Below are 144179 nucleotides of genomic sequence, written 5' to 3'. Positions count from 1 at the left end.
ACCACTGAGCCACCTGGGAATCCCAAGTGTATATTATCTTTTGGACATTACCTGATCCTGACCTTTATGAAGTTTGAAGGGGAGGGTGAATCGGAGGTTTTATTGGCTCCTTACTAGTTGGTAAGACCTATTTCTGTAAAAGAATAATAAACTGTCTGTCATTTATTGTCAATATCTTTCTCGGTCTGTTATTTGGCTTTCTTGTGGTCATTTTTCGGTCGCAGAAATGTAGTATTCTCTTGTGTTCAAATCTCAGGCACTTGGAAAGAATGACAACTGCGAATGCATAAGTAAATAAATCTTTCTAATCAGGACCTCCCTAAAAGAGTTCGGAAGCGAGGGTGGGTATGTTTGTGGACGCAGGTGGCTGCAGGCCGCCGCCAGTCCAGCCCCAGCCCTCTGACGCTGGCAGGACGGCCAGGTTACAATCGCCTTCCCCGCCACCGCTCCCCGGGAAGGCACCGGCTAGGTGCCCTTCCTGCTGCTCGGAGATGGATAACCTCGCGAAGAACCCCGTCAGGGAGCGAGTTACTTAAAATAAAATGAGAGGAAGACTTTAAAGAGGTGGAACATCTGCGATAAACTCATTTTCTGTGTGAGCACCCATGGAGACGCCTGTCTGGGTCGGTTGAACGGCGTTTCTAGAGCAGTTGAAAATTCATTTCATTTCATTATTGGAACTGTTCAAGCACCCCGGTTTGGATCAGGGAACGGCTTCTTAAACCTGCAGGAAGCTCATTTACCCCTGCTGAGGCTCCAGTTCCCTCTCTTTTGGGAAGGTAGAGAGGTCTCGCTTACAAATCCTGGCAGATACATATATGTATAGATATGTCTCTCTGTATATCTTCCTTGATCATACAGACAGATAGATTGTATTGAAGGAATGTGAACATTTCCATCTCAAGCAGCCTTAATATTATCCTTTTTCTGTTTGATTTGGGTCTGTTTCAAGACTACTTTCCCAGCCCTCTCGTCTGTTAAAAATACTGCTCTCCGTGCGTTTGTAAATGGAGACAACACCTCGGAGGTGACGCAGAGCAGAACAAAGAACAGAGCATCAATTCTCTCAACAGCCAGCCACGAAGCAAGCTGGGGTATTTTTCAAGCAACAAACACTGAGAAAACTTTGAAAGAATCCCAGATGGCATCTACAAAGTCAGAACTAAATTAATGGAAGGAGGGAAAAAAATCCATATAACTCGAAGCCTTTACAATGAGAGCCATGTTTCTACCTGTTTTGAGTGTGACACTCCTGGCCTCCAAAGCTGAAACTACAGGCGTGTTCTTTCACCCTCCACATCAGAGAAGGAGCCCAAAGCCAGCAGACAGTGGGAAGAGGCGGGCGAAGTGCCTGAGCCTGGGGGAGGGGGTGCAAGGTTAAGGATGGGGGCGCGGTGACTGGGACAACACAGGATAACAGAAGACAGGCAGCCAGTTACAGCAGCTCTGTGGCCACAGAGTGGACTGGCAAGGAGCGAGAGGCGGCCTAGAGAGTTGATTAGTGGGTGCCAACATCCCCGAGACCGAGGAGCAGGCGCTGCTGCAGGGGAATCCGACAGCTGGGGCCCGGATCAGGGTGAGAGAGTTTAGAAAGGGAGTGACTCCAAAGGGGAGTTTCCCAGGGGAACTCGGGGCAGGCCCCCATCCCTGCGGCCTTGGCAGGATTAAGCCACAGGACTTCTCTAATAATATAAGGGATGGAATAAGATCTCCATCCTTCTTGAAAGCAGAACCAGACAGGTCATTGGAGCATGGACCTAGGCTCAGGAGAAACAAGTCAGAACCCAGGAGAGATGGCTCCCAAAGATGGTAGCAGACCCACCGCTGAGCACGGGCAGGGCAGCTCCGCAGAGGGGTCCACCTGAGGCCCTCTCTGCACGTCTGGGGTTCTGGACCCTTCTCAGGTCCTTACTAAATATAGGATCGGTCTTATACCTCCAGACAGCTACATCTGCAGAAGAGAGAGGGAGAAACAGAGATGACAGAGAGAGGAGAGTGTTCAGTTGGGCTAAAGACAAATCCATATAATAGTAATGTGGTCAAGTTCAATGACTCAGATGGTAAAGAATCTGCCTGCAATGCAAGAGACCTGGGCTCGATCCCTGGGTCAGGAAGATCCCCTGGAGGAGGGCATGGCAACCCACTCCAGTATTCTTGCTTGGAGAATCCCATGGACAGAGGAGCCTGGTGGGCTACAGTCCATGGGGTTGCAAAGAATCAGATATGACTGAGTGATTAACACTTGGTAGTTAAAATTGAAAATTTACAAATATTTTACTAATTTCAATGCCAAGTAGTAGGCGTGCGTGTGTTTTTAAAACTGGACTTTCATGTCATAGTTGCTTAACCTTTCCCAATGGAAAAGACCAAACTGGGAATTCGTAGGCAAGGGAAGACGGGGAGGGTAGGAGGACTGAGAAACCCAGTGTGCCCTGGAAGAATCGTAGCACCAAGATTCTTGGTGTCAAAGGCTCTCTTAATGTTTATTTCACACCCCAAACTATTCCTTTTCTCGAAGTAGTTTATCTGTCCTGGCCCTGGGCATACAGTGGGAGCCTTTTTAATGTATATTGCTGGACTGCAGGCATCACAGGAAATAAGGGAAGCTGGTCTTGTGGCTAAGCAACCGGAACCAGTTCTGGTCCAGAGAGAGCTCGGCTCTGCTCTGTGGGATGAATGAGCGGATCATGGACTGAAGGAGGGCTGTGCCAACAGTGAAACCGAAGCCCATGCCCATTATGTGAAATGTTTCACAGGCACTGAGCCCTTTGAGATGGGTACTATTCACCATTTTAAGCTGTAGAGCTTGCACACCGATTTCTCTGGCTTGGAATCTTCTGGCACTAGATGCTGTCGAATGTCTTCTTGGTCTGGTAATATTTGTTAGATGGAGGGTCAGCCTGGTGGATTCACCATGGTACTGAAAATGCAGGATGACGGATCTTGTCAACACAGGATATTTGATCTGAATTCCCAACCTTCAACTGATTCACCTTTTGCCCGCGTGAAATTAGTAAAATGGCTACATTAACATTTCTTTTAATGCTCTTTTTTAAAGAGTACATTTTTAAGCACGGAAATAATGCACTTAAATGTGCTCTACAGAATGCACATTGTTTATAATAGACCAAGAAAATTGCAAGTGCAAAAGTACAAATTGTTTTAGACATGAGCAATTTTTGTACTTAGAGTACTTATAACAGCCTAAAATGCACATTTTAGTGTATAAGTGCTGAGAAATGTCTTTTTAAATGTTGACTTGTGATGTAGGCATATCAAACATTCTCATTAATTGCAAATACATCTCAGTTAGTCTCTATTTCTTGAATTAGAATAATGCCTACCTCATTTTGATGACCAATATAGAGCAATTCACACATATGTAATTTATGAGTAGGAAGCAAGATGGGAAATAAATGTACAAAGTGCTAAGTCCTTTACCTCAAAAGACAAACACCTTTATTTTACGTATTTGAACAACTGAGCTTGTTAGGTCTGAACCATAAAGGTGGAAACTTGGAGAAAGAAAAATAGAAAGGAAGGAAACAGAAATAGAATAATGGTGGGAGTTTAGGGAAATAACAGTTATTTATCCATATGACAAATAAAAATGAATGATTTTTTGGCAGAAATATTTCATTAAGGTAGGGTTGTGCCTTTTTTACTCATTTATATTAGGCTCAAATGCCAGAAAAATGTTATTATTTTGCCTACTCTCATTTATTAAAATCATTTTAAAATGTAGTTCCCAGACTTCCATCTGTCATATCAGGAAATAAGTTAATTTTCTCTTTCCTTTTTTTTTCTCCCAAATATACTAGAATAAATTAGATAAACTAATGTAATGTAGTTTATTATATATACTTTTTCTACTGTGTAAGAATTCACGTCCTTGTTAGAAAACTCTGAAGTAAAGAAAAATCGAGGGAAAAAATTCATTATTCTCATCACCCAGAGGAAACAAATCTTAACATTTTAGTGAATTTCCTTCCCTCCAGTCTTTTTTCCCCCCTATAACCACTTAAAGGCTTAAACCAGCAGTTTTGCAAACCACTAAAATATCCAGAGTTTAATAATGATTAGATACATTCTTGCTATTTTGTCCCAGATCGAAAAGAAGCAGCAAAACATTCATGCATCTTGCTCTGAGGCCCACAGAAATGATGCTTTAGTCTACACTGAGTTAATTTCAGCCTTGCATCCCTCACTGCTTTTGATGTATCCAACCATATGTGCCACAGAGCAGGGCCTCCCTATACTGTTCCCAAGCCTCTCTCCCCAGTGCCTCGTAACGATGATGGAACCATGAAAGCAGTGTCAACGAAGAACTCGCACCATTCAGAGTGTCAGTGCAGAATAAATCTAATGAGCCGAATGTCTCAGGAGGTATCCAAGGGTTCCAAAATTGGAACATAATACATGGTAAGAATTTTCTTCCCAGGAGACGTTAGCCAGTAATAGGTCTGCTTTAATTCCATTAGTTTAAAGTGTAAGATGCTCTTTGCATGGCTTAGTCTTTTACCAAAGATTGATGCGAAAAACAGTCAACGTCTTCCAAGTGAAGGGAGGTGTGGATCATTCCATGGGAAATTCAGGTTTTAGGAGCGGACTTTGCCTCTGACGGCGCACGTTCACACTCACCACACTTGAACGCTGTGCTGTGTCTGCCTGAGTGAGGATTCAGGAGACCTCGGAAGCTCAGCTCCGACCACCCGTCACTCAGCCGACTGACCTTTATACTGTTGTCTCCAGTGGAGGCACAAGAGAAGTTATTCTAAATTTGCAAATGCAGATTTGATATTAATGATCCCCGATGTGGTTTACAGACTTAACCGTTACAGACTCAAATTATGTATGCTTATGTGAGTGTTAGCATTGGGAGCCTTCATACATGAGTAGCCAACTCTACCTGAGAGAAAGCGATTTTCTAGCTTTGGCAACTTTACCCCGGAGTCAGTGGTTTCTTCCTCAGGAAAGGAGTTCTGGTCTGACCTTTTCTTTGACTTTTTGTCTCAGGAAGGCGCTGTTGTCTTAATCTTTCTGAAGATTAGGTAACTCAGCCCCGAACATCATCCAATTGTTATCTCTGGCAGGTGGCTACCATATTATCTTCACATACTTTCCAAGAGGTCGACACCTACTTTTACCGAATCAGAGAACTAGATTTTGGGGGAATACTCTATGTTCTATTTTCTCTGCCTAAGCTGTGTCATAGTTAGTGTCAGTACTGTTAAAGTGAACACACGCATGCCTTTTTAGGAATTGTGTACATCGCTGATTCATTTCTGTGTGTTGTTACTGCCTTGGGATACAGAACTATTCAGCATGAAGATGGTATTCCTTGTTTGCCTTGGTTGATAACATGAAACTTTATTGTCCTCTCTCTTCCTCCTTTGTTCCCTGTCCCCTCAATGCGATCCTTACTCTTGCCTGCAAATAAGCCAGCTTCTGTTTATTCCTCGAGGTTATTCTGCTGAGGTAATCAGTGCTTCGCCCATGGTTACTACTACTGTTTTGCTTGCTAATTAGTGAACCAGGGTCGTTCTCAGACAGTCTCTTCCTTTGGTATTTCTCTAAATGCTGGATTTCCTTTAGCTCCAGAACGTTCTTCCCAAATTCCTTGTATTCCCTTTTTAGTCTGGAAAAGGGAATGGTAAATTTTTTTTCTGTGGAGGGCCATGTAGTAAACATTTTAGGGTTTTCTGATGAAGCTGTCTCCATAGCAACCACTCAACTCTGCCACTGCGGCGCAAAAGGACCTCAGACAAGATTTAGACAAATGGCTGTGGCCGCGGTCTGATAATACATTATTTACAGAAAGACGCAGCAGACCGGATTTAGCCTGTGGGTCACAGTTTGCCCACCTCTGTTTCAGGCTATCACCTGTCAGGTCAGATTGGCTGGCCTCCTATCCCACTTTTGGCACATTAAGAAGTTATAAATATTTACAAGCACAGTTATGTTAATTATTAACCATTGAAAATCTAATAATCATAATAATGACAAATTTTTTGACACTCAGTATGTCTTAGGCACCATGTTAAACATAGTAGGTGAATTGCCTCATTTAATTAGCACCATGGCCTCATGCGGTCGATTCTAATGAGTCTAATTTTTTCAATGGGGAAGTTGAGGCACAGAGAGGTTGAGTATCTTGCACAAGATCACCTGTTGAAAGGATTCCAACTGGTCGACCTCCAGACCCCATGCTGGTCAGCACTGATCAGGGCTGCCTCCCGCATATCTGAACACGTGACTCCAGGCGTGAGAACTAGAAATCCAATGACATCACAGGGACAACGGCTGGTCTGGTGTGTTTGAGCCGGCTGTAACCAAAGAAGTAACAACGTCGCCATCGGTGGTCGCCCGTCCTCCGGTGATACTAAAGGCTGAGTATCATGACCTCAGAAACCACTCTGAAGTACTTGAGCCAAAGGTAACTGCTTTTTCTTATTGTCTTTTGATACTCCACAGAGAATCCGAGGGGAGAGGTATTAGTTGGTGGAGAGCCTCCTTGTTCTATGGTGCACTGACATCCCTTGGATTTCCAGTCACGTGATTAACATTGGCCTCAGGTCAGATAACTTTTAAATTTTGGCAGAAATTTGGAGCTGGAGGAACACATCCTGAAGGGTTTGCTCTGACAGAAGCCTGTAAACAGCAAGTCCTCACTCAGCTCTGTAGAGTGCACATACAAGGTGACGGGAGTTAGCCGTGTTATAACGTCTGGCTGTGTCACTTAGCCTCTGTAATGAATGAGTGCAGATATAGTTTTAAAAAATCTTTGTCTATATAAGGAAGCTACCAAAAAGCTTTCTCCTTTTTTCTTTTTAGATTTTTTTTGATGTGGACCATTTTTTAAAAGTCTCTATTGAATTTGTTCCAATATTGCTTCTATATTATGCTTAGATTATTTGGCTGGGAGGCATGTAGGTTCTTAGCTCCTTGACCAGGGATCAAACCTGTACCCTCTGCATTAGGAGGCAAAGTCTTAACCATTGGACTGCCAGAGAAGTCCCTCCAAAAGCTCTGTCTTAAGTGAAATAGTTTAAAAGCAACTTGTGTAGGGAAAGGTCCTCAGAATATTTGTGAGTGTCTTTATGTAAAAATAAATGAATGAATGAAAGTTCTCTGAGCATCTATTACATAAAAATATGTATTCCTTACCTAATATAGGTATGGTTGAGTGGGCAGTAAGTAGTTTATCTATGATACAATTTTTAAAAACCCAACAACCTTAAAAAACCTGATCACAAAAAAAATGTTCAGTGTAGAAATCTGAAGAATAAAAAAGGAAAGAGGGAAAAAAATGAAAATCCTCTTCAAATTTCCCATTCAAAGAGAACCATGGATCAATTTCTAGTGTCTCCTACTTTTCTGGGCATAGTCTACCTGTAGATCATTTTTAAAAAGCAGACCTAAAGAGCTAATCTTCCCTGTACACAGTCCATCTATAGATCATTACTGAGATAATCCAGAATATAGCTTTACCCCTTTTCTGCCATTCACCATTATAAAGTGAGCATTTACCATATCAGTGGCTCAGCTGGTAAAGAATCTGCCTGCAATGTGGAAGACCTGGGGAGACCTGGGTTCCATCCCTGGGTTGGGAAGATCCCCTGGAGAAGGGAGAGGCACTCCAGTATTCTGGCCTGGAGAATTCCATGGACTGTACAGCCCATGAGGTCGCAAAGAGTCAGACACAACTGAGAGACTTTCACTTCACTTCACCATATCAGTAAACGTCATACAAAAGTATCATTTAAATTGGACCTTCTAATTCCTCTTCACCAGGTAACAGGATTTCCTTCTCACAATTATCTGGTACTTACTTGGATTCCTCATCAGAATGATTTATTTAAGATGTGAGGAACATTGGGCCCTTTCCATTAAGATGATTAAAATAAAAACTTTATGGGTATAATGTTGGTTATCTGGAAAATTCACTTATGCCAAACTCATAGTGGTAAATGAATGAGCTGTTAATGAATGCATATCATGTCTGGTCCAAAAATGTCTATCTACATGACAGAATATAATCACTATTCCTTTAAATCAATGCAAAGCAGTAGAAGCTGTGTCTCAATACAGGTGTATTTTTAAATGAAAATCCAAGAACTATAGATACATAAGCAAAAAATAAAGTGATTACTCGGTAAGTTGAATTAATATGAATGATTATTGCAATTTAGATAGCCAAGAACTTTTTTCTCAGATGAACATTTTCAATCTTGCCACTTCCTCCCCCTTCAAAATACATACACTCTTCCGACACATACAACACATAACCCACAACACACAAGCACACACAACAAACACACACACTTGTTCACAAAAACACACTCGCATTCCTGGATTAGTCAACCACGTCTCCGTTTTGCTGTCGAGTTTAATCATAAGATTTAGTGACAGATATTTTTCATATCTTGTCATATCTAAACTTGTAGAATCACGTACATATGGTGAATTTTGGTACAGAGTCATGACCAGATTTTTTTCTAAAGCACAAATCAAAACATTTTGATCTTTCATTTAATATAAGCAACAAACCCCTTCACTTTACCTTTTTTTGTAACTTTGTAAAGCATGTGATTTGGGTGGGGGGGGCTGGGGGCTGTTTCACTGTGTCAAAAAGCATCTTGAATCCCTCTGCCTTTTTTTCCCCTCCTCTTCGAAGGCTCTTCAAGCTTGGAATTCAGCTCCAAATTGGAGTCTAACTAAAATTTAATTCGGTTGTTAATCCCATAAGGGAATACAATAACTGCTACACATGCTGGCGGATTCAAAAATCTACAAATTTTTACTTTTAATAATGTTTTCCCTGTCTCTAATTTCCTGTGTAAGAAAACATTCTCTTGGACAATTACCCCCGTAATGGCCTTGCCAGAATCAATTTCAACTTCAGCTGTCTCAAAGAGTTCAGTAGCAGTCTGAGATTTTTTTCCCTACCATTTTCGTTTTGCTGCATAAGAAACCTGTTTCCTTTTTCCTTGCCTTCTGAAATGTTCTCACATATCATTAAATACACATAGGAGGTATAAGTATTAGCGTTATGGAATAGGACAATATTCAAACTGTCTCCAGCTCCCGAATTGGTTAAGTTCTAAAAACCCCTTTAATCAATCCTTTAAAGCATGTTACACATCTTCCCCAGGTTTCCCTGGTGGCTCAGTAGTAAAAATCTGCCTGCAATGCAGGAGACACAGAAGACTGTGAGTTTGATCCTTGGGTGGGGAAGATCCCCTGGAGAAGGGAATGGCAACCCACTCCTGTATTCTTGCCTGGAAAATTCCATGGACAGAGGAGCCTGGTGGGCTACAGCCCACGGGGTCACAAACAGTCGGACACAACTGAGGTCACACACACGTGCATGCACACATCTCCCCAGAGAAACAGTGGTAGCCTTAAAGGGTAGAGTCCAAGAAAAACACACACAGAAATGATTTAAACCATAACGCATCGGTTTAAAACACTTTCAGCAATATTTTAATGGCACCTAGCCACCGTGATGATAAGAAATTCATTCTGAATTCCAGTAACACATACCAGAAACACATCACTCCCCATTCAGTGGTTTCTCTGCAGGGGACAGAAGAACTGGCATGCGGGGTTAGGACGGATTGTGTGACAGAGGCGAAAATAATCCCTATGCCAATATCTTGTTAACACTCTACAGCTTCAAAAGGAAACACATTTCTCTGGATAAATCACACCCCAGGGGGATCCAAGTGGAGGGAAAAAAGGATAAATTTATCCACGAAAAAAAAAAAAAATGGGAGCTCTAGTCTTCAATATATTCATTGGCCTGGTCTTTGTCTATCAGGTTCTTTTTTATTTTCACTGAGAAGAGGGTGAGTTTTTTGGGGGGAATAACTTTAAAATGTAATGACATGCAACTTGCATAGTATTGGGGGCTCATAAGCTAGTCTCCCATCACTGTTGCATTTGCATGTAAGGCTGTCATCAGCAGAAGTGACCAGCAAGCTGACTGCAAGGAGGCAAGTGAAAGCATCGCTTAGAGGCAACTTCATGGCTCGGAAGCAACCTTTCCACTTCCTGTGCCCAGTTCAGACATCACTCATCAATTGCTCTGTTGTGACCTGCTGAATCTGAATGAGGCTTCAGAATCTTTTCCTACAATGGTGCCATATTTTCTTCATAAAAACATTCATTAAAAAACACACACACACAATATCAATAGAATCTATCATATTATCACACCAAACCAGAAAAACCCTGTGATCACAACAAGAAATGCATATGTAAATCTAAATCTAAATGGATCATGGACTTAAATACAAAACCCAGGAGTATACAACTACTTGAAAAAAATCACAAGAGAAAACCTCTGTGACTTTAGAAATTTTTACATATGAGTCCAAAAACATAATCCATAAAGGAACAAGTTGATAAAATGGACTTCATCACACATAAAAACTTCTGCTCTAGAAAGACCCTGGTTAAGAGAATGAAAATCTAATGAGAGATTGTGACAAAATATTTGTGCATCATGTATTTGATAATGGATTTTTAAATCTAGAATATATAAAGAACTCTTAAAAATTAATTATAGGAAACAAAAACCCTCATTTTAAAAATGGGAAAAAGATTTGAACACACTTTTTACCAAAGAAGACATACCAATGGCAAATAAACTCATGGAAATATGCTCAACAGCCTAAGCCATGAAGGAAGCTCAAACTTGAACCACAGTGAGACAACACTACACATCAAACAGAGTGGCTAAAATGAAAAAGTCTCACATGCCAAGGGTAGGGAGGAGCTGGAAGTGACTTCTTGGTGGGAATATAAAACAGGGCCACTCTTTGGCAATTTCCTAAAAAGTTAAACATACACACATCATATGATTCAGCCATTTAGCTCCTAGGTATTTACCTAAAAGAAATTAAATATCCATACAAAGCCTTGTATATATGAATAGGTAAAGCAGCTTTATTTATCATAGCCAAATACTGCAAACAACGGAGATGTCTGTCAAAAGGTGTTATAAACATTCACCTGTGTTATATCCATGCAGTGGGGTGCTAGATAGCAACAAAAAGGAATGAACTACATGATGGACTTGAACGAATTTTAAAATGATTTTGCTGAGTGAAAAAAACAAGGCAAGGAGAATATAGAGTGTATGACTCCATTTACATAAAATTCTAGAAAATGCAAACCAACCTAGAGTGACAGAAACAGATCCCTGGTTGCCTGGGCTTGCAGGGCCAGGATAATAGAAAGAGGTTACAAAAAGTGTAACAAAATTTCAATATTTCACCACTGCAGTCATATTCAGGGCTTCCCTGGTGGCTCAGATGGTAAAGAATCTGCCTGCAATGTGGGAGACTTGGGTTCAATCCCTGGGTTGGGAAGATCCCCTGGAAAAGGGACCAGCTACCCACTCCAGTATTCTTGCCTGGAGAATTCTGTGGATAGAGGAGCCTGGTGGGCTACAGTCCATAGGGTCGCAAAGAGTAGGACACAACTGAGCAACTTTCACTTTCATTCATAGGTCAAGATGGAGCAAGTTTATGTTTCAAATATCTGCAGCTTACTGAATGTTAGTTGTACCTCCATAAGGTCGTTATCAATTGAGTTCAGTCGCTCAGTCACGTCCCACTCTTTTCAATCCCATGGACTGTGGCACGCCAGGCTTCCCTGTCCATCACCAACTCCCAGGGCTTACTCAAACAAGGTTGAGGTGTTACAAGGTTATAAGGCTTTGGGGGTGTTATAAGGTTGCTATAACATCCCAAAATAAAAATCATCAGCTTTATAGACTAATTTAATCCTTTGGACAGAATCCAACTGGATGGATAGTTCAGTCTCATGCAAGGAAAGAGTATTAGTATTCAAGAATGGTTTCTAAACTGATTGGAAGTTAGAGATGGACTATATGGTGACTCAGTGGTAAAGAATCTGCCTGCCAATGCAGGAGATGTAGGAGACTCGGATTTGACCCCTGGATCAGGAAGATCCCCTGGAGGAAGAAATGGCAATCCACTCCAGTATTCTTGCCAGAGAATTCCCACGGACAGAGGAGCCTGGCAGGCTACAGTCCACAGGGTCACTAAGAGTCAAACAGGACTTAGCGACCCAGCATGCACGTGTTAATCCTGTCTAACTTGGCTAAGAGATCAAACAACACTGATCATTTTTTAAATAAAAAATGCAAACGAGCTACTTATTAGCAATAGTGGAGAGAAAGGCAAATGTCCCCATCTACCTGGGCTTTTCCCACTGCTGCTCTCAGGGCTGAAGGCAATGAACTTCCTGGCATCCCAGCTCAGAATAGACGTGACTGGTGATAGCCAGTCTTGGACCTTCAAGTCTCCAGATGGAAAGAAAGCATCTCTCATTCTAGATCTTTAAAGAGATAGCACAGCCCTCTCACTTCCAGACCCAGACCCAGCTCCTTACAATGCTCCTTTTGTCCCTCTGGTCCTGCCAACACAGGACTCTTAACTGTCCCTTCTTACCCATGCTCAGGGCTTAGGTCATCGACTGACTCCCTCATAGAAAACTTACAGGTTCTAGTTGCTTACCCTGAGTTGGGAGAAAGAATTTAATCAGAATGTAGAATCCCATCATTGCTACATTCAAGTTGTGCTGACCAGCTCAGATTGATAGCTAATCCCCATTCTTTTTTTAAAAATTTTATTTATTTAGTTATGGCTGCACTGGGTCTTTGTTTCTGCACGTGGCCTTTACTTAGTTGCAGAGAGCGGCAGGCAGTACTCTTTCTTGAGAAGCGGGGCTTGTCACAGCGTTGGTCTCTCTTGCTGAGGAGCCCGAGATCAGGAGCTGTGATACACAAGCTTAGTTGCTCTGCAGCATGTGGGAAATTCCCAGATCAGGGATCGAAGCCATGTCCCCTGCATTGGCAGGTGGATTCTTAACCACTGGACCACCAAGGAAGTCTTAATTTATGTTCTAAAAAAAAAAAAAAAGCTATAACCAAGCTACACACTGTGCTTTTATTACTCCTAAATCTCCAGGTGAGGAAATCCTAAGCAAGCAATATACTCGTAACAAAGTCCCTAGAAACAGCGTCACCCATTCTTCTTCACTTTGATTCATAAATGAAAGGGAGAGAAAAGAAAAGAATCTTAAGGAGTCTTCTAAACTTGAAGGGTCTGTACGAGCTTTGGGTGAGTCACAACTTGTTAGTCTTTGATGTTCCCAGCTGTAGAAATGGAAAGATTATACAGAAAGATCTCGAAGGTCTCATTCAATGCTATGCAGACACATATGTTCGCAGGCCTTAGTGGGTTTGCAATCTGGTAAAAGTGGAAGACTAACCATCCTGAAAACACAGCAAAGATTGCTAGAAAAAAATACAATTAGGTATCCAATTACGTGGTACAAATTCTGGATATTCTAAGGATTGGGTGCACAGTCATCTCTGAGGTTGCAGAAGCAAGTCAAGGTTCATGGAGAAATGGTAGCTTCCTCTGGGTCTTAGACATGACTTGTTAGCACTGTAATTCCAAAATCCACTGGGGCAGCGGCAAATTTTCTGGGCAGGAAGTGTGTCTTCCTAATGGTTGCACTTCTCCCGAGAGCTCCCAGTCTACACCACTGGATTTAGCTCCAAATCCAGTCTATCTTGCCCTGTTTACTGTGGACTCATGCATGCTAGTCCAACTCTGTTGGGTCTTTGAGAGCCAGGTTGAGTCTCTACTTTTCTGTCTCCAGATTCATTGATTCTGGGGTTCAACACCAAAGTAAAGCCTATACTCGTTAAGTCACAGCCCTTTCCAAACTCTTCCCACAGATTTAAAATAAATTTGAAGTGTATGATAAAGGCATGTTTCAAAGGAGAAGAAATTATTCAAGGAAAACCCAGGAGCCTGGAGAGAAGGGAGTGGGGATTGTAGATGCTTGTCTGGTACATGCCTGTGGGTGAGCTATTCTCTCCAGTCGTGTCTGACTCTAGGCCACCCTGTGGACGGTAGCCCACCAGGCTCCTCTGTCCATGGGATTCTCCAAGCAAGAATCCTGGAGTGGGTTGCCATGCCCTCCTCCAGGGGATCTTCCCCCCCTCAGAGAGTGAACCTGCATCTCTTACGTCTCCTGATTGGCAGGCAGGCTCTTTATCACCAGTACCACCTGGGAAGCCGTGTCTGGTATATACATACCATGAGAAGTACATATATACACAAACATGCACCATCCTTTTGAGGCCAAACATTGAAGAATATGGGCCTCCGTTTTTTGTTTATTTGGCTTATGTTGTTTGTGTTTAGCTCTACTGTCTTCGATCCTGCTTGCTGTCTTTTAAAGTCCTTCCTCCACACTATGTAACTTGGGTACCTTATGCTGAGGTCATTAGAAAATTGTTGTCTCGTGAAAACTGTCAATATCCCTTCCCCAGCCTCCAGTACGGAGCTGGGCATGGAGTGATGCTTTAGAAGGACATCAATTTCTTCATCTATTTATTTATCCCTTATATTTGATTTTCCTTAGGTAACCGAAATGTTCCTTGCTTCATTAAATTACTGTAGAGTCACATTTCAGAGCATGGCTAATTCTGGCACAGCAGTTGGCTGAAGCTAGAGGCTCCCTTGAACCTAGACCTGCCCGAATAGCATAGAAATTTGAGGCATGATGATTTAGGGTGCTTGAGTTAAGAGTATGGCTCACGTGCAGTATCAATGTAGAGCTTGGGCCAGGAGAGGTGTGGTAGATTGTGTTCATGGCCCCAAGTTTTCTGTGATTGAAAACAAACAAACTTGGGGCCATTGACACCATCTATTACACCCCTCCTATTGAAGCTGAAACTCCAGCACTTTGGCCACCTGTTGAGAAGAGCCAACTCACTGGAAAAGACCCTGATTCTGGGACAGATGGAGGGCAGGAGGAGAAGGGGATGACCGAGGATGAGATGGCTGGATGGCATCACCGACTCGATGGATGTGAGTTTGAGCAAGCTCCGGGAGGTGGTGAAGGACAGGGAAGCCTGGTGCGCTGCAGTCCACGGGATCGCAAAGAGTCAGACACGACTGAGCGACAAACACTTTCAAATATTTCTGATTGCTTCCTGAACTTGTGCCCTCTGCCAGGTGGAGTTGCACTTGTAGCCAAGAGGTGAACTCTGTTCCCAGCTACCCACCTTGGGTTTGGGCCGAACTTGTCACCCGCTTTGGTAAACTGACCACAGGGGAAGTCACCGTGTGATGGTTCCAAGTCCAGGCCGCAGGGGCCCAGGCGTGTTTCCCCGTGTTCTGTCTTCTGTCCCTTGCGATGTTGGTGAGAACATACCTGGGGAGCCTTCTGGGACCTGTGATGTGGAATGTTTCCTCTAAAATCATACATGCAGGCCCAGAAATTCTTAAATTTCTGATTTTCTGGAAGCGTGGTGATTATTAATTTGTTTGCTTTAGTTTGACTTTTAAATTGCATTGCCATTTTATTGACCTAAACATTTGCATACACAATTTAATTATTCCTCATCAGCATAGACCCAGCTATGTTATTTCCCAATTATGAATTTTGTTTGGTTGACATAAATTACCAATAATATTAAAAAAAATAAAATCTCTAAAAGGATCCTCTATATCATTTTCAGGGCAAAGTAACAACCGAGCTGAGAAAACCAGCACACCACCAAATTGCTTATCAAGTGTTTTAATTTTAGATATACTTAAATTTATATAAAATTTAATAAATTTAGTTATTGACTTTCAGATACACCTAAATTTATTTTATGGGGCTTCCCTGGTGGCTCAGATGGTGAAGAATCTGCCTGCAATGCAGGAGGCGTGGGTTTGATTCTTGAGTCAGGAGAAGGGAATGGCAACCCACTCTAGTACTCTTGCCTGAAGAATTCCATGGACAGAGGAGCCTGGTGGGCTACAGTCCATGGGGTCGCAAAGAGTCAAGTCAGACACAACTGAGCGACCAATGGGCAAATTTATTTTATTCATACAAAAAAATGTATTAAATAAATACCAGAGGTCTGGCATTGTGCTGGATACCAGAGGAGCCTGTGTGAGGCAAAGGTGCAGGTGATGGAAATATTCATCATAACAGAGCCAAGTGCTAGAAAGAAAAGGTTCACACAAATTGCTGTGTGTTGGAGGAAAACACTGTCTCTCCTTCATTCCACATGCAAATTCCAGCCCCAGTAGGCAGACAATCCCTTGACTTTTTAGTTCTTAGATTCAAAGTTTCCTCTCTTCTACTGCAGCAAGAGGGGCTGGTGGAGCTCAGAAAAACAGGCAAAAGTGGATTAACTCGATCAAATGTTCACAGATTCTGGATTAGCTTCCCTGATAATATCTTGGCCCCTAAAAAGTGACCGCTCAGTGACTGGACAGCAGAAGTTTGAAGTCGGGAGATGCTTGCTGCAAAGGGGTGAGGAGGGTGTGGCTACAGCGATCTGACTCCAGCCCGGCCGCCTTCTCTGCTCCAGCCCAAGGAACTCACTCCTCTGGTTTTCTTTCTTGGAAGCCTAGAGCTACTCCAAGTATCATTGTTGTTGTTTTTCAGTCACTTGGTTGTGTCTGACTCTGCAACCCCACGGACTGCAGCACACCAGGCTTCCCTGTCCTTCACCATCTCCCAGAGCTGGCTCTAACTCATGCCCATTGAGACAGTGATGCCATCCACCCATCTCATCTCACTGGTGTCCCCTTCTCCTCTTCAACCTTTCCCAGCATCAGGGTCTTTTCCAATGAGTTGGCTCTTCACATCAGGTGGTCAAGGTATTGGAGCATCAGCTTCAGCATCAGTCCTTTCAGTGAATGTTCGGGGTTGATTTCCTTTAGAATTGACTGGTTTGACCTCCTTGAAGTCCCAGGGACTCTCAAGAGTTTTCTCCAGCACTACAGTTCGAAAGAGTCATATACATTCAATATAAAACATGAAGTCACCTCACCCCCAGTGCAATATTTTAGTGATGGCCATTCCCTGTCTTTTGCACAAGATAACCTGGGAGAGGGAGTGATCTCTATTCAGTTAACAGTGTGGGCTCCACGTTCAAACCTCAGCTGCACAGCTTAGGACCAAGCGACCTGGGTGAGTTACTTAATTGTCCTATGCTCTGGTTTCTTAATTTGTAAAATATGGAGTTATGTATGTCAGATGATCTCATAATTGTATAAAATAATCTAGGTAAACTTGGGACAAAGTAGATGCTCAGTAAATATTAGACGTTTCTCATTTCTGCCTTCTAGAGTTGACACTTGATTTTACAGTGCAAATGATGATGATTCTAGCACTTATGACCATCATGTGAAACCAGAGCACTGTTTAGAGCAGCGTGAAAAATTTCCCTGAGTCCTGGGTTTTATGATCCTAAGTATAATTATGACAACAGAAACCTGGATGTCTGGGCATTTTCTGAAATGTCCACTAGGTGGCGACATGTTGTCATAGTTACTGTCCTCACTGTCTAAATTTGAAGCAGGAATCCTGAGATTTGTACATTCTCAACTGATAATTAAGACTTTTGTTATTTTTTTAAAAATGCACAGACTACAGTCATCATTAAAAGAAAAAAAAGCTCAAACTAATGACTTGTTTAAAAATAATATTTTTTTATTCACGTTTGAATTTGTTATCCTTGTTTCATAAAAGCAAAACAGTGTTAACTATTACACTCTAGGATTGTCTGTTTCCTGATCTTGGGCTCTTATTTATTTAAATTTTGAATGTTCTATTTTAACTTGCTGGTTTCCTGACAAAGGATAAAGAATTTAAAAGATGTTCATATGCATGATTCAAAAAATTTCATTGCCTGCCCTTCCTTTTATTTGCCATGATATTAACAACTTAGAGTGGCAAAGGATAAAGAAGTTTCCTCTTCTCATGGATTTTATGATCTTTGATGAAAATACTGATGCAGACAAAAAAAGTCAGAAACAGCACACGGGTTTGATTGTGTGGTAAAACAAGGGTGCACTTGCCCCCAGAAATATCAAAGTAGTCTTTCTGAAGGGAACTTCTGCTTTATGTTCTTTTGCAATCCCTTGGGCGTCCCTGGTAGCTCAGCTGGTAAAGAATCCGCCTGCAATGTCAGAGACCCCGGGTCGATTCCTGGGTCAGGAAGGTCCCCTGGAGAAGGGAAAGGCTACCCTCCCCAGTATTCTGGCCTGGAGAATTCCATGGGCTGTATAGTCCATGGCGTCGCAAAGAGTCTGACACAACTCAGCAACTTTCACTTTTAGTGTGTTTATGTGGAGAGGCACGGAAAAGACACAAGGGAGAAGAAATAGATGAATCTGACACAAAGCTTTGGGAAGCAGCTATCAATATGAGAACAAAGATTAAATAAAAATGTTTGTGGATGAGATAGAAAACATTTCTAGTGATTCCAATTGGCATTAAAAATTTATATCCAGAGGAAGGGCTTAGGTTTATAGGGAAAGCATAATTATATAACAAAACCATTATAAGGAGATGATTGGAAAAGGTTTGCATGATGAAACTGGTACTTTACATAATGTACATTTGAGGACGTTGTTGAGAGTGCTTTGAGAGTGCCATGACACATTTGATGGCTTCCTTATATTTACTGTAAAGCATTAAGTGATGAGGAGTAGTTGACATTAACGAAGTTCCAGGACAAGTGCTTTCTGTAGGTATTGCTTCTGAAATCTCACAGCCTAGAACAAAATAGTAATACATTCTTGATCAATACACATGCCAATTCTTTGCTGCTGCTGCTAAGTCGCTTCAGTCGTATCTGACTCTGTGTGACCCCATAGATGGCAGCCCACCAGGCTCCTCCGTCCCTGGGATTCTCCAGGCAAGAACACTGGAGTGGGTTGCCATTTCCTTCTCTAAGTCTTTACTTTTTCATTAAAAGTCATTCATGGTCCAACTATTGCTTGAAAATGAACCTCTTGGCCTGTTTAAAATTGTCGTTCTCAACCTCAGATTTTTAAGCAGACTTTCAAAATTACTTTTGCTTTTATTACTGACAGTGCAGGGGCCATCGTGGGAAGGGAGGTTTATTGATTACAATGTGTATTATTGAGGAAGGATTAGCTAGCATACACTTCCAATTAAATTGAAAGTCATCCTGTGGTAATATATATAAATATCTGCAAATGCTGTGAGGTAGGGTTTTATCTGTTTGTTTTGTAGGGAACACCCAGTCAGTACCTGAATGGTTTACGATTATGTAAAGCCATAGTTGCTGAGAACTGGAAACGTAGCCTTGGGACAAAGTATAGCCTTGGCCAAAAAGTTCATTTGGGTTTTTTCAAAAAGCATCTATGGAAAAACCTGAATGAATTTTTTGGTCAACCCAATATGTCATTGTTGATTAAGCAAATATTGACTCTATGATATAGGTCTTAAGGTGGGAATACATGTCAGTGTCACATAGTGGGGTTTCACCCACTTGCCTCCTACTGCCAGCACTTGAGAGGTTTAGGACTATTGAGCATTGTAGTTGCTGAGAGCAGGATACAGCCTTAGCAGGAACAAAGTGTATCATTGTTCCTTCAACAAATATTTGCTGACTTTCTGACTTAGGTGAGTCCAAACAGCCACAGCCTCTGCCCTCACAATTACTCATAGATTTTAACAGGGAAACAGGCAATAAGTAAACATTTGTAATACATGTGGCAGCCGTGGGAAGTCAGCCTAGTGGAGATTTGAAATTAAAGAAGAAAGTTTCCCCAGAGTACAGACCTGTAGAGATGTGCATGGACCTGGAGACTGTCATACAGAACGAAGTAAAGAGAAAAACAAGAATCGTATATTAGCGCATGGATGTGGAATCTAGACAAACGGCATAGGTGAACCTATTTTCAAGGCAGGACTAGAGATGCAGATGTAGAGAACAAATGTGTGGACACAGGCGGAGGGGAGGTGAGGAGGGATGAATTAGACTGGGACTGACGTGTATACTCTACCACGTATAAAACAGACACTGGTGGGAAGCTGCCATTGTAACCCAGGGAGCTCGGCCTGGCCCTGCATGATGACCTAGAGGGTGGGGAGGGGGAGAGCGGGAGGGAGGGCCAAGAGGGAGGGGATGTGCGTGCACAGAGCCGGCCCACTTTGCAGTGCAGCGGAAACTAACGCAGTGTTGCTAAGCAACTATACTCCACTTCAAAAAAAAAAAAAAAAAAAAAGAACGCTTGCTCCTTGGAAGAAAAGCTATGACCAACTTAGATGGCATATTAAAAAGCAGAGACATTACTTTACCAACAAAGGTCTGTCTAGTCAGAGCTATGGTTTTTCCAGTGGTCATGTACGGATGTGAGAGTTGGACTATAAAGAAAGCTGAGCACCGAAGAATTGATGCTTTTGAACTGTGGTGTTGGAGAACTCTTGAGAGTCCCTTGGACTGCAAGGAGATCCAACCAGTCCATCCTAAAGGAGATCAGTCCTGGGTGTTCATTGGAAGGAGTGATGCTGAAGCTGAAACTCCAATGCTTCGGCCACCTGATGCGAAGAACGGACCCATTTGAAAAGACCCTGATGCTGGGAAAGGTTGAAGGCGGGAGGAGAAGGGGACGACAGAGGGTGAGATGGTTGGATGGCATCACCGACTCAATGGACATGAGTTTGAGCAAGCTCCGGGAGTTGGTGATGGACAGGGAGGCCTGGCGTGCTGCAGTCCATGGGGTCACAAAGAATCGGACCCCACTTGGCGACTGAAAGACAACAGCAAGTCTACTAAATCAATGCCTCGTGCATGTAAAACAAACAGCTCCTCATAAAACCCCGTATTGTTTAATATAATTAATGATCTTTCAAATAATCAGTAAGGATGTTACATTACCAATTTGTTGGTACCCCTCTATCCTTCAAGCTAGTAGTACATAACCTACAACTCTGCCTCTGGATACTGGCAGCTGGTAAGGTACTTCTCTAGAACCCTCAGACACTTTGATTTATACCAGTGAATCATCTGCTTACTAAGTCTCAATTACATTTTTCCCAAACCGTTTGTGCCGGTCTACACTGCATTTTATTTTTTCGATTTATTTAAATAGTGTATAAACTGATAAAATAGTGTAAAAAAAGAGTAGTTGTTTTTATGAAAACAAGTTGAAACTTTTGAAGGTTCAAAGCAGATTCATAAAAATTGTTTGCTTTTAAAATAGGTACAGGTAAGAAAATTAATGGGTTAGGAAAAATAGTAAAAATCAAGAAGAGTCCTAGACTTAGCTTGCTTCATAAGCGTGTTTAAGTCTCTGCTTTTTTTAGAGGAACTGAATTTGGACATTCTAAGACATGGCCTTTTGAGTGTATGTATTTAGAATCAGGAAGGGCTGGCAAGAGTATACAGAAGAAGTATACAAAAAAGGTCTTAATTACCCGGATAACCATGATGGTGTGGTCACTAACCTAGACTTGGACATCCTGGGGTGTGAAGTCAAGGAAGCCTTAGGAAGCATTACTATGAACAAAGCTAGTGGAAGTGATGGAATTCCAGCTGAGCTGTTAAAAATATTTTTTAAAAAATGATGCTGTTAAAGTGCTTCTCTCAATATATCATCAAATTTGGAAAATTCAGCAGGGCCACAGGACTGGAAAAAGTCAGTTTTCATTCTAATCCCAAAGAACAGCAATGCCAAAGAATGTTCAAACTGCCATACAATTGCGCTCATTTCATATACTAGCAAGGTTATGCTCAAAATCCTTCAAGCTAGGCGTCAGCAGTGTGTGAACCAAGAGCTTCCACTTGTACAAGCTGGGTTTTGAAAAGGCAGAGAAACCAGAGATCAAATTTCCAACGTTAGTTGGATCAGGGAGAAAGCAAGAGAGTTCCAGGAAAACATCTACTTGTACTTCACTGACTATGCCAAAACCTTTAAATGTGTGGATCACCACCAACTGTGGAAAACTCTTAAAGAGATGGGAATATCAGACCACTTTCCCCGTCTCCTGAGAAACCTGTATGGAGTCAACAAGCAACAGCTAGAACTAGACATGGAACAACTAACTGGTTCAAAATTAGAAAGAAGTACGACAAGGCTGTATATTGCCACCCTGCCTACTTAACTTATCTGCACAGTACATCATGGGAAATGCTGGGCTGGATGAATCACAAGCTTGAATAAGATTGCCGGGAGAAATAACGACCATCTTTAATGATGCAGATAACACCACTCTAATGGCAGAAAGTGCAGAGGAACTAAAGAGCCTCTTGATGAGAGTCAAAGAGGAGAGTGAAAAAGCTGGCTTGAAACTCAATATTGAAAAAAGACTAAAATCATGGCATCTGATCCCATCACTTTATGGCAAAGACTGGGGAAAAAGTGGAAACAGTCACAGACTTTATTTTCTTGGGCTCTAAAATCACTGTGGACGGTGACAGCTGCCATGAAATTAAAAGACGCTTGTTCCTGGAAGGAAAACTATGACAAACCTAGAGAGCGTATTAAAAAGCAGAGACATAACTTTGCCAATAAAGGTCTGTATAGTCAAAGCTATGTCTTTTCCAGGAGTTGTGTAGGGATGTGAGAACAAAAAGAAGGCTGAGTGCCTAAGAATTGACACTTTTGAAATGTGGTGCTGGAAAAGACTCTTAAGAGTCCCTTGGAGATCAAACGAGTCCATCCTAAAGAAATCAGCCCTGAACAATCATTGGAAGGACTGATCCTGAAGCTGAAACTCCAATACTTAGAGCACATGATGAGAAGAGCCAATTCATTGGAAAAGACCCTGATGCTGGGAAAGATTGAAGGCGGAAAGAGAAGGGGGCAACAGAGGATGAGGTGGTTGGATGGCATCACCGACTCAATGGACATGAGTTTGAGCAAATACTGGCTGACGGTGGAGGGCAGAGGAGCATGGTGTGCTGCAGTCCTCAGGGTGGTAAAGAGTTGGACACAACTTAGTGACTGAAGAACAACAAAATTTAGGATCAAGATACCCTGTGATGATTCAGCAGAAGTCAGTCACTTACTCAAAGACTTGGACTCTGACTCAAAATGCTCATGAATAAAGGTACACGTATGTTTTAGTTAAAATAAAATGTTTAAAGTACTTACAAATCATTTTCTATGATTCTACTTTAGCCCAGTTTTTGCATCTCACTGTAATTTTTTTCACCAAAATTCTTTAACAATAGTCCAATACCCACTGCTTCCACTTTAGAAAGCTTCTTCCTCCTTAAACCCTCAAATCAAGACTTCAGTGATGTCAAATGGTTCCCCTGACAGCCCAATACAAATCCAAGGGCCTGTGTCTTTCGTTTAATTTTTATTCACTTTCCATTCCCTGTTCATTCCATGTTCAGATTCTCACATTTTGTAGAAGGCTCCCAGCTAGCCTGCTGCCTCCAGCCTGCCCTATACATGGTGGTCAGATTAATTTCCCTAAAATACAGTTCCGTTCGGTTGCCCAAGTCCTTCTTGAAAGGTCTGTGGGGCTGGGCAGGAGTAGATTTGATACTGGGAGGCAGGCAGGGGCCGGAGAGGAGGACTGGATTAGGGGTGCATGGAAGGGGTCCAGAGGCAAGTTGAATGGACCATGTAAAGCAAATCAGAAGAGTTTACAAAAAAAAAAAAATCCAAACTGTGGTTGAGGAAGAGCCAGAAAAAAAACTGTGCCAAATGTGAGGGCTGAAGGGTTGCATTGAGGAGGAAATCCATGAAGGGAAATAGGGTTGGAGAACCGGAATGTGGAATATATATTGAATGTGGCCCAAGTAACAAGAAGGCTGTGGAATAAGGAGTGTGGGGTTGGCTTTCTTTGAGCTATTCAGTTTTTGAGTTGTTGAGCAATCCTGGGATTGGGGTTGGGTCACCTGGTAGCTCTATTTTTAGTTTTTTTAAGGAACTTCCAAACTCTTCTCCATAATGGCTATGGTTTCGTCACTGAGTCAAGTCCAACTCGATTCCATGGACTGTAGCCCACCAGGCTTCTCTGTCCATGGGATTTTCACACTCCTATCAACAGTGTAGGGAGATTCCCTTTTCTCCACACCCTCTCCAGCATTTATTGTTTGCAGATTTTTGTAGTTGTTGCTGCTGTCGTTGATGGCCTTTCTGACCCCTGTGAGGTGATACCCCATTGTAGTTTTGATTTGCATTTCCTCTAACAGTGAGTGATGTTGAGCATCGTTTCATGTGCCTCTTCAAGCCTTTTCAATTGTTTGCCTGTTTTGGGAAATTCCTTGCAAAATTATCTGTCCCCACTGCATGCATTCTTCTTGGGACTGTTGACCAGGAGGCTGTTCCTAACCTCAGCCAGACAGTGAGCGATGACTCATAGAGACCCTTAGGATTCTGTCTCGGAAGTTTGAATCTTGGGTGGAGAGAATCTTGGGTCCTGATTCATTTTAACAGTGTCTTGGAAACACTTCCTACTGGGTCCTGCTCCTTGAACTCAGGTTCAGGAGTGTCATCTGGGTTTGTCTTCTTCCTGAGACTTAGTTGCACAGCGTTTCCTTCGGTTCTGTGGCCTCTTTCCAGTGAAATAATTCAATTAATTCTGTATGGGGCACAGTTTCTGTTGCAGGCTGCCTGAGAACACCGACCGATTCTTGGGATTAAAAGACTATCCTGGGGCTTCCCTGGTGGTCCAGCGGTTAGGAATCCGCCTTGAAATTCAGGGGCCGCTGGTTTGATCCCTGGTCCGGGATGATACCACACGCCTGGGAGCAACGAAGCCCGTGTGCCACCACTACTGAGCCTGTGCTCTGGAGCCCAGAGCTGCAACTCCCGAGCCCTGAGCGCCTCGAGCCTGTGCTCTGGAGAGAAGCCACCGCAAGGAGAAGCCAGCACACTGCATCTAAGAGTCGCCCCCGCTTAGCACAACTAGGGAAAGCCTGCGTGTAGCAGCAAAGACCCACCAGAGTTAAAAAAAAAAAAAAAAAAAAGACTATCCTGGCCTGTGCCTATGGGGCTTTTCTGTCTAAACTATCTCGGATTCCCTCTGATCTGGCATATTGCATTCATTTCTGGCATATTGCATTCATTCATATTGCATGAATTTCAAGTAATGATCTATTTCTCAAGTTTTATTTCCTACTATTTTTCCTATTTATACTCTGCTCTCGAATCAATACATTATCTGACATTAGCCCTCTGGGGTAAATTGTAATAATAAAGATTGACAGTGAAACACACCCCTGGTGGCCATGCCTTTTTGGGGAGTCCCTCATACATTAACACTGGATTTGGCCATGTGACTTACTTTGCCAATGGGATGTTAGTAAACGCACAGATGCTGAGGCTTATAAAGAAAGCCCTGTGTACTGGAGTTTGTCCTCTGAGAACACTGCTGCCACCAAGTGATGAAATCTGGTCTAGCCTTTTTGAGGGTGAATGAGCAGGCAGTTCTGACCCCCATCAATCCTCCTGCTGAGGCCTCATGAGGGAGCAACTCACAGCATCCAATTCTAAGACTTGATAAATGACGGTTATTTAAAACTAACAAATGCTAGCATAGTTTTTACATAGCAACAGATAGCTATTCCCATCTCCTTAATCAGAGCCATAGTCCATTAGATACATTTAAAAATTGTTTTCTAAGTATTACTTTTTTATATTCCAGCAGAAGAGCCTGGCGGGCTACAGTCCATGGGGTCGTGAAAGAATCCACGACTTAACGACTTAGTGACTTAGTGGCTTAAAGACTGAACAACAACATCGCCCTTACCGCTGCTCCAGCCTCTGCCTGCTCTCTGGTTGGAAAGTCAAGAGCACGTGTTTTACAAGTTTTCATTTCTTTTCATGGCAGCATCTGCAGCACCAGTTTTTATCTCTTGCAAAATACTGCAGCCATGTTTTTTTAAATGTACGACAAGATTTAAAAAATGCCACTTCTGCCATAAAGCCTTTCCTCCTGGGACAGATGTGGCTTCTCCCTTTCGAGACTCTTGCAGTCTAGGTACTTGGAACCTCTTCCCTGACGCGTGGTTGTCTTCCAGGTAGCCTCCTGGGTGGCATTGACCAGATGTCAAAGCACTGGTCTCTGCGCTCTTTCTGCTCTGCTCTCAGAATGCGGTCCCCAGGAGCAGTGACATCACTTGGGAGTCTGTCAGGAAGGCCAAATCTCAGGCCCCACCCCCAAAATACTGCACCAGAATCTGTGTTTTACCAAGACCTCCAGATGACTTGAATGCATATTAAAGTTTAAAAACATTACTTTGATGTAGGAGCATGCAGCTGAGCATTAGAATAACTTGGGGTTTTAAAAAAATCTATCCCAATGCCTGCGGACCATACCAGATGAGTTAAATTAATTTACAGTCTGGGTTGATACCCACTATTTTAAAGTAGAATTGCCAGATTTAACAAATAAAATACAGAAACATCCAGTTACATTTGAATTTTAGAAGAACAGTAAAGCCAGTAAAGTTTTTTTATATTTTAGTATAAGTCTGTCTCTAATATCACATCAATCAATCAATTCAGCCACTGAGTCGTGTCTGACTCTTTGCGACCCCATGAATCACAGCACGCCAGGCCTCCTTGTCCATCACCAACTCCTGGAGTTTACTCAAACTCATGTCCATTGAGTCGGTTATGCCATCCAGCCATCTCATCCTCTGTCGTCCCCTTCTCCTCCTGCCCTCAATCTTTCCCAGCATCAGGGTCTTTTCCAATGAGCCAACTCTTCACATGAGGTGGCCAAAGTATTGGAGTTTCAGCTTCAGCATCAGTCCTTCTAATGAACACCCAGGACTGATTGCATAAGACATACTTAAAGACACTAAAAAATTCCTTTCAGTTGGTTTGATAGTCAAATGTAACGAAGCATCTAAGTTGTATCTGGCAGTCCTAGTCTAGTGTTTATTCCAGAGTGCCAAATGAATTTCAAATCATTGCTCAGTCACTCTGTTGTGTCTGACTCTTTATGACCCCCTGAACTGTAGCAAACCAGGCTTCCCTGTCTTTCTCTTTCCCCTGGAGTTTGCTCAGACTCACGTCCATTGAGTCAATGATGCCATCTAACCATCTCATCCTCTGCCGCTTCCTTCTCCTTTTGCCTGCAGTCTTTCCCAGCATCAGGGTCTTTTCCAATGAGCTGGCTCAAATATTAGACTGCAATAGAATCCCTCGGAAAGATTTATCAATAGAGTCCTAAGCTTCCATCTTCAGAGTTTCTGATTCACTGGATTTGGAATGAGGAAGAAGAATTTGTATTTCTCACAAGTTTCCTAGGGAAAACTCTTGCTCTGGAAACCATATTTAAGAGCTACCAGTCTAGGACTTCCCTGGTGGTCCAGTGGCTAAGACTCTGCACTCCCAACGCAGGGGACCCAGGTTCAATCCCTGGTCAGAGAAGTGGATCCTGCACACTGCAGCTAAAACCTGGAGCAGCCAAAAAATAATGTTTTTGCCTTTTTTTTTAAACCACATTTTTAAAAAAAGGAACCATTGGTCTAGCAGGAGATTTGTCTCAATGGATGCCTTAAATGTATACAAATCGGTGATTGTGAAAAAAAACCTCTGGATAGATATACCACAGTAACCTTCATCAGCAATGCTGAACATGAAAATATGTTTACACAGGATTATATAAAGATCAAGTGTGTGGGTAATAAAATCAGTTCCCTACTGGACACAATGAGTTTCAATGCGGACAGGATCCCTTGCTCCAGGGCTATGAGAAGCTTAGCTTATCCCCGAGAAGATAGCTCTCAACTAGAGCCGACCCACAGAAACACCATGTGAGCCACAGATACAATTTTTAAAATTCTAGTAGCTACATGAAATAATTAAAGGCACAGACGTAATTAATTTTAATAACAGATTTTATTGAACCTAGTATATCCATCATCTTAATCTGTAATCATTATCAACAATTAGTGAAATCACTGACTTTTTTTCATACTAAGTCTTTGAAATCTGGTGTATGTTTTACGCTTAACTGGTACTCAAATTAAGACCAGCCACATCCCAAATGTTCAATGGCCACACGTGGCTCGTGCCTGCCTTAACGAACAGTGCTGCTTGAAATTACTGCCTGACCCTGAACTTCAGGACGTGACTGACCTTCGACAGATCACCGGTCCTACCACTGCATTCTTCTCTGACCACAGACTTGGGCTGGTTCCCGGGCCAGTTTTATCCTGTGATTTTTCCTTTTTCCAAATTCCCACCCCTGTCCTTCCCCTCCACACTCCCATGCCTTTGCTCGAGGGGAAACTGCATAAAAGAAAATTCCAATGTCAAAAACAGCTAGTGGGGCTTAAAAGGACCTTGTTGCCCATCTCGGGTCATGTTAAATGGCTGAAACATGGCATGACTCCATTGTATCTTTGCTTTGGACAGGTTTTTGTCATCACCCCGGAGGCTTAACGAGAGTCTCAGTCCAGGAAGACCTTGTTTAATCTGGTTTTAAAAATCATAAGTGCCAGAGAGAGTAACATTTACCTGGGATAGCAGGAAAAGAGTCCTAAAGCTTTCCTTTCCAAGGAAATTGTTGCTGTTATTGTTGTTTAGTCGCTCAGTCCTGTCTGACTCTTTTGTGACCTCATGGACTGTAGCCTGCCAGGTTCCTCTGTCCTTGGGATTTCCCAGGCAAGAATACTAGAGTGGGTTGCCATTTCCTTCTCCAGGGGATCTTCCCGACCCAGGGATGGAACCTGCATCTCCTGCTTGGCAAATGGATTCTTTACCATTGAGCCGCCTACGAAACCCCTTCAAGGAAGTTGGCTCCATAGTGGCTCAGACTGTAGGGACTGCCTGCGATGTGGGAGACTCAGGCTCGATCCATGGGTCAGTAAGATCCCCTGGAGAAGGGAATGGCAACCCACTCCTTATTCCTGCCTGGGAAATCCCGTGGACAGAGGAGCCTGGCGGAATATACGTTACATGGTGTCACAAAGAGTCGGACACAACTGAAAGACTAACTCACAACACACAAGAGAAAGAGAATAAAGATCAGCAAAAGGTGATAGGCCAAAAGTCTTACGTTTCTGGGTAAAACATACATAGTGTTGTAATTGAAATGATTGTTTATATTTTTTCACAGATCGGTGACATATTGATTTCATATTCGAAACTCTTTAAGATGCAAAGTTGTCTGAGAATTTAATTTATGGTTAAAATTCAGATGAAGTTATTTATCAAACTACTGCTCTATGAGGCAGAAAAGACAAACGCCCAGATTTTCTGTGTGTTGGTTCTATTGTCATAGCCTTGGAAGGTTCAGATAAGTTTTAGTCTGAGGTTCTGTGAGATTTGGAACTTGGCTACCTTCTTGCAGAAGCAAAAAGGCACACAGGAGATTTGCAAGCTAGGATCACAGATATGATCTAGAATTACGTGTGAGGTCCTGAGACATAGGTTAAATTTAACTTAGATGATTAACCAGATGAATTTTCGGCTAGGATTTCAGCTGTAAACAATCTGACAGAGTGATTGGCAGCCTCTCATTATAGAGGCGTAGTGATTAATTAACACAGAGCTTAATTAATTTTGTAAGGCAAGGAACAGTATTGCCTTGCAGTGAAAATCAATATTTGAATACTTGGAGCCTCTTCTCTGAGTCAATTTCGCTCAGATATTTAGCTCACTTTAAATTCCCAGTTCTTAGTAAATGTTATGTGCTTCCAACTATTAAGATAATTGGGAATATTTATGATATTCTACCTCAAGCTATTTTGGGAAAGATGTAAAGTGTAGATAAATACATTTTAAAATCCTAGTTTCAATTTCAAAAGCATATTTTTATTATTGTACTCATCACTATACTAAACTACATTGTTAAATGTAAAGAAGTATATTGAAATAAATTGTGGAAAATCTTTCCCTGCTCTAGCCCTGCCTTTGGTGGGAATTATCTTAATGTGCTCAACACACATTTAAGTCATTTTGCCACTGTTAAAGTCTAGAGAATTATTTCCTTACATATTGGAGTCTCAGGGGCTCCACAGAAAGGAGACGATTCCCTTGGCATATGACTTAACAATAATCTTCATTCTGCAGAAAAACCAAGAATAGGGGATTTTCTTCAGCCTGGAAAAGTAATGTGCTGGGAGAAGCCAAAAATTGTTCAAAGGTTGGGAATTGGAAGGGCTGGATCCTTCCTCTGGCTGGGAAAGAGGGATGATGCCTGCCAAGTAGCACAAGATGAAGACGGAGCTCCCAGGTGGTCACTTGGACCATCTGAAGCTGGGCTCTGAACAAATAAAGATGCTCTCTTCCTCGAGGAAGATAGTGGTGAACATGGGATTGACCTGCAGTGAAGGCAGAGACTGGGAGGGAGACGGGATGCGGAATGGGTGGCCCTCCAGGGTAGAGGCTCTCCAGGTATTCCTATAGAGGGAATGCGGAATCTGCTAGAAGCCTAGGAGCCCAGGGAAGACTCAGAGGTGTGGGGTGGGGGTCTTTTTTTTCCTTCAGCTAAACCAAGAGCCAGAGCAAAGCTTGAAGGGCCCTGGAAGGGGAGGGTGAAGAGAGCAGACAGGGAATGACTCTGCTCCGAAAAGGCCAGCAAGGACTGCAGGAAGGGATGGTTAGGAAACAATCCCAGCCTGGGATTGTACACTGCTGGTGGGAATGCAACGTGATACAGTTACTGTGGAAAACAGTACGGTGGTGCCTCAAAAAATTAAGAATAGAATTACTATATGATCCAGTAATTCCACTTCTGGGCATGCACTCAAAAGAATTAGAAGCAGGATCTCAAAGAGGTATTTGTACATCAATATTCTGTAGCAACATGATTCAGTTGAAACACAGAAAGTAACCCAAATGTCCATCAGTAGATGACTGGATAAGCAAACTGGGGTCTATCCATTGCAATGGAATATCATCCAACCTTAAAAAAGAGAGATTCTAACAACTGCTACAACATGGATGACCCCTGAGTGGTGCTGTTTAGTGGTTGAGTTGTGTCCGGCTCTTTGCCACCCCATGGACTGTAACCCGCCAGGCTCCTCTGTCCATGGGATTTTCCAGGCAAGAATACCAGAGTGGGTTGCCATTTTCTTCTCCAGGGAATCCTCCCAATCCTGGGATTGAACTCGCATCTTCTGCCTTGGCAGGTAGATTCTTTACCATTGAGTTACCAGGGAAGCTCCCTTGAGAACATAATACTGAGTGAAATAAGCCAATCACTAAAGGACAAACAACTTGTGATTCAACTTATATGAGGTACTTGGGACAATCAAAATCATAGAGACAGGAAGTAGGGTGGTAGTTTTCAGGGGCTGGATGGGGCAGAGAAGGCGGAGCTCCTGTTTAATGGGTACAGAGTTTCAGCTGTGCAAACTGAAAAGTGTTCTTGAGGTGGATGGTGGTGATGGTTGTACAACAGTGTGAAGGGCCTCGGTGCCACTGGATTGTACGCTGCAGAGTGCTTAAGGACTTCCCTGGTGATCCAGCGGTGAAGAATCTGCCTGCCAACGCAGGGCACGTGGGTTTGATTCCTAGTCTGGGAACTAAGATCCTACATGGCTTGGAGCAACTAAGCCTGGGTACCACAACTGATGGAGCCTGTGTGCCCAGGGCTGGTGCTCCGCGAAAAGAGAAGCCGCTGCAACGAGAAGCCCGTGCACAGCTCACCACCACTGGAGGAAGCCCAGTTACTTGGTTTAACTAAATTTTTAAGTAAACATCACTCGTTTGGGGTCTCTTTAAGGTTGTAGAGAGGGGAGCAGTGACTCCAACTCAAGTATGGGGTGTCTGAGCCTAAAAGCCAAGAGAGAATCAGTGAAGGGGGACAGATGGAGATGAGGTACCAGATAATTTCAGGGTCATCTGTGGACACTTGGGTCCCAAACGCCTGCTTGTTACCAAAGCCAGGCTCCTCCCCAGGTGTCTGTGACTGCTTGACTCCATGCATACATATCATGTGCCCAGAGGGGACACTTATTTGCTAGTAAAGAAAAGCTGTGACCTCTGGCCACTCTGTTTTCAGGAATAAGATACAAATTATTTTTCCTTACAGATTTTAAACTGACTCAACAGTCTTAAATAGCTTCCTATTTTATTTTAAATAAAATTTTAATTTCACACTTTATCATCATGAAAATATACATACACAAGCTTTAAATGGCTACATACTAGCCATTTTAATTCATTAGTTGAACTTGTAATTGAACCCTATTTTTACAGCATCATGAAATTTACAAAGAAATCTAAGACTTCAAAGCTACATAAATCCAGTTTTTCTCCCAATTCATTGGCTTTTTTTTAAATCAGTTTTTGGTGCATCATCCTCCTATTTCTATGATCTCAATATTCCCTCTCTGTACTCATTCCCTTAATTCCTTCATACAATTTTATATTTTCCCATGCCTTTAATAATTTATATTTATTTTTATATATTTACATTCATTTTTGAATTCCAGACTCATTTGTTCAACTACTTCAGTGTTATCTGTCTTCAATGCATATCCAAACATTTTAGTCCTTCAAGTTTGAAAATAAAATACTCAATTTTCTCTAAGACTTGTCCTTTCTTCTGTTTCTCCAATCTCAAAATTACTCTATTCAACAGATATTATGATAATAAAATATCAGATATTGCTCCAGATTCATCAGGGAATAAAAAAAGGAGGGAGAAAATAAGCAACAAATAAAACAAATAAATTACCTAGTGTGTCAGAGTGATTTGTAAAAAAAAAAACTAGAAAGAAAATGAGATCGGGGTGCAGTGGGAAAAAGCCAGAATCGTTAAGTAAGGTGGTCAAGGGAATGACACCGAGGTGGCATTGGGACTTCAAACTGGTGAGGGAACTGGTTTAAGAGAGATAAAAAAGAGACATTGAGATAATAACACTTTTTAGGGGTTCCTCTATGTGTTGGTCCAAAGGAGTGATGATCTAACAGGCAGAGTAAATGGAATCAAGACCACGTTTTTCCTTTGTTTTTATTAAAGATTTCAACAGAAGTCAGAAACATCGAATGTGCAAAAATGTTCAGTGTAGATTGTGAAGTATTTTCATAAGGGCTTCCCTGGTAGCTCAGATGATAAAGAATCAGCCTGTGGTACAGGAGACCTGGGTTTGATCCCTGGGTCAGGAAGATCCCCTGGAGAAGGGAATGGCAGCCCATATAAGTGAACAACAGAGGATGAGATGGTTGGAGGGCATCACAGACTTTGGACATGAGTTTGAACAAGCTCCGGGAGTTGGTGATGGACAGGGAGACCTGGCGTGCTGCAGTCCATGGGGTCACAAAGAGTTAGACATGACTGAATGACTGGACTGATGAGGTAGACACTAAATCCGAAAATAGAATAGTGTCAGCACTCTGAAGATACCCTTGTACTCAACCCAGCCAGTAGGCACCCGAAGGTTACCATTGCATTGACTTCTGATTCCACAAATACCTCTTTCCAGTTTTTGAGCTCTATGTAAGTGGAATAATTTAGTGTGTACACTTTTGTGATGGGCTTCTTTCCTTAAATGATGTTCGTGAGATTTATCCATGCTGTTGCATGCAGGCAGAGGGTGTTTATTCTTATTTTTGTACAGTATTTAATTGTACAGACTTAATTGTGATGAAAATAATTTATCAATTTTAATTTATTAAATCAAATAATCTAATAAATTATTGAAGTTAATAAATTATTTAATTATAAATAATAAATAAATTATAAATAATAAATTATTTAATTAATAAATTATTAACTTTCAGTTCAGTTAAGTTGCTCAGTTGTGTCCGACTCTTTGCGACCCCATGAATGGCAGCACGGCAGGCCTCCCTGTCCATCACCAACTCCCGGAGTTTACTCAAACTCATGCCCATCAAATTAAATTAAATTTAATGTAGTGAGATTTATTAATTTTATTCTTTAGAGTGTGCAGTTTTTGTGTTCTGTGTAAAAAAGTTTGCCTTTGCCAAAGTTATAAAGCTCTTCTCCTATGTTAAATTCTAGAGCTTTGTTTACTTTTTTAAAATTTAGGTCTAAAATTCACCTGGGGGGCTTCCTGGTAATATGGTGGGTAAGAGTCCACCTGCCAAAGCAGGGAATGCGGGTTCGATCCCTGGTCCGGGAAGATTTCCCATGCTGTGAAGCAACCAGGCTCATGAGCCCCGACTACTGAGGCCTTTCGCCTACAGCCCGTGCTCCGCAATGAAAGGAGTCACTCCAGTGAGGAGCCCGAGTACTCTGAGAGTGACCCCTGCCCACCGCAGTTAGAGGACGCCTCTGCACAGCAACAGAGACCCAGGGCAGCCAACAATAAATAAATAGATGACATTTCAAAGCTACCGATAAAATAAAATCCACCTGGGATTAATTTTATGTGACATGTGAGGTACAGTACAAGATTCATCATTGATTATTGCTGTTAAAGACATCTTTTCCAATTTTTTTCATTCCATAAATCAGTTCAGTTGCTCAGTTGTGTCTGACTCTTTGCGACCCCATAGATTGCAGCACACCAGGCCTCCCTGTCCATCACCAACTCCCGGAGCTTGCTCAAACTCCTGTCCATTGAGTCAGTGATGCCATCCAACCATCTCATCCTCTGTCGTCCCCTTCTCCTCCTGCCTTCAATCTTTGCCAGCATCAGGGTCTTTTCAAATGAGTCTGTTCTTTGCATCAGATTGCCAAAGTATTGGAGTTTCAGCTTTAGCATCAGTCCTTCCAATGAATATTCACGACTGATTTCCTTTAGTATGGACCGGTTGGATCTCCTTGTAGTACAAGTGACCCTCAAGAGTCTTCTCCAACACCACAGTTCAGAAGCATCAATTCTTCGGCACTCAGCTTTCTTTATAGTCCAATTTTCATATCCATCCATGGCTACTGGACCAAACCGTAGCTTTGACTGGATGGACCTTTGTCGGCAAAGTAATGTCTCTGCTTTTTAATATGCTGTCTAAGTTGGTCATAGCTTTTCTTCCAAGGAGCAAGCGTCTTTTAATTTCATGGCTGCAGTCACCATCTGCAGTGATTTTGGAACCCAAGAAAATAAAGTCTGTCACTGTTTCCATTGTTTCTCCATCTATTTGTCACGAAGTGATGGGACTAGATGCCATGATCTTCATTTTTTGAATGTTGATTTTTACTGCATATATGCAGTGTGTCTCTGGACTTTCTATTCTATCCAGTTTGGGTTACTGTCCATCTTTGAACCACTTGGCAAAACTAATTACCATAGCTTTTTACCCTGTCTTGATATCTGATTACAGAAATCCTCCAACTCAGCTTATCTTTGTTCAAGTTTGTGTTGACTATCTTTGGTCCTTTACATTCCTATTAAATTGATAAATAACTTGTCAACTTAAATTTTAAAACATCATTTTGATTGTGATTTCATTAAAACAAGAAAGATCAATATGAGTACAGCTAACATCTTTCTGGTATATCTTCTAGTTTACTAATTAGGCTGCAGACTATGATCATAATACAGCCCTCCTTTCCCTACAAGCCTTCTTCAGTTTGGCTCAGTCTGTTTTGCTGTTTTCTGTGTAGAGGTCTTTCATTTTTGTTTTATTTCTGTTCACTGGTGCTACTGAAAATGGTATCTTCCTAAAATTCATCATTTCATTTTCTATGACAATTGTTTCTTTCATACAGAAATAGAATTGACTGATTTTCTTCATGTATTAACCATGGATCTAGCAACAATGATGAATTCATTTCTTAGTTGTAGTAGTTTATAGATTCTTGTGCACATTTCACACACACAATCACATTATCTCTAAATAAGGACATAATTTTTCCTTTTCAATCTGCATATAATTTAGTTCCTTTTTTTGGCCTTTTTCACTGGCTAATCTCCAATATAACATTGCACAAAAACTGTCATGAAAACATTCTTACCTCATTTGTGATCTCAGATCAGATGCTCTCAATTTCTCACCATTAAATATGACACTTTCTATAAATTTTGTGGATAGTCATTGATCAAATTAAGGAAGTTCCTTTCTTAGCTTTCTAAGCATTTTGCTTATTTTTAAGTCATGAACAGGGACTGAACTTTAACAGATTATTTTTCCCTATTTTTAAAAAATTATCAGATATTTTTCTTCTTAATGTGGAGAATTTTATTGATGGATTTTAACAGTTAGGCCAGTCTTATAACTCTGGAATAAGCCTGACTTGGTTAGGATATATGACATTTTTTTGTAACTTCCTGGATTCAATTTGATAACATTTGTTTGAGCACATTATGTATGTGATCATGAAGGACAGTGGCTTGTCATTTTCCCTTCTTGTAGTGGTCTTGTTACACTGTACGGTGGTCTAGCTGTGAGTACCAGGTCACTGCCCAGTGATGCCAAGGTCAGTTGACGGTATCATGCTATCTCTTGGCTATCAGGGCCTGCATTTCCCTTTTTCAGTCCCCACTTCTGGCTAAAGGTAAGTAATGTTATGCCACAGGGCACTGATCTAGAATACGCAGCTTTTCACCATTGCTATGAATTTACTGATCAGGCGCCTGTCCAGAATACGTTGTCTGTCACTGGGGTAGGGCTTGTGTTTCCTGCTCTCTTTGTTGCGAGTTATTCCAACCTCTGATATCACAATAACTGTGCAGTGTCTATGTGTGTGTGCATCAGTTGCTCAGTTGTGTCCAACTCTTTGCAACCCCACAGACCATAGCTCTCCAGGCTCTTCTGTCCATGAAATTCTCCAGGCAAGAATATTGGAGTCTGTTGTCATTCCCTTCTCCACGGCTGTGCAGTAGTATTTAACAATCAGGGAAAGCTACATCCTCCAACTGCAGCCCCAGTGATTACCAAAATCAAATTGACCATCTGTTCTTATAATAGACTCTAGATGATCATCCCAGCATATGCAAACATCTCCTAAAGTTCAGCTGGTCTTTTCTAGAGATGCACCCTGTCCTTTTCTTGTCCTTACAATATAGAGGGACGTGATACTGATTACTCTAAGTACTGCTAAGGCGGAGTGAACTGTGATAATCACGGCAAAAACGATTATAAAAATCATGGCTTGTTAAGTCCAAAAAATATACCCAACTGTATTCTTTGAAATGGTATATTTTTAAAAAGAAAATGAAAGGACATCTAGTTTTGCTAAATAAGCAGCAGGAGTTTTAAACAGTGATGTCTAGAGCTGATCTCCCACTGGTCCACACTGGTTCATCCATACCAGCTCTTAACCACTGATAGCTTTTCTGATTGGTTGGTGCCATGGCTCAACCAATAGACACATATTTGGAATATCAGCTTGGTTATGTCATGGTTTCTGTATCTTTTATACAAAAGGAGTCTTAGAGAAAGATCTACCTGTTTAGACAGACATGTGTATACAAGCAGGCACGCATATATTGTTCATAAATATTTGCTAAGTGTTTTATTCATGAACTCAGAATAACCAGAGTTTCATTTCCTATGGTGACTTTTTCTTTTCTCTCTTAGCAGAGATGAACAAAAAAAATATATTACCTGGGCCTTTTGTTTTGACAATGTGTGTCCACCTCTCTGATTTACCTCCCAACAGTGTCCACAGTCCAGTTGGACTGGTCTACTGGGTAGCTCCCGAATCTGCCTGAATATTTACTTGCTTTTGCGCCTCTGTGTGTGCCTGATCTCAGAAGCCTCCTTTGCTGTCCCGGTGTGACAGGGCGCTGACACTCAACACCCACTTCCAATCCCGCCTCCTCTGGAGGGTTTCCCTTGGTCACTAACTAAAATCATTTTTTCCCTCTCAGTCTTCTAGTGCTTGCTAGCTCTCCTGCTACCCAGTGGTAATTTGTTTGGGGCAATATTAATTTATTATGTAATTCCATGTGTGACTTATCGATGTCAAGTGTAAACTCACTGAAATTTAAAATGATAAAAACTGACCCCAGCACTCAGCATAGCAGGTCTTCCCAGGTGGCACAGTGGTAAAGAACCCGCCTGCCAATGCAGGAGACGGGGGTTAGATCCCTAAGCCGGGAAGATCCCCTAGAAGAGGAAATGGCAACCCACTCCAGTACTCTTGACTGGAAAATCCCACGGACAGAAGAGCCTGGCAGGCTACAGTCCATGGGGTTGCAGAGAGTCAGACACGACTGAGCGACTGACCACAAACACTAGCAAAAACAAACAGCACAACAGCTTACAAGGAGGAGAAGGAGTGTTGTCCCAAGCTGGGGAGAGACATTTAAACACTCACTTTCCCTAGCTCAGAGTTCAGTCTGCAAGACTCAGGGGGCCCAGAGATTTCAAGTTTGTTAAGATCAAATGCCTTCATTTTCACACTTGCATATCCTTCTCCATCGAATAAGTCCTAGAAAGCCCAGGAAGACTTAGGTAGGGGTAAGGGGAAGAGCTTAGAAAATCTGCCAACTTCAGGTCCTCCTCAGGGCAGCATGGTGGGGTGGGGGTGGGGGTGGGGGTGGGGGTGGGGGTGGGGGTCGGTCGTGGGAAATGGAGCGGAGAGAAGGGCAGGCAGAGGCATCACTAAAGAGGAGACGGGAGCATGCCTCCTTCATGACTGTGCCAAGCCTTCTTGATTTTATACCCTTAGAAACTGAAATATTTAATGAGGAAATCTAATTAATGTCTGAATTATAAGGTGATTTAGGAGCATGGCTGTGATTAGTAGAATCATGACCTCAAAAAATGTCCATATCCAATCTCTGGGACTCATAAATATTTTTTTACAAATTTTACAATCTGTAAAATCAAATTTTACATCTACTTTGTAGATGTTTTAAAGTTAAGGCTCTTTAAATTGGGAGATTATCCTGAACTATCTAATTGGGCTGAATGAAATCTCAAGGGTCTTTATTAGTGGAACAGGGAAATTCAGACTGAGAGCCAGAGATGGGGCTGGTCTTGAAGATGGAGAAAGGGCCCAGAAGCCAAGAAATGGAATGGAAAAGGCAAAGGAACAGATTGTCCCTAAGAACTTCCAGAAAGAACACAGCCCTGTTGATATATTGATTTCAGCCCAGTGAGGACTTTGTCAGACTTCTACAGAACTGTAAAGTAATATATCTGTATTTTTTTAAAGCAATCAAGTTTGTGGTAATTTGTTACAGTAGCCAAAGAAACTGACACAGTAGCAAAAGCAATATATCAAGCATTTTATGGGATGACCTAACTGGGAAGGCCAAGATAAGCTGGAGAGTTCAGGGAAGGCTTCCCTGTATGCAGCAAATAAACAGAGAAGGAATATTCAAGACTAAGAGAAGGGGAAAGGGCATTGTAGTCAGTGGGGTCAAAATGTGTGCTGAGGGAACAAGAGCAGAAAGGAACAGGGTGAGAAATGAGAGGGAGTTTGGAGCTCTACAAGCTGCCCCACCTTGCCAGCAAGCAACGCGGGAAGAGAAGCAGCAGGAAGGATGGGGAGAGAGGACTCCTCTGGGCTGGGGAGGGATTTAGGCTGTCATCAGGGGGCATGTGGAGGGAAGCAGCTCTTTTACCTTTTTTAATGAATTGCGGTATGTGTGCGTATTGGGGGGTTGGAATGACATAGTAAAAATTTGCATGAAAAATATATCTTACATATCATGTATACACACATATGGGGCTTCCCAGGTGGTGCTAGTGTTAAAAGAATCGGCCTGTCAGTGCAGGAGACATAAGAGATGAGGGTTCAATCCCCTGGGTTGGGAAGTGGCGACCCACTCCAGCATTCTTGCCTGGAAAATTCCATGGACAGAGAAGTCTGGGGGCTATAGTCAATGGGGCTGCAAAGAATCAGACACAACTGAGTATACATACATACATGTATATATATACACACACATAGGTATGTACATATGGATGTATATATATATATATACACAGACATACACATGTACATGGAGAAGGAAATGGCAACCCACTCCAGTATTCCCGCCTGGGAAGTCCCAGGGAGAGAGGAGACCGACAGGCTCCATACAGTCCACGGGGTCGCAAGAGTCAGACCCGACTCACCGACTAAACCACCACATACATATACGTATAGTATATATGTGTATATGTAATTCTTCCTGTTAGCACACACCTTCCAAACAGAAATAAACCACCATGATTTCCAGTATAAACCCTGGTGGCTGAGTGTCGCGAGACACAGTCTCTGAATGTGGATGCTTGAATCACAGTCAGACCCTCTTTCCTCCTGGGCCACAATGTGCTCTGTGCTGGGCGAGGAGGCTGCATAAGGCACTTTCTTCTGCCCCCACACCCCTCCTCCTCGTGGTCCCCACACCCCTCTTCCTCATGGTCCCCACACCCCCCCTCCTTGTGGCCCCCATTCAATGAGGGCACTGACGCAGGTTTGGAGACGCTTTGGTTCCTACACCATCTCCATCAGATCAACCCAAGCCATTTCAAAAAAAAATACATAACACTAATACTTTTATTAAAATATGGACAATCTTATCAAGCTGATAGGTTTGGCGCTGCTCTGCTTGGAGCGGGTGTGGAGGCCAGACTACCTTCTGCTCAGCTTTCTGCCTCGGCCCGTGGCACCCTCACGCAGCCCCTACGGATTCTTTCATCACCGTCAGTAAACGACCACCGTCGCCTGCATTCACTCCAGTTAGTGTGAAACTACTGTGAGTCCGGAACCACTTTAGGCAATGGAGGTAGAAAAACGAAAACGACAAAATTCTCTCCCTCTCTGACTAAGGTGCAGGTAGTAATTAGTGCGATGGAGAAAAACAAGTCTGAAAACAATTTAGAAGTTTGGAGTTGGAGGAATAAACTTCAAACAGGTTGGAGGAGATAGAGTTTATCTTCAGATGCTTTTGTCTTATCAGCTCAGCAGAGAAGAGGGTTATCAGCTGAGCCTGCTGGAGGGGAGTTGTCACTAGAAATCTGGGAAGAGAGGCGGAAACGTGAAAAGGTCATGTGGGAGAATAGGAGAAATAGGTATGGAATGTTCGTGTGATCGCTGGGAAGCATCACAGCCCACTTGAAGTTAATGATGATAAATATAAAGTGAAGCCAGTTGACACCTCACCCCATTCTCCCTCCCAAAAAGAAAAATAGGTAATCTTAGGAAAAGTGTCAAGAAAACAAGCTTTAGAATATTTGGCTATTTATTGATTGGTTTGAAAATGTATTTATTTATGTCTGCACGGAGCGTTAAGTGCTGCGTGTGGGGTGAATTTGTGGTGTGCCGGCGTCTATGGCCATGGCTTCTTTTGTTGGAGAGTTTGGGCTTTAGAGAGCCAGCTCAGTAGTTGGGGCAGAGGGGCTGAGTTGTAGAATGTGCGATCTTGGACCAAGGGTCAAACCCTTGTCCCCTGGATTGGCAGGAGGATTCCCAACCACTAGATCACGAGGGAAGTCCCTATTTGGGTACATAAAATGGTTTGTATTTACTCGGTCATAATAATAGCAGCCAAATGCTAAAGCGATAAAATAAATCTATACACATTGATCTATCCTTCCCCAATTTCCAACCTCTAAGACACACCACTGGCATTTGATATTTATGGGTGATTTATAGATTCTCCTGAACTACATTATGTAGGTTGCCAATATTTCCTAATTCCACACTCTTGTTAAGGAGTAGTTGCCCGTTCCCCTCCACGCAAGATATATTAAAATTACCTAGGGACTAGTACATTTGAAGAACTATGAAATGCAGTCCGTGTTTCATACCAATTAGACTTGTTACTTTCAGTTAACATCTCCTCCCAGCAGAGTGAACAAAAAGTGCACCTTCTCCTCCGATCTCGTCCATTTCTTCTGGGATATAATGGGAAGAGCCGGACACGACTGCACTCCTGAACAACGAGAACAAAACAGTGGGACTGACATGTAAAATATTTTCCCTTAGCCATTATTATGTTTAGTCACTTTGAGAAAATCAGTTTGCTCGGTCCTGCTGGACACTGAGCCATCCGTCCTGTATCTACCAGGAAAATCTTGGACTAATGGAGTAGATTCCCTTCCCCAAGAAGATTAAGGAAAGGAGCAGAGGTGAGGGGGTCTCAGGACGCCAGGCAGCATCAGATTCTGAGCCAGACACAAGCTCAGAAGAAGGAAGTGTCCTGTTTATGGGATCAACTTGCAAATGCAAACATGAGTCAGCCAAAGCAATATAACAAAGGATCTCACAGCTGGATTTCTTCAGTGTTTAAAGCAGTAATAAACTTCCATGCCTATCTTTGGAACATGATTTATCTCTACATATATATATATATATACCTGTTTCATAGAACCGTATGGATTGGTTAACCAAAACTTACCTAAGCACTCTCAACTTTCACTTCTCTAACTGGGTCCCAACCCACAAATTAATCTGTTGGGAAATTTTTTTTTTTAATTTCCTATTACTGGAGTAGGAATCAGCAGTTGTAGGCTTTCAAGGAGGCCCTGAAAAGCCCTCAGATTTGGGGGGATTTGGGCTGCAGTTTTCTGTTACATGAAAGGGAGGAGAGCAAATAATTAGTGAGTTGGTTTTTTTTTTTTTCCTTCCCAGCTCTAAAAGTTTATGAACTTTCAAAGGGTTACAGGAGCCAGTCTGAAAGCGTTTCAGCCAAAACTGTAACTATTCGAGAAACAAAAAATAATATCTATAACTCAATTCATCAGGGGCTTCCCTGATGGCTCAGCAGGTAAAGAATCCCCCTGTAATGCAGGAGATACAGGAGACGTGGGTTCAACCCCTGGGTCAGAAGGTCCCCTGGAGAAGGAACTGGCAACCCACTCCAGTATTCTTGCCTGGAGAATTCCACGGACAGAAAAGCTTGGCGGGCTACAATCCCCCGGGTTGCAAACAGCTGGACACAACTGAGCACCCAATCACATAAAATAAACACTATGAGTCCATACTGATGTAAGTAAATGATTGAATAGATAAATATTTAAGAGGGAAGGGACACATCTTCCTTACAGAATAATTCCAAATAATAAAGGAGATACTCTCCCCTCCAGGATGGAGTTTCATTCCCCCACCCCCACCCTCCCCTTGAGTGTGGGTTGAACTTAGTGACTTTCATCCAAAAAAAGAGTATGAAAGAGAAATAGTACCTGCCTGGGAGAAACCTGGCAGATAGCTCTCTAACCAAGCAATGAAGGTCAACATCATCAGTACTAAGTCCTGTTGCCATCATGTAGCCCCTGACAGGACACTTTGCAAGTGTGGTCGCCTCTCTCAAATCCATGTGGTGTGTTTAGCCGCGCAGTCCTGTCAGACTCCTTGTGACCCCATGGACTGTAGTCTGCCAGGCTCCTCTGTCCATAGGATTCTCCAGGCGAGAATACTGGAATGGGTTGCCATGCGCACCTTCCGGGGGATCTTACTGACCCAGGGGTCAAACCCAAATCTCCCTCATTGCAGGTGGACCACAGCCTAATCATGAGAAAAGCATCAAGTGAAACCAAATGGTAGATATCCACAAAACAGCTTAGCAAAATCTTTCGAGACTGTCAAAGTTAAGAAAAAAACGAGAGAAGACCAAGAAACTGTCGCAGATAAGAGGAGATTAAAGAGATACAACACTGAAATGGAGCGTGGAGTCCTGAAGGCCATCCCGGAGCAGAAAGATCAGAAAGAAAACTAGATCCGCAGAAAAAAGATCAGCAGAAAACTAGTGAAATCTACACTAGGTCGAGTTTAGTTAATAGTGAGGATGGATGTTCATTTCTTAGTTTTGACAGCTGTACCGTGGAGACGTAAGACGTGACTACTAGGGGACACCGGCAAGGGAGGTTTAGTGAATTTTGTACTCTCTCTGCAACATTTTCGTAAATCTAACATGTGTCAGTTGCCCAGTCGTGTCTGACTCTTTGTGACGCTATGGACTGTAGCCCTCCAGGCTCCTCTGTCCATGGGATTCTCCAGGCAAGAATACTGGAGTGAGTTGCCATTTCCTCCTCCAAATTCGGTAAATCTAAATTTACTCCAAAATAGTCTTCAGTTCAGTCGCTCAGTGGTGTCCGACTCTGCGACCCCATGGACTGCAGCACGCCAGGCCTCCCTGTCCATCACCAACTCCCAGAGCTTGCCCAAACTCATGTCGATTGAGTCGGTGATGCCATCCAACCATCTCATCCTCTGTCGTCCCCGTCTCCTCCCGCCTTCAATCTATCCCAGCATCAGGGTCTCTTCCAAGGAGTCAGTTCTTCGCATCACGTGGCCAAAGTATAAACACCAAAACCAAAAAGTATATGCGCTTGGAGCGTAAACAGGACCTTTTTTAAAAAAAAGCAGCAGGAACTATCCCCCCCCCCCCAACCCCCAACAGAATAACCCAGTTACTGAGCGGTGTGCAGGGTTGGGGACTTGAGTGTCGGGGTGCTCACAAGGCACCCCGGGGCGCCTGGAGCGGGGCGCGTGAGTCGGGGCGCGGAGGAGCCCAGGCCCCGCCCCGGAGCCGCTCGGGCGCCCGACTCTGCCCGGGGCGCGCCCTGCCGTGCGGGGCGGAGCTGCCTGGAGCGGCGGTGGAGCCACCGAGCCCCGCGGAGCCGACCCGCCCGACCCGGCCCAGGTGCCGAGCCAGGGGAGGCGCGGCGCCCGGACCCAGCGCTCCCCGAGCGCCCTCCAAGGTAGGCGAGCCCCAGCGATCTTCGCCCAGGTCACCCCCTCTCTCCCAGGCGAGCGGGGGTCCAGGCGCCCTTGGAGCGGGTCCCCTCCACCCTCCCCCCGTGCCGCCTAGAACACCAAGGGCATTTTCCTGCACACGGGTTCTGGGTGAGGACGGCATTCTCCCTGTAAACCTTTCTTCTGGACTCAGATTCCCTGGGCGAGAAGTTTGTGCGCCTCTAGGGTGGCATCACCCACTCAATGGGCATGAACTTGGGCAAACTCCCGGAGATGGCGAAGGACAGGGAAGCCTGGCATGCTGCAATCCGTGGGGTCGCAGAGAGTCGGACACGACTTGGTGACTGAAGACAAGGAACAGAGTTGCCTTCCCAGAGAAAGGCTACCCCCTCCTTCGCCCTGCGCACGCCCGATTGTTTTTTAGGTTGCTGTTAGGCAGTCCCTTGTCCGGGGGTCCCCCCTCTTCAGGGGCGGTGGAGAAAGCCTTCTGGAAAACTTGGCTGTCACCTACGGACCCCCGCGGGACGACTTTGGCAGCTGCCTGTGCCCTGAATTTTTAAGAGCGCAGACGTTCATCGCGCTGGCTTCTGTTAGCTTCAGGTGTAGTGAAGGAAGAGCAACCTGTTGGATGACAGTTTTCTGCTGTCACGGGATTCTAGAGCTGAAAGTTACTGATCCCCCCGGCAGGTTGCAAAGGAGCAGCGTCATCTTACGGAAGGAACAGCGCGGGGCCGTGAGAGGGGAGATTTAGATTGCATGGATGGCATGGCTGTAAACTTTTAACCTTCTTGGAGAGCAAGTACATTTACATATATAAAAGAAGCATTTAGCTCCAAAGGGACCTGAAACTGGGTCTGCCATTTTCACTATAGTTGTTTTATTTTTAGAAATAATTTTTTTTTCTTATTGCTGTATACATAGGCTAGATAAAGTGTTCAAAGGGAATTATTTCTCACTTGCAACTGGGGAAAGATACTCTGTCCTTTTAAGTACCTGATGGAATTAAATACTCAGCTCTGACTTTTCAGAAATGTAATCCGAGCTGCAGTCTCAGATACTCCTGCAGACACAACAGGGGCGATTGTTTCCTGCTGCTGGGCCGTCCCCCCTCCCTCCCACCCACGCTGACCCTTGTGTGAAGGTCCCTGACTCAGAGGAATTTGTGCCTAAGGCAGGGGCTTCCCAACTCAATACAGAAAGAATGAAAATGGCTTACACTTTCTGCGACTTCGGCAAGCTTCACAAGGTCTTCACCTTTTAATTTGCTAAATAAATTTAGTAACCAAACCTGCCCTAACTGAAGAGAGGTTTTTGAAATAAACGCACTTTTTCAGTTGTATTTTGCATGTTTATGATTTCACAAGATAATAACAAGCATGTTAATATATTTGTTAGTGTAGTGATTTATAATGTGATAGAAAGTGGGCTGGAGTTGTAATCCAAGTTTTGGATAAAGTTGGAAAAATCTAAGCTAGATTTGGTCAAAACTGAAAAAATGAGGCATGTATTTATTTGTTTGGAATGATGACTGAGAAAGGAAACAGCTAAGACTTCTAAAGGCTTCCCAGATGGCTTTGATGGTAAAGAATCTGCTTGTAATGCAGGAGACCCGAGTTTGATCCCTGGGTTGAGACGATCTCGCTCTTCTCCTGGAGAAGGGAATGACTACCCACTCCAGTATTCTTACCTGGAGAGCTCCTTGGAGGCATGTCAAAGTCTTTTACAGTAGTGGGCTTGAATCTTTGAGATTTTTACATTAAAATTAGATGGCCATTTATTGTTGGAAAAACATTTCAAAATGGCAACATGTTACTATCAATTTAGTAGCATGTTTACGTGAATTTACATTTTACTAAGCATCTGAACATGGAAACAGTTACCCACTAAGTTTGGAAAACAAAAATATGTGCGTGTGTGTGTGTGCTCAGCTTTAGAAAGTCTTTGGCGCACCTGGGGATTTTCAGGCCTGTTCACATGTTCACTGAACCACTGAACCAACATTTATTGTGTGGGGCAGCATGGTCTGTCTTGGAGACACAGGGGGTACATGCTGGTGTAAATGAGACACATTCCTGTCCTCTGGAATTTACACAGCTTTGGAATCCTCTGGAACACCCTGAGGCCATAATCAGGAACCATATGGTTAGCATCTATCATTTTTTGACACTGACTGAAACTAGGTTAGTTTCAAATCACAGACTCTTTTCCACTTATTTAAATAGTCAAATTAAAAAATTGTCAAGGAATTTATGTTATTCAGGTCAGTTTCTTCTTTTGCTTAGGTTGGGAAAGAATTTAGGAATCCTGTGTCCTAGGTTTAATATTATGAAATATTAAGATCTTAAACCTGAAATAGCTAGAAACAACATCAATTTCATGCGAATTCAATAAAATCTAAACTTGTAGTAGTAGATGCCAATAACTTAGGGGTTGAAAAATTCAAATTGAGAAAATTGTATCCATCAAGTTATTTTTTTTCCTGTAAATTTAGAAAAACATGACTACGATTATTTTTTAACCTCAGAGGAAATGACTTTATGTAAGACATTCTTGCCTTGTTTTTGACTATTTTTTTTGATCAGCTCTATTGGAGATGTAATTTATATACTATCAAATACACCACACCATCAATTCAATGATTTTTTTGTAAATTTATGGAGCTGTGCAACCATTATTACAATCCAATTTTAGAACATTTTCATCTCTGCCCCCCTCCCAAAATCTTGAGTGCCTGTTTATAGCACTCAGCAGTCTCACCCTCAGACCCAGGCAACCACTAATCTGTTTTCTGACTCTTTAGATTTGACTTTTCTGGGCACTTCACATGATGAGATAACAGAATATATGGTATTTAGCATCTGACTTCTTAACACCTGGAATAATGTTTTTGAGGTGCATTCAGGTTGTAGTAAGGTGGTTCCTTTTTATTGCTACTAATGTTCCTTCCATTGGATGGTTATGCCACATTTTGCTTACCTTGATGGATGTTGCTGCAATCACATTGAAGTGGTAAGACAGACATTTTGGTCCAACTTCCATAATTTGAAAATAACTGATAGGAGCCAAACACTTATTTATAGTTATGAAAAAATATATTCCTGATACGGAATACTGATACTTACCAAAGGTCATAGCTGTGATCTTTCTGTGATTCTCTGTGAGAACAGTAAATTGTAAATCCCAAGCCAGCAGCAGAAAGCATCAGTCATTTCATAGTCTAGGTTGGACCCGGAAGATGCTAACTCTTAATGTTAACATTTGGAAAGAGCCCAGGCTTCCCCGGTGGCTCAGATGGTAAAGAATCCACCTGCAATGTGGGAGACCTGGGTTCAATCCTTGGGTTGGGAAGATCCCCTGGAGGAGGGAATGGCAACCCACTCCGGTATTCTTGCCTGAAAAATTCCATGGGCATAGGAGCCTAGTGGGGTACAGTCCATGGGGCCGCAAAGAGTTGGACACGACTGAGTGACTAAAAACACACACATCTCCTTTGTGTGTTTTCTTCGCAAATAATATGCATTTAAATGGGGGAATTTTGATGCATGTTTGATCCAACAGTGATAACTGAACTACTCTTAAAATTATGAGCCCTCCTTAATAACATATTTTAGTGGCACACTTAACATAAAGCAAGAGTCATCTGTAGCCTTAAGCCAAAAAGCAGAAGGGAGTGCATCTGAATTTGCATGCTTTTCATTTTATTATTCTGTCGTTTCTGTCACTGTGCTAAAGGGTGAAACTGATGCAACTGGTGTTCACTTACCCAATCAGGCACTAGTTTGAACTCTTAAAATCTAAAACAGAAGAAATGCCACTCTTTTTTTCCTCTAGGGCATTTAGAGGAGCTAGACCAAATGATAAATTATTCCAGTTCCTATTAAATAGTGATGTTTTCTGTGAACAAGGAAGAACTCTCTAACACTACAAAAGCATTTTGGTATATACCTTTCTTAGGCGTTCATTTAGAGATGAACTCCTGTTTTCTTCTATACCCCCATTCACCCTGTTTTGTGTCAATTCTTATGGCAAATGCATTTTTAGTGGTTTACGTTCGACAACTTATGCTTAAAGATCCTCTTAGGGAGATTTCTCCAGTTGAGTGGAAACTCTTCTATAAAAAGTCAGCCAATTCTGTGCAGCTAAAGAGAAGACACTGTCTCTGAATACCTGTAAGTTACTGCTGAAATTGCAAGTTCCTATGGGGAAAAAAAGCATTCAGATAACTTGAAGGTCTATTTTATTGACAGCGTGGAGTGCAAAGGGTTTTATGTTTGACACTAAAGGAAGCTAAGTTGAATAGTACAGTTTTCCAAAGCTGGGTATGTTCATTTGGCGCTCAGTTTGTCTGCTACTGTCAAAACAACTTGCTGGAACTCCTGGCTCAGACCACTGCTGTTTTCCTGATCTGTGGTTAGATGAATTGATAAGTCTCTGTTGGCAAGTCTTTTTTTAACTTGGTATTGATTTAAAAATTTCTATAACACTTGCGTTTTTCTAGTCTTAAACCGATCATTTCATTTCAAATGTCTCCTGAGGGTGAAATGCCAATTATAGGACTCCATCTTCATCTTTTTCACTTTCTGGAAATCGAAGTGGACATGTTCCCCTGTCATGTCTGTTCACCAGCAGGAAGAAGGCTTGCTCAGCATTGAGCTATAAGCGTCTCCTAATTATTTTGGGGAACTCATGTTCATGGGATTTGATATAAGGAGCTTGGTTTCACCCAGAACCAGGAGTTGCTTCTTGCTCTTGTATCTTTCTGTTATCCCCTTGGTTTGGGTAGGATGCTGAAATCATTCTGACCTCCTCCTGGTACAGGGTCCCCACTGCCTTAGGGGGTGGGCAACCTTCACAGACTTTGTCATCACTGCCCCAGTAGTCCATGTGCTTATGTTCTACTGTGAAGAAGGAAAACATGCATCTAGAAGATGCTTAGAAAGGAAATGGTCAGTTGTAGAGATACTGATGGACCTAGAGTCTGTCATACAGAGTGAAGCATAATAAGTCAGAAAGAGAAAAACAAACTGTGTAATTGTATGTTAGTGCATACATGTGGAGTCTAGAAAAATGGTACACATGAACCTATTTATAGGGCGGGAACAGAGATGCAGACGTAGAGAATGGACGTGTGGACAGTGGGATGAGGGAAAGGCGAGGATGAGAAGAACTGGGAGAATGGGATTGACGTCTATACACTAGCATGTTTGAAACAGAAGCTGTAATGTTGTAAAGCAACTGTACGCCAATTAAGAAAAAATTGCAAAAAAAAAAAGAAAAAGAATGGGTAGGTGAAATAAGGAGTTCTATTTCAGAATTAGATTTAAATATTCTTGTTGCAAGTTTTCTGGTATATTTCTTATATATTTTTATATACTTCTTCCTACTTTTCCACCTCAGTAAATAATAATAATGGTTAACTTTCGTGAGATGTTTAAGATTTCCCTTGCTTTTGTTGCCTTATTGAATGTCAGGCTCCATGGGCTACTCTTGTAAGAGCAATAGCTCTAGCTGCCTGTCAGCAACTCCGTTACTTGCTTTTTAACAATTCTAACTCCATTGCTTTTTTTTTTTTTTTGGCCATTTACACTTTTAGAGGGCTCAACAGTTGGAATTAAGGAAATAAATTTAGTTAATTGTGGCTTGCAGTTAATTGTATTTTGAAATCTCCACTGTACTTAGCTTTTACTAGGGTACTGTTTAATTACTATTTAGCAAATAAAAATATACACATCCATCTTTTTTGGTATAGAGTTCTGAGCCATGGAACCACCGTCACCATCAAGATAGAGAACAGTTTCATCATCACTCCCTAGTCCCCTAAAATATTCCCAAGTGTCTCTTTTGTAGTCAACCCCTCCCCCACTCTTAATCCCCAGTTCAGTTTTCTGACCTTATAGTTTCAAATTTTCTAGAATGTCATATAAATGGAACTATGGCATATGCAGCCTTTGGGATTTGGCTGTTTTCAGTCAGCATATTGCATCTGAGATTTATCTATATTGTATCAGTTCAGTTCAGTCGCTCACTTGTAGCCGACTCTTTGCGACCCCATGGACTGCAGCACACCAAGCTTGCCTGTCCATCACCAACTCCCGGAGCTTGCTCAAACTCATGTCCATCGAGTCGGTGATGCCATCCACCCATCTCATCCTCTGTCGTCCCCTTCTCCTCCTGCCTTCAATCTTTCCCAGCATCAAGGTCTTTTCCAATGAGTCAGCTCTTCACATCGTATCAGTTGATCATTCTTTTGTATTGATGAATAGGATTCACCTGTTGATGAATATTTGAATTTTTTCCAGACTTTGGCCACTATAAATGTGTTTTATGGACATACAGAATCCCCCCGGAGAGGGACTGATGGGTTGTGCAGTCCGTGCTCAACTTCATAGGAAGCTGCCCAAGCGTTGATGTCTCGCATGGCTGCAAGTTTTGTTTTCCCACCAGCAACACCCAGGAGTTGCTGCTTCTCCCCGTACTCACGCACGCGTGGGGTTGTCTGTCTTTCCCTCCTTCTCTGGATAATTTTTAAAATGATGTAGGTGAAGCTCAGATATCCCAAGACCAGTTTGGGAAGCTATAGCTATTTTGTAAATCCCTGAGCCTTTTACTCTTAAAATATTTCATGAAGCCACAGAAGAAATTTTCCAAAAGGGCACCTTTCTAATCATTGTTGCAAATGACTGAGATATATGTGAGTGACAACTAGTTCTTTTCATGTTTTTTTCACTGAGCAGTCATAGTGGCTTTAAAATAGATTGTTATCCGAGAAGGTCAAAGCAGCAGGTATAACTGACTGATGGGGTTGGGGGTGGGAAGAGAAAGAGGACAGCTGGGTTTAGGCCTTGAAACTTCCAAATGATGCTCTATAAGCAAATGTCCATTACAAGCTGTGAGCCTAAACATAATTGTTTAATATTCTCTGAATGTGTATTATAGTCAGATACCCCGTTAAGCACTTCTTCTGCATTATCCTATTTAATCATCATATAACTTAATGGCTTCAGCAATAAGGAATCCGCCTGCAATGCAGGAGACACAGGAGGAGATGCAGGAGTCGGGAAGATCCCCTGGAGAAGGGAACGGCAACCCACTCCAGTCTTCTTGCCTGGGAAATCCCACGGACAGAGGAGCCTTGCGGGCTTCAGTCCAAGGGATTGCAAAGAGTCGGACATGACTGAGCGACTTAGCAGCAACTCTGTGAGGAAGTTAACAGCTTCATTTGGGTTTTTCAGTTGAAGAAGCTAAAGCCTAAGGGACATTAAAACTTTTCCAAGGAGGAGTTTGGGATTAACAGATACACACTACTTACTATACATAAAATAGATAATCAACAAAGACCTATTGTATAGCACAGGAACACTACTCAACACTCTGTCATAAATTATATGGGGAAAAACTCAAAAGGAATAGATCCATGTATGTGTATAAGTGAATAACTGTGCCATACACCTGAAATGAGCACAACCATTGCAAATCAGTTATACTCCAATATAAAATCAAAATTAAATTAAAAAATATGAAAAGAACAGACATCGAAATAGATTAGAAGAAAATTCAGAAATGTTCTCCAAACACATAATCCATTGAAATCAAAGCCATTTGATTTTTGACAAAGATAAAAGTGTAATTCCATGTGTAAAGAGGAATAATTTCAATAAGTGGTGATAAAGAATTGAAAGAAATAACTTTCTAGGTTCAGGTGATGAGATTGACTTACAATTTTGGAAAACATATCACTTCTCTGTGACTTGGTTGTCTTATACATACATATAGATAGATGTAAGTATAGAGGTCACAATTGTTGCACACTGTGTTTTGATGATTAATTTTGATAACGCATGGGAAGTAATTCCTTGGCAAATGGCACAGTGCTCTGTCAAGAGTATGTATGTTCTATCGTGTTTGGACTAGTATTTCAATCCTTTTATCCCCCTAAATGGATTTGCCTTTGTTACACATCTAAGAGCTTTCTATAGCACTGGCTATGATATAAACGTGTGTTTACAAATGAGGGGCATTTAGAAATGAATAGAAATTAATTCTACTTTAAAAATCTCAGATTCCTGCTTGCAAACAGCATTGCTGTGACTCGGGCTCGGCGTTAGCAGCGTGTCTTCTGATGCACTGCGCGTCATCTTCACCTGAACTGCACAGCCGCCTGAGGTTTAGCCGGCTGACACTGGATGTCACCGTTGTGCCGTGTAATGTCGCTGCAGAACAGGTGTGCTATTCAGTATTCGGGACACGGCCAGTCTCCTCAAGGGTCTGGAGACACATTAGCTTTGCTTTCCCCCTCATATAACCTCATTATCTTTGTAGCGTCTTATTGTAACTCAACTCTCTCAGCTTCTAATATCTAAGCTCTCTACCATAGTGACCAAGAATGATGAGACAGTTGTCAGTATCGTTAGCTCAGGACTGAGAAGCTGAGAACTCAGACAGTGCCAAAGCAGGGCTCTCGCTTCCTAAGCAGAGTCTGGTCACCTAGGTGGGAAGGGAGTTTGTGCATGTACATGCTCAGCTACTCAGACGTGTCCTACTCTTTGTGACCTCGTGGACCATAGCCCTCCAGGCTCCTCGGTCGGTCCATGGGACTCTCCAGTCAAGAGTACTGGAGTGGGTTGCCATTCGCTTCTCCAGGGGATCTTCCCGACTCAGGGCTTGAACCCCTGTCTCCTGTATGTCCTGTATTGACAGGTGGATTCTTTACCACTGAGCCACCTGGGAAGCTGCAGGAAAGGAATTTACTGGAAGTAAACGCCGCATCCAGAATTGATGGGAAAACTAGATATGGTAATGAGAGAGTCCAGTGCTGGTACCTCGGCCAAGATCAGTAACAGGGCAGGGATACAATCCCCTGGGCATCGCCACTGGGCCCTAGATACCAGATTGGTGTTCCTGCCGCTGGATCTAAAGCACTGCCCTGTGCCAGAGTCCCTCCTGCCCAGAGCACAAAGGGGACTTTAACTGCCTCTAGCGCAACAAGCCTGAGGGCCAACCCTTTGATGACCTTTCCGGGCGGGAGCGCTCAGCTGACTGAGTCTAGGAGTTGTACACGCGCTCCAGCACCGGGGAGTGAAGAGGAAGGAAGAAGTCTTTCCTGCAGAGACTCCTGCAGAGGGGGACCCCACACACCTGGGAGGGAGAGTCGAGCTGGGCACCCAGCGGGGTGCTGCGGGCATCAGCAATCACGGAAGTGAGCCGGGAACGCCACGGTGTGGTCAGCTGCTCTTACCAAGTGCCCCTTCCACTGGGGGCCTAGACTCAGTTGCATATGCCCTGTGGCACCTGATAACACCCCAGACTTCACTGTCCCTGCCTTCAACCCTCAGGGAGCCTCTCCAGCCTGGGCTAGACCTGTTTTTGTTTGTTTGCTTTTCACCTTTGATTTTATGTTTGAGTATAGCCAGTTAACAATGATGTGATTGTTTCGGGTGCACGGCAGAGCGACTCAGCCATACGCATACATCATACATGTATCCTTTCTCCCGCAAACTCCTCTCCCATCCATGCACCCCAGTGTTCGTTGTTGCAGCACTGTTTACAATAGTCTAGGGCTTCCCAGAGGGCTCAGCAGGTGAAGAATCAGCTTTCAGTGTGGGAGACACAGGTTTGATCCCTGGGCCAGGAAGTTCCCCTAGAGGACGGCATGGCAACCCACTCCAATATTCTTGCCTGGGAAATCCCATAGACAGGAGAGCCTGTCGGGTTACATTTCGTGGGGATGCAAAGAGATGGACATGACTGAGCACGATAAGACTTGTTTTAAGTGGGCTAAGGAGAAGACTCCTTACGCAAATTGAAAGTCTTATGTTTCAGTCTATTAAAATTTTTTTTTCCTACCCATTTAAAGAAAAAAAATGGTAGGCGACCCCTCGTACCTTGTTCCTGGAACAGGACTACATGCAGGTTCCAGCCTGGGCTCTTGCTCATTGTTAGCCTGGAATCCTCTTCTCCCAGATGGCCACATGGCTTCACCTCCTCTATTCACGTCTTTTGCTTAAATGCCACCTCTTCAGGTTGGCCATCTTTCTCCACCCATCCAAAGCAACACCGCTTTTTATCCTTTTACCATGTTCTGCTCTTCTTCATGACACCACCCCTGATGATGTTCTCTGTGCAGTCGCTCTGTTTGATGTCTGTCTCCCCTTCTGTCCTGAAAGTCTCATGAAAGCGGGGTCTTGATCTTGGTTCTGCAGTGGCAAGTTTCTAAAACAACTGTATTCAATAAATATTTAATACACGAATGAATGAATGAATCAATCAATCAAGGGTTAAATAAAGGAAGGACACTCTTTTGTTAAAATCTCTAGTCTGTTAACAGTTCCTATATTCATTTCCTAAGGTTGATAAAATAAAGTCCCACAGAGTGGCATAGACATAGTCCTTTCTCGTCTCTCATTTCTGAGGCTGGAAATTCAAGATCAAGGTGTTGGCAGGGTTGTTTCCTTCTGAGAATTGTAAAGAAGAATCTGTCCCCTGCTTCTCCTCCAGCTTCTGGTGGTTTTCTGGCAATTTTTGGTATTCCTTGTCATGTCGAAATATCACCTTAAGTCTCTGCCTTCAGCTGAACATGGACTTTTCCTTGTGTGCCTGTGGGTCCCAATTTCTCCCATTTATAAAGACATCAGATTGGATTACGGTCCACCTCACTCTGGCTCAGCTGGTAAAGAATCCCCCACAATGCCAGAGACCTGAGTTCGATCCCTGGGTTGGGTAGATCCCCTGGAGAAGGGAAAGGCTACCCATTCCAGTATTCTGGCCTGGAAAATCCCATGGACTATACAGTCCATGGGGTTGCAAAGAGTCGGACACAACTGAGCAACTTTTGCTTTCACTCTACTATGACTTTATCTTTTTGTTGTTGTTCTTCTTCTATTTATTTATTTTTCTAATTTATTTTTTACTGTGTGGTGTTTGTTTCTGTTGTAAAAGAACTCGAATCAGCCATAATTGTACATATATCCCCTCCCTCTTGAGCCTTGCTCCTCTTCTACCATCCCATCCCTTTAGGTCATCACAGATCACCTAAGTGTGTTTGCAAAATACTGAGTGCTCATTTGTGTCCGACTCTTTTCCAACCCCGTGGACTGTAGTCCGCCAGGCTCTTCTGTCCATAGAATTTTCCAGGCAGGAATATTGGAGCAGGTTGCCATTTCCTCCTCCAGAGGATCTTCCTAACCCAGGGATTGAACCTACATCTCTTGCATTTCCTGTGTTGGCAGGTGGATTCTTTATCACTAGCCCCACTGGGGAGACTCAGGTTTGCAAGGATTCTATTTCCAAGTAAGGTCACATTCTGCAGTTCTGGGTATCAGGGCTTCAACATATACATGGAAGAGAGGACAAAATTCAGCCCCACATAGTGTCTTATATGTGTTTATTGTATAATAGCCAAGCCATTTGTATGTCATTAATCAGAGAAGTAGGTTTAGTTACATAATCCTGGGCACCCAGTGATATGTTGGTTTGTCACACAGATTATAATTCAAACAATGTGTGTGAATTGCTTTGTAAATAGTAAACTATTCATTGGATGTTAGCATAATCAGCTGGGAATGCTGACAAATCATTGATGCATTATCAAGAAAGAATCAATACTATGGATTTGCTGGTCTTAAAATCGCCCAAAGCAGATTTTCCTCTACAGCCCAGCTCGATCTGCAGACTGTTTAAAGTATTACTGGCTTCTTTTCTACCTCTCAGACTACTTAGCAGCAATTGTGGAAAATGGCTTTATTTTAGCTACTTATTTGACAAACATGTACAAGTCATTTTTTTATGTGCTCGGCGCTATGAGTCCTGAATATTCATTGGAAGGACTGATGCTGAAGCTGAAGCTCCAATACTTTGGCCACCTGATGCGAAGAGCCTGATGATGGGAGAGATTGAAGGCAGGATGAGAAGGGGGTGACAGAGGATGAGATGGTTGGATGGCATCACCGACTCAGTGGACATGAGTTTGAGCAAACACTGGGAGATGGTGAAGGACAGGAAGCCTGGGGTGCTCCAGTTCATGAGGTCCCAAAGAGTCGGACATGAGCAACCGAACAACAAGCACTATTATCCCTGCTTGACAAATGTTAACCCACAAACAACCACGTGTTATTTATTATTTATACTGTCATTAATCATTAATAATAATATTATCTGAATTTTACTGATAAAGAAACTGAGGCACAAAGAGGTTAAGGAATTGCTCAAGGTCACAGAGCTACTAAGCAGCGGAGTCAGGACATGAAACGGGGCAGTCTGCCTCCGGGTCTTTTAGCTGCAGAAACTTCTTTCTTCACAGAAAGTCTCATGGAAAAATTCAGTGTGAGACAGAACAAAGCAGAACTGCTTTGGTTCAAGTCCAGACTGCAAAGCCCTGTCTGCCCAGCACCGCCCCTTCCCTTGGGAGCCCTGTTTGAAAAGCCCAGATCTAGGAAATAATACCTCTTGGCGTGATGCCACTCGTAAGCTGTCTTCAGTCCACTCTAGCATAAAACAAATAAAATTCTTTTCTCACTTTAATTAACTGATTGTGTTTTATTTTGAAAATTTTATCTGCCTAATCTACTTCTGGCAGAAATAAAATGCTAAGATGGATTTTCCCCTGGACGATAATGCCATATGGCAATTTGGACTTTGCTGGCTTAAGTTCCTCTTGGGTTTCTTTACACAAATGAAGGACTGTGGCCATGGACGTTTCCTGAACCAAGAGAAAGATGGGATTTGATTTCATATGAATAGAGTTGCATATAAGCTTTGCAACCAGATAGGCATGATCTACCCCCTCTCTTATGGACTGCTTATTTTCTGTGGTCCTTCATGATATAAAATCATCGAAGCAACACTATTAGCAGTTACTGTCCCTTGAGTGCCTTCTACAACCGGAGATGTGAAAAACCGCTCATTTTTACAACTCGAGGGGTTATCACCCCTATTTTACAGATATGTAAGTTGAGGTTAAGATTTTATGGAACTTGTTTATGATGGCCCAGCCAGTGAGGGGAGGAGGTAGGATGTTTTGAGAAGTGTCAGTGGAGCAGAAGCTTTTTTTTTTTATTGGAGTATAGTTAATTTACAATGTTGTGTTAGTTTTAAGTGTACAACTAAGTGACTCAGGTATACATATATATGCGTGCGTGTTTGTTCTCAGTCACATCAGACTCTTTGTGGCCCCATGGACTACAGCCTACCAAGATCCTCTGTCCAGGGAATTTTCCAGGCAAGAATATTGGGGTGAGTTGCCATTTCCTTCTCCAGGGGTAGCGCAGTGGTAAAAAAAATTCTCCTGCCTATCTCTCTCTCTCTCTCTCTCTCTCTCTATCTGTATATATATATATATATATGTATATACGTATCCTTCATATATATATATATGTATATATACATATATATACCTATTCTTTTTCAGATTCTTTTCTAGATTATTATGACATGTTGAATACAGCTCCCTGTGCTATAAGTAGGTCTTTGTTGTTTATCTGTTTTATACATAGTAGAGTGTATTCATGAGAAGCAAGGTTGCTCAGTCTTGTTGCAACTCTTTGTGATCCCATGGACTGTATAGCCCAGCAGGCTCCTCCATCCATGAGATTTTCCAGGCAAGAGGTCTGGAGTGGGTTGCTATTTCCCTCTTCAGGGGATCTTCCCGACCCGGGATCGAACCCAGGTCTTCCGTGTTGCAGGCAGACGCTTTACCCTCTGCGCCACCAGGGACGCCCCAGGAGTGTGTGTGTGCTGATCCCAAACTCCGAATTTATCTACTTCCCCCCCCATCCCCACAACTGTCTCTTTTTGTAACCACAGGTTTGTTTTCTATGTCCATGAGTTTATTTCTATTTCATGTGTGCTGTGTGAAGTCATAAATAAGTTCATTCATGGAGCAGAATTTTTTTGATATTAAGAATAAAAGGCATGTAAGAGAATATATTTTAGGACATATAATGAGAGGCCTGATGTGATTTTCAAATTATGAAAGACAGAATGCAGTGAAGTTCATCCTAAAGAGTGATCAATTCTTATGATGTAATGTCCCTTATCATTTGGTAATGTTCACAGTGTATAACCCACTGAAAAGAAAGGAGAAGGGAAATCACCAAAATGGGACCATAGAACAAAGGAGACCTAACTGAAGAAAAACAGCATAAAAAACTCTTTGTCTGCCTCTATGTTCCTCCTTCTGCTCCCATCTGCTGCCATTCTTTACCCCTCAGGAGGGCAAACATTTCCCCGTAAAGGACCAAATAGATAGTAAATATCTTAGACATTGTTTGCCATGTATTTTCTGTCTCGAATCTACTCAGCAGAGCTGCTATAGTGAAAGCAGCATAACAACACATAAATGCTTAGCCATGGTTATTTTAGACTACAGCTTCATCTATGGACACTAAATTTGAACTTCATATAATTTTCATGTGTCATGAAATGTTACTTTTCTTTCAGTTTTTTTGGAACCATTAAAAGATGTCAGGACCATTCATAGACTGTCCTAACAGGTGGGAAGGCAGACTGGGATCCTGGCTGTGAATTGATGACCACCACGCCAGCCTGACCACTCCTCTCTCATTTCCAGACACATTGTTTATTGTCCCTATGGGCATTTCTTTTACTTCCACCATTTAAATGTTGTTTTAGGCTAAGAATTTAATCCCAGAAGAGACTTCAGAGGACCAAATGACAGACGTAGTTCTGCTCAGATTCTGCAAAAAAATAAAAAAGCAGACTTTGCAGAGCTGCTACAGCCAAATCAAGTTAGCCTGAAACAAATAGAAGCCACAGTGGCTGTCTAAGAGGATTTAACATAAAATGGAAAATTCTTGGCATACTCTGTTAATTTCATTGAAGATTAAAGGATAAATGCAGGACTTTGAATCATCCACAGAAGCTATTTAGTTCTAAATTGATGCTAGCAAATATGAACATTCTTTGTGGGTTTTAACAGCATGGGTCATTGCTAAATTTTAATTTTTTTCTCACCAGGGAATCTGGCCTTAATGTGATAGAAAGACTCTTGATCTTGGTGTCCAAAAGACAAAGGCTTGAATTTCAACTCTGTTAGTTTTACTGTGATCTTGGGTAAATTAATATCACCTGTAAGAATCTTAACTTCTTTATTAGTAATATGAAATTAATAATACTACCTCACTGGCCTTTTATCTTATTTTTTTAGCTCTTTACTATTAATTATGAAAATTTCAAACAGAAGCAAAGTGGTAGAGAACTATAGAGAATTCCATTGTACAACTCACTGCATTTTATCAAACTTCTTTCATCTTTATCTCACCCCATTTTTCCCTCTCTTTAAATACTAGAGTAAAATATTATCTTTACAATTCCAAGTGTAATATTATTTCACCTTCAAATATTTCAGTATGTATGCCCAACAGATAAGATCTTTTAAAGGAATATCATAATTCCATTATCACACCTAAAATGACAATAATTGCAAATAATGCTTTGCAAAATTGCATTAATTCTTTAACAGCATCTGTTATCCAGTCAGTGTTAAAATTCCCCTAGTTTTTATTTTAAAAAAAGTCTATATAACTGGTTTATTTTAATCGGGAGTCAAAGAAGACCCAGGGCTTCCTAGGTGGCTCTGTGGTAAAGAATCCACCTGCCAATGCAGGAGACGCCAAATTCGTGAGTTGGATCCCTGAGTCGGGAAGATCCCTTGGAGTAGAAATGATGACTCACTCTAGTACTCCTGCCTGGGAAATCCCCCGGAGAGGGGAGCCTGGCAGGCTGCAGTCCATGGGGTCACCAAGAGTTGAATATGTCTGAGTAACTGAGCATGCACACACTAGCACAAAGATTCATATATTGTATCTAGTCATATGTTATTTAAGACTCAAAATTTATGACAATTTTTCTTCTCATCTTTCTTCATATAATTATTTTGTGGATGGAATAATTATTTGTCCTGTAGAATTTTATGTGATCTGAACTTGGCTGTTTCTTCACCCTTGTAGAGTCATTGAATGGTTTCTTCTTTTTCAGATATTTCCCATGGGTAGATAGAGGGACTTCAAAGGTGGTGCTTCTACTCATGATTGTACCACATCTAGAGAACATAATGTCTGGTTGCCTCTTTTCCACTTTTCTGTTACGACTGATTAGTGGGGTCCCTGGGGTGGATGCATTCTCCATCAACCTCTTGCCTAGTGTTTTCAGCACTGGTTGATGACTGTTGCTTAGCATCTATCACTTCATAACGGGTTGCAAAAAGTAGATTTTCTAATTCTATCAGTCCTTTTGGATTTATTGGCAGGAATTCTTTAGTACAATTTTCATAATCAACTATATGGTTACCAAGAGATATAGGGTAAATTCATATCATAAAGGCAAAATAAATGTCTGTTTGCATTCTCTCTTGCCCTCTTTTCTGTGCTAATTTTTAGTATAATGGTAACCTATCTCTGATGAGTTTGAGGATTGTTGGTAATAGTGGTGGTTTTTCCCTTGTCAACATAATTTCAAGAATTAAAAAAATTTTGATGTGTTTTACTCAATCACAGTCATTCCTCTTTGGGTTGGCTGTTTGTGTCTTATGCAAGTAGTAGTTGATCACTTTTCCGCTTTCTGATACAACAAGATATCTCAGTCTCACCTTCTGCACTTCTTGCCTCACATCTAAATCAGTCAAGAAGCCCTGGTTACATTTTCGTATTCATAGAAAATGGTGTACTAATACCACAGTCTGAGCACTGGGAGTGTTAATTGCTTCTATTTCTAAATTTTCAGTGGGTAGACTTGGAATATACATTTTAAAATGAAGATAAATATTTTATACTCATGGTTTCAGTTTTGATTATAAGATTTTTTACAGAACATTTTTGGTTCTAATTTAGAATTTTTTCTTTTATGCTAAAAATCTTGGCTCTTAAGACATTTAGACAGTGACTTCATTCTACGTTTTCTGTCATGTGGGTGACTCGCATGCATGCATGCACACACACATCATAGTTTCAAAATAGCAATAGCAATGTTTCCACTAACAATATTATTAGTGAGTACAGTTTAAGATTGCTTTGTGATTCTTTTTGTTCTCAGGACATAGCACACCTGGGAAAATCAGTCCCAGGATTCTCAGGTGACTCAGTGGTAAAGAATCTACCTGCCAATGCAAGAGACGCCAGAGACTCGGGTTCGATCCCTGGGTCGGGAAGATCCCCTGGAGTAGGAAATGGCAACCCGCTCCAGTGTTCTTCCCTGGGAAATCCCATGGACAGAGGAGGCGGGCGGGCTACAGTCCATGGGGTCACAAAGAGTTGGACATGACTGAGTGACCACGTGTGTGTCATTTCAAATAGTTCATGTGGATATGCTGCCAATATGGTAGGCAAATGTATTCATTTCTTGTTTTTTATTTTGGAAGATATTTTTCCTTTCAATTTAGTTATATTTTATAATTAGGTAAAATAATTACACTGTTGAGTGTCAAAACTATAAATCACAGATTTTCTCCTTCCATCCTTCTCACCTTTCTTAGAGAAATTATGATGCAATGTATCCTTTTCTGCCCCATGCGTTTTCACTGAGTAAATATATCCTAGAGAAGATGTAGGTAGTTCATTTAATCAGTCCTCTTTTTGTGGGCATTTGCACTTTTCTCAATATTTTCTTATTACAAATAGTTCTTTGGTAAATGGCCTTCACAGGCTTTTGAGAGTTAAATAAAATGCAGTATATTAAAGGTCTCTGTGAAGTATAAAATGATATACATACATGTTTGTAAGTTATATATGTCCTGTGTTCTCAGTCATGTCCGACTCTGGGACCCCATGGACTGTAGCCCGCCAGGTTCCTCTGTCCATAGGATTTCCCAGGCAAGGATACTGGAGTGAGTTGCCATTTCTTTCTTCAGGGCAACTTCCCTGGCCCAGGGATTGAATCCAGGTCTCTTGCGTCTCCTGGCAGGTGGATTCTTTGCACTAGTATCATCTGGGGAGCCCTTATTGTAAGTTATATGTATGTGTGTATGTGTGCATTTTTATACACATATGATTTTATCTTATTTTAGCTCCTTAGACATTTATTAAGCACTTACAATGTGCTAGAATATGAATACGAATAAGACATAGTCTCTACTCTTGAGGTGTTATAGTCTAATTAATATGGAATAAAATGGAAAATCCCATATTTTTCCATCTCAGTTTAATTTTTAAATTTCTAATCAATGATTGTTTCAACTGGTGGTGTTTTAATATTAAGTTAATTCCTGGCTCTTAGAGACATGCAGATTTCAATAATTTATAAGATTTTCTAGTATTAATGTATTTGATTACAGTGCCAATACAGAACTCCATTCAGTTTACAACCATGTAATTATAACATCAAAGGAATTAGTTTTGTCCAACTGATTTATGTTTTCCTAAAGCTGGACGTCACAATGACAGCAGTAACAGTGACCGAGACAGTTCCGCAGAGGGGGAAGACGGAAGATGCTCCTGCCTTGTACGAGTCCCCATCTGCTCACATTATTGAAGAAACCGAATACGTGAGAAAGGTATGTGGGCGCTGGAGATCATGTTAGCACGACTTGAGTTTTGCAATAAAGTCTGCTGCAAATTAGCCGGCTTTGTTTCTCCCTCCCTAGAATGTGTGAGGAAGAACAAGCCTAGTTTGGCAAAGGACAGCCTTAATAGCTGACATGCAAACATGGGTGCATTTCTCTTGCGTGTGTAACCATTTCTCCTGAGGGTATGAGCCTCTGTTCTTCACTTGGAATAAAACTGAGTAAAGGACTGAGGATTTGGAGCACCTGTCAGCGCTGAATTTGCCCCCTGCTGCACCCCTGCTGGGGTTTTTGTCGTTGTGGTTGTTGGTTGTTTTGGCTGCTCTGGGTCTCCATTGCTGCGTGTGGACTTTCCCTAGATGCGGGGCAAGCGGGCACTGCTCTTCACTGTGGTGTGCGGGCTTCTCCTTGTGTTGGCTTCTTCGGTTGCGGAGCACAGGCCCTGGGGCACTGGGTCTGCAGTGGTTTCGGGCTCAGTAGTTGTGGCCTGTGGGCTCTAGAGCTCAGGCCCAGCAGCGGTGGAGCACAGACTTAGTTGCTCTGCGGAATGTGGAATCTTCCTGGATCAGGGATCAAACCCGTGTCCCCTGCATTGGCAGGTGGATTCTTATCCAATGCACCACCAAGGAAGTCCTATCCTACTGTCTCTCATATCATTTCTTAGTTCCTTCATAAGTATGGACACTTTGTTGCCAACTAGATGTTTACCTTTCCTGCTAAGTTCCTGTCTCTCCTTACCTAACAAGGAACACCTTCTTAAGCAGTTCAGAGTAACTATCGCCAATGACTACATGTTGCACATGATTAAAAATGTGAAATCTTAACCAGAATCCAGTGATAATGGCTGACAAAAGTATGTATTCTCATAAAATGTGTTTTAGAACAGATGGAAGAATTTGGACATAGCTAGTTTGTAACTTATTCAGGTCAAGTAATTCATCTTTGAATGTCTTGCAGTTCCATAGATCACCAAGACATGAAGCTTATATTTCATGCATAAATTTATACCATCTCCTCTGAGTAATTATTCTCTAGTAATTGCTAAATAGTAGTTATTCTCTAGGAATTACTAGATAGTAATTATTTTGTAGTAATTATTGGATAGTAATTATTTTGTAGTAATTACTGAATAGTAATTATTTTGTAGTGATTACCAATAGTAATTGTTTTATACTTATTACCAAATAGCAAATTAGTAGGAAATTGCTATATAAAAAAATAGAACTTAATAGTTTTAAACACTAATTACTAAACAGCAATTACTTTATGGTATAACATTCATTTGGGTTATATTTTAGGTTTGCCTAAGGAACAGTTTTAAAGACAAAAATGCTCATTTTCTGCAGTCTAAACAATATTAGCATAAGTGTGAGTTAAGTTGATGGCAGTTGTTTAAATATGGTATCGGTATATATGTACTACTGCTGCTGCTGCTGCTAAGTCACTTCAGTCGTGTCCGACTCTACTACTTTCAGATAAATTCAGTACCCTGTAACTGGTATAGAAAAAGAAAGTTTTGGGAATTAATGCCTTTGGAAAATATAATTTTTTTTTCCTTTTAGATTCGAACTACTCTGGAAAAGATCCGAAATCAAATATTTAGAGATGAAGTAAGACATAGCAGTACAAATCACAAACTAGATGCAAAGGTAATGAATTTATCAAAATGTACCACTTTTATTCCTTCAGAAAGTGAACATAAAGCCATATAGACTTCATTTAAATAACTTTTGATATTATTAAATTATTCTTTTTATGTCAAGTATTAAATCTTTTGTTGGTATTTAAAGATGTTAATGAGCATATGTATGAAATATTTAACCACAGAAGTCATTAGTAGGATCAGACTGGAGTGGCCAGATCTTACCTGAATATTTTAAACTTGACCTACTCATCTAAAGTCTATGGGAAGATGTTGGCCCAGTCAGGATGAGTGGAAGCAACATGTTACAGTGATAGACAAAGGTACAGACTTTCAGATTCGCCTGGGTCACACCAGTTGACACCCATTTGGAGCCATTAGCCTGAGTGATCAGACAGTCGATAAAATTTAAATGCACTCCTTCCCCCATGACCAGCCTTTTAGTCATAATTTTAAGCACTCTGCACTTGCCCTTGTCTGGGTTATGCCGGGTTAAGCCTCACCTGAACCACATGTACCTCATGAATGACAGTGTCATCTGCTCTGTAGAATGGCCACAGAAAATACTAGAAAGTACCATACGGTGATGCATAAACATAGTCTTTATCATCCTTATCTCCCAAACTACCACAACTAGCTCCAATTATTTTCTTAAGTCCTCTAAAACTGGCAAAATGATTACTGTTGTGAATGACAGGGAAGGTCAAACATTCAGTTCTGACTATGCTGAGTTGCTTTGTAGACTTCCAAGTGAAGTTTCTAATGAATGGTTGCATAGCTGATTATGGAGTTAAGGGCAGAGGTCTGTGCTAGAAGGCTCAGACTATGGGATAGAGATTTGGGGAGTAAGGATGGTATTTAAAGTTCTGAAACTGGAGGAAATGACCAAACACATGAGTGTGGATAGAAATGAGAGAAAACCTAAGCACAGAGTCCTGAGAGCTCCAATATTTAGATACTGGGAAGAAGAAGCCGAGGCGGAATCATCACAGGAGGGGAAAAGTTAAACTAGTGAATAAAGAGGAAAGGTGGGAGAGAATGGAGCCACTGACCATGAGCAAAAAAGAGTTTCAGAAAGCGAGGAGGGCTGGTTATCAACCCCTGGGGCTTCCTAGGTAGTTCAGTGGTAAAGAATCTGCCAGCCAATGCAGGAGACCCAAGAGATGCCAGTTCAATCCCTGGGTCGGGAAGATCCCCCAGAGGAAGAAATGGAACCCACTCCAGTATCAACCATTGGCTAGAACAATGGGGAGGTTGTTGGAGCTATTCTTAATAGGAATAGCTTCTTGGGGATGTAGATGAACTGTGTTTCCAGTGGGTCTGCCTCGGGCATCTCAAACCACAGAAGGTCCAGCAAACAACAGAGATATAAAAAAACAAGCCAACTGGCTTTGTGGATATCATCTATCTCCTCAAAGGTCTTAATAGTATATGTGAAACTGTAAAGAATGTAAAAGGCGTGAAAGATGTACTTCTTTCCTTTCAATCTAAGGAATCTATTCAAATTTGTGCAAATATAGAGGCCAGCTGATTCATCTAGAATTTCTCATTGATATTTTAGAGTCAAAAGATTTATTTGTGTCGACCTGAATCTTCCTTGATACATGTAATGTGCTGTGCTGTGCCCAGAGGCGTCTGACTCTCTGTGACCCCATGGGCAGTAGCCCACCAGACGACTCTGCCCATGGGATTTTCCAGGCAAGAATACTAGGGTGGGTTGTCATTTCCTACTCCGCTGACCTAAGTAATACGGAGCGATAATTATTGTTATCAAAGTTAGTAGAGTGAAAGAAAAGTCAGGTGTGTGATTTTCTTGTTTGTTCATTTCAGCACTGTGGAAACATTCAAAATGGCTCTGACTCTGCAATGAATCCCTCTTGTGGCAGTTTGGATCTGCTCATGGAAAGGATAAAAGGGAAAGACCTGCAGCTCTTAGAAATGAACAAAGAGAATGAAGTGTTGAAAATCAAGGTATGACCAGCAGGAGAAAGTTCTCATTTTGTAATTTGAGCCTTTGAGCCAATAAGATAGATTCATGCTTCTGTGAAAGCAGATAGACATCCACATACCTCCATAAATCCACACAATGTGCTCACAAACTTAGCAAAGCAGTTTTACACTTGATAAACTAAATCTCACTGTTTTATTTTGAAGATAATTTTTATTATTAAAATGATTTTACAAAAGTTCAGTGGATATAGTTTCAAGATGGACAAGATGAGTGAATTCTAGAGACTCACAGTACAATATTGTGCTTATAGTTAATATTGTATTGTACACTTAAAAATTGGTTAATGGGGCAAGTCTCATGTTAAGTGTTTTTTCTGCAATAAAATTTAAAAGTCTTTACATATACAATAATTAAATTAATAATTGTATATAAATTAGAGCACTCATAGTCAAATGTCTCATTATTTTGTTTAGCTAATCTATTGTTGGTGCCTTATAGTTTCTTTTTTTTTTGGCTTATTTTACATACAGTTTTATGGGGCTTACCAAGTGGTGCTACTGGTAAAGAACCCACCTGCCAATGCAGGAGACGTAAGAAACACAGGTTCGATCCCTGGGTCGGGATTCAATCCCCTGAAGGAGGGCATGGCAATCCACTCTAGTGTTCTTGCCTGGAGAATCCCATGGACAGAAGAGCCTAACAGGCTACAGTCCACAGGGTCGCAAAGAGTCGGACATGGCTGAAGCAACTTAGCATGTACACAGTCTTACAGTGATTTAGGAGGTAAATCTTTGTAGCCATCCTTGATTATTTCTTAGGTGAAATCCTTGAAAGATTCATGACACTTTATCTTTATTGCACCTAGTACTTCAATCTTGTCCAGCTTCTATTTCAGGAAATACATTTTTAGTACTGTCGTGGCCACTGATGATAAAACGCTTGCAAATTTGTGTATAAGCCAATGGGGCGCCAGGGAACACTTTACAGGGTGTGGTCTTTAATGCAGGGTGTTGTTCTTGGCTCTTGCTCGGCTGCCCAGTGCTAATCACCTTCATGACAGCCCCAGTAAATAGGGCCTTCTCATTTTATGTTTTCTTCTTACCAGGTAACAGCATCTTTCCTCCTAGCCATTGTCTATGAAAGTGCAAATGGTATGGTTGCAGACTGTGTTTTTGGTTGGTTGCCCCTCAAACTGCCCTGTCTGTAACCCTTCTTATTGTTCATGTCAAAGTGCCCACGGTGACCTTTTGTTTCCAGCTCGAAGCCTCCAGAGAAGCAGGAGCAGCGGCTCTGAGAAATGTGGCCCAGAGATTATTGGAAAACTATCAAACGCAGTCTGAAGAAGTTAGAAAAAAGCATGAGGACAGTAGGCACTTCCTCCAGGTACTGAGCTGGCAGCTTGCCGACTGAACTAACCCCCAAGTTGTCCAAGTCTCCCTTTTGGGGAGGAGTTAGATGTGAAATAAGCAATGGCCACGTGACTAGGCAGGCCCCGGGAAGGGCAGTGTGCCCGTCTTCTGCCCTGGCCTCCCCCCAGCCCTGGTACTTGGTACCTGGATGTTACCAAGCTGCTCTGTTGCCCCTCTTGCCCAGAGCCCTACAGAATGCCGGCGGGAAAGAGGTCATGCCAGTCAGCCTAGAAATCAGGGCTGGCCCCACAACACGGGCCCGTGGCTTCTCTTCTGATTCTGCCTTTGGCTAACTAGGGGACCCCGTTTGAGTCATTCTGTCTCTCTGGACTTGACTCTAAAATGAAAAAGTTGGGGGACTTCCCCGGGGGTCCAGTGGCTAAGACTGTACTTCCAATACAGGGGGCCCAGGTTCGATCCCTGGTCAGGGAACTGGATCCCACGTACTCACATGCAGCTGAGTCCACGTGCCGCAGCCAAAGATCTTGCGTGTCGCATCTAAGACCTGGTGCAGCCAAATTAATTAACTAGTTAAAAAAATAAATATTAAAAAAAAATTTTTTTTAATGAAAAAGTTGGGCTTGATAAATAGGTTCAAAATTGTTTTGGTCCTGGAAAGATTCTTCAGAGGAAACAAAAGAATGTATATATGTACATATATATTTCATATTAAATTATATTTTTTATTTCTATATTTTAACATATGCATATATACATTAAAATCATATAATATTATATGAATGTCTGTATATCATACACATACACTTTTGTTTGTTTTTAAAGCTGAACAGTGTATCCTAAGACCAATAAAACTGAATCTGGAGAATGTATCCAGGACTGGGGAAGAGGGGAAATGTGTGTATGTGTGTTTGTCAAAACTCAAAACAGGAAAGCTCATTCAGGCTTGGGTGGGGCGTCTGAGTCTCTGCCAGCTCCAGCCCTAGGAAGGTCCCTGGGGAGCATGGTAGGAACCCCACTGCCTAGGTGACACGCCCTCAAGCTTCTGGCTCTGGGGGTGACGGTCACAGATTCGTAGGCATGCAGGGTGCAGGTGAAGTAACTGAGTGAATGAGTGAGCAGGTGGACGGAAGTGCCCGTGTCCCTGCAAGAGGGACTCTGCCCAGCCTGGACTTCCGGGGCAGGAATGCCCACCTATTGTGTTCGAGGGAAATCAGACACTCCTTTTTTTTTTCACATGGAAAAATCTCAAGTCCTATTAAATACAGAAGCAGATGTCTGCACTCATGTCAGTTGTAAGTCAGTTGGAACACTCCCACGTGTGGCCTAGGGCCTGTCTGCTAAAGACTTTTAGTATAAGTCCTAGGCTCAGTGGCTCAGAGATAACCCCCTGACACCGTGGAGATAAATATTCTGCTTTTATGACAATTTCTGATTAAAAATAGAACATTTTTTACTTGAATACATAAGATCTTGGTTTTGTTCTATGGAAGTTTTGTTGAGAAAAATTCAAAAGTGTTGCTTTTTAAAAACCACTGTCTTTTCTTTCTGTCCCTCTTTCAGAGAGGATGCTTTTTAGTAACAAATATCAACTTCCAGAAATAATATTTATGTATTATAAATTCTCCATTGACTTAGTGTTGTTGTAGTCTACCAGGTTTATTTTAAAGGAAGACTGAATTCACAGAAGTAATTCTAAACATGTGTAAATTATTAATGTATATATAGATATATAAATTACAGCAAGAGATAATATCTGTATAAGTTTAGTTAAAACAATGGTCTGACAACTGCTTTTCTAACCAAAGGTTGACAAACTTGAAAAAGAACAGAAATTGAAACAACATGTTGAAAATCTGGATCAAATGGCTGAGAAGCTTGAAGAAAAACATAATCAAATCACAGAGTTGGAGAATCTTATACAGAGAATGGAAAAGGTAGGCCCTTGGAGAATTAAAGGTGCTTCTTCGTGACATGGTTCGATGAGAATGAATGAAAATAATATGAAAGTAAGTAGCATGAAGTGAAAGTACTCTTTGTAGCTGAAGATCTTAGAATGTGCTCAGTAATGTTCGTTTCTTGCCTTACACATTTAATATGATGTGTGTTGTAGTTACTGATTTACCTTTCTACAAACACTGCAGTCATATTATCTGTCACTTTTTTCCCCTAGTAAATGTATGGCTGAGAAAGGGGAACTAGGTGAGGCCATGAATAGAAATAATGGAAAAGATCGCAAAGTCCATCTCCTACTAGTAATAGAGTAGTGAATCCCTGCAGTCGTAAGCACTATGTACTAGTCAATAGAGGGTTTATTTTTGGCCAACCGTGTTCCCTTTAGGTTTGTAAAAACCTATGCCTGGCATAGGACAGACATAGTTCACAAATAAGACATTCTATGGAAATTGTAACTTTCAAAAGAGACAATTTAGGGAAGAATAATAATAGAACAAAAATTATTAAAAGTTTTATGCAGCACTCCTTTAAGTAGCTGGCCCTCCAAATACACACAAAAAGTGAGCACATACATTCATTTGGCATGCCTTAGAATTCAGAATTCAGACAAGCCATGGAATATTTTTTTTATAATAAACCAATAGACAGTTGGCATCTTTGAGTTAGAGTAGATAAGAATACAGACTTTTTTAACTTCTGGTAAATATTGCCCAATGCTATTGTCATTGTCCAGTCAAGACTCTGACCCTACAGACTGCAGCGTGCCAGGCTCCTCTGTCCTTCATCCCAAAGTTTACTCAAATTCATGTCCACTGAGTCTCTGTCCTTCACGCTGTCCTGGAATTTGCAGATTCATGTCCATTGATGATGGTGCTATCTAACCATCTCATCCTCTGCTGCCCTCTTCTCAATATGTTTTTATATTTATTATATGAATTTGCCAATTTGCCTCCACTCTTCTCAGCCTTATTTTGTTTTATGAATCTGCTTGAATTGAGGCTATTTTAGAAATATTAGGGCTTCCCTGGGGGCTTTGTAAAGAATCTGCCTCCAATACAGGAGACCTGGGCTCAATCCCTGGGTCAGGAAGATCCCCTGGAGAAGGGAACAGCTACCCACTCTAGTATTCTTGCCTGGAGAATTCCATGGACAGAGGAGCCTGGCGGGCTACAGTCCATGGGGTTGCAAAGAGTCGGACATGACTGAGTGACTTTCCCTTTCCTAGAAATGTCACTTCCAAAGCATGATGTTTCAACATTCAGGATATTTGCCTGAGAAAAAAGTTTGATCAATTTTTTACATATTTCCTAAGAATTTAATTTATATCTGTGAGTTTGACTGAATTTGTGATCTTAATGAAGGTCCTATGAGGACCTAGTTTAGAAGCCTAAACTTAACTGAATCTAATAATAATAATCTACGGCTACATTTGTGTTGCACGGTGGGCGATGTTCAGTGTTTTACTTTAGCCAAAATACAGGGCTGGAATGTCCTCAAGTAGCTGGTTTGCCCACATGTAACAGTTTATAAGTTAGATGTTTGGACAAACTGGAACGTTTGGATGAATACTTTGCAGTGCTAGAATATTTATCCTGCAAATAGATAAAGAAGATATGGTACATATATACAATGGAGTATCACCCAGACATTAAAAAGAATGAAGTAAACCATTTAGAGCAACATGGATGGGCCTAGAGATCGTCATACTGAGTGAAGTAAGTCAGACAGAGAAGGAGAAGTAGCGTATGGCATCCCTTATGTGCAGAACCTGAAAAGAAATGATGCAAGTGAACTTATTCACAAAACAGAAACAGACTCATAGGCTTAAAAAATGAACTTATGGTTCCAGGATGGGGAGAGGACGGGGAAGGGGTAATTAGGGAGTTTGGGACTGACATACACACTGCTATACATTTAAAATGGATAACTAACAAGGACCTACTGTAAAGCCTAAGGAACTCTGCTCAGTGTTATGTGGCAGCCTGGATGGGAGGGGAGTTTGGGGAGAATGGATACATGTGTGTGTATATATATATGGCTGAATCCCTTTACAGTCCACCCGAAACTATCACATTGCTAACTGGCTGTAGTCCAATACAAAATAAAAAGCTTTTTAAAAAAGAATATTCGTCCTCTAATAAAATCCCATTGACAGAGGAGCCTGACAGGCTATAATCCATGGGGTCACAAAGAGTTGGACATGACTTAGCGACTAAACAACAACAAAATTGTTTGGCAAACTAAGATAGCGCAAGGAATATTTGCATTGAGGAAGGGAAGACAATTCCTTTCCTCAATTCAAATAGAGTTGCTTAATTAAACTACTTGATTAACCAGCTTGACATTTGAATTTAGGTTTGCAATTACCTCAAACCCAGTAACACTGGGTCATGTTTAGTGGCCAGCTGTCAGTCCCTGAAAATTAACAAAAAATAATGGAATGTAATTTCTGTCTTCTAGAAACCCAAGGAAATTTGCCCTGGATGTGAGGTCATCTCAGAATTCTGGGGTATATTCACTGCACTATATATTCAACAAATATTTGAGCTCCTACCATGTACCAGGCAGAGCTAGGGGCTAGATACCTATTTGGAGTGGACTGGATACTGTCTCTTTGTGGAGATTGCAATATAATGTATCTGGGTCGTGTGAGACTCCAGGAACTTCCCAGCCCTCCTTTCACTCATCCTCACAGGGGTCTGCAGGGAAGCTGACATCCTACTGAAAGCAGGGGAACGGACCCCAGAATGAGGTTAAGCAGCTTAGATACAGGCAGACATTTGGAGAAGTGACGGCCTGGCATTCGTCTTGATTTTGACCCTTAATGGAAAGCTCTCTCGAGGATATTTGTGACACAGTAGGTGGACAGGATGCCTAAGGTTCAGGAGGGACATGCAGGAACCTTCCAGAACATTCTAGCTCAGTGACTTCCTAAAGCAGAGTCTTTGGGGATCTCTGGGAGGTGGAGGTAGATGGGGATGCAGTGGAAAGAAAATGTGAAAGAATGTTTTTTAACATGCTTAGTTTAAGGATACATTATATTTGTAAAATGATCAAACAAATATAAGAAGCAAAGCTTGGCAGCTTCTTGTTTTAAGGAGATACTGAGCAATACGGGCTGTGATGAAGGGTTTCTCAGGAGGGGAGTGTGTATCAGAATGAGGAAGGGTTACTCTTAATACCTTAGTATTAACAAGAAAAAGACATGTGTTCAAAACGAAATGAAAATTAAAAATGAACATCCCCAACAAAGGTTGGTAAATACTGCCCTGGTGGTGAGCATCCCCCGGAGAAGGATTCATCTTCTACTCACTTGGACAAGCCACTGCTCCAGTAAATAGCCATTAGTGGTATGAGGTCTGGTAATGAACACATTACTTAAAACCTTCACCATCTGTCCCACTTTAATCAGGAATGCAGTGAGAATGAATTCCATAAACACAGTGATAAGCCAGCAAAACGCCCAATAAGAGCATTTTAATATGGCATATGTTCCTTTGGCTAGCCGTGCACTACTGTGGCGTCGTATTTGTTTTCCAGTGTCATTGATTTAGCTCTATTAGAATTTTAGAGCTCAGAGGTGCTTTTGAGACCAGCTAATTCCTCATCATCATTTTATAAACGAGGACCGTGTGAACAAGGAACTATTCCACAGTCCACCAGTTAGCAGTTTGCAACCCTTTCTGTTAGGCCCCCAGCTTCTCTGATGTGGGATAAAAAGGATATCCGTGATTCCTGAATCATTTAGATGTTAACATATGGCAATGATTTAAATTGGTGTCCACTTCACCTTGATCAATAAATGAAGTGGTGAAGTGAAAGTCACTCAGCCGTGTCCGACTCTTTGTGATCCCATGGACTGTAGTCCTCCAGGCCAGAATTGAGTGGGCAGGCTTTCCCTTCTCCAGGGGATCTTCCCAGCCCAGGGATGGAACCAGGCCTCCCACATTGCAGGCAGATTCTTTACCCGCTGAGCCACAAGGGAAGCCCAAGAATCCTTCAGTGGGTAGCCAATCCCTTCTCCAGGGGATCTTCCTGACCCAGGAATCGAACCGGGGTCTCCTGCACTGCAGGTGGATTCTTTACCAACTGGGCTATCAGGGAAGCCGTCTTCAGTAAATAGGGTGAGGGAACGCGAGCTCTTCAGAGGTGTGGTTTGGGCAAGAGTGTATTGTCCACTGGGTGGCGCTGTGGATGCTTTCCTTTCCAGAAATACTGTCCCTGAAAAGTGAAAAGTGCTAACTGATGGAATGTGATCTTCCCTGTTGTCAGAGAGGAAACATTAAAGAGTCCAAGCTTCAAGGACCTACTGTATAGCACAGGGAATTCTACTCAATATTCCGTAAATAACCTACCCACGAAAAGAATGTGAAAAAGAATGGATGTATGTATAACTGAACCACTTTACACCTGAAACTAACACAACATTGTAAATCAGCTATACTCAAATATAAAATAAGAATTTTAAAAAAATTTCAAGCTAAATACTGGAGCCTTGACCGAGGTAGAATATTTGCTTGTCCAGCTGTCTGGTCTCCTTAAACCCTTGTTATAATAATCCATTAATGGAGAATAAGTCCATTAGGAGGAATGTTTGTTAAAACACCATTTTTATTCCTATAAATTCAAAATATTATAAGTGATATGTTTCTTTGGTGATCCAAATATCATAATAAACTTTCAGAGTATCTTGTTCCCTCAGATCAACTAGGACTACACCAGAACAATATACATGTATATGTATATAAAACCAGAATGCCACAGAAAAGTTTTGGAAAAGCTGGTATAAATTTTAAAAATAACAGCACACATAAGGTATGACATACTTGGTATCTTCAAATTATTATATATTGAGGTTCAAATATGTTCCAGAGAAGCATGTGGATCTTTCACATACATCCCAATCATCCCAACATTTCAATGTAGGTAGTATTATCCTTAGTTTAGAGATGTTCAAAAAGTCAAAAAAATGACTCAGATATAGAATGAATACATGTCAGATGTTTTATTCAACTCCCTATGTAATGAAGGAACCAGTAAGATGGTAAAGCTGATTTAAATAAAATATTTTTTGAAATTGGCTATTTACATGCATTTTGAAAAAAAGAACATAGGATAGGATTACTGGGTTAGATACAAAAGTAGTTAATATTCTTCAAGAGAAGAAACCGTAACCTTTGGAATTACTTTTCTACCAGGCAGAAACCCACAAATTAACACGCAACTTCACAAACTCAGGGTTCTAGTCAAATAATAAATACTAAAGTCAAACACAAAGAAATTCTCCAAGAGAATTAAAAAAATTCCTTGGGTCAGGTTATTAAGCAATGACCCAATATGACATTAAAATCATGTATGTTGAACCATAAGTTTTGGTTAATTTTTCTTAACTGTGATAAGAACTAGAGAGGTTAAAGCCTTGGCAAAAATTATAGTCACCAAGTTTCAAAACCAGGTCAGTGCGTGTCCAAAGACATTCTGATCTTTTTGCTACAATGGCTGTCTTGTAGTTTACAAAATCTGCAGGAGGTGTGATTTTAACCAGCATTGCAAATAGTGTCAAAACATCTGTTTCCATCAAATATAAAAAAGAGTACAATCACGACAGCTTCGTTTTTCATGGGTATGTCTGTTTTCCTCTTGGATGGAAAGAGTTTGGTTTAATAATAACATTAAGACATTTCTTTAGGTATTCTTTCAAAATGTCAAAATTTCTGTTCCATCCTAATTAGGAAGTGACTTTATCACTTGTGGCTTTGTGCCTTCACTAAAAATACATTTACTACTTTTCTACCTTCTGACAGTTGCCATGTGAGAGGTAGGTATCAAGACCAGCAGAACAGTGTCCTTGGATACCAATAACTGAGACTAATGTAGGAGAAGCAGGTGGAATGATGGGAGAACCAGTGCCTAGAGAGAGATGAGCAGTTAGCGTTTGGGGTGGGATGGAGAGACACAAGGGAAATTTGCCCGAGAAGTGGGCTAGGAAAGGAGCCAAGGTCTCCAGACAATGGAGGGCGGTGAAGACACCTAGTCTTGACCTGTCGTGCAGCTACTTGTAAAGGGACGATAGAGGATGAGATGGTTGGATGGCATCACGGACTCAATGCACGTGAGTTTGAGCAAACTCTGGGAGTTGGTGATGGACAGGGAGGCCTGGCGTGCTGCAGTCCATGGGGTCTCAAAGAGTCGGACACGACTGAGCGACTGAACTGTACTGAGCTGAAACCATACAGGAGAATGCCTGCCTGGGCCACTGGGGTGGACTGTAACAGCTCCGTATGAAATTAACTCTTGAGTTCAAAACATACTTCTGGTATTACAAGAAGCATCTTTAGTGAACAGTTTGCAAGAATGCCTTGCGAAACACACACACACACACACACACACCGAGGACAAGAAATAAGCAAAAATTGTATCTTATTTTCTCCCAGGAAAAGAGAACACTGCTAGAAAAAAAGCTGTCTTTGGAAAACAAGCTGCTGCATCTCAAATCCAGCACTACAAATGCTAAAAGGTTTGCAAATCTACCTCTGAAGTAAAAGCATTTCCTGGTGTATTTTCTCTCCTCTGGTCCACTGAGCAGATAGAAGGCTCCTAGCCCACAGGAGAAAGGAAGCCTGAGAGTGCTTGAGGAAGGGAGATTTCTTCGCATTAACTGCCATGCGTCTCTTCCTTTCTAGCTACCGGGGGATCAGGAAGGAAGCAGAGGTCACTGCCGGTACAGGGAGACCGGTGTGTGTGGGGGGCGCGGGCCATCAATCCTTCTGAAGAGTGGATGAGCCTGTCCTCTCCCCTGGTGCTGAACTGGTTGCTGTTGAGGTCTCCCTTCACCTGATGCTTCTGATTTGGTTAATGGATCTCTGCTTCAGCTGGCATTAAATTAGCTAGCCCACAAGTGCAATTATAAGATGGTTTTGTCATGCTCCCAACTTTGTAGAGAATGAAGAAACTACTGTGAAAAGCATCCTTAGTTCTTGGGACTTACTTACAAATATTCATTTGGTGTGCTGGTCCTTGGTGTGCTAGGGGTGGGGGTGGATATATGAGTTTATGGATATCAAACGGCTTGACTGCTTGGCTGCTATTCGAAAAATTCTCCAAAATATGATAGAATAAATGGTATTATATGAAATTTCCTGAACCTTTTCTTTTCCTTTCCTTTCTTTTCTTTTAATTCTTAACCTTCCACAATCATTATATATTCTGATATAACATTCAAAGTTCAATCTGTTTCAAGATCGTAGTTCATCCATTTAGAACTATTGCACTGGGCACTATTATGAATCTCAAAGTGTGCACATTCTTTTTCTCATTTAATAACTTACACTCAAACATCAGTCTCTCTTGGTCCTTTGATTTTTTTTCCTATTTCCTTTTGTTTCCCTGTTACCTCTTTCTCTTCATCGGACCACAGAAGCCAAAGTCCAGAACTGGACTGACCCTGACAATTTTGGACTGACCCTGTACCTACATGTTTGAAACACTGGGATACCGCTAATATCAATTTCCCTGAATGCCTGAGAACAAGCATATAGCCCCAGAAGGTGGATTGCTAAGCTCTGTAGCATGCACATCCCTAACTTATAGGTAGGTCTTCCTAGGTGGTGCGGTGGTAAAGACTCTGCCTGCCAGTGCAGAAGACGCAAGAGATGTGGGTTCAGTCCCTGGGTTGGGAAGATCCCCCAGAGGAGGAAATGTCAACTCACTCCAGTATTCTTGCCTGGGAAATCCCATGGACAGAGGAGCCTGGTGGGCTACAGCCCATGGGGTTGCAAAGAGTTGGACACGAATGAGCACAACACAGCAGCCTACACACATCTCTGTAGATAAGGAAGAAAATACTATGGAAAATATCCATAAATCTTTGAAATTACTTGTATTTACTCATAATTTAACTCTAAGTAAATTTTTGGCTTACGTCCTTTTTTCTAAAGAGAGCTTTTCCATGCAGTGAAACTACAGGTGGTAGAATGTGCCTTCCATTAAAAGTATAAACAATTTGTTTGATTTTTTCTTTAAAAATAGTTTTGTTTTTTTTTATGGATAATAGAGGTTTTGTTAGTGTTTGAGCCAAAAATGTATCCATTTTAAAAACCAAACTGATCGGTTCTTTCAGTTCTATTATATATGAGCTGTCATGATAAAGAACTCTCAAAAAACTCTTGACGTTTTTAAAATATCTTGAGGGAAATGGATGTTCTGTGTTTCCAGAAAGGTATTGAACGTCCTGGCTTGTGCAGTTTTCATAAATTGTAGGTATCACAAATATTTGTTTTACTTGTTACTTCGAGCTGTGTGTGGAGGTATTCACTTTGCTAAGTGACAAGAAAACGAAATCAGTATGAGTCAGATTCTTTTGGTTAAAGCAACAGACTTGGTTAAGCTAGCATCAAGGATTTCTGTTCAAGATTAAGACTGGATAGATATGGCTGTAAGGAAGATGTACTCATGGGAAGACAGGAGGACCACTCTTTAGCACCTAATGTGACTTGAAAAATCAGGTTATTTTGTTGACCCTGCTTAGCAATGTGTATTTATGCAGTTTCACTCTTTTATTGTTCTTTGTTCTTCCTGGATGATTCGTTACCTTTTCCCACCATCTCTTCCTTTCAAATTCCAGAGGAAAGATTCTGATTGGCCTAATACTACTTCCTGTTTTGGTCAGATTGAACATGCTGACCAACACCTACAGGAACATCCAACCAGTAGCCTGTGGCAGGCGCCCCCTCCCAATCTTGTTCAAGGAATAGCCTAAGCCTGCTTCCCTAGGGGGCAGGGAAGCAGCTGTGGGCGATTTGGTGTTTTAATCAAATCACCAAATTTGATTTGGTGGCTTGGGTGATTTAATTTCCCTTAAACATAGATAGTGAGTTAGATAAGTGCCAAGTGAGCGTCATTCTATCATTTTGATAAAGATATAGAAGGCTTAACATATTGGAACTTGGCATTTCTAATGTTAGAAAGCATCTCAGAGGATGATAACTTTTATACTTTTATAATTCAGAAGAAAAAGCTTTTTCTTGCATAAAAGAAAGAAGTCGTGTCTGACTCTTTGCAACCCCATGGGTTGCTACACACCAGACTTCCCTGTCCTTCACTCTCTCCCGGAGTTTGCTCAGATTCATGTGCATTGAGCCAATGATGCCATCCAACCATCTCATCCTCTGTTGCCCCCTTCTCCTGCCTTCAATCTATCCAGCATCAGGGTCTTTTCCAATGAATCAGCTCTTCTCATCAGGTGGCCAAAGTACTGAAGCTTCAGCTTCAGCATCAGTCCTCCCAGTGAATATTCAGGACTGATTTCCTTTAGGATGGACTGGTTTGATCTCCTTGCAGTCCAAGGGACTCTCAAGAGTCTTCTCCAGCAGTGCAATTCAAAAGCATCAATTCTTCGGTGCTCAGCCTTATGTGAATATGTATATATCATTATTGTAAGCTAATCCTCACAATTACTTTTAACAAGAGTTAAAAGATTTGGCAGAAGCATCTTAAAAACAAGGTTTACCCCATATTTCTACTACTGTCAGTACTAATTGACATGTGGATGCCCCTTTCAGTTTTTAAAGTAACCTCAGTCACCTTATTTAATTTGATCTTTCCATTTTCCTTCCAGAAGTAAACAGAGCTTCCAATTGGTTGCTTGATGTGTCAAGATTACTCCACCTTCCAGAACTTGTAGGGCTGGGAGTTAGGCTCTAGTATTGCCATAGGAAACCCTGTGGCTCCTTCCATAGAGGAGAACTGACTTTCTCAGGAGACTCCAGAGACCTTCTCTCAGACTGGCTTCCTGAGTCTGTGTGGCTGTGAGCAGAAGGCAGTTTTCCAACTTCTTTCTCTGCCCTGTGACATCTCAGACAAACACACAGACCCATTTTAGAGTTATGCTTCAGGGAAACACATTGGGACTTAAGATAAGGAGTGTGTTGGCTTCTCCATATCTACAGAAGCTGCTCAGGGATGGCACGTTCCTTAGAGGAGGAAACAGGGTATCTTGAAGATGTGGTTACATATTTTTTTAAACTATTTATTTACTTGGCTGCATCAGGTCTTGGTGGCAGCACCCAGAATCTTCATTGTGTCATGCTGGACCTTTCACTGGGACACACAGGCTTGGTTAGATGCATATGGGATCTTAGTTTCCAGACCAGAGATCGAATACGCATCCCATGCCTTGCGAGGCAGAGTCTTAACCCCTGGACCACCAGGGAAGTCCCGTGGTTGAGTGTTAAAGCATACTTCTGTTACTAACAGTAGTTGTGAGGGTTCTTTTAAGCCTCCCTGCCCTACTGAGTGCCACCACTGAAAATGACAATGGGGAAGATTTTGACCAGCAATAGAAATGGAAATTTCTGAGTTTGGTTGAAATGTGAACAGAGCTATACCCACGCTTTAGCTTATTCTTTCACTGTGGTCTGGCCTGGGAAAGGTAAGGACCTGGCCTCCCCTGTTCTTCTGGCTGTGATCCTCTCTTCTATTGAGGACTCTCGTTTCGTGATGGCCTCCATAAAGGTCTGAAGAAACATCAGATCCTAAACAGCAGGAAACCTGAGTCCCTGTAGATTCTAGTGTGATTCTTTCAGTTTCAAAGAAGCTCCAGGATGCCACTGATCTCACTATCTTCTCTCTCTAGTGGGAATTCCATGTTGGATTATTAATGTCCCCAGTGTTTGAATATGTGGCAGGTGCCCAGAAGCAGCAGCATCTTGATATATGCAACGTAATTTCAGTTGCCACTAGCTCTTTATATGGCCTCTGGAAGTTTCATTCCTCTAAATATCATAGTGTGTTAACCCTGGGTAATAGGTGTGCTTTCAGCTCAGTCACTCAGTCGTGTCCAACTCTTTGCAAACCCCATGGACTGCAGCAGGCCAGGCCTCCCTGTCCATCACCAACCCCCAGGGCTTGCTCAAACTCATGTCCATTGAGTTGGTGATACCATCCAACCATCTCATCCTCTGTCTCCCTTCTCCTCCTGCCCCCAATCCCTCCCAGCATCAGGGTCTCTTCCAATCAGTCAACTCTTCGCATCAGGTGGCCAAAGTATTGGAGTTTCAGCTTCAGCATCAGTCCTTCCAATGAACACCCAGGACTGATCTCCTTTAGGATGGACTGGTTGGATCTCCTTGCAGTCCACGGGACTCTCAAGAGTATTCTCCAAGATCACAGTTCAAAAACATCAATTCTTTGGTGCTCAGCTTTCCTTATAGTCCAACTCTCACATCCTTACATGGACCACTGGAAAAACCATAGCTTTGACTAGATGGACTTTAACGTGCTTTATGAGAATTTAAAAGTGCTATATTCTGAGACTATGTAAATGTGGCCACTATCATGCTCTTCATACTCTTTGTAATTATATATTTATGTCCCCTGAATTCTAAGAAATGTAAGATTGTGTACAAAAACTATATAACATAACAATCCTTTAACTGGAAGTAAAGGATGAGGAAACTAGATGAGGAAATCAGGGAGATACAAGAGCAGGATATAATGAGGTTAGTCCACAAAATGTGTACCAGGAAGCACTATACACCTCCTCACAGTGGTCCATTGAATTTAGTTTAAATTTTCTAGCAGCCAACCCAATGAGGAAACTGTGATTAGTTTTGTGATTCACCATGTCCATGAGACTAAAACCAACCAGTTCTTTGGGAGAAGTCTCTTTTTTAAAAAATATGTCTATAAGAGAAGAGAGAACAGTTTCTAGGATTTGCTCATAGAAAGCACCATGAACAATGTGTTCAACTGAATCCTTAGAGTAAACACAGAAGCTGTACCTCACAAAATGCTTCTAAAAAGGAGAGCATGATGTCAGAGAATAATTCGATCAAAGCCATACTCACAGGGAGCAGCAGAAGACATATGACAAGGTTCAATAATGCTACCTCGGATGGTGGAAGTTAAGCCCTAAATAGATTTTAAAGTATCCTGACGACTGGACAGAGAGACAGTCCTCCATGACCTCAATTTCCTTTGACCAAATCTTTGGCAGACATTGGCCAACAGAGAGATTGCAGATTTGCTTCTCACCTCGTACTTATTATGTGGTCATCCCATGTTACAAAAGACAAAACTGTTTGTTTTCATGTTTCTGCAAGTTAAAGAGAGGGTTAACTTCCTTTCTTGCACAGTAAGAATCTATCATGAAGAAGACCAGAAATGGTACTCTGTTCACCCTCTCTCCGTGGTAAACTGAGAGAGCATCCTCAGTTCCCTTTTTCATCAGGATAGAGCCAAGATTTTCCTCTCTTTTAATTGGGGCTTTTTAGTCTGCTGCCGTTGCCATTCCCAGGCTGTGGACTTTCTCAGCTCCAAGCCTGGGATATTCAAAAAGAAAACCCCAAGAACTCATCCTTAATGTTGTTCCCTGGATCCCAGGGTCCCGGACCAGTCTTCCCTTTTCTCTCCCTCTTTCTTACATACATATGTGCTCAGTTGTGTCTGGCTGTTTGCAACTCCATGGACTGTAGCCCACCAGGCTCTGTCCATGGGATTCTCCCAGCAAGAATACTGCAGTGGGTTGTCATTCCCTCCTCTAGGGGATCTTCCTGACCCAGGGATCGAACGTGTGTCTCCTGTGGCCCCTGCATTGCAGGCAGATTCTTTACCACTGAGCCACCTGGGAAGCCTCATCTTTCTTCTTGCTTTTGTTTATATATAATGTTCAGGTTTGGGGTTGTACTTACTGGGAAGAGTGGGGAAAAACTACATCTTCTGAATCTTCCTGGAAGTGGGAAGTTTTTCAGTTTTATTTTAATTTCAACACTGAGTTTGTATTTATATTGAGTCATTGGGAGGCAGCATAAATCCTGGATACAGACATTTGTCCTCCTTTCCTAGGCCTGGTCTATGTTAGATTTCTTCTTGATATTTTGCTTTAGTACATCTTAATATTAAGACTGAGTGCTTCAACTGAAAGACAAATAACAGTGATTAAAGGGAGCTCAAATGGTGGCTTATTTAGTATATTCTCACATTTAAAGACCTTAAATGGATGACTGGGTTTTATGTTTATTGAACAAGCTTAAGGGATTTTTTTTTTGCAACGTCCTTTAATCACTGTTCTAGTGTATAACGCAGATAATTCTGAAAGCCCTACACTTTCAAGAGTGCTTCCAGAAACACTTTTCTTCCATCTTAAGACCTATTTTTGATTTTTATTTATCTATGATGAGCTTGATAGTAATATTCTTGTGAAATACACAGGGAAATTTCCTGAGTTTTATATTTTGGGGAGCATATCTACCTATCCCCATCCTTCTAAACACTTTTCGCATTTGGTCCTTAAGTTCTGGGTCATCATAAGACAAAATCAGACCATTTTGAATACTTACCTTTACTAATATACAGTATTTTCATATTTTATGAATTTTTAAAGCCAGCCTGGCTGTGCAAATTATCCAAGTTCTTTCTCATTATCCCCCAGGAAAGTCCTGAGTCTGATTGCTCTTTCCCTCTTTTCTTTTCTCTTTCTTTCTCTTCTCTCTGGAGAAGAGAGAAGAGAATCAGCTATCGGCCAGATTTCTGTTTGCCTTCTGTGCCTCTTTGATCCATATATCCACAACTCATCTTTTTTGTGAAGTGCTTCAAGTCACTTTCTAATTTTTCTGCTGAGTTCCCGTGCCCTTGATTTATAGATGCTCGTTATATACTTTGGATACAGTGCCTTTATTAGTCATTTATGTTACTGAGATTCTGAGGCTATCTGATCAACTTTCATTTGATGAGCAGTAGTTTTAAGTTTTTGTCTACTCAAACTTATTAGTCTTTTCCTTTGCAGTTAATACTGTTCTGAGTCCTGTTGGGTTGGCCAAAAAGTTCATATGGAAAAACCGAAATGAACTTTTTTGCCAATCCAGGATTTTAACAATCTTTCTCTATTCCAAATTCATTAAAATACTCTTCTATATTATCTTCTGAAATTTTTTTGGGTCCCCAGTTTTATCTTACATAGAATTATTTTTTTTGATGAGGTGTTCAGTCCAGTCACTCAGTCATGTGTGACTCTTTGCAACCCCATGAATCGCAGCACGCCAGGCCTCCCTGTCCATCACCAACTCCCAGAATCTACTCAAACTCATGCCCAAGTCAGTGATGCCATCCAGCCATCTCATCCTCTGTCTCCCCTTCTCCTCCTGCCCCCAATCCCTCCCAGCATCAGGGTCTTTTCCAATGAGTCAACTCTTCGCATCAGGTGGACAAAAGTATTGGAGTTTCAGCTTCAGCATCAGTCCTTCCAATGAACATCCAGGACTGATCTCCTTTAGGATGGACTGGTTGGATCTCCTTGCAGTCCAAGGGACTCTCAAGAGTCTTCTCCAACACTATAGTTCAAAAGCATCAATTCTTCTGTGCTCAGGGTTTCTTTATAGTCCAACTCTCACATCCATACATGACCACTGGAAAAACCATAGCCTTAACTAGACAGACCTTTGTTGACAAAGTAATGTCTCTGCTTTTTACTATGCTCTCTAGGTTGGTCATAACTTTCCTTCCAAGGAGTAGGCGTCTTTTAATTTCATGGCTGCAATCACCATCTGCAGTGATCTTGGAGCCCAGAAAAATAAAGTCAGCCACTGTTTCCACCGTTTCCCCATCTATTTGCCATTAAGTGACGGGACCAGATGCCATGATCTTAGTTTTCTGAATGTTGAGCTTTAAGCCAACTTTTTCACTCTCCTCTTTAACTTTCATCAAGAGTCTCTTTAGTTCTTCTTCACTTTCTGATGAGGTGAGGTTAGGATTAATCTCCTTTTTCTTTTTTTCCTGTGAGTATCCAGTTATCACAATATCATTTGTTGAAAATACCATCTTTTTTAAAAAAATAATATTCTATAACATCATCTTTGATATAAATTGTTGGTCTATCTCTGCTGTATATATGTAAATGTAAAATAAAAGTGGTGTAGTTATAGCATAATTAGTTTTATCAGTCTTCTGTAGATGAACATTTAGATTGTTTCCATTTTTAATGTTGTGGACAATAATGAACTATATTTTATGTATATTTTATGACATACATGATATGTAATTGTACAGCACTTTATAGTAGAAATTATTTCATTACATAGGATAAGTAATGATGGCTACCTTTATACATCATTTGTACTTGTGCAAACATTACTATAGTTTTTTTCTACAGCAATTTTTTCTACAGTAAAACAAATTCCTCTTAAAGCTCTCTTAAACAAGACTGAACAAGGGGAAAATTAAGATTGTCTTAAATATTGCACGTTGCATGAAAACTACTTGGTTTTAAGCAACTTTATTATATATTAAACATTATTGAGAGATCCATAGTGTTTAGTATTGTCCTACCCAGAGCAGTCAAAGCCTGGCTCATGGACTGTCAAAATCTTTGGAACACCTAGAGCCCTACCCCAGCCTATTGGATCAGAGTATGCATTTAATAAGATTCCTGACAATTTAATAAGATCTTCCAATACATATTAAGTTTGAGAAGCAGTGTTTTAGTACATGATGTAAAACAATGAAAACTCTTTTTTAAAAATAAGAACAAGTTCTGTAGTGTCACATGAATTTCCATGACCTTTGTAATATTCGTGGAGTATAAAAAGTCAGAATTGCGATTGCATTGGATCTTGGCTCCTAATTGTAAAACCTTAATAAGCTAAAACAAAATAGTACTTTGTAAAAACTCATTTTCCAAAAGCACATTCACTTGACCTCTGAAAGTGTGCCATACAATCTTGTAGTGCTATAAATAGGTAAGGATTATTATAACTGGTTTCTGATATATATATATGAAAATTCCTGGCCCTGTGTTCTAATCCTACTATCCCATGTGTGTGTTATGGCTGCTGGGTCTCTGGGTGCTCCCATAGGTGAGACAGATTAGTTATGTAAGGGCTTCATCTGGCTCAGTCCAACTTGACTCAACTACCTGCTGGAAGGAGGGAAGTCACAGGGGGCCACAGAGGCGCTTTTGACATGAACTGATCTTCTCATTGAAGTCCATGTCTGAGCTAATCGGAGGCTGCTTCGTGGTTGTTTGTCTTCAGGTGTCTTGTTTGGCGTGAGACATCCTACCCACACGTGGCCCAGGGGTAAAGTAGTGTGTGAGGAGAGGTGGGTAGCACAGCTGCAAAAATAGCTGTACAATGCATTAGCGACTCTTTCTTTTTTCCTTTGCATTTCCAGTTGCCAGGATCTTCAAAAGGAGATTTCCCTCCTCCAGGAGCAGATCTCACATCTGCAGTTTGTGATTCACTCCCAGCATCAGAACCTGCGCAGTGTCATCCAGGAGGTCAGGTTAATCAAGTGTATTTCTCTGGCAGATGGTATGTTTACAGCGAGAAGACCAAATACACGCGCCTTGTCTGGACTCTACAAGCACTGAGATTCTTCTTCCCACTGACATTTCCTTGTTATTCCCAAGCGACATGGCTCTGTTTTCAGTGTCCTCTTTTGTCTCTTTGCCCACATCTGTGATGTTCTCAATGAACATATTTGGGAAATTATATTTATCCTTTAGAGGTTTCAGTGATTTTTTTTTTTTTTTACAGTGTTCTGAGCCAGGTAATGTACACTGTTCTTTAGAAGATTTTTTTAATTTAAGAGCCTTCTTGGGGAAGAAATGATCTGTTTTCATTACCTCATGAAAAGTGGTTAATTTACACAGGGGGTGTGTTAGCACCAGGATGCGGTCTGGCCCTTCTTCACTGGGAACACCTTAGCAGGTGAAAGGTCATTGTGATGGCAGCCAGGTGGATGGTGAATTGCACGCTCAATTTACGTCAATATTTATATTGATCTGACTTGGGAATTTGCTTTAGACTTAAAACCAGACCTTCATTTTTGTTTGCTACATAATATTTGTTTCTAAATGGAGTCCTTCCAAATAACTCAAATGCCTTCCTAACACAAATGCAGCATTTGTACTTGGTTGGCTAGATCTCACCAAAAGGCCAGAGTGTTGAGTCCTGGCAACTTGAGAGCCAGGGAGGATGGAAAGGGCATCCCATTTCATAGATGAGAAGGCTGAGGTCCACAGTAGTTAAATGGCAGAGGTGGCCTTGGAATCCACGTGCTTCCTCTCTTGTGGCCTCACCCTGGACTTCATCACCCCACCTCCCCATCACCCCCATGTTGCCCCTTAGCAGATGTTGTTCCTCCGAAGCAAAGTGGGCTTACCTTAACATGCTGCTGGTTGACCAGATCTCTGCTGCAGGGAGTCACCCTATGCCAGGCTGGGGCTTTCCACCACGTCCACTGGCCTCTGCTTCTGCAGGAGGAAAGCGTTATGGGGCTGAGTCACAGACGAGCACGGTGTTGCTTCCTACAGGATGCATCCTGCTGAGCTTGGCTTAAACAGGTTTTCTAAAGATGAAAATGTTTAATCGCACCAGCTGTGTGCTCTCTTGTCCCCAGGTGCCAATTTGTCCTGCTATTTTCTGTAGCCTGCTGAGTCTGCTAATGCTAGGGATTTAATTTTGTTTATTTGATAAACATTACTTGACCACAGAAACCTGCACAATTTCTGACTTAAGGAACTATTCTCCGTTGTCTGGCAAGATTTTTTTCATTTCTGTTTCTCAATTCTTAGATAGAGGCCTTAAAAAATAATTTAAAAGAACAAGATAAGAGAATTGAAGATCTGCAAGAAAAAGTTAACATACTGGAAGCCCAGGTAAGGAGGGCATCTATTGTACATTTCAGTGTGAATGTGAGTGTGTGTATGTTCAGTGTATCTGTGAGTCTGTGTATGAATGTGTCCTCTGTGTGTGTGTGACACGCCTGTGTGTGAATGCTTTGTGTGACGGTGTGCCGGCGTGACACTATGCCCAAGTATGTCTGTATGTGAATGTGTGTGTCTGTGTGATTGTGTGTGACTGTGTGTATGTCTGTGTTGAATGCAGTTCTGTGTGTCTGTCTATGAGTGTCTTTTTGTGAATGTGTGTACATCTCCTATGCATAAGAATTATAGCTTTGCTGGGGAGGTACTCTTAATAATTATTTATTATCAATTCTATGGGCTTTCCTGGTGGCTCAGATGGTAAGGAATCTGCCTGCAATGCAGGAGACCCGGCTTCAATCCCTAGGTTGGGAAGATCCTCTGGAGAAGGAAATGGCAACCCACTCCAGTATTCTTGCTTGGAAAATTCCATGGATAGAGGAGCCTGGCGGGCTACAGTCCATGAGGTTGCAGAGTCGGACATAAGTGAGTGACTGAACACACATCAATATTAAGTTATTGTTAGAGGTTCATTCAAATATTCAGAAATGCTTTCTCTCTTGGGGAGGTCAATGGTACTATCTCTCCATGTAGACTTGAATTAGTAGCTTGGGCAAAGCCCCTCTTGTGTGAAATCAGCTCAGCTAGAGAGCCAGGTTTGCTGTCTCCCTCTTTCCCCCCATCCTGAGATGTCCTCTCTCCTCCTCTTTCTTCATCTACATCCATCAGGGCATGCAGGCTTTGCCTCAGGGCTCACTGACTTCAAGAACCTAATTGAAATTTTCTTATGTTTCAGTGTTTTAAAACTTATCATGAAACTATAATTGACGTGATACACCGTGATTTTCTGCTCACTCGTCCTCTCTTGATGGGGAAGCCCTCTTTAGGCGTTCAGCTGCAGTCCCAGGCTGGCGGTGTTCCCCCAGCGCCCCGCCGCTCATAGGAGGCACAGCAAAGCCTCCTGCCTCCATCCCCGCTTTGCTTGGTGCTCAGGGTCACCCCTCCTGTCTCTGTTGAGTGACTCCTTCACGGGCCGCCTAGGCCTGCTCACCATTTCTACTCCGCCCCTCGGTATTGTGGACCCTTGCCTTCCGTGGAAATCTCCTCGTCCTTTGGAGCTGTGCTGCTCCCGGGACAGACCGGAGAGGAGCGCCATGATCCGACTCCCAGCACCCGCTTCACCATTCCTTCCACCCTCACATTCTTTCCGCTTTCTTCAAACAGAAGAAAAAAGTCATCATAACATAGAGAGGCTGTAAATATTTTGCATCTTCAGCTTTGTAATCATCCCCCTGTTTTCCCATTTCTGCCTTCCTAGAGGACCACTGTTGTCTTTATTCTACAGGGTCAGCTCTTGGAATATTGGGTTTTCCTTAAATTCTCACCTAATTTAGGTTATCGGGGACTGATGAGGGCCAGGCTCACAGCTCTGTCGAGCTGAAAAATGTAGTGATTGTAGAATAGTTGGCTCAGGTCTGTGTCCACTCAAGCACCCATAACCGCTTCTCAGTTTACATCAGGTGATGTGACTCAGGTCACATTAGAGCCTCTTCCTCAGAAGAAATGTCTCTAAAGGCATTTCCTCACAGCTTTTCTTACATCGTAGCCTTTTGGGAAATGTTATTTATAAAATGTTTTCTCTTGAAGTATTTTAATAACTATTTTTCTCTTTTTACATAACTAACACATGTTCATTCATCCTGTACAAAGTAGGAAAGACGGTTAAGCAAATATAACAAGAAAATCACTCAAATATACTGTCCACGGGCAGTTATTCAGCACGGTTATGTGTATCTCTGCTTCTGTGGGAATTTTGTGCCTGTTACATACTCGTGTGCATATATTAAAGGCACAGACTATATATGGCACCATTTTATTGTAAACTTTTATTTGTTTCATCAACTTTTTCCATGTCGTCAGTTATGTAATTAAGTCTGTAAATTCTTACTGAGTGGGTACTATGGTGTTGACACTAAGTTTGGGAAAACAGTGTTAAACAAAATAGACACGAGCCTTGCTCTCTGGAATGTGCTATCTAGTGAGGGAGACAGATAGAAATACATTAACATGTAACTAACAGTATATGGAAAGGTTCTGCAGGAAAAGGATAGGATGCTCTGGGCAATGACACCTGGGTGGAGGAGTGTATGTGGACCATTTAGATTGGTGGGTGGGAAGAATCTCTCTAGCAAAATGAATTTCAGTGTGAACTTTGTGGACACTGGGTGGTGGGGCATGTCAGGTAGCCAGACAGGAGGCCATTGTGGGTGCTTCTAGTCTAAGGGGTTAGATCATGAAAGGCCTTTAGGTCGTTCTAAGGTGTAACAAGAAGGTCTTTGCTTACCAGTTAAATTAAATTAACATCCATATAATTAGCCACCAAGTTTCCACTGTACTGTTATGAAATAATCTAATTAGCTTAATGCTTACTGTTGGATTGCTTTCCAATATAGCTTTCATAAACAGCAATGAACTCAATGTACTTGTACAAGTATTACTGATTATTTGTATAATTGCTTCCTTCCTCAAGATAAAGTTTTAGAAACAGAATTGGTAACTCAAAGACCAGATCCGTTTTTAAGATTGTTGATACGTGCTCCAGTTTTCCGTGTCTGCGGGATCAGGCATCTCCTTCAGCTGCCATAGCTTCACCTTCAGTTCACATTCAGTCTTTCAGCTCTGACATTTCTGACCTGCTAACAGCCCTCTTTTTTACCCTCTTTATTATTAAGGGATTTCAATATTTAAAAATCTTTTGCTGTTGTTTTAATGAAATCTAAGAAAGCTGAGATGAAAAACACAAGTGCTCAGATTCCCATTTTGAGCTGGGATTCTCCTTCAGATCCAAGTTTATCTGTAATTCAAAGTGGTCAGGTGTGAGGTAGGGATCTAACTTTTTGGTTGTTTCCCTACTGAGCAGTCTGGCCTTCCATCATGAATTTGAAGTGCCTATGTATCCTAGGCTAAATTTTTATGCTGGAAATCAGTTCCAGTGGTGTCTCTGCCTGTGTGGCTCCTTCTGCTTTAATTATCATAATCTGTCACTCTCACTCAATGACGACTCAATCGTGTCTGACTCTGCGACCCCAGGGACTGTAGCCCACCAGGCTCCTCCATCCATGGGATTTTCCAAGCAAGAATACTGGAGTGGGTGGCCATTTCCTTCTCCAGGATATCTTCCCAACTCAGAGATTGAACCCGGGTCTCCCGCATTGCAGGTAGACTGTTTATCATTTGAGCTACCAGGGCAGCCCATCATAATCTGTAGTACATTTCAATTGGAGAGGCTGTTGTCTTTCTTTGATCTTTCATTATGGTCTTAGGCTCTGGTCATCCCTAATTAAGTGCCGGCCCTCTTCACAGAGTCAGGGCATCAATGGTGCTACTGCTTCTAAGCCAATCTTATGTTCTTTAGTTGTGTCTCTATTTGCATCATCCCCAAAGCTAATTTTATTGCCCTAAGTAACCTGGCAACCCATACACTACTAAGGCCAATTGGCCTTTTGGTGTAATAGTTAAACCAGAAAAATGTATTGCTCCCATTGTATTGCTTCTGTATCCTCAAATTTAACAAATAATTACTGACTAGCCATTCAGTGTAACAGGAGGGATGCAACAGACTGCATTCCCTTCATGAAACTTCTTGGTTGCGTGCAGTCCGTCTATACAAGGCTGCAATTCCTATAGCCTCTTCACTAAAAAAAAAAACCCCACAGTGACGGGACAGCATCTCTCAGTACTGCCTAAGATTCTCTGTATGAAGCCAAGTCACACTACTATTTTGTAACACTTTTTTACGTAAAAAGTCTTCAAATTATAGCGGTATTGATGAATGTCTTTATGATTTTGAAATATATTATCTTCAGCAGATAAATAGTTTCCTGCCCTGCAGGGAATGTTATAATGCCCATTTCAGCTTTAATAAAACTCATCCAAGCCACATTAATGTATTTATTCAGCAAATAGTTCTGTGTGTTTATGATGTACCAGGAAATGTTCCAAGAGGTAAGTATATGGCATAAACAGGACAGACTGTCCTGACCTCATCTAGCTTTATTTTAATTGAAGATGTGTACAATAAATACATGAATAAATAAATGCACAGCTTAATTAGGGAAGGGTAACTGCTCCAAGAAGAGCAAAACAATGTGACAGTTACAAAGTGACGGGAGTCAGGAAGGGCGTCTCTGAGCCTGTGGTCTTGAACTAGGTACCTGAACTGAGTGAATGCTTGAGCTGGAGTGAGCCTGTTTCTAGTCTAGCCCTGGTCAGTACTTTGTTATGAAGATCTTAAATTGGAGGGACATGTTCAGGGTGTACTGTCTTGCATTACAAACTTAAGACCATGACCTATTTTGAAATAACAGTGTGAGCTGATTCTGTTTATGAAAAATTGATCACCAGAGCTGAACAACCCTTTTAAAGACGTCAAATTTCTAAGCCATATAGATAGCATCTTTTTCTCATCCACAATCAACACACGTGTCTCTTTGAAGGCATGCTGCATATTTCATTTTGTTTTAATCCTCAAAGCTACTTTGGGTGAAAGTTATTAATTACTACATTCCCTAAGGGAGTAAACTGAGATTCGGAGAAATTAAGACACTTGTTCAAAATTACTCAGCTGCATTCAAGTCTTCCTGGCTTGAAGCACATGCATTTCTTCCCCCACTATCCACTTATCTGGGTGATCAAATAAGTGTGTGTGTATATGCAAATATGTATGTGTTTCAATATACACATAGGTATATAAATTTAAAAATGATATTTATTTCTATATACTTAGCATATACATTTAGAAATGAATAGTTATAATGTTAAATTTTCAGGGTCATTTATATGTATTTGAGTCATTGTCACAGCTATTACATTAATTTTTTTTCTATTTTCTAGAGTTTTGAATCATGAAAACAAATACTTTTTTTCTAACCTAGCAGGGATTTTTTTCCTCCCTCCACAGGGAGAATAAAAATTCACTTATCTAAATCTGCTCTCTCTTTTCTTTTCAATCTTTAAGGATTTTAAACCTCTTTTAAGTCTCACCAGGAAATTTCTGCTTAACTCTGCCAAAATTACTTACTTTTCTTTCTACTTGGCATATCTCCATCATCTTAATTTACAGCCCTGAAATTTATCTTACATTTCATGCATTTCTAACGTCTTCACTAATGACCTGCTCATACGGAGATGCATCTTCAGAAATTACTCCATTTTCTAGACTTTGAAGAGTATCCTACTTTATGTAATCACCACCATCCCTAAAATTTAATTTACTTCCAAGGCTGTTTTGCTAGCAGCTTAAGTATGCAAAAATTCAGTTCTTTTGGAAAATTGTGTCAGTGAACTATCCTTGGGTAGACTCAATAATGGTGGACTTACTCTGGCCATTAATTTATAATTTTGTAAACTAATGATATAATAAAACTCATACCTTTAGTTGGTCTAATTAAAGCATATGAAAGTCCATGAATAAAAATTAAAGACCTAATTCTATTTGATGAAATAAATCACCACAGAAATTGAAATATGTGAAAATAAAGACAGTCTAAGATAATAACACTTACACTTCTGTATTTTTTGGAGCCTAACAACTTGAGAAAGTAGGAGTTTATTTGGGAAAAACTCCCAACACTTTCTACATACTTGTCCAGCCACAGCAATATATTTGTTCCAGTGCTGTTGTCATCATGATATTGAGTTTCAAGTTGTGCTTCATGGCTTATAAAGTATTGTCCAAAAAAAAATAAAGTATTGTACAGAAAGGAGTTTTTCTCAGTCTTGTACTTGGCCCTGATAAATGCGTGCACTTGTTTGGAATGTATATTTAATTTATCTCCATTATACAAAGAACACCTTTATCATCAGTTTGTCAAATCTGAAATACCTTTCCTGAGTGAGATTTAGGCACTTAACTCTTGAAATAGCACAGCAAAATAATTCATGTAGGAAGAATTTTGCTCCATCTTTTCATTATTATTCCATGTAGATGCTGAGGGATGAGAAGGTACAAAGTTGGTATCTTGTCTTGGCTTTCCTTAGCTCAGGGGGTCTTCATCTTAACTGCACATTAGCATCACCTGTGGAGTTTGGAGACCTCCAGAACACTGACTGCAATCGAATGAAACAAACTTTGGATGTAGGACCCAGGCATCAGTAGGTTGTAAGTCTCCTAGTTAATCCCAATATACAGCCAACACTGAAAACCACTCCTTCAGTCCAATAGGCTCTCCTATGTGAGCAGATATCCTAACACCTATCACTTGGCCACCCTGGGTTTCTGATTCAGTGGCTTGGTTGGGAATTGAGGATGTGCGGTCCTAATAGTTTCCCAGGGGATGTTAAAACTGTTGACCTCAGGCTTATACTTCCAGAACTGTGCCTCCATTGTTTTTCTCTCCCTTTTTCCACCTAGCCCATTTCACCTTGTCTTATAGGTCCAGGTAATAAACCCAAGGAAATCCAAGGGAGGGTGCATCGAGATTTGAAATATTATGATCATATGATGTGTTCCTTCTACCTTATATATGATAGGCAGGCTGTGTATCATTTACCACTAGGATAGAGAGGAAAAAATAGAGGCTTCGATGAGAAAATTAAGACTAAGGATTCCACGAACCAAAAGAACAGATGGTGCCTGTGTTCCTGGAGTTTCTAATCAAGAGATTGCACCAGAAAGACAAATGTGTAATCAATATTGTGGATATCTTTCAAAAGGTTCTTTAATAAAGTTCTTTCATGAAGTTCTTTGCATCTGTCCATATAAAAGAACCTGTAAAATGAAACAGTTCAGCTGTTGAGTTTCAGAAGCTGAGCCAAAATACTAAATTTGAATCCCTTTTCAAGGTGTGTGTTTTTGGAAGTGATATTTAGGGACTCTCAACTAGCTTCCGTTCTGTGTTCTAACAGAATGACTGGAACAGCAAACTGACTGCTAAGGAGGGATGTAGGTGGTGGGTCAACCAGGAGTACGGAGCGTGGGACCACTAAAGGTGATGCCTGTGTGATCTCTGCACATTTTTTTTTCAATTTTTAGAACAAAGAACTAAAAGCCAAGGTGGCGCTCTGGCCTGAAACTCATAGGACGAAGGTATCTAAGGCTGTCTCTACAAGGTAAGGCCTTTCTCCCCCTGCCACCTTCTGACTTCGTGACCCCTGTTGAACATGTTTGACATTTATCCCACTTGAGTAAGAATCCAATCCATGAATACTTGTGTAATCCTGTGTTTCCTGTCTGTCTTCCAGTTCTTTGAGAATGGGAACTGTATTGATCTTGCTCACTACTGACTGAATCCCTGAAATCTGATGTGTGAATACTTACTTTATGAGTAAATGAATGAATAAATTTAGGTATCTTTTCCCTCCTCTTCAGTATAAAACAAACCTAGTCTTCACTTCAACACTTACTCCAAACAGTACAGATTATCTCCTCTACCATTCTTGTTCCTCCATTGCTCGTATTTTCTGTGCCATTGATAGGCATTTTAATCATAAAAAGTGTGTATTTAGTTAAATTTCCATGTCTGTATCTCAAATCAAAGAGATTGTAAATGTCAAGAGGGCAAGAATAGTTCTTTATTTTCCACTTTATTTCCTGCATTGTTAAGGGCAAGTGTCTTTAATAACTACCCAATAATGAGTGAATGAGGCAGTGATAATGACCCCTAAAGCAATAGAAATGATAGTTGAAACCATCAAATCACTTTATAAAGTTGACAGAATCTGAAGTGACAGGTTGGTGAAAAAAAAGACTTCTGAGTTCAAATCTCATTTCCATAATATTCCATGAAATTATCACTTAAAAGAAAACATAGTCTGTAATTACATGAATCATTTTGAAAGTGATTAAAAACTTCCTGTTCTGGCAGCTTTTAAATTTCCCCGTCTGGTCTCTCTAGGGCAGAAACCCATTTTCTGAAACTCTCTTCTGCACAGTGCCTGGCATGAAGAAATCATGTCCCCTATGATTAGCATCAGTCTAGGAATTCAGGCAGATCCATCGCCCTTTTCAAAACACCCTGCAGCCATGCTTCACTTTGCTGATGATGTATGTAATCAGAGACTAGAGATGGAGCCATCAAGCACCAAGCTTTCTGAAATCTCTGGGCCCCCAGATGCTAAGTTATTAACTTTTTTTGGCCAGTAGCCCTGCAACATCTAATAAAGAAAAATTAAGCCTCAGAAGTGTAATATTAGGTGAAATGCCTACCTTTTAGAAGCAAAGAAAAAAAAAGAGTCACTTCATGAGGGGAAGAGATGAAGAGTTTAGAATAGAAAGGCAAATGTGGTGACTTCCCTGGTGGTCTGGTGGTTAACACTTCACCTTCCAATAGAGGGGGTGCAGGTTTGATCCCTGCTTGAGGAGCTAAGATACTGTATACTTCATGGCCAAAAAACAAAGCATAAAGGACAGAAGCAATATTGGAACAAATTCAATAAAGACTTTTTAAATGGTCCATATAAAAAAATCTTAAAGAAAACAGCAAGTCAGACTTTCCAAGGGAAGGGAGGATGGTCATCTTTAGCTCCCTTTCTGGGTACATTCTCTTGGAGTCGTGAAGCATCATGGCCAGTCTCAGCTGTTCTAACCCTGGAGGGAATGGAATCAAGAGTGGAGCAAAGGAGGGAGCAACAAGTGGTCTCTATATTGACTGTATTGAGTGCTGAGTGCTGAGACTCTACAAGGAGGATGAGCTTGAGACAATGACTTCTATGGCCCATTCTTCAGCTGCATTTAATTAATAAAGGTAGTTTTAAAGACTTTTCCCCTCCTTATGACTTGGGAAAGGCCAAATGGGAAAATCTCCTAATCGAAGCAGGGAAACTGGACTGAATATGTCCTTTGGTTTATGATTTTTTATAGAAGTTCCGATAGTAATGATATATCTATAATGGTAGCTCTCATGTTTGCAAAATGAAATCTGACCAATTGGTTGCTTGAGAATGTGAGTGGTAGTTCAGTTCAGTTCAGTTCAGTTGCTCAGTCGTGTCCGACTCTTTGGGACCCCATGAATTGCAGCACGCCAGGCCTCCCTGTCCATCACAAACTCTGGGAGTTTACTCAGACTCATGCCCATCGAGTCGGTGATGCCATCTAGCCATCTCATCCTCTGTTTTCCCCTCCTCCTCCTGCCTCCAATCCCTCCCAGCATCAGGGTCTCTTCTAATGAGTCAACTCTTCGCATGAGGTGGCCAAAGTACTGGAGTTTCAGCTTCAGCATCAGTCCTTCCAATGAACACCCAGGACTGATTTCCTTTAGGATGGACTGGTTGGATCTCCTTGCAGTCCAAGGGACTCTCAAGAGTCTTCTCCAACACCACAGTTCAAAAGCATCAACTTTTCGGTGCTCAGCTTTCTTCACAGTCCAACTCTCTAGTGGTAGTATAGTTTGGTAAATCTAGAGTCACCAAAATAAAATGGAATCATAACTTTAGGGAGGAAGTGGAATATAAAAGTGGCCATTCTTACAAGGAAAAAAAGAATCACATACATTTAAATTTTATCCTGGCAAATCTCTTAAGTTACTTATGAGAAAAGAGTTCTGTGCTATTTTTCAATAAGTACAAAAAACAAGGATTTTTTTTTCCAAACATTAAAACATGTAGATGTTTCTCAAATTGAACACCAGAGAAATGGTCTTCTGGATATTAAAGATCAGGTTGTTTGAAAATAGCAAAACAGCAACAATAAAATATGCATGAATATATATATATATATGTATACAAGTGCATGCAGATATCAATGTGTGTGCATATAAATATGTATATATATTCATATACATATTAAACTAGATTCACACACTGAGGAGAGAAGTTTAGGCTATGATAAAACATTCTGAGGAACAGTTGATTTTTGTGTTCCATCTCAAGTTACCCTGGCGCATGTCTTCACTGAGTAGAAGGGCAAATCCACTCTCACTCTTCCTCGCCCTGTCCTCTTACAGCCAGATGCATGTATATAAGGTAAGGCTTCCATAGGGCTTCCCTAGTGGATCAGTGGTAAAAAAATCCACCTGCTGTGCCAGAGATGTGGGTTGGTCCCTGGGTCGGGGAGATCCCCTGGAGGAAGGCATGGCAACCCACTCCAGTATTCTTGCCTGGGAAATCCCGTGGACAGAGGAGCCTGGCGGGCTGCAGTCTGTGGAGTCACAAAGAGTCAGACACAAATTAGCAACTAAACCACAACAAGGCTTCCATAACATGCTTTCTGCTGTGTCTCACGGGGAACTAGAATCAGTCAATTAACCATCATTTCTTAGGTTGAAGCAACTAGTAAAGACTTGGTAGTACAGCAGTAGTGGTGATGGTGATGGTGGTGGTACCCCAACTGTATCAATAAAGTTTTATGTGCCCGGTTTTGATCATTGTGTGGTCTTTTCTACAGTGAACTGAAGACTGAAGGGACAACCCCATATTTGATGTTGGTTAGACTACGGAAGTGAACTGGCTGGCTGGAGATCTGAATGAGAACGATTACTACTTGGGTCTTATTTGTTCCTTGAAACAGTCTAAACACATATTAAAAGGCTTCAATGCCAGTGTTTAATGGAATTTGTTGTATTGCATTCAAAGTATGCATCAATAGCTTTGCAGGACTATGTTTCATAAAATCAAACAAATATGTATTCAAGGAAAGGAACTCTTTATTCAAAACTTACTAAATGGGTGAAGAAACTGGATGCTTTCCCATGATGGAAGATGAATTTTGCTTACACTGAAAAAAAAAAAAAACTGAATCTTTTTTATTTTTATTGTTTGCAAATATTTGTTGAAGGGACTGGTTAAGGTTGTCTACTTTGACCGTTTGATAGTGGTTTCGTATACAGTCATCATCCCTTGGTATCCATGGGGGTTGGTTCCAGAAGCCCTAATAGGTACCAAAACCCATGTGGCTGTGGATGGTCAAGTCCTGTATATAAAATGCTGAAGTACAGTTTGCCCTCTGTACCATAGTTTCCACATCTGTGGATTCCATCAGTCATTGGTGTGGGTCCTGCAGGTACAGAGGGCTGACTGTGTATAAATATAAGGAAGAATGCACAGACATACTTCCTTTTATTGTGCTTCACAGACACTCCGTGGTTTTTTTTTCTTACAAATTGAAGGTTCATGGCAACTCTGCATTGTCAGATGATAGCATTTTTTGACAATAAAGTGTTTTTAAGTTAAGGTATGTATATATTTTTTTACACATAATGCTATTGCACACTTAACAGGCTATGGTATAATGTAAATATAACTTTTACATGCACTGGAAAAGCAGAAATTTCATGTGACTCACTTTATTGTGATATTATTGTGGTGCTCTGGAATCAAAGCTGCAAGTGTGTGTAGGTGTGCGTGTGTGTGTGAATAAATGATATACTTTAAAGTTGACTTTTGGATAATAAGTAATATCTTATCATGAGGTAAATTCATCTCCTAACCCATGTTTAGTGAGAGTTATTTTCTACTGGATTAAGGGCAGAAGAAGAAGTAAGTTTTTTTTAACGAATTCCCCTACCTATGCGACCCTCCAAAGCTGAGAATCCTGACTGCTCACCGCAGTTTAAGAGGTTACTGTTCTTCACTTGGGATTGAACTTTGGTTACTAGAGGCAACTCACAGATCAGCACAAAGAAATGCACTTTGTGATTCTGCCTTTGTGACTAATTTTCTTTTATTTTTGTTAATATTATCTAACTAAAATGTTTAGAGGGATGAATAGAACATAGAGCTCTGAGTTCATACCTCCATAAAAAGGTATTTATTAATACTATGGAGTCAAAGGAACTGTGGTTGTTGTCTGCAGTGAGGAAGAATCTGAATTCATAAGCTTGGAATGATGTGTCTATTGCTTTTGTGAAAGTGTGTTTCAATACATACATTCATTACAGGTGGAATTTGTGGTTATATGAGTGAAACAAAAGTCTAACTTAATGCAAACACACTGGCACTCAGGAAAGCAGAACACACTTCAGCTAAAGTCATAATGAGAGAGCTTCTTCATCGTCAAAGGGGAATCACCTGTAGGCTTTTTGATCCCTCTCTTTGGTGTATAACTGAGCATTTTCTCAGGAAAGATGCTTCATGCCTTTCAAAGTGGAATGTGAAACATCTAATGTCTTTGTAAGTTCAGCAAAGTACTGTAATCCTTGCAGTGCTGCCTAACTCTGTGTCTAAGTTTCATAACTTTTTGTTTTGACTGCTTTCTAGTTTTTAAGGTGTAGTTACCTAATAACATTTAGGACACAGTCACCCTCTGTGTTATTCGCTTCAGTCGTGTCCGACTCTTTGCAACCCCGTGGACTGTAGCCTGTCAGGCTCCTCTGTCCATGGGATTCTCCAGGCAAGAATACTGGAGTGAGTTGCCAAGATCTCCTCCAGGGGATCTTTCCAATTCGGGATCAAACCTGGGCCTCCTGCATTGCAAGCAGCTTCTTTACCACCTGAGCCACCACGGAAGCCCAGTCACCCTATGCCAGGAACAATTCTAAGTACTTCACCTATGTTAATTGCTTTAATTCTCCCAACAAGCCTCTGAAATAGGTCATTTTATTGTCCCCATGATCAGAGGAGGATACTGTGAAGGAGCAAGTAATTTTTCTAACAGCTGACAATGCAGTGAACATTTGTACCTTTTCTTTGGCTTCTGATGCGTCTGCCTGATCCCTTGCTGTTCTGATACTCCCCACCACAGAAATGTCTCTCTTCTTGCCATTTAAACAGACACAGCTCTTTTGTTGGTTTTCTTCACCACCCTGTGGGTGACACTGAGAAATTGTTATGCCCGATGTCCGAATCCCCGAGCGGGAAGAGAGAAGGCCTCCAAGACAATGCAACTCGCAGGAAGGGAAGTTTATTACTGACTCGAGCCAGGACTCTCCGCCCGCAACCAACTCAGTGGTGTGAGTCAGAGAGCCCCGAGCCCAAGCTGTTACACAAATGTATAGGGTGAGAAGTGGATTGGTTACACGTTTGCAAAGCAATTTCATTGGTCAATACTTTCGCGCGCGCGGGACTTTCCTGGGGGTTTCCGCCCCGTTCCTAATTTCCTAATTGGCTACTCCTAATCTAAGCTGCGTTACTTCTGCTCGCCTCACAGAAACAACACTTATCAAGTAAATATTTTGCTGAGAAGAATTGGTCTTTTACCTGGTCGTCTACCTTGCGAGTACTTAGTTCTGAAAAACTTCCCTGCTAAAACTGCCTATTTTAATTTTATTATTCACGCCTTTATGCCACATTCAGGATTTTTGGTCACACATTTCTTGGCACATGTGTAGGGATATTGGGACCGTGAATTCTGCATTAAGCATCTCCAGAGTGGTAGGAAATTTCACTCTTCACTTGGAGATCACTTAGGTTCCTCTTATACCCCAACCATTATGCTGGCTTGCCATAAATCTGGGTTGTAATAAATGTGAGCTTTTAAAATGGATCCATTTAACTGACCTAACAACCTTGATGATTTACATGAAAATAATGTATTCTAAACTCAAAAATGGAAAGACATTGTTGGGTTTTATTTGAGTTCCACCATACTCATTTTTGAACATGGAACTTTATTCAATAAAATAAAGGTTGGACCTGCTCACATGATCTTCATCTCCACTTTGGAATGGTATTTGGATCTCTTGAGAATAAGAATAAGCAGCTTCAGAAGCCTAAAAAGATCTGCTCTTCAAGTACAAAAGTATTTTTTTACTAACACAAGTAGATTATTTATTTGTCATGTGTGGATTATTTCCTATATCCTCATCATTTCAGCTTTACCATTTGAATTGTTTCTTTAAACAAACATTTCTGAGTGCAAAAGAAATCATTACAATGGATAATGAAATGTAATAGTCTAAAAGTAGTGCCGCACAGAAAATACAAAAACAAGAAACCAAACCGTTAGCTAATTGGTCGTCAAAATATTTGTACTTATAATTATACTAATCAATATATTGGATAAGAAGGTCTGAGGTGGGCTTGAAATAAATACATGAAGATGGGAAATGAAAAGAAGTTTCATTTCACTTTGATTACATGTATTGTTATAAATTATCATTAAGAAGTGTTTAAAAAATTAGTATAGTATATACCATTTGAATAATTGCTTATGATATGCCTTAAAATAAAGAAAGTTGATATCATTTTGTGGGGTTTGTTTCTTTTTACATTAAAATTCTTATACATAAATAAATCAAGCAGTTGTTATCTGACTGTTCATGACAATATAATCCATAATAATAGTTTTCGTCAGTGAGCAGGTATCTAAATAGCACCTTGAATTTTTCTCCTAATTTTCTCTGAATCCAAATTAATAGCAAAACTGATCTATTAAATTTTTATTCTAAATTTGAGAAAATGGTAGCATTATAAAATTAAGAACATACAGACACTTATCAGATTCTTTCATATTGTTTCACTTTGAAAATTCTTACTTGACTTGAAATCCTCTGATCTGAAAATAATTATAGGATCTTTGTCAATATCAACGTAGGGACCCAATCTTTCAGTAAGTAAAAACTCTTTAAACAAATAAAATCATTATAATTCCTTTCCTTCCTTTCTGCCTTCCTTCATATTGGAATATAACTCAACAATAAAAATAAACCACAAATATTGCAACTATGGATAAATATAAAATTATGACACTTGAAAAAAAATCCAGAAAAAAGAGGACATTCAGTACCATATGAGTTTATGGGGACAGGGTGTAAATCAGTATTTGAGGATAGGCATAGAGGGAGAGAGTGTGAAGGAGTACAGAGAAACATTGGGAAGTAGTAGTAATGTTTAGTGTCTCAAATTTTGTTCTAGCCAATGTATTCTTTTTTAAATTTTTTATTGGAATATAGTTGGTTTATAGTGTTGTGTTAATTTCAGGTATACAGTGAAGTGAATCAGTTACATATATATATATCTACTCTTTTTAGATTATCTCCCTGTATAGGCCATTACAGAATATTGAGAAGAGTTCCCTGTGCTATACAGCAGGTTTTTGCTAGTTTTATTTTATATATAGCAGGGTCTATTTAAATCCCAGTCTCCCTTTTTATCCCTCCCTTCCTTATCCCCTTGTGACCATGTTTGTGATCTACATCTGTGGCTCTATTTCAATAGAGCACCACGTCTTTAAGATTCATTCATTTTTTATTCCACTAAATATTTATTGAGGCTCCCTACTTGCCAGGCCCCTTCTGGATGCCAAGGCAAAAGCAGGGGGGAGAGGGGAGAGGGTGCATGTGGTAGGGAAGAAAGAAAAGGGGGAAATCTCAGTCTTCATGGAAATTTCTTCTAATGACGAGGAACAGATAATATACTCAGGGAAGTCCCATGGACTGTGAAGAAAAGTGAGGCAGAAGATAGGCATAGGGAGTAACCAGGGGTGAAGCGCTGTAGTTCCAATTTTTAATTGACTGATCTTCGAAGCTATTACTGTGAATAGATCTGTCAGTTACATAGGATGCCGATTTTAAACAAGACCTCTCTCTTTGAAGGTAATATTTAAGCAAAGATAGGAGGAAAGCTAGGGAAGTGACTGGAAGGAGATATTTTTGGGTGGAAGAGGGGTCCAGACAGAGCGGGGCACAGGTGCATGAGTCTCACAGGCCAGGTGTATTCTGGAATAGCCAGGACGTCAGCTGGATGGGCAGGTGAAGAATAAGCCCCAGTATCGTCTAAATCATTTTTCATGCAACATATTCCTTCACATTTATGTTGTATAAGTCATCCCTTTTATTTGTTTAGCAAGTTAGCCTTCAAGTTCGGTTTTGACTTCCTAGCAGTGGTAAGCTAATGATTTTCAGGAATCTGTATCTCAATTCCCTCCTTTGCCCACGTTTCCCTGACTATGAAGCAAGCCCAGGTTCTGTGGAAGGGTCAGTGATGAGAAAACTGCCCTTAAAAGGCTAAGTTGAGGTCTTGTTTTGACCTACCCTGTTGGCCTAGAGAACTCAGGCAGAACTGCTCTCCGAAGTCAAGGGACAAGAAGGGGGCCCGTGAAGCTGGGTAATATGGGTTCATAATCCAGTGTCTTAACTAACATGATGCCAAATTGCTCCTTCGGGTTCACTTTTTCACGAGGGTGAATGAGCTCATGATGTAAATGTCTCTAGGAAATTAATTAAAGAGATTGAAGTCTGCTGCTTTTTTTTTGAAACTTTTGGTTAAAAAAAAAATTCTTTCTCTCAGAAACCTCCAAAAATGGGCCAAACGATGGTGATTTCAAAAATCTGACATGTATCACAAAATCTTTCTAGTACTTACAATAAAGCCTTAGTCAAATTATAATTAGTGTGTTGGCTTCCTAAATCATAATGCAAGCCCCCTAGATGAGTTTCTAACAGAAAAGTAATGCTCACACTCTTATTATAGCTATTCTTTCTCCACAGCAAACAATCCATATTAGAAACAAAATTTTCCTTGGTATCGTGAGCTGTGATCATACAAATACCTTACATACAGTTTTAAAAAGAGAAGTCCTACCATTACAGTTGAATGTCTCAATGGTCTTACTTTTTCTTCAGTATGGGGCACACTATGACTATTTTTACACCCTATAAAACCATTAGGAAAAGCAAATCTCTAATGACCTACCTTGAATTATTTAAGATGAACCCAGGATAAAAAGATTCTGCCTGTGTGACACGGCATTACTGCTGTGGTGAGTCACTCAGTTGTATTCAACTCTCTGTGACCCCATGAACCGTAGCCTTCCAGGCTCCTCTGTCCATGGGATTCTCCAGGCAGGCATACTACAGTGGGTTGCCATTTCCTTCTCCAGGCACTTCCGCTACCAGGGAGTAAAGTTGAGAGAATGGTGCCAAGGATTTATTTGCTTACTGTGGGAGAGTTGTTTATCCTCAAGTTAAAAACTCATCATTATCTTGGCAAAGCTTATCTATGTAACATATGGAGGAAGAACAACTCTGGGAACAACTTTGCGAATGAACATGTAAAAGTAAGCTGTATGGTTGTGGTCTTGAACTGGCTTTGAACATCTGTCCTGTTCCCAGGCTGTGACTAAAGGAGATATGACCATCTTCAGCATTTTCTTATGGAAAAGAAATAGGTTATAATACGTTGAAGTATTGACGAACCTTGACATAACTTCAACATATTAACTGCCAATTTTATAAGTGTATCCTTCAAAATTACTAGGAAAGTTCCCTTGAAAATCCCAGTCTTTAAACAAATAATATGTGGGACTTCCCTGGTGGCTCAGATGCTAAAGAATCTGCCTGCAATGTGGGCGACCTGGGTTCGATCCCTGGGTCAGGAAGATTCCCCTGGAGAAGGGAATGGCAACCCACTCCAGTGTTCTTGCCTGGAGAATCCCATGGACAGAGAAGCCTGGACAGCTACAGTTCATGGGGTCGCAGAGTCGGACACGACTGAGTGACTGACACTTTCACTTTCACATATTAGAAAGTTTAGAGAGATGGATAAAAATCACTTGGCGAAATCTAAATCATTTCTTTCCTAGTTCGTAATGGACATCGCTTTTAACGTCATACAGTTTCCAAACTGGTGTTCACTTAATGTTCCCCATCCTCCATACATTTGACTATAGTACAGAAATAAGATTGCTTTGAGTACACAAAATAATGATAAAAATGCATTTTTATTTGAAAAGTGTGCAGAAACAATCACTGAATACAGTTCTCGACTGTAATATTTAAACCCACACACCACAAAATCATTGGATGCTCTGATTTCTGAAGCTAATAGAACTTTGGTACAACAAAATAATGACCTGACAGAGTCTGTCAGGCACCACAGTCTATTCAGGGGCACAGAGAATCAAAACTCCATGTTCAAGGTTTTAATTTACATTCATAGCACTAGACAAAACAGAGATCTGAGTAGATGACAGACAAAACAATCGAACGTGCTTAGCCTAAAAATGAGGATAATATCACTTAAATGTAGACTGTTGGGATACAATGAAGTACTTCAGTGTTAGGCCAAAATGTTGTCTACTTTTAACACATTAAGCAGGATAACTTACTTTCCTCAAATAATTTCAGATACAGTCAGTATCTTTTACAAGGCTGTGGACACAAAGCCCTATTTATACAAGGAGGATTTTGACCAAATTTTAATATACTATCTAGAATGTAATTGGAATCCTTGAAAGAAATACGAGATGACCTACAGAATGAAATGGAACTCATATTTATTTTTTCAATAACTTGAGATATATTAAACATTTTCAATTAAAGACAATGACCAGAGCTGACTACCCATTTCAAGTTTCCGACATCGCTACTAAAATTAGTGTTTTGTGCCTGCTATAACACTTGTGAACATATGGTTGTGAAAGTATGACTGTGATATTTTATTATTCTTAGCTTGGGATAATAGTGTCAGTTTGTGAAATGGAACATAATTTATAAACCAGTTTCTACATATGTTCTCTTTGGAGCCTGAAATGAACCCTGTGAGTTACACAGGCTTTATAAGCCTCATATGAGGAGAAGCCATATTTAATGACATACCCACAGCTCCCAAGTTGTTCTATCTGGCCACTTTCCTTTCTACAATACTAGTCTTCCTCTCAAACAGTGTTTGAAAAAATAACCTGGAGAAGAGAAGAGTAAGGATAAGCGTATGTTATTGCTTTGCTAGGGACAAATAATATTTTGATTTGTCAACAACAGCCATTGGTTAAATAAGGGATCCGTTAGGATAAGAACAGACATGCAGCTCCAACAGAATTTGCCAACAATTAAGTCTACTGAGGGATAATAGCCATGACTTCCAAGACCTGTTGGAAAGAAAAGGAACTGGGGAACAAATTTAAATAACCCAATTCAGAGATGATTTCTTTGTATTTTTTTTTCTTCGAAAGATGACATGCTTTTAAATAACCGTGTTATTTTGGTACTCGTCTTTTTGTTTGTTTGCCTGTTATTCTCTCTAAATATGGATTAGAAAATATCTTAAACGTAGACTGTTGGTAAAAAGAACTGTACAGAAAGGCCTTTGTGATGCTACTTCTTAAAAAATTAAAGTGCAATATATGAGGAAATTAGATTCAGATAGGATAAATAAAATGGTTCTAAGCATCTCAAATTTTGATGCCAATCATGAAATATTTGGTATTTAAATATTTTTATTAGTTTAGTTCTAAGGGCCTAAAATTCTACTTGGAAGATAAAAATAATAGGTAAATATTTGTCGTGGTGGTGGTTTAGTCACTAAGTCGTGTCTGACTCTTGCAACCCCATAGACTGTAGCCAGCTAGGCTCCTCTGTCCATGGGATTCTCCAGGCAAGAATGCTGGGATGGGTTGCCATTTCCTTCTCCAGGGGATCTTCCCAGCCCAGAATTCAAACCCAGGTCTCCTGCCTTGCAGGCAGACTCTTTACCGACTGAGCTACAAGGGAAGCCCCAAATATATAACACTTTCTCTGTTTTGTTTTGTTTTTCCTACATAAAAATCAACCTTTTAAGTATGGTCTTCTCCATGTTCTCCCATAGTTACAAACTCTATTTAGACAACTTGAATCTCTAATCTTTCTTTATAGTTCTTACTCAACAGTGTCGTCATGGCTGGGTCTCTACCCAAGAACTCCAAGGCAATAAGTTTATAAAATTCCCTATTCATCTAACAGTTCTACTTTATGAGGCAACTATCTTTATAGATTTATACAACATTGAGACAACACTCAACTCAGGGCATATTCTCTACTTTCCATGTTTAGGAGCTCAGCACTCTTCCCAGAAATAAGCTTATACCATTTTGGTCAAAGATCAAGAAGAAAATATAGCTTTTGGTGAATTCCTAAACAATAGTTTTAAATATAGACAGCATCTTGGTATCTTTAAAAATGATAGCGCTTTCCCCAAAATACTCAAAAACATTAGACGTCTTTTAATGCTTTAAAGCTTGGGAGTAGAAGGTGAAGGACAACTTTTCTATTGCTTTGGCTAACACAGCTCACAGATCTTCCTTTTAAAAAATTATTAAGTTCGTTAGGAAACCAGAAACTTCAATATGATCTCTTTACAATTTGAGTTTTAACCTCCAAAATTCTTTATGGGTGAGGATTCTCCCTCATATTTGTAGTTCCAGGTTATATTCTACACCTGGTTATATACTGTATCTTTTTACACATATTGCTTTTCCTTCTAACCAATGTACCCACTCCATTGGTGAGAATGTGTATGAGCTTCATCAAATTTGTTGATTCCCAGTGGACAAAATTTACACTTTAAAGAATGCATCAGCTGTTATTAAACTGTCTTTTAATGTAGTCAGTCCTTCGTTATGGTCAAAGCTTCTCTCTTTCATAAAGGAGACAAGAAAGGGCTGGAAAAACTCTTGCCCAATCCTTCTTATCTGAATGGGTTGGCAGAGAATAACTTGTACTAGAAGCATAACAAAAGCACTCACTGATACCCAGAATGCCCTATCTGGTTAAAAACAACAGGGAAAATATTTACTTTAGTAAATTGCTGGTTTTGAATTATTTGTAGCATGACAGCTGATAATATGGAAATGATAGCAACTTGGCTAGAGTGGTCACTGGCCAGAGTTTGACCCACAAGTTAAATTTCCAGTATTCAGCATTTTTTCTGCCAATCTTCTTATCCTCATCACAATAAGACAGACATGTTCTCTTAACTACTTCTGATACATTTTCCAAAGGATTTTTTTTTTTTTAGATTAAAAGGTAATCTTGTACCTAATCACAGTTAGAGTCTCCAGAAATGTCCATTTCCCAAAATGTGACCAAGAGATGGTGGTAATAATCTTCAGATTTGAATAATATCCTTATACCCTTTGCTGAAGACAACAAGATAACTTTAGCTGCACTAGTGTCTCTGTGAGCCCTTCCTATACCATGGTATTATAGGAATTGAGCTATGTGGCTATAGACAAATTTGGTCATGGAGGTATCCGAGGCACTGTATTAGGACAATGTAAACATCAAACCAGTGTAAACACTTCAGAAATGGTTTCTATATCAGAAAGAACTTCACGTACATTTTAAATAATTCTCCAAAATAAAATATGGCTTACTAAAGCATTTGGGAGATAATACGTAACACATGTTGCTATGTGTTAACAATGCAATTCTTCAAAAGCAGTCTTATACTTCATGACTCCAAATCAATTTAAAATTGTAACATGAATTATATGGAATAAATAATTCTGAAATAATGAAAGAGTAATGGTTACTAGTAATGGTTACATAGACTTTGGGGTCTTAAGTCAAACTCAACAGAGAATAAAATATTTTAGATCAAGTATGTATAAGTAGAATACTATTTTAAAATAATTTTCTTGACTGTTTTTAATTTTGTTCCTCTTGATATTATTACCCAATAATTGTTATTTTTATAGGAATAGTTCTATAATTAAAGGCATCATCGCCCTCTGCTTCATGCTATGGCTATCGAATAATAATCTTAAAATAGTTCCTGAACTAAAAGCTTGTTAAATAACTGACAGTGACAGAATCTTGGCATAAGCAAATCAATCATATAACTGGAAAATAAATAGAAAAAATAAATATCCAAAATAGAATGCATTTTGGATTTTAGAAAGTCTAAATATTTCCTATTATGGAAATGCAGGGGACATCACAATTTGAATCCAAAGGAGAAATCGATATAATGACCACAATAATTCACCAAAATTTGCCACTTCGATGGTTACATTGGTTTTGCTCATATGCCTTCCAGAGGAAACATCTTTGATGTTAGCTAATATCTAATATCCTTTTGGCACAGGCACTGAGGTCATGAAGAGCATCAAAGAGAAAAGCATCGTGGGAGGGAATACCCCACCCATGACCAATTTTAGAAGTTGGCATCACACAGGAATCACAGGACCTGGGCAGCCAACATTGAGACTGTTAGTCTGTTAAGGGACTGACTTAAAAGCTTCCAAATTACCTGATTCATGGCACATTTGTGGGCCTTACAGCTGGATGCTCCCTTGGATGTGTGTTCCAAAAACTGATTCGTACCAGATGGAGTTTGACAGAGGAGGTTAAAGGTGGGGGACTGCGATTTAGAGTTTCCTACATTTGTAACTTAACAAAAAATATACAGAGTCTAGAAAAGTGCAGTTTAATTGGCAAAATTTTCTACAAAGAGGAACTAGCCTTTAGAAAAATCATATACTCATAATAAACAGAGAAAACTTAAAGTATGATGACTTTGTTATTGATAAACTTGACTGAAACACTTAAATAAAAGTTTAAAAGGAATGGCTTATGTTTATCAGAAGCTAAAATAAAAAAACCAATGTAATATTAGACACAGTAATAAGAATAGGCCAATGGAAAATGCTTTTGTGATCATTTTTAGAAAGAAAAGACAGCATTATGGGAAAAAGAAAGCCATTAACCAAATTTTGGTGAGACGGGATACAGTTCCATCTCTGCCAACCCCCAAATATAGTTCACCCATAGGTATTTTGCCTTAGGCAAAATAAAAACAGATGCTAAATACACTGTAATATGGCATGAGGTATCATCAACTTTTTTGTGATGAATGACATGAAAATTCAGTGACCATAAAATTGATCCATCATAATTCTGAAGTTGTTGATCTACAAAGCGACACATCTGTGTTTTTACGGTTGAATCAAAGCCAGGGGTGGGTGTAGGCTGGAGGGGAGCAATGTGATATAGAGTTTCTAGTACTTTGTAAATTAGAAACCTAGAATTAATAGTCACTTTTAATTTCATATCACCAGCATATTTTATCTAAAAAATTAAGGCTGAATAGTTTTTCTTGAGTTCATAAAGAGATATTTAATAAACAGCAATCTTTAATTTCTCTTTGTGACTGTTTATCATGATTTGCTAAGAAATGTGAAATGTGAAGCTGAACATCACACCAGAAGCTGAACACTAGACCAATTTCTAAAACTGTGCTGGGAATGGAAACCTCTGGACACTCTCTTAATGCCAACCAATAATGTCAGCTTCCAACTGGCTGGATTGAAATTTGGCTAAGTAACTCTCCCAGACATCTGTAAGAGACACATTTAATTTCAGTTGTCCAAATGCCATTTTCCCATACCTTCATCTCTCTCTCTGGGCCTTTTTCTTGTCCTCTGTCATTCACAGTCCTATTCTTGTCTATCTGCCATTTATTAAGAATACACAAATGGCATTATTACACAGCCTCTTACATATTCTCAGAAGTCTGACATTCATCCTCTCGTAACTTTATCAGTAATGTTGTCATTCTAGCACAGCTTATAGGATATACATAGTAATGTCACTCTAAATGAACCACTTAGAATTCTTTATTGTGTATGCACTTTTAGCTAATATGTCCCCCTCAATGCAAACCTAAAAGTCCAAATCAGAATCTCTGTAACTAGTAAATCCAACCTTTAAAAAAAAAAGTCATCTTTCTGTGTTCTCTCTTCAGAAACCTATTCTTGTCCCCAGTGTGACAAGGTAATTTTGGTTCTGATGGAAAACTCACTGATATCTCTTCTTCCACACTCCTTTTTATGTTCATCTTCTTTACGAAAAAAACAAATTGAGTATCCATGATGGTACAATGACACTGGGAAATCTTTGATCTTGTTTGGAGGGGCCGTGGGGATTACTGGTCAACTCTTTTGAACACTGTTGACTATTCAGATTTTTTTAAATTTCTGGCAGGAAAAGAAAAACATGCCGTTATACACGGTTTACTCAACAAAAATTGTGTGGTTTGTCACTCTTTTTGGAAGTGACGTTTGCCTGGGGTTCTGGATGATCAGAGGCTGGGGTAAAGTCTAACAGGCACATTTCTTCTCTGCTGGCTTCTCCCCATCCAGCTTTCCAGAGCTGCTCCCATTGACAGTGTCGGGGATGTGGGTCTTCTCTACACACTGTTCCATTCGTTTCATTATTAAGTCCAGAAGGGTTTCCACAGCTTTTTCCACATTCTGGCCGGTCGCTGCACTTGTTTCAAAATATGGTATGCTAGAATGGAAGAGATGACAAATATTTTTGCAAGGAAGGAACCAGAAAAGATACAACAAGATGTGCCAGTGAGTCACACATGTGAAAACATGGCTGGCTGAGAGATTGTGAAATAATCACGATTTTGCTGGCTGAGTTGGAAAACATCCTTGGTTTTCCTCAGTGAGTGAAAACTGGTGGGTTGCTTTTACGTATGGGTGTAACCAGTGTTATGGGCAAGGAAACTGCTAGAAGAGGTGCTCAGGTACTTGAAGCCAAGCATCATCACTGATTTTTTAAAAATGAAGAGGGCAAATATGCCTAAACTAGTGATCAATGTTGCCATTAAACTATTAGTGTGTTAGTCGCTCAGCTGTGTCTGACTCTTTGCAACCCCGTGAACTGTAGCCCACCAGGCACCTCTGTCTGGGATGCTCCAGGCAAGAACACTGGAGTGGGTTGCCATTCCCTTCTCCAGGGGATCTCCTGACCCAGGGATCGAACCCAGGTCTCCCGCATTGCAGGCAGTTTCTTTACCATCTGAGCCACCAGGGAAGCCTATTAAACTCTTACTTCCCTATAATCAATTATCTAGAAGTCTGATTTAGAAATTAGGCAGGCACTACATAGGATATTCATGTGAATACAATCTACATTTATTTAGAATCCAAAGTTTCAAGAAGACATGTACATTTATTTGTAAAACTCGCAAGGAGGTAAAGAACTGTCATATTTGGCAAAAGAACTTAAATTTGAAAAAGAATGACAATTTCTGCCTTGGAAATCAGTTTCTGACTACTTGGGGTGTTTAAACATTTTTTAACTCGCTAGGATAATAAGAATAATAATAATTGGGCTTCCCTGGTGGCTCAAATGGTAAAGAATCTGCCTGCAATGCAAGAGACCTGGGTTCAATCCCTGGGTCAGAAAGATCCCCTGGAGAAGGGAATGGCCACCCACTCAAGTATTCTTTCCTGGAGAATTCCATGGACAGAGGAACCTGGCGGGCTACAGTGCATGGGGTTGCAAAGAGTCAGACAAGACTGAGTGACTAACACTTTCACTCTCAGTATAATAATTGCAGTATTACGTCCAGGTCAGGTATTATTCCTTAGAGTTTTGCAGCTATTGAGAGGCTGTAGAACACAATGTTCAAAATGATGGGCTCTGATCTCAGACAGCCTGGATTGAATTCAAGCTCTACTACTCACTAGCTATGTGGCCTTCCATAAGTTACTCAACTTCTCTGTGTCTCAATTCCTCATATATCACATGGGATAACTCTAAATTTCCTATATATAATTACAGGGGTTAGATAAATTAAAGTCTAGGAATAGTTGCTAGCACACAATAAGCATTCAGTAAATGTGAGTGGTTATTATTGTTAAATAATTTCATTAAAAGCATCACATATATTCCTCTGGGAGATCTTTTTCATTCATCTGTCATTCCTGAATCAAGGGGATCCCTCCGAATATCAGTTTCATGACCCTGTCCTCTAACTGAGCAGCAGTGTGTGAGGTCAGAGGATATTTCCACGTAGCCGACTTACCCGTATTTTTCAGCCAGGTCCCGGGCTTGCCGTTCATTGACTTCCCTCTGGTCTGGCAGGTCTGCCTTGTTGCCAATTAATACTATATCTGGATTTTCACAATAAGCATTTGCTTGCAGTTGGCCTTGGAAAGAAAACAGATGGAACCAGCAAGTTAGTTGTAAACAAGTGATGTCAAAAGACTGCTCATATTTTAGGGTCCTAATCGAATTGTGCGTCTCCAGCTTGGCTGTTTCCGAGTTATATTAGCCAAGGTGCTTAACTCTTCCCAGCCATGGTTTCCTTGCCTAGCACGTGGAGATACTGCCTCACAGGTGGCAGGCTGTGAAGATTAGTAAGAGTGTGTATGAAGCACCTGTGTGAATACCTGTCAGTGATCTTATACATCGGGGAAATGACCTCTGAGACGAACACAGGTGAGGTGATGTGTGCTCAGCCATGTCCGACCCTTTGCGACCCCACGGACTGTGGCCTGCTAGGTTCCTCTGTCCATAAGATTCTCCAGGAGAGAATGCTAGAGTGGGGTGCCACTCCCTTCTCCAGGGGATTGTCTCAACGCGGGGATTGAACCTGTGTCTCCTGTGTCTCCTGCATTGGCAGGCGGATTCTTTATCACCGCACCCCCTGGAAATGAACATCCGGGAATGTTCACCTGAGTTGAATATACTGCTTTTCAGACCATTTATTCCTCAAATATAAGTGAAGATAAGAGAACATGGTCTTAAAGTATATGTGCGTGTGTGCTAAGTCACTTCAGTAGTGTCTGACTCTCTGCAACCCTCTGGACTGTAGCCTGCCAGGCTCCTCTGGCCATGGGATTCTCTAGGCAAGAACACTGGAGCGGGTTGCCATTCTCTTCTTCAGGGGATCTTTCCCCCTCCCCGGATCGAACACCCGTGTCTCTTATGTCTCCTGAATTAGCAGGTGGTTTCTTTACCACTAGTGCCCCCTGGGAAGCCCCTTCAAGTACAGGGGCTGTCTGCTCTTTCCTTCAGGATGCTGCTATGTTTTCCTTTCCTGAAATCCAAGGTAATGATTCATAAGAGCAGAGCTTTTTTAAACCATCCCAAATTCATGTAGAAATAATATTAAGACAGGTTATTTGTTTTTCTCTTTTTTCCAAAAGAAGGGAGGTATGGGGGGAGGAGGAGGAAGAGAAGGAAAGGAGGGAGGAAGGAAAGAAATGATTAAAAAGAGAAAAACCTTGCCAACCTATATTTTCAAGGTTATGGGACTATTTTACTCTCTACCTCAAGGCATGCTAAGTGCAACCTTGTTGAGGCCAGAGGAGGAAGTGACTCTGTAACACCAGTTATTTGGATATTAGAAATTAAAGCCTTATCAGAAATGGCAATTAATCATCTTAAATCCCAACAGTATCCTGGAAAATTTTAGAAGCAAGGGAGCATCTCATCTACCTTGAAAAATGATGAACAAATCACTCTGAAAGACTTGAATAGCCTTATTATCTCCTTATCTCCCCAGAATCTAATAATAACATTTGGTGTGTTATCTAATAATATTGCCTATTAATAAAAATAAAATATTATCTATTATCTAATAATAACACTTTAGATAAAGAAATGTAATGATAAAAGAAAATGGAAACAGATCCTAGGATGAACAGTCATTTGGAAAAGCAAGCAAGCAAGTCAGAATTTGTTAGTATTTTTCTCCACTAGCACAACTGTGTTAGTGAGCTTACATTTAAAGCCATTATATATATCTGTATATATTAATTATATGTAATATGAAATAATAAGATATGCGTGTATTTGAGAATCTACACAGCCAGATACTCAGCCAGGTGCTCTGGGGTATCGCAACAGAACAAGCAGACCAAGTTTGAACCTTTACAGAGCTCACATTCTAGGGGTGGAAAGAATCAAAACCACAAGGAAGCAAAGAAAGAAGAAGGGGGCGGAAGAGGATGAGATGGTTGGCTGGCACCACCGACTCAGCGGACTTGAAGTTGAGTACTAGCCCCTGGAGATAAGGAAGGACAGGGAGCCTGGCATGCTGCAGTCCATGAGATCACAAAGAGTTTCACACAACTTAGTGACTGAAAAACAATGACAAAGAGGAATCGGGTGGAGAGGGAGGTGGGGGTGGGGATCGGGATGGGGAATACTTGTAAATCCATGGCTGATTCATGTCAATGTATGACAAAAACCACTACAATATTGTAAAGTAATTAGCTTCCAACTAATAAAAATAAATGAAAAAAAGAAAAAAGAAAAACAATGACAAAACAAAGAAATATATGATACGATATGATGTAATATAATATATATGATGTCAGGTGGGGGCAGTGATCAAATGAAGCAGAAAGTGTCCTGAGCACACACAGAGTGATGAAGAACAGTTTTAGATGGAGCCATCAGGAAAGCTTCTCCCAAGAGACAAATGAAGTCTGAACAAGAACTTGAAGGAGGCGAAAGAATTAACACATGGTGTAAGTGGGAAAACAGACATCAAGGCAGAAGGAAGCAGAGACCAACGGCCCCAAGGCAGGACTGTGCTTTTCGGCAGAGACCTTCGGCTGGGGGCCAGTGAGCGGGGGCAGAGAGAATGAACTACAGAGGGAGCGACGATGATGGTCTTTGCTGTTGTTTAGTCGCTAAGTCATGTCTGACTTTTTGGGACCCCATGGCCTGCAGCACGCCAGGCTTCCATGATGGCCTTAGAGGTCAGCAAAGGACTCTGGGTTTTCTTCCAAGTGAAGCAGGAAACCCCAGAAGGATGATCTGGAGCAGGGTATAACATGATCTGATCTTTCGAAAAATAGCCCTCTGGCCACAGACAGCCCCGACAACTCTAGAAATAAGTAGCACCAGCCCCGTGGGATTGCTAGTGTGTCCCAGTGCGTTCAAAACTGGTATTTGTAACCTTAAATATGGTCTTTAGTGCTATATCTATTTTTTAAAAAGGAAAAATAAAATACCACTCTTCTGTGCTGATTTATATCAATCTGGCTTTAATAACTGATTAGGTTAATTTGAAGCCTTATTATGTTTAAATTGCCATGAAAGCTGGAGGTTTTTCTATACCAGTCTTTCTCACATTTGACCACTTGTTCAAAAAAAGTAAAATTTCAACGTGCGCTTATTGACAGACACACTATATGGTATCTTCATGCGGCTGCTCTACTCAGAAAATGCCGTGCCTTCTCTGTGTCCACTCCAGGCTAGACAAAGTAGAAGTGACTGCTCGCTCAGTTGCAAGAAATCCTTGGAGACTTACTGCACACGTGGAATGAATGGCCCGTTCATTGCAATCATAAAGTCCTTACGCACAGGTGGTGATTCGTCTAAGGTGTCAAAGGAAAAACCAATTCCAAGCCACTTTGGTGAGCCACATACAAGCCACCACTTTGCAGGTAACATGGGCAACACTAAACCTGTGACTTTTTCTGGTTTCATCTTGTGAGGCCAAGAAGCAGATAGAGCTATTGGGTCCTGACGTGGCCAACAGAAGTTATTCAGTCCCACTTACTCATCCAGTTTCTGACATTTAAGAAGCTCTGTTGACTGGTGAGGTCAAACATTAATAGGAAACCCATGGCGTCTCTGAAGAATGCCGTAGTGAGGCTCCGGAATCTGCCAAGAAAACACAGTGGACAGTTCTGAAAGTTAGTCCGCTGGATACTCTGATGACAATACAAACAACGCTAGGTCCCTTTCAGATATGAACTCTCCATGGCACCCCTCTGGATGATCCTCCCGAGTGGGCGAGTGGGCAGAAAGACTGCTGAAGGGTCAGAGGAGCCCATCTGGCTGTAGATTTAAGATCCCGTTGAGGCTTTATGATCCACAGCAGGCAGGCAGGCAAGAGTCTGTAACCTTCTATCACACGCTTGCTTACATAGCCTCTTGGAATCCTTCTCTCTTTGGCTCACAGGCATCTTGTGGCCCACAGTTAAAATATAAGGCACTTCAGGACTGAGACTTTAACTTCTACTTTTCAATTTTCCTGTCTGTGGCCAGAAGGAAGCTTAGCACATGGCAGGCTGAAAATGAGTGCCTGTGATTGCGTGCAGAGAACCACAACTCGTCAGCAGCTGGAACTGGGGTTCTTTTGTAGGGAAAAACAACGTTGGCGAGAGAACGCTTTTATTCGTACTCTTTGGGGATAAAACATGCATGTCTCTTAAGGAGAAGGAAGAAAGACAGTGAAGAAAGGAAGAAGAAAACTTTATGATTAGGGGACTGGAAGGAAGGGCAGAGAGACTTACTAGTTGAGGACAGAAAGTAAGAACACTCATTTCTAAGGGAGGATTTTGAAGAATACACTCCATCATGTGCAATGTAAACACTTTCTCTCTCTTGCTCCAACCCTCCCCACCCCAACATCCTCAGAGAAGTTGAAGATGCTCTGAGATCCACTTCAATGTATGCAATGGGCAAAACCGGAGATGACATGCAGGGCCCAGAGAAGCTTTGGGTTATACTGATAAAGAAGTGAAGTTGGCCACTGGTTTTAAGAAAGACACATGACTTTAACCAGAGAAGCAGATCTCTTCCTATCCTAAATGTCCTCCTAATATTTTGGTCACCTATTTTGGCCTATTTGTAGATTCTTGGGTTTCCTCTGGGTTCTATTCTTGACCCCTTCATCCTCTACGTGCATTCACTGGGTTATTTTGTCTACTTTGCTGGCTCAATTATCCTGGTGTATACGTTGAACCCCAAGTTTATAGGTCTAGATCTTTCCTGCCTTGCTACTTGTATGCCCAATTACTTGCTGGATATTTCCACTTGGAGGAAACTAAGGTACCAGCAACCTCACATGTTTGAAACCAAACTCACCCTCCCTCTGATTTTTCTATCAGTGGCATCACCACCCTCCTTGGGTGCCACGGCCTCCTTCTCCTTCACCTGTTATATACAAGCAATCAACAAATATCTCCTGACCCTCTCATGTCTCTCCACGTACCCTGCCCTACTCTAGTTTCGAGGCCATTATCTTCCACCAGGATAATTTCGACAGCATTCTCAACAGGCTTCCTGTCTCCAGTGTGGTTTGGGTCCTCTCACTCCCTGATTTCCTCCTATTGATTCTATAAACCCTCTGCTAAAAATGTCAGATGATGATACCTGGCTCTAAAGATAACGACTGAACTTTTCAATAATCCACCAAGGCTCTGCACGAACCGACCCTTGCTCATCTATCCCGCTTTATCTCCTGACTACCCACAGGCATGCTGAGCTTCTTTAAGTTCTTGGAAAGTTCACGCTTTCCCCTGGGCTTTCACCCACGCTGTTATTCCTGTGGGTGACCTTGCCTTCAGGCTTCCTTTACCTCCTGCCTCTTTAGCCAGGAAAAGATTTACTCATACACTGTGTATGAGTATAATATTTATACATATAAGAGGATCACTTCCCCACGCAGACTTCCTAACACCACCATCTGGGTATGGACTCCTGCTGTACCTGACAGCCACCAGCCAGTCTTTGTTTCCCTGTTACTGTCCTGAAGCTTTATTCCAATTGTTTATTTGTCCAAATTCCATCCTAGATGGGAACCTCCAAGAGAAAAGAAGCAGTGTTTTTAATGCACTATCCATTGCATTTTCATGACTCTGAAACTTTTTTTTTGATGGTTGTTTGCCAAATTTAGAGAAAGAAAGATAGAAAATAGCAAAGGACATGAAATTGTTAAGGAGGTAAATGACTCCAATAGAAACAATACTTTTAATATGGAGACACAGAAAAGAGATATTTTAGTTAAGACTATTTATTTCCAAAATAAGATTCTTTGGTAGGATATAATCATGGTGATTATGAAATACCAAAAGTCTCACTCAATTTTACCCTTGTGGATTTGTCCCTGCCAGTCACTAGAAGCTCAGAGATTATACTGCTTTCATTGAATGGTTGTTTCTTTCTCTTTGGGGACTATCTGTTCTCACAAAACTGTCTCCTACTCAAACCACAAGAGTGTGGCTAAGTCAGCCCCGATCCTGTTCTCTGTCCTGTCTTTTTTAAGTGTGTGAGTCTGTGTGTTTCTCATCTGAGGACAAATCTACTGCGCCCTCCTCCCCTCTCATTACCACAGCCCATGACAGTTACTTTAAAACATGCTTGTTGGGTAGATCTCATTGGAGCAAACACTTGTGCATCCACAGCAACAGGGACAGGAGACTTCTGCTCTGAGCCAGGCTCATACCCTGGACCCCTCCACCCCAGGACCCTCGTGAGCCCCCGGAGTTTCCAGGCTTTTGTGCTCATGCTTAGTCACTCAGTCGTGTCCGACTCTTTGCGACCCCGTGGACTGTAGCCCACCAAGCTCCTCTGTCCATGGGATTTTCCAGACAAGAACACTGGAGTGGGCTGCCATTTCCTCCTCCAGGGGATCTTCCCAACCCAGGGATCAAACCCATGTCTCCTGTGTCTCCTGCACTGGCAGGCCGATTCTTCACCACAGCACCACCAGGGAAGCCTTTCCAGGGTTTACTCCATGAGTAATCTTATTTATTTCCAGGTCCACCCACCAACCTCATTTTGTCCCCAGAATGTGGAAAGCTAGGACCCCATGAATAATCAGATCCCAGGGGCACGTAATAGCTCTTTCTCCCTCACTGAGAACTAAGTCTGTGCTCTGCATCCTTTAGGTTTACATAAGGGGTATGATCTTTTACCTCCTTCCCATAATGTGACTTTTATCAATAACCATTATCTTACATGGGTTACAGTGCCAGACGTCCTCGGGCACAGGCTTGAGGTGTGAGGCATTGTTTATCTTGTTGCTTAGCTACACTTTAATATACAGAACGCAAAATTCTCAAGGGATGAATAACCTTGGTGTTACTAAGACAATCCCTAGTATTTCCATTTCTCTCCTAGAGCAGCTGTCTTAAGGGGACAGATGAGAGAAGCCTGCCATCATGCTAGGCTGACATATCGTGTGCGAAGACATATGGGAACCACATTTTCTCATATTACTTCTTCAAAAATGAATTAAATTGGTCTATAAAACATACATCTTTGTGACAACAAAACTGACACATGAACAGAGATTCCTGTGAGGAACGACTTCAGAGGAACCAGCCGCGTTGAAGGATGTGTGTAAATGGAATTCACAGTCAAAAGAGCTCCCAGAGAGGGCCCGGCACCTCTCCCGGCGTTTACACTCACTGAACGTGAGAATGTTTTGGACTCATTTCAAAGCCTGAAGTGTTTACAAGCAAAAACATTGTAAGACATGTGATGCAGAATTTGGAGGTATGTGCCTTCTACTTATCTTCTCTGACAACCTATTGCCAATTTCTGTTTCATCTAATATTGAAAAGCTTCACTAGCTTGGGGTCTTTTGCACTTTGAAAGCTTGGATCTCAAAGAAATGTATTTTCTTCAAATCATGGCATAGCACCACCAGCTCTAAACAATCAACACTACGGTCTACCGGGTGTCTCTCGTCTGGGTCGCTGCACCCGAGACAAGGCTGAGAAAACAATCATGGTCTCTGTTCTTATGAATCTCACAATTGTGTTGGGGTGAGAAGGCCACAAGTGAATTGAAGAACAGCCGTGAGAGACAAAAATAAAAGACACGCCTTATCACAAGATGTTGTTGTTTAATCACTAAGTTGCGTCCAACTCTCTTGCGATCCCATGGGCTGTTGTCTGCCAGGCTCCTTTGCCCACGGGTTTTCCTAGGCATGAATCCTGGAGTGGTTTGCCACTTCCTTTTCCAGGGGAATCTCTCTGACCCAGGGATCGAACCCATGTCTCCTGCATTGGCAGGTGAATTTTTTATCACTGAGCTACCAGGGAAGTCTTATTATAAGGTGGTATATAATCAATTAACTTATTTAATTAAAGTAACTTACAGCATGGATGGGTTTCCCGGGTGGCACTAGTGGTAAAGAACCCACCTGCCAATGCAAGAGACACAGGAGACTGGGTTCCACCCCTGGGCAGGGAAAATCCTCTGGAGGAGGGCATGATGGCAGCCCACTCCAGGACTCTTGCCTGGAGAATCCCATGGACAGAGGAGCCTGGTGGGCTACAGTCCATGGGGTCGCCAAGAGTTGGACATGACTGAAGCAACTCAGCATGCATGCAGCCTCGCAGGCATGGAAGAATAGACATTGTAAGAGTTCAAGAAAGAGGGAGTTTGTTTCAGCTGGGGAGTCTGGCAAAGCCCCACCACGCACGTGTAATGTGAGCCAGGCCTATTGAAAGGAGAGGCTCAGGAATGGGGGGAAGGGAATAAAACATTCCAGCTGGAGGGTGATGATGTGACCGAAATTATAGTCAAGTCAGTCAAATGGTACAGGATGCGTGGCTGTGCGTAAAGACAGAAAGAGATGAAAAATATATTAACACCCTTTCCTTCAACTCACTCTTCAAGTAGCACTTGTAACAATGTTAATTTCCCACCCCGGTTCAATTAAACTCTGGATTTTTTTTTTTTTTTAATGATCACAAAGTGCAAAGACAATGCATAAGAATCTTCACAGAGATTTTTGAAAATTTGATTTTTGCAATCTGCACCAAATACACAATTGCTAGTTATGGTTAATTCACTACAGATAATTTAATCTGTTGATATAGATGTCTATTTTGAAACCAGGAGGAGAGTTGCATTTCCTTACATTTTTCAAGTTCACATACAGTAGTCGTATTAAAATGGCACATACAATACCACTTCCCAGATGGCACTAGTGGTAGAATTCACTGCCAGTGCGGGAGACATAAGAGACATGGGTTTTATCCCTGGGTTGGGGAGAGCCCCTGCCCGAGGAAACAGCAACCCACTCCAGTATTCCTGGCTGGAGAATCCCATGGTCAGATGAGCCTGGTGGGCTACAGTCCACAGGGTCACAAAGAGTTGGGTATGACTAAAGCAACTTAACACACACACACTGTACAAACACACACTCACATTAAAGTAAATTTTTCTAAGCTATTTATAGCTAGAAACAAAATAATTCACTATTACCGCTCTTGTCCTGCAGTGTCCCATAGCTGAAGATGCACCTTAAATGCTTTCCCTGTTGACCCATTTGGTCCCTGCGTGTTGTAAACCTGAAAGAATACAAATGTCATTAGTTTATGATGCTTTGTTTTGTCAGCATTCAAATTCTCTGGGTTCACTCGGCGTATTTTTTCTCAATTATTATAGTCAAAGTTCACAGTGGAGAATAAATATTTGCTTTTTTTCTCCTAGAAGTTATCACATATACTCTCACATTTAAATGTCAAGTATAAGTATGGTTTTCAACACAATTTAGGCATCCTGCAAACTTAAATTAGACACCTTCTGTCATTTCCTCAAGGAAGCAGCAAACAGTCGATTAAGGACCCAAGTTCTAGGTTCGAATATCAACTCTTCATTTAACTTCATAGAATCTTACTTTCTTATTGGCAAATTGAGACCCACAATCTCCTATTTTACAGAGTTACTGCAAACTTGAGTGAAATAACAGATTTTAAGGAATTTTTAAAACAGTAAAATATTTTACAAGTACTTGAGTATCTTCTACTCTGAATTGGGACTTTCAAAAAGACTTAGCCATGAAATGCACACAGGATTGCTCAATAAGTTTACACAGGCTCTTCCAAGTCTTCCCTTTTTATCCATTCTTCAAAGGCTCTTTTCAGAAACGTTTAAATTTTATAGGTGATGGCCTTTTGAGTTCTTATTTAAACCAAGTATAACAATTTTAATATTGTCTAGCTCCCTTCCTTATGGTTTAGTGAAAATATTTTAAAGGGAAAACTTTGCAAGGACTTATCGCTGGATCAGTGGAGGCATATGGGGAGAAGGCACAGAAAAACACTGCAGGGATTGGGAGCAAATTTGCTAAGACTACAGTACTGAACTTTCGGATAAGGGACAGGACATTCTAAGAAATCATGATTTAACGTCTCCATCCTCATTTTCTTTGTTTTTCTTTTCTTCCCCCCAATTCTTGGGGAATGAGTGAATTTATTTTTTAAGAAAGATTTTATTGGAGTACGGTTGCTTTCCAACGTTGTATTCGTTTCTAATACGACAAATACAGCAAAGTGAATCGTGTTCGAGGTACTGAGGGCATTCGTGACAAGAAGCGGAGCCGCCGCCATCTTGGCGCTCAAGAGCACCTTGGGAGGCAGCAACTCCGGCTCGGCTTCTGCGCCTCTGCTCCACGTCTCACATGTCACAATATCCTTATTCCTGTCATTAGCGTCTAGCACAGGGGAAGGAAGTGGTTGTGATTCTCACTTTAACTCTCTTATCTTGAAAAATCGCATGGGTTGGTCTCACATTCTGTTCATAAGAAGCTAGTGATTGATGGCTGAGTCTACACATAAATAAAAATGTAGCAGGAACTCACAAAGCTCATGTTCCAGCTATTTGCCAATCATTCTTATACCTCTTTCTTAAGCACGGGGAAATGAACACTTTGTTTTTATTGAGAAACTTAGATCAGGACTTAATGGTTTTAGATAACGAATTCATGTTTGGAAAGATTCCTTAAGAATTCATAGAAAAACACACTATATAAACCCATAAATAATTTATTTTAGTTGCTCTGTGTGCTTCTGGAGACAAGTGCCACTGGATTTTTTCCTAAGCAAAATGTTATTTAGAGTTGAGACCGTAAAATATAATATTCAAATTGGATCAAAGTGACAGGTTATGAATTTCATGTGATAAAAGACAGACACCTTGCAATGCAATAAACATAGTTTCTTAATTCTTATTTTATATATAGGAGGATCAGCAACCGGTTAACAGTATGGTTAAAAACTTACCACACGTTTTTCCCGAAAGTCTATCCCTACTGTCGTGATGAACTTGGGATTGAATTTATTGTCTGTGTATCGATAAAGAAATGTTGTCTTCCCTACCCCCGAATCTCCAAGGGCCAGGAGTTTGATCAGATAATCATAGTCCCCATCGGTCATAGTGATGGTCGTGATGGTGGGCCTGTGTTAAGGGAAAAATAAGCATTTATGATGAAAATTGTTTTCTTTTGGCTTCCTTCAAAACGATGTAAATTTAGCTTTCAACGTTATAAAGCTGAAATGCCTCTATTCTGTGAAATTCTGAGTTAACCAGTTCAGAGCAGCCTCAGAGCTAAGAACTCTTCCATGATTTCACTTAGTGCCTATCTTTTTACATCATGTCAGGTGAAAGGGTTAGCTGCTCAGTCGTGTCTGGATTTTTGTGACCCCATAGCCTGCACCAGGCTCCCCTGTCCATGGAATTCTCCAGGCAAGAATGCTGGGATGGGTTGCCATTTCCTTCTCCAGGGGATCTTCCCGACCCAGGGATTGAACCCAGGTCTCCTGCATTGCAAGCAGATTCTTTACCATTTGAGCCACCACAGAAGCTCTCGTGTCAGGTAATGTGGAGCAAAAAGTGTGTGATACCCACCATGGATGGCCATTGCCAAGGCAATAGTAGAACTTAAAAGAGTTATAGCTTTCATTTTTTTTTTTTTTTCAAACCAGTGTCCCTTCAGATCAGGAGTATGATGCTAGGAAGACAAGTCATAGGGAACAGAAAAGTATGTCCAAGACGATGCAGGTGTGTAGAGGGAGACTGAAATTATATATAAGTAATGGAAGACAAAAACCTAGGGGGATATTGTTCATCTAATCCTGCAGGATGAACTTTGTATTATATGAATACAAAATATTCCCTTTTTAATTAAAAAAACTAACAAAATGACAACCTTTAAAAACATTGATTTGAAATCATTTCAATAGCCATGTTTTAAAATCTTCTGTTTTGAAATACTGAGCCCTCTGTTCTTCAATGGCAAATCTGCTGTGTTTGGCAAATCTGCTGGATATTTTCTAGGCCTTGGAAAAAGAGGAAGAGCTATTCAGAGGCATAACTCTGGTAATTCTGCTCATGTTTCTCCTGAAGGAACATCCCTTGCCATTTCTCCCAGTGCCCTAAACATCTGTCTCAGTCTTAATTTCTTCCGTTGTTACAATAACTACCAGTGATAGATGCCAAGGGTTAATATTAAATACAGTGTTGACACTAAAACTACTGCCACATGCTTCTGAATTACACCATCATCCACTGAACACTTGGTGCAGTTTCTGCTCTCCAGGGTAGCAAAATTATTTGCCATTTGGTACAACTGATTTGGCTTATAGAAATGGATTTGTCAAAAAAAAAAAAAAAGAAATGTATTTGTCATGTTCTATGTAGAGAAAGGCTTCTGAAGATGTCCCTGAATTAGAAACATTCTCTTCTATTAGGTGAGAGGGAGGAATATTCCTCCACTTCTACAGTTCAGAAAATACTGTATTCTTCAGGAGTTCTGAGATGATCCAAATCAAATGTCAACAACAGGCTATTCCAACAAAATTGCTACATAATTTTAGTCATTTTTCTACATGTAAGAAAATGATGCAATTTAAACAAAACTTTAAAAATTTTACATTGTCATTTTAGCACATGGTAAAACTAAAAGGTTTCAAGCCTTTGGGTAAATAATGATGGAAAAAAAAATCATGTAGTTAGCCAGCCAGAATTATTACATCATTTGGAAGATTTACAATGTTTTTACACCAGAATTTTCTAAAATTTGAACCCTACTGATGCTAAATCCTAATAAACGTATTATGGGTGATGGATATCTATTTCTTTAATTAGTGAATGGTTTTTGAGCACAGGTATTTTGAGAGCTGCCAATACATATTTCTGCACTAAAGCTTTCCTCTTATAACATCATCCTTTCTTCACCAAGTGAGACTCTCAGGGTGGATGCTTGCTGACTACAAATGTACTCTTTTCCTTCTGTAATAGCCATAGAAAGTATAATCACTGCTCAGGAAGAAGTGCCTAGCAACCATCCACAACCAGCTTTCCTCGATACAGGTATCTCCACTATTGATGTGAAATTCTTCTTAGAAAAAGTCTGCCCTGAGGGATGGTGTAGCAGCGACTAGCGCTGTGTTTGGATGGCACTCAATGTCTTCTCAGGACTTTTTGGTTGAAGATACTGCTGCTCCTAGTCTTAAAGCCAAATGTGTTGCTAGAGGAGATTGATGCCAAAGTTGTATGGTTCCCCCTCCCCATTTAAGGTTTATCACCACCACCATCACTCTATCTTATTCTCTCTTCCCCTTCCAAACTTGCTCATGCGAAGCTCCTCCAAGGGTGATAAACTCTGTCATTTCACTGGTAGAATCGGATAAAATTGTTAATTCTCTTGGGGAAAAAACAGACTAAGTTAAAACATTCTAAGATAGTTAAGTAACTAAAGCAAAATTCTTCCCCAGACACCTTGATAATCAGAGGGAAGAAATTGAAGCTACTGGTTACCTAAATACAAGATAAACTTGGAGGATACTGTGGTTTCCTGGAAAAATGAAAACAGAGTCAAGAAGATAGATCAGCACATTTTAAAATCTTGCTTAAAGTCTACTATGCTTTTTGCAATATTATAGGTGACAGTGTCACAAAAGGTTAAACCTTGAGCAAATCTAGTTAAATATCTTCAATATATAGTATCAGGTCCAAAGATGAAAATTATAAAATTCTTTTACAATTATGTGATCTTCTGAGTTCTAAAATACATGATTTTATTTCAATAATCTATCCTTGGCACAGCAAATATAACACTGCAAAGAAAAATAAAAGCCTTGATAAGCCTTCTTTTTTCCAAGAACTGGGGTAAAAACAAAGATCTGGGAAGGATCAAAAAGCTGACAAGTTTAGCAGTATTGTTTATTCCTGCACAATGACTGACAGTATTTGTAGTTCTATGAATCTAAAAGGGAAGAAAAGGCCAGAAGATTGTCGTGCTTTAGGAAATGTGTCTGACTCCCTCCCCACATTATCTCTGTGTCACAAACTATACCATATAAAATTACAAAATTACAAAAATTAATCACAAATTATTCTGTAATCTAGCTTTTGACATGGCATCCACACACTTAGAAGCTGAACAAAGATGCAAGAAAATACAATATAATTTTACGTGGTGGAACATGATTAGTTGATAAATGAGTCAAATAATTGTGCTTTTTAGTTCCAGCAAAACAATAGTTTTCATGGACTGCAAATGTCAGAGAAGCTTTTGTGGAGGAAGATGAACTTGCATTTAACCTTACAGCGTAGGGAGGAATGAGGTACGAGAGGAGATTCAGGACCATATTAATCGCCACTTACAGAATGGGACTATCACTCCTTGCCAACTACATGACCTACCATGTATTTTTGGCCTGACGCCATTCCACAGTGCATAGACTGCCTGGGGTTGCCTCCCGATCACATGCTTATTCAGAGTCAATGCCCCTAGCTAACATGGATCAGTTCTACTGTAGCCCACACAGAATCTTTTCTTTAAGTGAAAGAAGGTGGAGATTTTGTGGCACTGAGCATAAATTCCACCTGAAATGAATGCAAAACTTGGCACTGTGGAAACAATTTATTCAGTGTCTTCAATAGACTATTAAAGAAACTGACATAGTAAGCTGGGTATAAGATAGCTTGCCTCCAAGTTTCTTTTAAAAATAAATTTTATGACTCATTTTTTACTGGAGTGGGTAGCCATTCCCTTCTCCAGGGGATCTTTCCAACCCAGGGATCAAAACCAGCTCTGCCGCATTGCAGGCAGATTCTTTACCATCTGAACCACCAGGGAAGCCCTCATTTCATACATATATACATATAATTGTTTTGCATTTAGTTTGTGTGGTTTTCTGAGTCCTAAAATTTTAGGACTCTGAGTCCTAAAATATATGATTTTATTTCAATAATCTATCCTTGGCACAGCAAATATAACACTGCAAAGAAAAATAAAAGCCTTGATAAGCCTGCTTTTTCCAAGAACTGGGCTAAAAAAGTAAAAAGATCTGGGAAGGATCAAAAAGCTGACAAGTTTAGCAGTATTGTTTATTCCTGCACAATGACTGACAGTATTTGTAGTTCTACGAATCTAAAAAGGAAGAAAAAGCCAAAAGATTGTCATGCTTCAGGAAATGGGTCTGACTCCTCCCTACATTATCTCTGTGTCACAAACTACACCACAAGAGCCACAAGGGCTTTGAGACCCAGAAACAGCAGCGTCTCCCTCAGAGCCTCTCGTGGGACGGAGAGAGGCTGGGAGGAGTAGGGAAAAGAGTTCAACACACCCATGAGGCTCTGTTTAATGAAAAATCTCAAAGGTAGAAGGAAATCTAAGTAATTATGTGGCCTGGCCTTTAGTTTGGGTTTCCCTGGTGGCTCAGTGGTAAAGTGCAATGCAGTGCAATGCACGAGACACAGGAGACGCAGGTTCGATTCCTGGGTCAGGAAGATGCCCTGGAGGATCCTATGGCAACCCACTCCAATATTCTTGCCTGGAGAATCCCCACGGACAAGGGAGCCTGGCGGGCTACAGTCCACAGGGTTGCAGAGTTGGACATGACTGAGTGGCTATGCACATGTGCACAGCCTTTGATTTACAGATGAGAAATCATGTGCAGGGAAGTTACAGAATTTATGGGGTGGCAGTGTCTAATAGAGGGAACCCCGAGACTGCTGTTCATGATTTGAAATGGAAAGTGAGTTACAAAGGTAGACAGTAGAAATATTTTCATTTTATGGGGGAGAGGAACTTTCTCTAGGAACATGATTTTCATAGTCAGACTATCTCAAATGAGGTTGCCTATATGTTCTCTCTCTCTCTCTTTTTTGACCCTCATGTTTCATTCTTCTTCAATATAAATTCCATTAGCTCAGGAATTCACTTTCCTTGACCACTGCTAGAACCACAGAGCCCAGTACAGTGGTTGGCATGTAGGAGGAGCTCAATACCTATGCATGTGCACGCTAAGTCACTTCAGTCCTGTCTGACTCTTCACAGCCCCATGGACTGTAGCCCGCCAGGCTCCTCTGTCCATGGAATTTCCCAGACAAAAATACTGGAGTGGGTTGCCATTTCTTTCTCCAGGGGATCTTCCCGACCCAAGGATCAAACCTGTGTCTCTTTACATCTCCTGCATTGGCAGGTGGGTTCTTCACCACTAGCGCCACCTGGGAGAGGATCAATACATATGTGTTAGTATATAAATCTATTTAAGCTTCTCAGAGCCACACCGGTGTCGTGATTAACAATATTTATCTTTGAATAGCTGGTGGAAGTGGTGTCTCTCCAAGTTCAGAATGTGGATTCTCCTTCCTTCCTCACCTATAAAGTGAATATTTAGATGAAATAATGACCTTGTTAGTTTCCAGGTCTGACTTCCTGAGCTCATTTTTCTATTTTAAGCTGCACAAGAGTATAAAAACTTCCTCAAAACAATATCTTTAGAGGAACAGTTTCAAATAACCTGGGAAGAGGGAAAGTACAAAGGAACTATAATTTTTGAAAGTGAGATTTGCGCTGGCAGAGAATATATAGACTTGTCTGTTGAAGAGTTCAGAGCTCAGAGAATGGGGCTGCTCCATGAAACCATCCATTTGTCCATCTAACAACCACTGGCACGACCTGTTTTGCATGACGTTTTGCATGGCTCTGCGGATAAGATCTGACTTCTCTAGCAAGGAGCTTAACCAATGCTACAGATGTGTGTGGGTGACTACTACACAGACAGACTGATCCATACGAACTTAGCTGGTTCCATAAATAACAACTTTAAGAACATCCTGACAAGCTACGACCTTGTGATCTGAACTTACTAAATTCATAAAAACCAACTTAATATTCTTAAGGTACTTCGGAAAGCTTAAAATGGTAGACAAATAAAATATCACTGATATTGCTTTGCATTCAGTGTAGATGGTTTCAATAAAATAAAACTAGCAAGCATAAAATGGACAGCTGTTGAATATTTCCTCATTTATGTTTATTTGATGGGTTTGTGTTGGGCTTCAGTAAGAGCATTTGAGGTCTGGGACTCTCAGAGCAAGCTCTTCATTATCTGAATGATAGCCTGAAGGTGGTTCTCATTAACTGACCTTGAAATACAGCTTCCTATAACCACATGCATGTCCAGGACGTTAGAGTTAACTTATGGATGGCTGGAGTACTCCAGGGACCTTCAGCCTTGTATCAGTACAACAGAAGGCATTTTCTGGAAGGAGGAAAGCTTAAGGAGAGGGGGTGTAAATTAAAAACAAACAAACATTCTCTGTAGTGTATTCTGTAACATTTTGTTCCTCTAGCAAGGTTTATTAAAGATAATTTTTACTTCCGTGTTTCCTAAAGGCTACTTAGAATTAATGGATGTGAGCCTGTATGGAAGATTCAAACCAAATTGCAAACATAAATCAACATCGACTTAACAGAACAACTTTTACTTAAGTTGATAGGGGGTCAATGTGTCTCCTGGAGCAATCAAATCTATTTTTAAAAAGTGTGTTCATTTTGTTTCATTCTATGGTCAAGGGATATAATATAATAGAGATAAACCAAGAATTCATTGAGCTCATGCACACTGAAAATAAAGGGCAAAAATTCTAACACAGGTCAGCCTTAAATTGTTTTTTTCCTCCATTGATATATCATTATTCTCACAAACTAAGCACATTTCTAAATCAATGAATACCTTTATTTCTCTAAAATTCTTTTTCCTGTAAGGTAACATTTTTCCCTTTAGCTTAATTTTGCGGTATCTTTTGAAACTGCATGAACTTCCCTTTTACTTTTTATGAGAACTTCAAACATATACAGAGTTTGGGAGAATAGTAGTGTACCCCCACATACTGACTGCCCACCTTCTAACTTACCAGTACATGGCTAATTTTGTCTCATGTTTCCAAAACTCTCTCTTTACCAGATTATTCTGAAGCAAATTCCAGGGCATCATAACATTTTTTTTCATGAATAATTCAATATAAATTTGACGACATCTCAACTAAACACTGACACTGTGGTTACCTACAGAGAAGACTGTCAAACATTTGGCTTTCTGTGTATTTGATAATCAGAAGCCATATCCTAATACTGTTTTAGCCCGTGTTTCTTTTATAATGATCAAGGTCAAGTGTCTTTTCATATGGTTAAAGGTTATTTGTATTCCTTTTTTGTGTGAATGGAAGGCTCATATGTCTTGTTCATTTTTTAAAATGGGTTATTCCTCCTATTATTAGAAGTTCTTCATGTCTTTGGGATATTAAAACTTTGCTTTTAAGTTGCCAATACTTTCCCCCACATGTCTCTTTACTTTGCTTGTGATATTTATGCCACCCAAAAGATTTGTATTTTTGTTGTTGATGTTTGGGGGAGGAGAAATCAAATTCTGAATCACAGTAAGGTTTTCCCATCCCAAGTAATAAAGGAATTCACTCATGTGTTCTTTGACTACTTACATGGTTTTAATTTTATATTTAAATATCTAAGTCACCTGGAATTTACCAAAAAAATGATATGAAAAATTGATTCAAACATATTTTTATTGTTGTCCAAATACAACTTATGTACAAATTAATCTTTTCATCACTGACTTAAGATACTACTTTTGTCACGTAGTAAAATTTCTCTTCCCATAGTCTGACAGTCTCTTCCTGCAGCACCAGTTTAAATATAATTATTCACAAAATGGTTAATATCTGAAAAAGTTATCCCTTTATCATTGTTCTTCTTTTCTTAACATCTTTACAATATTAAATTTTCTTATCCCTAAACGCATGTCTTCCATGTGGTCAAGTCATCTATTGTGACTTTCAGGATGACTTTATGGTTTTTCTAATACAAATTTTGGATATTTTTGTTAAGTTCACAATGAACTATTTTATTTTTTCATTTGCTTTTGTAACTTGGGATTCATCTGTTAACTTCTGCCTATTATTGTTTTCTTGTTTTTACGAAGATTATTGCCTTCTTCATATTGGTTTTATTACCCAATGCTTTGCCAAAATTCTTTATTATTTTAGTGCTTTATTCAATTCATTATTTTGAATTTTCCAGATGTACAATCATATCATTGATTAGTAGGTATACCTTCCTTTCAAATTTTTATGCTTATATTTGCTTTCTCTTATCTACTTTCATTGGCTGATGCCTCTGCTATAAAGGTAAAGAACAGCAGAGATAATGGACATCCTTGTTTCTGATTTTAGTTAGAAATTCTCTTGTATTTTTCCTTCAAGGAATAGGCTGGCTGTTTTTAACAGGAGTGGATATTGAATTTGTCAATTATTCTTTCTTCGTCTATTGAGATGATCTTCTGGTTTTTCTCCTTAGCTTAATTTTATTGATATATATCCCTACAGAGCAACACTTTTACCTTTCTGAAATAATTTTCACTTGTTCAGGGTGTAGTATCTTGTAATGTGCTGTTGGGTTATTTTATTGGGTTATTATTAAGGTGTAAGTTATCACTTACACTTTAATTTTTTATCAGTTTTAATAAGATTTATCCTGTTTTTGTAATAATCTTTGCTTTAGAGCTTTACATTGTAATCATTTCATTGAGAGGATATGAAAATTTTCCTTCTTTTTCTGTGCATTAGAGTAGTTTAAGCATTATGGAAGTTATTTGATCTTTAAATGTTTGAAAGAATTTCCATGTGAAACCATCTTGTTGGGGTGATTTGTGTGTGTTGTTTGCAGAGGAGGGGGATTCAATTACTCTCTATTTCTTATCTGGTAATTGGTCCATTTAATCCTTCTCCAGTAGGATCAATTTTGCAAAGTTGTAATTTTGTAGAACATTAATCGTTTCATCTAAAAATTCAAATGTACTTTATGCAGTTGTACAAACTACTCTCATATGATTTTTAAAATATTCTGTTTTGATAGTCATTTTTCCACCTGACATTTCTAATTCTGTATAATTGCATTTCTTTGTGAAAGGCTTTAGAAAATCAGTGAATGTACCAGTCTTATTGCCTTGAGTTTATTTTAACTTTCATATTATAACCCATTGTGCAGTAATCTTGTTTTCTACTATCATTACATTTCTCTTAGAATGTCCTACTCTAACCCTGCTCTTTCTTTTCAACTCAAATCATATCCACACTTTCCTTGTTCATGAATTAGTACACTTCAATTTTATTCTGGCTTCTTTGTGCCCATAAGGAGCAAAGAACTCTGGTCAAGATCTAGTAGACCTTGAAATTCTGGACTTGAAACAGCTAAAACCCAAATTTGCTCAATGAGTATTCTTAAAACCCTGCGGCTTGCCAATAATTCTCACAATCAGGGTCAGGATACAGCTGCTTCCTGGTCTAAGACATTTCTACCTGAATTGAAAGAGCTTTTAAATCATTCTGTTTGCTAATATCGATCCATTTAGATCAATGCTTTTTGTGTGTTTCCCTAACATTGGATCATTACAGATCAGCTGGAGCCTGCCAAACACAAAGCTATTTTGTCCCCAGTTGTAGCATCATACTGACATATGTTCTAAATGGAATATTTCTGAAAAGGACATGAGAACAATGGCCTAGCATTATTCCTGGGGCTCGCATGTACCCCTGAGTAGAAAGCAAACCCCTTACCGATGTGTGGTTAAAAACACCATTTAGCAGACATGACGCAAATCTCAGGGTAGTTAAAGCAATTCAGGCTTTTGGCTTTAAATGGTCAACAGGAATAAAACAGTACTTTACAAAGCTGCTGTTTCAGATGCCGAGAAACCTCTGAAAGCTTGTACTTACATATTTAAATGCTGATAAACTGAAATCCCCCTTAAAAAAGAGAACTTCACAGCCTTCTTGGAAACTTAAATGTTTGCACTCCCAAAGTGTGTGCAGGGTCATGCTGAGGGCACAGGCCTTGAAGCTCACGGATGTTGTCACTGACCTGTCACCTCACCTTGTTGGCACAGGACAGAACTGGGCTACTGTTTCTCTAGCTCTCATAAGATCTCCTTATTTAGCTTCTTGAAATCCTAGACTGAGTGTGTGTGCCGCTTCACAGAGAAGGCGCGGCCCCTTCAGCAGGCCATCTGCATCTCTGAGTTTAGAGGTGGCGAGAGACACAGGCACGCTCCAGGCGTCCTGCTGGATTCCTTGTGGCTTTCCCCGTTTGACCTGGCTCTGACTTCATGTCCATCTTTCTTTCCTGACCCTGGTTCTGATGACTTCAGGTACAACACAACATAGAAAAGCAATAGGCTTACACAGACTTCCTAACCAGCTCCCACAACTGTGTAAAATCCAAGCTGATTAATAAAGCTCACGTTCTGTATCCCTTACAGTGATTCTACTTTTTTGAATGAAAACATTCAAATGCTGTCATGCTAGAGAAGACTCTTGAGAGTCCCTTGGACTGCAAGGAGATCAAATCAGTCAATCCCAAAGGAAATCAGTCCTGAATATTCATTGGAAGGACTGATGCTGATGCTGAAACTCCAATACTTTGGCCACCTGAGGCAAAGAGCTGACTCACTGGGAAAGACCCTGACGCTGAGAAAAATTGAGGGTGGGAGGAGAAGGGAGAGACAGAGGATGAGATGGCTGGATGGCATCACCGACTCAACGCACATGAGTCTCAGTAAACTCCGGGAGATAGTGAAGGACAGGGAAGCCTGGCGTGCTGCAGTCCATGGGGTCACAAAGAGTCGGACATGACTGAGCCACTGAACAACAACAGTTCAAATGCTTGAATGTTGAGAGGCTCACTTCAGGTATATGCCTTTTTGTGAGGTTTAGGAAATTGAATAATTGACACACTGATAGCTAAGATAGTATCATGGAAAGTAAACCTATTTCATCTTGGATCTCCTATATAATATGCTGTGCTTAGTCGCTCAGTTATGTCTGAATCTTTGTAACCCCATGGACTGTAGCCTGCCAGGCTCCTGTGTCCATGGGGATTCTGCAGGCAAGAACACTGGAGTGGGTTGCCATGCCCTCCTCCAGGGGATCTTCCCGACCCAGGGATCGAACCTAGGTCTCTGCATTGCAGGCAGATTCTTTACACTCTAAGCCTCCAGGGAAGCACTATATAACTTACTACAAACTCATAAATTCTAATTTTGAAAAACAGCCACGTAATTCCCACATTAAGGATTGCTTGGATGTCCTCATGAGCAGCTGAGAGGGTCTCTCAGTGAAGTATCCAGTAGCTGAAGTGTTTGTTGTTTATTCCATTGCAGTATTTCTATATCTACTGTAAGTTAGTTTTAAGTCTTATGGTTCTGGCCATTTCCCTCCAGAAATTTACACACATGAGCTAGTGTACACATTAGCCTTCACCTCAACATTGATGATTTAAAGCAAGAAGTTGACTTCTAGCCCAATTTTCAATATATTAAGCCAATGGGAGAATAATTCTTTTATGGCTTGGAATAAGAGCTTCTGTAGATGTTATTCTTGAGTTTAAGACTTCATGAAATTCAGAAATAGTAACGAGAAACTTCACAGGTAGTTCTCTACAATGCTACAATGTAGGATTTTGTGATTGCTTCTCCAGATAGATAAGAATGACACTTGGGCAATTCTAATGGATTTTACCAATTAACAGAATTTTCATATAAACATGATAATTTTTACCAAAGAAAGCGATTTGTGACTATGAATAGAAAAATGCCACACACAGGACAACTGCAGCAAAAATAACAAAAATATCAAATAAAAAAAGGAATACTTGAGATAATTCAAATGATAATGTCTAACAAGAGTTATATAACCTCCTTACATACCAGGCATTTTACTAAGAACTAAGTATTAAGGTTTAACACATTTAGTTTTTAACATAACTCACTTTAACACTACAGATTCAACTCAATCTCTACCAAAATCTAGCTGCCTTTTGGCAGAAAATACAAACTGACCCTAAAATTTATACATAAATGCAAAATTCGTAGAACAGCCAAAATAATCTAGACCAAAGGGGAAAATGTTGGAAGATTCATACTTCCCAATTTCAAAACTTACTACAAAATTATAGTAAATAATATAATGTGGTGCTGGCCTCAAAGTAGCCATATAGATCAATGGAATAGAATTGAGAGTCTAGAAATAAACTTTTACATTTATTGTCATTTGTGGTAAGAAGGCCAAGACAATTCAATGGGGAAAGAATAGTTTTATTTCAACAAATGGTGCCATGGCAACTAGTCAATCACATTCAAAATAATGAATTTGGAGTGCTGCCTTATACCATACCCAAAAATTAACAGAAAATGGATCACAGACCTATATGTAAGACCTAAAATTGTGAAATGCTTAAAAGAAAACATAGGAGTACTTATTCACAACCTTAAACTGGACAGTGGTTTCTTGGATGTAACACCAAAAGTACCAGTAACAAAAAATAGATAAATGAATCTTAGCACAATTGCAAACTTTTTTCTTCAAGAGACACCATGGGACAAATTAAAATACAACTCCCAGGCTGGGCAAAAATAGTAGCAAATCATATTTCTGATAAGGAATTTTAATCCAAACTATAATAAAAAGACAGCCCAATTTAAAAATGGACAAAGGATTTGAATAGAGATATTTCTCCAAATATTATGTACACATGGCCAATAAGCACATGAAAAGATGCTAAGATAGCATTTGTTTCCCTGGAGAAGGGAATGGCAACTCACTCCAGTCTGCTTGCCTAGAGAATTTCATGGACAGAGGACCCTAGTGGGCTACAGTCCATGGGGTCACAATGAGTCAGAAGCAACTGAGTGAATAACACTAGCATTAGTTACGAGAAAAGTACAACTCAAAACCACAATCAAATGCCACTTCCCACCCACTAGGATGGCTATCATAAAAACAGGGACGGCATCAAGTGCTGGTGGAGATGTGGAGAAACGGGGTGCTCCCATGTCACTGGTGGGCATATGAAATGGTGCAGCCACCCTGGAAAGCAGTCTGGCACTTTCTCAAACAGTTGAACATACAGTGATCCTCAGACCCATCAACTCCACTCCTAGGTCTATATTCAAAAGAAATGAAAACGTATGTCCACACAAAAAAGTTGAAAACAACCCAAATGTCCACCTAAGGATGAATGTATACACAAAATGTGGCCTACCCACACAGTGGGTTATTACTCAGCCACAAAAAGGAAGGAAGTACCAAGGCATGTGACCACATGGATGGACCTTGAAAACATCATTCTAAGTGAAAGGAGCCAGGAACAAAATGCTACCTATTTGACGGTTTTATTTGTATGAAGTGTCCATAATAGGCAAACTCATAGAGACAGAACACAAAGTAGCGTGTGCCAGGGGATGCAGAGAAGAAGAATGGGGAAATTATTGTTGATGGGTATAAGGATGTGGGGGACAAATGATGAAAATTCTGGATTAAGATATGAGTGGTGAGACCTCTTCTTGAATATATAAAAATTTATTAAAAAATATATAAAAAACTCTAAAAAGGGAGACTTTTGGGTGTGTGGATTATATCTCAATAAAGCTATTGTTTAAAAAACCCAACAGTGTAAGACTACCATGTTTTATATTAAAAACTGTTGGTTGGCGTTACCATCTTTCTAAATTCCATATATATGTGTTAGTATGCTGTAATGTTCTTTATCTTTCTGGCTTACTTCACTCTGTATAATGGGCTCCAGTTTCATCCATCTCATTAGAACTGATTCAAATGAATTCTTTTTAATGGTTGAGTAATATTCCATGGTGGATAACCCTATATGCAAAAAACAGAAAAAGAGACACAGAAGTACAGAACAGACTTTTGAACTCTGTGGGAGAAGGTGAGGGTGGGATGTTTCGAAAGAAACAGCATGTATATTATCTATGGTGAAACAGATCACTAGCCCAGGCTGGATGCATGAGACAAGTGCTCGGGCCTGGTGCACTGGGAAGACCCAGAGGAATCGGGTGGAGAGGGAGGTGGGAGGGGGGATCGGGATGGGGAATACGTGTAACTCTATGGCTGATTCATATCAATGTATGACAAAACCCACTGAAATGTTGTGAAGTAATTAGCCTCCAACTAATAAAAAAAATAAATAAATAAAAAAAACAAAAAAACTGTTGGTTGGGCCTAGTTCCAGTACCACCATTTAGGTAATAATTGATATTTGTTTACAATGAAGCCACTTTCTAGCAAATGTCCTGCGTATTCAGACAGTAACACCCTCCTAAAGCCTACGGAAAAGGGCCTGTAGAATATACTCCAGGAATTATATTCCTGAGACCCTGTGATCCTTTTCAGCAACCCACTTTAGTATAGAAAAACACAATGGTCAGGAAAGCAGTCAGTTTATCTAATCTGATCCTGTTACAGTTGACAGCAATTTCCTCTTGGTGATCATCATCAGCAAAGCTTAGCATGGAGCTAGTAAATTCCTTCTCTGGCTGAAACCCATTGTCACAATGCCCTTAATATGGTTTCTGAGCTGTGTGTACTTTTGTTCCCTTAACTATTCTAAATTTTGCTTCCCTGAAAATTTTTAGCCCCAAATCATTACTTTACTCATGCTAAACACTACATCACTGAGATATTGCATAAATATTTAGCTCAAATAAATTAAGCTTCAAGACCTTTTTGCAAGATTTAATATTTGACCTAAAAACCTTTTCTATTTATCTCCATAAATGGACTACACGACTTACTTCTTTAAGGAAGTCATACTTTTTTTTTTTTCTTAAGGCTCTCCTAGATGCTTTTAGACAGGACTTCAGCCAGGAAGCAAGAAAAAGAAAAGTAAATCCCTGAAATTCTGCAAAGCCTTACATGGAAAGAATCTTTGACATATTACATCTCTTCCAGGCTGGAAAATCTTGTGATGCAATAAATCAGATTAGGAAGTATACACAAAGAGTCCAATGCTTTTCCTGAGATCTATCAGCAAGATCGGAAAATAGGTTTTTCCAACTTAGTGGTTCTCAAACTTGGCTGCTTTTAAAATTCCCTTTTGCCTGGGCCACAGCCCAAACCACGTGAATCTGAATCCTGATGGTGAGACAAGTGTTAGTATTTTTTGATGCTCTCCAAATGGTTCCAATATGCAGCCTCCTTTGAGACCCACTGCTTTATCTCCTAGCCCAGGGACTCCCCACAGCCAGTGAATGACTCCTAATCTGGAAGTAATCTCAGCCTCGTCCTACAGTGAACAGAAGAGTGGACTGCCTTCATAAAGACATCTGTTTTCCTACGACAGTGACTGGGTAGCAAGATGGTCCTTTCCTACTATAGGTCTCTGCTTCAATGGGCCAGCCAGCACCTGTCACAGAACTGAATCTTTCCCTTATCATGACAAGGACATGTCATCCTCTATGTCCGAGGTCAATATCTCTCTTTTCTCTGTAGAGTTATGTGATACACAAAAGTACATTAAGTATACATAGGTAAATTAAAGTTTCTACTCTTAAACCACGTCTTCATATTAAAAAAAGACACAATTTCCAATTAAGAGATGTTTGTTGAATAAGATGTTTTACTAAGTTTCCTGTGGAGAAGGAAATGGCAGCCCACTCCAGTACTCTTGCCTGGAAAATTCCATGGATGGAGGAGCCTGGTACACTACAGTCCATGGGGTCGCAAAGAGTTGGACACAACTGAGCGACTTCACTTTCTTTCTCTCTAGAGTTCCTTTTGGAGAGGGGAATGGCATCCCACTCCAGCGTTCTTGCCTGGAGAGTCCCATGGACGGAGGGGCCTGGTGGGCTTCGGTCTATGGGGTTGCAGAGAGTTGGACACGACTGAGCGACTAACACACACACGCAGTTTCCAGACTTTGGCCTAATAGTCTTACAAATTGGGTTCGTTTTCCAGCTGGTTGTGCTTTGAGAAAGTCATGCCAAATTGCTACTGCTTTGCGTCATTATCTGAGAAAGGACACACTAATCAAAATATCTGCCCACAAAGGCTTCCTCTCTGACATGTGAGGAAGCCAAGTCAGATAGCATCTAGGAGCTCACAGGCAGATATCTACGGAAATAAAATGAGGGCCATGTTATTACAATTTTCTCCCTTAAACACAATTCTAGATAACTCCCAGAGCCATACAATTCCGAGAATAAGAAAGATTAAAGAGTCCAATGCTTCTTTATGGGAAAAAATGTTGCCTGGTCATTATTTTAGCCAATATTTAACAAGATGGATTTTATTAGCTTGATAAATGTGGAAAAATAGATTATATCTACAAAGAATGAAGTGGTCCACATGCATGCTCAGATGCTTCAGTCATGTCTGACTCTCTGTGACCCCATGGACTGTAGCCCACCAGGCTCCTCTGTCTGTGGGATTCTCCAGGCAAGAATACTGGAGTGGGTTGTCATGACCTCCCACAGGGGATCTTCCTGACCCAGGGATCGAACCTGTATCTCCTGCATCTGCTACACTGCATGAAGATTCTTTACCCGCTGAGCCACCTGGGAAGCCTGTGGTCCACAGAAAGTGCTCATTGGTCTCACAAGGGCGCTTTCCACATTATGTAGATGCTTATGCTAACTAGAATGTCTAAATTGGAATTTTATTTCTGCAATAGATATGATTTGAGGCCGAACAGAAAATTTTAAAAAGGCTATTTCATGTGGTTCTTAACCCTTACGTGGTTGGGGAGAAAAATCGACAAATATTCAGTCCCTTTCTCTGATAACTTGAATGAAATGAGGTCTACATTGGAAAATCTCAGGCTCTAACTCTGACAGGTGTTGAGAGGAGAGAGGAAAAACTCGTGAAGAGGGACATGCAAGTGGCAGCAGACATAACTGGGAGGGCTTCCTAGAGGAGGTGGGCTGAGAGCTGGAGTTTGATGGGGAAAGGAGAGAGAAGGACTGGGATGAGGACATTCTCTGGTCTTGGAGGCAGCACGTGTGCCCTGGGGCACTGGCTGCAGGAAACTTAGCTTTGGCCTTCCCTGGTGACTCAGATAGTAAATAATCCGCCTGCAGTGCAGGAGACCTGGATTCAATCCCTGGGTTTGGAAGATCCCCTGGAGGAGGACATGGCAATCCATTCCAGTATTCTTGGCCCGGAGAATCCCCATGGACAGAGGAGCCTGACGGGTAACTCCATGGTGTTGCAAAGAGTCGGACACGATAGATAGACTAAGCATGGGAGCAGAAGCAGCTTTCTGGGGACCCTTGGCTGATGTGGTTGGAGCTGAAGGATCCAGTGTTGACTGTAAGTGGTGTAATAGTACAGGCAGGAGTCCACAGCCCTTGTTCGCAAGTTCAGTGACAGCCATATGCTAGTGGCTCAGAGGTAGAGAATCTGCCTGCCAATGTAAGAGATGTGGGTTTGATCCCTGGGTCAGGAAGATCCCCTAGAGAAGGAATGGCAATCCACTCCAGTCTTCTTACCTGGAAAACCCCATGGACAGAGGAACCTGGTGGGCTACAGTCCATGGGGTCACAAAGAGTCAGACACCACTTCGCAACTAACCAACAACAACAACAACAACAACTAAAACGATGTCGCTGCAGGCAAATTATTTAACTCTTTATTCCTAGGACCTTTATCTGAAGCTATAAATAGGTAAAAATACCTGACTCAATGCATTCAGTCAGGAGGAATTCCCCTTTATTCTAGACTTGCCAAGAAACAGAGAACAATAAAAAAGTGTTTTGATCAATGGCACAAGGTAACAAAAACACACAATGAATCATCAACTGACATGGATCACTTTATAGTCTAACATGAAGTCACCAAATTTCCTAGAACAAAGGTGGTATAGAAATCCCAAGGAGAAGGCATGGCTATATTTTTAAAAGCCAGGTCTTACTGCTCCTTAACAAAGCACTAGATTAATTCAGCCACATGATCCCTGCTGGAGCTCTGATAAAATATACAATATGTCAACAGTGACTAATTACAACCTTAATGAGTCTATTGTTTACTTCCTGGCAGTAACCTAATCGACCAACCAACCACGTCTTAACCTCACCTAGCACTTTCCAATATCAACCATTTATAATTTGTCTTAGACAACTTTCATCTCCAGCTGCTACTGATATGAAAAGAAAAGTCATCATTAGCACAAGGACATGGATACCTATCCCACCTTTTCCTGCTGCTTGGTGTCTTTGATTGTTTTAAATCAGATATTAAAAAAAATCATATTGAAGTAGAGCTGCTTTACAAGGTTTTGTTAGTTTCTACAATACAGCAAAGTGAATCAGCTACACAATACAGATGTCCCCTCTTTTTTAGATTTTCTTTTCATTTAGGTCACTGCAGGTCACTAAGTAGGGTTTCCTGGGCTATACAGTAGGTCTTCATCTGCTATCTATTTTATATTAATACACAGTAGTGTATGGGCTCCCTAGGTGGCTCAGTGGGTAAGGAATCCGCCTGCAATGCAGAAGACAAAGGAACTGCAGGTTCGATCCCTGGGTGGAGAAGAATCCCATGGACAGAGGAGCCTGGAGGCCCACAGTCCATAGGGTCGCAAAGAGTCAGACATGACTGAAGTGACTTAGCATACACACATTTTTGGACAAAAGGACAAGTATCATAATTCACCATGGTAAGTCAAAACACTGAAAGATAAATGCTAGCATTTTAGGGCTAAAAATCATAATAAACTACCTGACACGCAGAATACATTTGCTGCATCCGATACTGTCTAGTTTATAGATGGTCTGTGCCTTGAAGAAATTCTTGGAAATCAATTTTTGCAACATCAAAGAATGTTCTCCCTATATCATTTCCATCAAGTTTTTAAAAAGGAAAATTCAAATACATTTCTTTCACTCCCCTGCTTCTTACGGTTCCAGTAACTTTGGCCATATAGTTAAACTAAAGGTTTTCCTGCTGAAATTCAAGCCCATTTTGGTATATTTTATTATTACAATAAGAGGCAAAATTATGAAAGTGAAAAGCTTGCATATTAAATTCCAGGAGTATAACTTTTAGTTACCCAGAATAACAAAAGACGGAAGTCTGACATTTGCTCTTTCTAAACATTTCTGTTGAATATGCTAAAGTGAATATACACACCATCGTGTGTGACTATTTGCCAAAGTGTTAGTCATGTCTGACTCTATGTGACCCCGTGAACTGTAGCCCTCCAGGCTCCTCTGTCCATGGGATTCTCCAGGTAAGAATAACGGAGTGGGTTGCCATTCTCTTCTCCAGGGGATCTTCCTGACCCAGGGATCCAACCGGGGTCTTCTGTACTACAGGCAGATTCCTTACTGTCTGAGCCACCAGGGAAGCCCCTAGTCACAGGGAAGTGTCTGTCTGGGGGTTTATATTTTAGAAAAAAGTTCGCTCTGCTCTTCTCTGATAATGTTACTCAGCAGCTAATCTAGCTCATGTTTACATAATGACAAACAAGAGACTAACACTAAGTTCGTCGCCTTTCCCCTAATGAAGCAAATGATAGCATGTACCTTGAAATCTTTCAGCATCATCTGAAAGAGCTGAATTTCCCTAGAATTTAAACAGAAATAGTTTTATAAATCCAAGTACAGGAAATGTGTCATCGTTGAATGATTACAAAAGTCAGCAAATGATACACTCTCTCATGGTAGATAGAATTATATTCTCTTAAGCAACATAAATGTGTAGGATAAAATATGGGGAATGAGTATAAGAATGCAAGCTGGAATATATGCACACAGACATTCATGCATACACAAATACACACACATACAAAAGAACATATGTATGCAGTTTCACCAAGCATAGAAAGAAGATCACTAGGCCCGTGTATACACTCCCTAAAAGCCAGTCTTCTATTAATATTCAACTTGATCTAGTTGGAAGATATGTCTGCTTTGAATGTCTATGAAATAAGCCAGAAATATTTACAATCTAAACTACAAATCTGGGACTTCCCTGGTGGTCCAGTGGTTAAGAATCCGCCTTCTAATGCAGGGGATGCAGGTTCGATCCCTGGTTGGGGAACTAAGAGCCCACACGCCATGACTACAGAGGATGTGTGTGCTCTTAAGTCCGTGTGTCACAACTACTGAAGTCTGCATGCCACAATGAAGACCCAGAGCAGTCAAATCTTTTTAAAAAATACAAATTTGATAAAATAACCAAAGTTGAATTTTTTCTGTGCCCGCAATGCAAAGTAGGAGACTGAGATAGTCATTTATGCTGAGAATTTGGCAAAATTTATACAACCAATGCAGGAGACATAAGAGACACATATTCAATCCCTAGGTCAGGAAGAGCCCCTGGAGGAGGGCAAGGAAGCCCACTCCAGTATTCTGGCCTGGAGAATCCCATGGACAGAGGAGCCTGGCCGGCTATAATCCATAGCGTCGCACAGAGTCGGACACAACTGAAATGACTTAGCATGCATGCACACATACAACATGCAAAAGCATCTCTACCTGTAAAAAGTGGGATGCAGTCTTATGGACATGACTCCTAGTTTTCTTTACCTGGGAGAAAGGTGGTACTAATTTCCTGGAGGGACAGAAGAGGACCAAGGAGGGGGGTCCCTGTCAAAGGAGCAAGTGGAATGTTAGGGCACTGCTTACCATCAGCCTTGTTAAATGAACCCAGACAGATTGCCCAGGTGGAGGCCTTCCAAGGTTGGGCATTAAAAATGGCACA

The 144179-nt window shown here is 40.9% G+C and overlaps 2 protein-coding genes across 5 annotated transcripts in view; one reads left to right on the top strand and one right to left on the bottom strand.

Annotated features, from left to right (window-relative positions):
• The first annotated feature begins 44046 nt into the window (after positions 1-44046).
• On the top strand, positions 44047-98142 carry CCDC68 (coiled-coil domain containing 68). 2 transcript variants are annotated; one of them, XM_043444325.1, is made up of 12 exons: positions 44047-44288; positions 62141-62233; positions 62654-62782; positions 64354-64440; positions 66264-66404; positions 67642-67767; positions 69560-69688; positions 76142-76224; positions 85872-85977; positions 87277-87360; positions 94439-94515; positions 97787-98142. In XM_043444325.1, the coding sequence occupies exons 3-12, from the start codon at positions 62666-62668 to the stop codon at positions 97842-97844; spliced, it is 1008 nt and encodes a 335-aa protein (XP_043300260.1). In that variant the 5' UTR covers positions 44047-44288; positions 62141-62233; positions 62654-62665; the 3' UTR covers positions 97845-98142. The 2 variants fall into 2 exon arrangements, with proteins under 2 accessions (XP_043300260.1, XP_043300259.1); XM_043444324.1 differs by lacking the exon at positions 62141-62233 and having other exon boundaries at positions 44049-44288.
• A 6837-nt stretch (positions 98143-104979) lies between these two features.
• RAB27B (RAB27B, member RAS oncogene family) overlaps positions 104980-144179 on the bottom strand; it is a 175680-nt gene continuing 136480 nt past the window's right edge. For all 3 annotated transcript variants that reach the window (XM_043443692.1, XM_043443691.1, XM_043443690.1), the window contains 5 exons: positions 123599-123773; positions 121800-121885; positions 116350-116453; positions 112855-112978; positions 104980-111323 (listed from right to left, as the gene is read on the bottom strand). In XM_043443692.1, the coding sequence (XP_043299627.1) occupies positions 111134-111323; positions 112855-112978; positions 116350-116453; positions 121800-121885; positions 123599-123751 (657 nt within the window). In that variant the 5' untranslated portion in view covers positions 123752-123773 and the 3' untranslated portion in view covers positions 104980-111133. The remainder of the gene's footprint in view (positions 111324-112854; positions 112979-116349; positions 116454-121799; positions 121886-123598; positions 123774-144179) is intronic.

Source organism: Cervus canadensis, chromosome 23, assembly GCF_019320065.1.
Source record: "Cervus canadensis isolate Bull #8, Minnesota chromosome 23, ASM1932006v1, whole genome shotgun sequence".
NCBI lineage: Eukaryota > Metazoa > Chordata > Mammalia > Artiodactyla > Cervidae > Cervus > Cervus canadensis.
The sequence above is the reverse complement of the archived record's forward strand: the minus strand, read 5'-3'. Positions and strand labels throughout refer to the sequence as shown.

What these genes read in the sequence shown, in the direction of transcription:
- CCDC68 (XM_043444325.1), top strand. Translation starts at nt 62,666, where the DNA reads ATGACAGCAGTAACAGTGACCGAGACAGTTCCGCAGAGGGGGAAGACG. An exon ending in TGCGCAGTGTCATCCAGGAG is followed by an intron (nt 85,978 to 87,276) that starts GTCAGGTTAATC and finishes CTCAATTCTTAG; the next exon opens with ATAGAGGCCTTAAAAAATAA. An exon ending in TTAACATACTGGAAGCCCAG is followed by an intron (nt 87,361 to 94,438) that starts GTAAGGAGGGCA and finishes TTCAATTTTTAG; the next exon opens with AACAAAGAACTAAAAGCCAA.